Here is a 144,179-nt window from a genome sequence, read left to right on the forward strand (position 1 = left end):
CAGAAGCAAACAGTAGATCAGCAATTGTATTTTGAGAGTGGTAATTCTAGCCCTGGTAATCCCTTTGGGTCAACAGAGAGAGAGGATGTCACACCTAAAGTGCATACAGAAGAGTTGTTACACTTGTTCAGTCAGTTGAGTTGGTTCTGCCCTCAGATGTGACTGGATGTTGCTTTTCATGGATCATAATTAAACTACAACGGAACACATTAAATTCAAGGAATTCAATTGAAAGCGCAGTTTGAGTGAATAAATGGAAAACTGCTTAAAGATTGGCTCCTGGTCTTTTACTTCACCAATTAGAAGTTGTTGGTTTGACAGCTCTCCTAATCATAGAATCCCTACAGTGTGGGAGCAGGCCATTTGGCCCATCGAATCAACACTGACCCTCCAAACAGCATCCCATCCAGACTCACAAAAATGTGCACCGCATGTGTGCTGAGAAGGGGATGCTGGGAGTGAGTAGGATGCTTTCACCACCACCATCTCCCTCCAAGACCCAAACATCCCCACAGCACCACCTATCCATTCCTCCAACACCACAGTGCCTCTGGCCTTACCCCCTGCCAACCACAGTGCCACTGTCCATTCTCCCTGCCACTCACAGCGCCCTCCCATCCATTCTCCCCGCCACCCACAGCATCCCCTGACAATTCTCTCTGCCACCCACAGCACCCTGTCAATTCTCCCCCACCAACTACGGCACGACTTGCCCATTCTCCCCTGTGGCCCCACAACACCCCCATCAATTCTCCCCCGCCATTCATGGCTCCCCCCTCTCCATTCCCCCGTGCCACCCACGGCACCCCTGTCCATTCCCTCATCACCCCCAGCACACCGTCCATTCTGTCTCTCTTTCTTTCTCTCACCCCCACCCTCTGCATCCCTGTCCAGTGCCTCTTCCCATCTTCTGACTCCCTATGCATTTTCTCTCTCCCCCAAACCCTCTGCTCTCCATCCCTCTGTTCCCCCATATATTCTCTTTCTCCACCCACGTTCTGCCCACTGTCCATTCTCCTGCAATCCAATGACTCCCATCTATTCTCTCTCCCCTCACACTCTGCACTCCACTATTTCTCTACCCCACAATGCTCTGTACCCCATTCTCCCTTGGCCCCCTCCACCATTCTCTGCTGCCCCATTCTCTCACTTTGCCCCCTACCCTTTGCCCTGCAGGTCTTTCTCTTCCCTCCCCCCCACTAACCTCTGCCCCCCAATCTTTCTCTAACCTCACCCTCTGTTCCTGTCCATTTTCTGTTTCTCTACACACCACCCTCTGCCCTCCCATCCATTCTCTCTCTTTTCTCCCCATCCTTTCTCATGCCTCGAGCCCTCTTTGATTACTGTATCAAGGCCTTTTCAGAAGAGAGAGAGAATAGATGGTGATGACTCAACTTGGAGTCAGGACGGGTGACAAATGGCTGATCTTTAAAATTGAGAATAGCTAAAATGATACATTCAGAAACATCATTAATGTCTGAAAGCATGTTCAATTTTTAAGAGCTGCTGAAATCTTCTGAAACTAGCATTGAAATAGGCGCAGTTAGGCCACAGCTCAGGACAAGCTGTAAGGGGTGAATGGCCTATTCTTAGTCTCATGAAATTGGTTCTGACTATGTCAAAATAGAGTTATAGATTTGTATAGCACAGAAACAAACTAAATTAATCTCGTGACCCATTTGCCAGCATTTGGCCCATTTCCCTCTGAATCCTTCCTATTCATAGCCCTATGAGAATGCATTTTAAATATTGTAACTGTACCAGCCTCCACCACTTCATTGCATGCACATACCACCCTTTGTGCAAAAAGGTTGGCCCTTAAGATCCTCAGAAATCTTTCCCCTCTCATCCTCAACCTATGCCCTCCAGTTCTGGACTCCCCTCCCCCCAAACATGCGGAAAAGACATACAAAAGTTGATCAGCCAGACAAAATGCAAAAGCAATAAAATGTCGAGCCACAGGGGAACAAAATTGTTGCTCTACCTTTGTTTTCCTATTTGCATTTGGAGACTTAAAATCTGTCCGTAAAACTAGAACCCCACAAGAGTATATTGCCAATATTTGCTGGTGTCAGCAACGCAGTGCGCATGCTCATCGCTGCCCAAACGAAAGGCGCGCGACCTGTTTTTGATGGACCAATCGGAAGCCCTGGAGGACCAGTAGGAGATTGGTCTTCCTGCCAATCAGAGACACCGCATTGTCTGAATGCGGAAGTTGGACTACGAGCTTCTGAAGCTGCTGCTCGTGCTCCTCTCTTTGGAATGTAGATTGAGCTTCACCCCAGACTCCAACCTCCTTTCTCCGTCCAACATCTGTGAGTATGGTAGTCTCTTTTCTCAACCACTTTTTCCATTTCACTTTTTTTCATTCTGGGGTTCGGTTGTTGACTTGCAGCAACTGAAAGGAAAAGGAGTGAATCCAGGCAGAGACAAACTCTGGAAAAGTTGGTCCAGGTCTGTGTCTCAATTGGCAAAATACATCGGCAGGAGACTGCAAGAACACACTAAGCCAGGCAGCATAAGGGGGTGGACAAGGCGATGTTTTGGGTGTAAACCTTCTTCGTGGCGGAGTGGGCGGTGGGGGAGAGTGCAGGGGGAACTGTAGATGAGGCATTAAAATGGGTGGTGACTGGGAGGACCAGTCAGTCTCTGCGGACCCGGCTGCGATGCTCGGCGAACCGTTCCTCAAGTTTACTCTTGGTCTCCCCGATGTAGAGAAGTCCACAGTTGACAAACACATGGCAAATACAGTACCACAATGTGAAGTTATAGCGTTTGCAGTAAAAAAAAAACAGAAAGGAGGTGCATTATTTAAATGGTGATATATTGGGGTGTGTATAAAGTGAGAACTGGAGATCAGAGTGGTGCTGGAAAAACAGCAGGTCAGACAGTAACGGAGGAGCAGGAGAGTCGCCGTTTTGGGCATCGGTCTTTCATCAGGAATGGGCGTACAAAGGGGCCTCAGCGTCCTCCTACACCAGTCACTGCCAGTTGTCAGACAGGAGCAACAGGCAATCAGCAAGGCAATGGTACATTAGCAAGAAAAAATGAGTTCAGAAGTTAACCAACCTCTGGTACCTCTCCTGTGACTATTGATTTACAGATATCTCAGCAAGGGGCCCAGCAATCACTTCCCTAGCTTCCCACAGAGTTCTAGGGGCACCTGATAAGGTCCCAGGTATTTATCCACCTTTGTGTTTCGAGACATCCAGCACCACTACCTCTGTAATATGGATATTTTTCAAGATGTCACCATCTATTTCCCTACAGTCTATATCTTCCATAACCTTTTCCACAGGAAATACTGATGCAAAATACTCATTTAGTATCTCCCCCATTTTCTGCGGTTCCCCACACAATCCACCTTGCTGATCTTTGAGGTGCCCCATTCTCTCCCTAGTTACCCTCTTGTCCTTAATGTATTTGTAAAAACCCTTTTGATTCTCCTTCACCCGATTTTCCAAAGCTATCTCATGTCCCCTTTTTGACCTCCTGATTTCCCTCTTAAGTATACTTGTTTATACTTTGTACCTTTATACTTTTCTAAGAATTCACTCGATCTATCCTGTCTATACCTGACATATGCTTCCTTCATTTTTTGAATCAAACCCTCAATTTCTCTAGTCATCCAGCATTCCCTACACCTATCAGACTTTCCTTTCACACCAACAGGAATATACCATCTCTGGTCTCCTCATTATCTAATTTCTGAAGGCTTCCCATTTTCCAGCCGTCCCTTTTCCTGCTAACATCTGCCCTAATTAGCTTTTGAAAGTTCTTGCCTAATACTGTCAGAATTAGGCTTCCTCCAATTTAGAACTTCAACTTTTAGATCTGGTCTATCCTTTTGCCCTCCTGATTTCCCTCTTAAGTATACTTGTTTATACTTTGTACCTTTTATACTCTTCTAAGAGTATCCTTTTCCACCACTATTTTAAAACCTACAGAATTATGGTTGCTGACCCAAAGTGCTCCCCCACTGACACCTCTGTCACCTGCCTGCCTTATTTCCCAAGAGTAAGTCAAGTTTTCTAGTAGGTACATCCACATACTGAATCAGAAATTTTCTTGTACACACTTAAATTCCTCTCCAACGAAATCCTTAAACCTATGGCAGTCCTGGTCTATGTTTGGACAGTTAAATCCCCTACCATAACCATATAAGGGGAAATAAGGGTCTAAAACTGGGCACAATCCTCCAGGTCCGGCCTCAGCAATGCCATGTATAGTTGCAGCAACATTTCCTTACCTTTTGTATTCTATTCCTTTAGCTATCAAAGCCAACGTTGCATTCACTTTCTTTCTGATCTCCTGTACCTGCATGCTAGTTTTCTGTGATTCATTAATGAGGATACCCAGAACCCTCTGCACCAGAGCACCCCAAAGTCTCTCCCCATTTAGACAGTAGGTCACCTTCCTTTTTTTTGACCAAAATGCATGATCTCACACTTATCCACCTTAAACTCCATCTACCACATTTGGGCCCACTCTCCTAACCTATCTATATCCATTTGTAAGGTTCTTATTTCCTCATTGCAATTTACCGTCCCACCTATTTTTGTGTCATTTACAAATTTGGCAAAAGAGCCTTTTATCCCTGTATCCAAGTCGCTAATGTGGATTGTAAATAGCTGGGGTCCAAGGACCCTACCCTGTGGCACCTCACTAGTTACATCTTGCCGTCCAGAAAAAAAGCCATAGATTCGGACTGTCTGTCTTCTGCCGATCAGCCAGTCACCTATTGAAGCTGATAAATTACCCCTAATCCCATATGATCCCACCTGTGAAGTAACTTTTTGTGTGGCACTTTAGCAAATGCCTTCTGAAAGGCCAGATATATTACATCTACAGGATCACCGTTATCCTCTTTGCTTGTTACATCTTTGAAGAACTTAGTCAAATCTGATTTGCCCTTCATAAAACCATGATGGATGGGTTTTTGACTTTCAGACATTCTGATATTGCTTCCTTGATAATTGATTCTAACAACAGGTGTTCAACTAACTGGTCTGCAATTTTCCACATATTGCCTCCCTCCCTTTTTGAATACAGATGTTACATTAGCATTTTTCAAATCCACTGGAACCACAGATCTCGGAGTAGAAATGAGGCCATTCAGCCCATCTCCACCATGGATGACTGGTTTCTCAACCCCATTCTCCCACTTTCTCCCCATAACCTTTGATCACCTTGACAATCAACAACCTACCTATCTCAGTCTTAAATAAACTCAATGAATCTTTCTCACGTCGAGAAAACTTTGGAATATTATAACTAGTGAATCCACCATCTCCACCGCACTTCCTAATGTATTTTTAAGAAACGATGAACCTAGACTCCAAGGTCTCTTTGTTAAGCAATACTCCCAAAGACCTTATCATTATGTGTTCAAGTCCTGCTAAGATCAGCCTAAATTGCACAACTGCATGATGCATCTCGGGCCATAGTCTGGGGTGTGGATTACCAGGTGCTGGGGATTTGTAAACTTTTAATCCCATCAATTTCTCCAACACCATTTCCCTACGACTACTCAGTTCTTTCAGTTCTGCTCTCAATGGACCATGTGTTCCCCAACATTTTGGGGACGTTACTTGTGCCCTCCTTTTGTGATTATATAAGCAACATATGTGGTTAATTGGTCTGCCATCTTTGTTCCACATGAGAACTTTGCCTGTTTCTAATTGTAATTGTTTTCACCAATCCTTTTTTTTTCCCCCTTCACATACCCCATTTTCCCCTTTTAATCAATCCTTTTGTTGAAACCTGAACTGCTCCCAGTCTTCAGATTAGCTGCTTTTTTTAGCTAATTTGTATGCCACTTCTTTGGATCCAGTCCTGCCCTTAATATCCCTTGTTAGCGGTGGCTGGGCCACCTTTTGTTTTATTTTTCAGACAGGATGGAACAACTCTTGCAGTTGCTCCAGGTGCTATCTAAATGTTTGTCATTTCTTTCAATAATGTGCCCTCATTTGTTGCAGCCTGTTTGTGCCTGTAATTTCCTTGCTTTAGATTTAAGTCCCCAGTCTCAGTATCAACTCTGTTGCTCTCCATCGTAATGGAAAATTCTCACTCAGTTCTTCACTCTTCCGCAAGGGACCTCTCACAGCTACATTGCCAATTATTCCCTTCTCATGAAGGAATTAACATTTTGGAATTAAATTGCCATTGGCCAATAGAACCATTGTAATTTTTGGGAGATTGTGTGCAATTCGGGTCTCCCTCCTATTGGAAGGATGTTGTGAAGTTTGAAAGGGTTCAGAAAAGATTTACAATGATGTAGCCAGGGGGTTTGAGTGATAGCGAGAGGCCAAATAGACTGGGGCTATTTCCCCTTGCGCGCCGGAGGCTGAGAGGTGACCTTATAGACGTTTATAAAATCATGAGAGGCATGGATAGGGTAAATAGACAAGGCCTTTTCCTTGGGATGGGAGAGTCCAGAGCTAGAGGGTAACAGGTTCAGGGTGAGGGCTGTGGGATGGGGGTGCAGATTTAAAAGGGACCTTGGGCATCTTTTTCATTCAGAGGGTGGTGCTTGCAACGAATGAGCTACCAGAGAAAGTGGTGGAGGCTGGTACAATTACAGCATTTAAAAGGCCTCTGGATGGGTATATGAATTGGAAGTGTACAGAGAAATAGAAGCCAGGTGCCAGCAAACGGGGCGATATTAATTTGGGGTATCTGGTTGGCATGGACAAGTTGGACTGAGGGGACTGTTTCTGTGCTGTATATCTCTGACTCTGGCTTTCCACTAGACATTTGCCACGTCTGTAAGTTCAGTCTCTCTCTGGTGTCTGTGTCAAAGCCTTAATATCTCATTCCACTCCCACTTCCCAGGGATGTTAACCATTTCATGTCTGATTTTTTTTCTCAAGAAGTTGTATTGCAAGTTCAACCTGAATTTACACTTGTTTTACTCCCCAAAATCAGACCTGCTCACTCTCAGCAATATCCCAATGTTGTTGTGAAAGATATTAACTTTCAGGTGGAGTTATCCAAAATTCAGTGATGTCAGTCCTGACGTTTTTGCTTTTCTGCCCCTCTCAGATACTGAATCAGCACCTTCAGGAGAATTTGTTAGAGCAGAGTGAGAACAGAAGGGGAGAGAGTGTGGGATGGTGCTTTCAAATTTATTAAATAACAAAAGAAGAGAATGTTCAACGGCAAGTAAAATTCCTTGTTCTGAATTTCTACCCTGGACTGACAGTGACGACTTTTGTAATCTCTTTTAACAGAGTATTTGAAGATCTGAAGACGGAAGTTTCAACATCAGCAGATGAAGGGCTTATGCCCGAAACAGACTTTGCTGCTCCTCAGATGCTGCCTGACCTGCTGTGTTTTGCCAGTGCCGCACTTTCCGACTCTGACTATCCAGTGTCTGCAATCCTCACTTTGATGTCAATGTCTGACAGTCATTCAATCCATTGAGACCGCAACAATTTTCAACTATGGATTTATGAGAAGGAGCAAAGCCTTTGGTTCCTGCTTGAATGCGTTTTCAGTATCAGTGGGACTGGATGAGAGACCCTCCTATTGCAGCACGCTGAGTGTGCAGCCTGAAACAAATATACGGCCTGGAAAGAGGAATTCACAGCAGGCACACAATTTTGTGTGCAGCTGAAGCTTTAGCCATGAAGAAACCCAAGGAATCCCGCCCTGTGGAGAAACCGTGGAAGTGTGACAACTGCGGGAAAGGCTTCTGTTTCCCGTCTGTGTTGGAGACTTATCGGCGCAGTCACACGGGGGAGAGGCTGTTCACCTGCCCTGAGTGCGGGAAGGGCTTTACCCAGGCCTCTGCCCTGCTGAGGCACCAGTGGGTCCAAACGGGGGAGAGGCTGTTCACCTGCCCTGAGTGCGGGAAGGGCTTTACCCAGGCCTCTGCCCTGCTGAGGCACCAGTGGGTCCACACAGGGGAGAGGCCATTCAGCTGCCCATGTGTAGGAAGGGCTTTACCTGGGCTTCCAACCTACTGACCCACCAGCAGTTCCCCACAGAGGAGAGGCCCTTCCCATGCAACAAGTGCGGGAAGGTCTTCAGCCATTCCTCCGACAGGCTGAACCACAAGCGGGTCCACACTGGGGAGAGGCCCTTCAGTTGCCCCGAGTGTGGGAAGGCCTTCGGCGATTCCTCCAACTTGTTGAGACACCGATGGGTCCACACCAGGGAGGGGCCGTTCAACTGCTCTCACTGTGGGAAGGGCTTCACCCGCTCCTCCCACCTGCGGAGGCACCAGAGAGTTCATGTGCCATTGCAAGGGGATTGAAGGAGTGATGACAGAGTACTGTTATTGACTGGGTTATCAACCCAGTTCCGGAGACTCCCGAGTTCGAATCCCGCTGAGTCAGATGGCGGAATTGGAATTTGGTCAGAAATCTGTGGTTTAGAATCTAATGATGAAACCGTTTTCATGGGTGGGGGGAGCTGGAGAAAACCCCCATCTGATTCACTCATGTCCTTTTTAGGGAAGGAAACTGCCGTTGTGGGAAAGGATTCACTCAGTCAGGGCAGGAGAACGGCCTTTCCCCAGTGTGACTGCGCCGATGAGTCTCCAACACAGACGGGAAACAGGAGCCTTTCCCGCAGTTGCCACACTTCCACGGTTTCACCACAGGGCGGGACTCCTCTGGTTTCTTCGTGGCTAAAGCTTCAGATGCACACAAAATTGTGTACAGGCCCTTCCTGCTGTAAATTCCACTTTCCAGGCCGGTATATCTGTTTCAGGCTGCACACTCAGTATGCTGCAACAGTCGGGTCTCTCATCCAGTCCCACTGATACTGAAAACCAGCTGCATCCTTTACCCGGTCTGGCCTTTGCGTGACTCCAGACCCATAGCAGTGTGGTTGACTCTACACTGCCACCCCCAGCAAATGAGTGGGGAGAAATGTACTTGGATACAGGGTGTGGGTTGAAATTGCTGAGTGAGGCAATACAGGTTAAGGCTGTACCAAGGATCCAATTACAAAGGGACAGCTTGGTGCTGACCAATAGTAAAGAAAGTGGGGGGTGGGAGGAGTGTGAGCACTTGGGCCTTGAGCTGTTTAAAAGAAAAAGCTACATTCTCAACACGTTTTTGCTGGGGGGGATCTGCAGTTGTAACAAAGTTGGGTCGCAGTAAAGGTTACCTGAATTTACTGAAGAGCTCAGACTCTCATTGAATTGATTTATTGTCACGTGCGCCGCGATACAGTGAAAAGCTTTGTCTTGTGAGCAGTACAGGCAGATCAGAGTTAAGTAGCAAAGATATGTAAATAATAAATAAACAGCTGCAAAAACAAAAACACAGGTCCAGGTGAATGTTAAGAGTTTGAGAGTCCATTCAGTATTCTAACGACAGTGTGGTAGGAACTGTTTCAAAACTGGCTGGTGTATGTGTTCAGGTTTCTGTACTATCCACCCCGATGGTAGAGGTTGAAGAAAAACATTGCCAGGCTGTGATGGGTCTTTGAGAATGCTGGCGGCCTGTCCTTGACAGTGGGCCTGATAGATGGATTATATAGATGGGAGGTTGACCTTTGTAATTGTCTGGGCTAAGTTCACCACTCTGTATAATTGTTTCTGATTTTGAATGGTACAGTTGAAAGCTTTGACCTCCAAGAGGTTTTTGCGTTAAAGCTGCTCATTTCTTTCAGCCTCCTGCACTAAGTTTCCAATGTCATGTATCAGATGGAGCAGTGAATGACTAGCTAATATCATTTTAAATTGTAAATTTTTCAGGAGTGCGGTTACTGCGTCATTTCATCGGCATCGTAATGTTTACAGACAGCACCGGGAGGTATGGGCTATCTCCACTAGAAATGATGTGGTGGAGCCAGTGTTGGACTGGGGTAGACAAAGTTAAAAACACAACATCAGTTATAGTCCAATAGGTTTATTTAGCTTTCAGAGCGCTGCTCTTCATCAGGTAGCTGTAGAACTGGATCATAAGACACAATTTATAGCAAAAGATCACAGTGTCATGCAACTGATGGGATATATTGAACAAACCTAGAATGATAGTAAGTCTTTCATCTTTTAGAATGGGTTGCAGGTTTCCGTTCATTCATATATAAACCCCAGAACTACTTTAAGTCCCCATTCTCAAATGGTTTTATAAAGGTTTTATAAAAATAGGTGACATCTCAGCTCATATAATGCATGGAAGGTATGAGGTTCAAGTCTGTCTGTATCCCACTCTTGCTTGAATCAGACTGGTTCTATTTCCAAAGTAGGAATTTATAAAATATTACATGGAATAACTGCCTGCAGATTGTGCACTTTTTGAGCAAAATTGAATGTATCTGCAAATGCAAATTCACCCCATAGACTATTATCTGTGTGTGAGTGTGTATGTGTTTGCGTGTGTGCATGCTTGGTAAAGTGTGAGTGTGATTGGAGTATAAGTCTGTAAGAGGGTGAGTATTTTGGTTGGGGTGAGTGGTGCATATGTGTGTGTGTCTGAGAGACAGCATGTTTATGACAGAGTTGTGGATAAAAGCGAGGGGTTGCATTTTGCTAAAACAAGGGCAGGACTTGTACAGGTAATGGTAGGGCACTGGGTCGTGTTGTAGAACAGAGGGACATGGTGGCTTTCAGGTATATAGTTCTTGAAAGGTGCATTGCTGGGACACAGGATGGTTAAGGCGGCATTTAGCAGCATTGCCTTCATTGTTCACAACGTTGAGATAGGAGTTGGGACATCATGTTGAGGATATCCAGGATGTTGGTGAAGCCACTTTGGGTACTGAGTACAGTTCTGGTCGCCGTGTAATAGGAAGAATACTTAGGAATAATAGGAAGAATGGAGGGGGTTTGGAAAACGTTTTCTAGGATGTTGCCAGTACTGGAGGGATTGAGTTATAAGGAGAGACTGGGATTTTTTTCAGTGGAGCGCAGGAGGTTGAGGGGTGACCTTATTGAGACTTAGAAAATCATGAGTGGTGTCAGTAAGACAAATAGCAAAAATAGCGACGAGCATGTACGGTTACATCAAGCTACAGGAGAACACAATTGTGGCTCTACTCTTTTTTTTTTCTCTGTTGGCATTTGACCACTTAAAATCTGTCAGTAACAGCAGCAGCTGCAGAGCATACTGCACATGCTCCTCGGTGTCAGCAAGGTCTGTGCGGGTTAGCCGGTGTCAGCAAAAACTGCATGCTCATCGCTGTCCCCGGAAACGGTTCGCGACCTTCATGGACCAAAGGAGAGCATTGGCGGACTGGAAGGAAACTTTTCCTTCTGCCAATCAGAGCCCCCCTACTGTCTGAATGTGGAAGGTGGACCATGTCCTTCTGAAGCTGCTGCTGTTCCTCTCTCTCTAAATGAAGATTGAGCTTCACCCCAGACTAACTTCCTTCCTTTGTCCAACATCTGTGAGTATGGCACTCTTTTCTCACCCTCTTCTTCCATTTATTTTTCATTTGGGGCTTCAATTGTTGACTTGCAGCAACTGAAACGGAAGAGAGTGAATCGGGGGGGGGGAGGGGCAGACTCTGGAAATGTTGGAGAAATGACTACTGCAGATGCTGAAGATCAGAGTCGAGAGTGTGGTGTTGGAAAAGCACAACAGGTCAGGCAGCATCAAAGGAGGGTATGAAGGAATGGAGACTTTCAGCTTCTGCAGAATGAGAGAAAAAGAGTTCACTATAAATTAGAATTGATCAGATAGGCCAATGGGAGATGGAGTTGAATTTAGAGAAATACATTTTGGTCAAGCAATCCAGGCAGGACTGACTGGGGAGTGTTGCAGAATAAAGAGACCTTGGAGTGCAGGTTCATACTTCATTGAAAATGGAGTGTCGGGTAGACAGAATAGTGAAGGCAGTGTTTGGTATGCTTTCCATTATTGGTCACAGCATTGAGTATGGGAGGTCACGTTGTGGCTGTGCTGGACATTGGTTAAGCCACATTTGGAATGCTACATCCATTTCTTGTCTCCTTTCTATCGGAAAGATGTTGTGAAACTTTGAAAAGGATCAGAAAAGATTTACAAGGCTGTTGCCAGAGTTGGAGGGTTTCAGCTACAAGGAGAGGCTGAGTTAGCCAGGGATATTTTCTCTGCAGGGTCAGAGGCTGAGGATAAATAGACAAGGTCGTTTCCCTGGAGTCAGTGGCGGGGTTGGGGGGGGGGTGGGGGGAGGGGAATAGAGACGTAGGTTTTCAGTGAGAGGGGAAAGATATGAGCTCTGAGGGGCAATTTTTCCACGCAGAGTGTGGTGCATTTAAGGAGTAAGCTGCCAGAGGAAGTGGTGGACACTCGTACAATTGCAACATTTAAAAGGCATCTGGATGGGTTTATGAATAGGAAGGGTTTGGAGGGATATGGGTCAGGTGCTGGCAAGTGGGACTAGATTGGGTTAGGATATCTGCTCCGCATGGACAGGTTCGAGTGAAGGGTCTGTTTCTATGCTGTACATCTATGACTCTGTCTATTTGATTACAGATGCTGTTCCTCTCTCTGAATGAAGATTGAGCTTCACCCCAGACTGCAACTTTCTTCCTCTGTCCAACATCTGTGAGTAAAATACTCTCTTTTCTCACCCACTTTTTCAATTTATTTTTTCATTCTGGGGTTCAATTGTTGACTTGCAGCAACTGAATGGAAAGGGAGTGAATCCAAGGAGGGGACAGACTCTGGAACAGTTGGTCCAGGTCTGTGTCTCGATTGACAATATAGACAGTCAGGAGGCTGGAAGAACACAGCAAGCCAGGCAGCATCAGGAGGTGGAGATGTCGACGTTTCAGGTGTAATCCTTCTTCCGGATGGGGGATGGGTGTAGAACAAGATGCAGATAATGGGGCGCCGGGGGCAAGGTGTTGAAGTGGGGATTGGTGAAGACAGAGGGGACGACCTGATGGTCGATGGGAGGAAGGAATCTGGTTGGTGGCAGGGAAGAGTGAATGAGAGGGGCAGAGGCCGTGAAGGGAGTTGGGGGATGGGAGGGGAGAAATTAGACAATTTCAGGTGGAAGATGAGGTGTTGTTCCTCCAATTTGTGGATTGGATCGTTGTGGCAATGAAGGAGGCCAAAGCTGGTCATGTCAGAAAGGGAGAGGGAACAGGAATTAAAATGGGTGGTGACTGGGACATCTGGCCAGCCTCTGCAGACCCTCTTGCCCTTCCTTGTTTTAGCAAAATGCAACCCCTGGCTTTTATCCACACCTCTCTTATGCACATCGTCTCTGACACACGCACATCCCCAATACTCACCCTCGCACAGGCTGATACACCATAACACTCACTTCACCAAGCAAGCACACATGCAAAAACACACTCACGCACAAACTCACATGGAGACACCTGTGCTGCCCTGCATAGTTTGCAGAAATCTCTTCTCTCCAGAGAATCCCCACAGTGTGGAAGCAGGTTACTTGACCCAACGAGTCCATCCGACCCTCCAGAAAGTAACCCCCTACCCCCATTTCTCTACATTCACCCCTGACTAATGCACCTAACCTGGACATCCCTGGGCACTATGGGTAATTTGAGCATGGCCAATCCACCCTAACCTGGACAAAGTTAAAAATCACATAATATATTGGGTGTGGGCGTTTGCACTCCCTTTTTGATTTTCTTAAAAACCTCCTCCTCTGCTTTTGGTTGCACTTCAGTCCCACGCTCCTGATCTTCGGGCACCCGGTACGGAGGAGGGAGGGCAGGTCTGAAGACCTCCTCGTAGGTCTGCTCCTGGGCCATCAACAGGTCCAGGCAGCGGGCCGTGGTGGGGGTCGTTAGGGCCGACTGCCTGCCCCTCTTCCGCGGTTACGTTAGAGTCCGGGTGTCCTTGGAGAAGGAGCACGCGGTGTCCACCAACACCCTGGAGTTGTTCAGGGAGAGGTGGGCGCCGCAGGGAGTGGAGTGCATTATTTCCCCCTCCAACTCTATTTTGATTTAATCCCTAGCCTCCCCTTCACTGTTTTGATCACACAGCGCTTCCCTTTGATGTGAAGGGCACTGCTTGTCACTGGCCACTCGGGTGTTTTCCTATCTTCCTGGTGGTGGAAATTGAATAAAGATTCGTTCACTTTGTGTCTTTCACTGTGTCTCATACCTGCACACACACACCATGGGTGCTGGGGAACAAAATAAGCACTACCGCGGTTAGGCGGTAGTGTGGGGGTTAAAAAAAAACGGAGTAAAAAAAAATAAACAGGAGTAAAAAAAAAATCACATAACACCAAGGTATTTGGAAGCACTGGCTTTTGGCACGAAACTCTTTCATCAGGTGGTTGTGGAGAATAAGATCATAAGGGACAGAATTTATGGAAAAACATTGCAGTGTCCTGCCACTGAAATTATATATTGAATAAACCTGGATTGTTAAGTCTTCCATCTTTTCAAATGGGTTGCAGGCCTCATTAATATGTAAATCTCCAACTTCCTGTAAGGCACTTCTCAACATAACTTAAGGTTTTGTAACAAAAGATGACATCTCAGCTCAGACAAAGCATTAAATGTGTGAGGTCAGAGTCCAAACCTTGTTCTATTTCCAAAGTCAAATTTACAAAATATTATATGTATTGACTGTCTGCAGATTGTGCATCTTTAAGCAAAATAGAATGTATCTGCAAATAAAAATTCACCCCCATGGACTTGTGTGTACGTGCGCGTGAGAGAGAGAAAGTCTACTTCCGTGCTGTACGTGTCTATCTCTATTTGATAAGATGCTTCATTTCTGGTGTAAATATTGTAAATCATAGCTGGGTACTAACAGTTAGATGTAAGGGTGAGAGGATCCTCAAGTTGGGCACAATCAGAATCCTGGGAGAGTCCTATTTCTGGTTTGATTCCTAATGAACAGACATTAAGCACTAGCACCTATTTGTTTCTCATGTTTCATTTTTCTTGTTTGATTCTCTGCTATGACTACACTTTTGTGTCTGGTTGGTTGGGCGACTGGGAGATTGTGCATTGGGCTTTGATTGACTGACTGACTGAATATTTTATTGTTCCAGAAGGTGTAAAAAGAGGGAGTGGGGATCAAAGCTTCAGCAGAAATCCAGTAGAGCTGAGAATAGACTGACATCTTATTCTGTGGGAACAGGGAGATCAGAGGACAGAGAAATGAGGACCTGAAATCAGACCAGACACCAGACTACCCTGTGGTCTGTGCTTTGATTAGCAGTGGCAACCCTCTACCTTTACCTAGCTTCCCATTTGACTACCACCTCGATGTTCAGGATCCAGTCCTTGTCATCCTGAAGCCATGTTTCTGTAAGGAGTCTCAGATCATAATTATTCTCTTCAATGTGTGCAGACAATTCATTTACTTTTGTTACAGTGCAGCACACATGCAGACACACCACTTTTTGTTTCCATTTTTGTGACCTTCAGAATCCTGTTTTGATTGCTGGTATATTTACTCTCCTTGTCCCTTTCTATCATTCTCTGATGTTAATTTCCCACATCACTACATTGCTCACCAGCCTTGATTTGGATTGACCAGGCAAAACTGCTCATCATGTCCAGGGATATGCAGGTTAGGTGGGTTAGCCATGGGAAATGCAGGGTTATTGTTTCATAGTAATAGAAGCAGGAATAGGCCATTTGGCCCATCCAGCCTGCTCCGCCATTCATTAAAATAATGGTAAAACTATCTATCGTCTCAGCTCCTCCTCCCTGCATTATCCCAACTATCCTTAATTAACCTACCATGCAAAAACCTAACCAACTGTCTTCAATATACTTAATGAGGCTGTCTCCACTGCTTCCTTGGGCAGAGAATTCCATAGATTGACTACTATCCGGGAAAAATAGTTCCTCCTCATCTCTGTCCGAAATCCAGTCCTCAGGATTCTGATTGTGCCCAACTTGAGGATCCTCTCACCCTTACATCTAACTGTTAGTACCCAGCTATGATTTACAATATTTACACCAGAAATGAAGCATCTTATCAAATAGAGATAGACACGTACAGCACGGAAGTAGACTTTCTCTCTCTCACGTGCACGTGCACACAAGTCCATGGGGGTGAATTTTTATTTGCAGATACATTCTATTTTGCTTAAAGATGCACAATCTGCAGACAGTCAATACATGTAATATTTTGTAAATTATGTGGCCTCGTCTCATCCACCAGCAGAAATGTCTGGATAGGGCAGGGTTTCATCCCGACAGTGCAGTGAATTTCCACTTTCCACCAAAGTCCCGTACATAACTGGATATTAATCTACCTACATCTAGGTGGATAGGCTGGGACTTTTCTCACTGGAGCACAGGAGGTTGAGAGGTAACCTTAGAGATTTATAAAATCATGAGGGGGGGAGATGAGGTGAATGGTGGGTGTCATTCCCCACGGGCGGGGATTTTAAGAATAGAGAGCAAACTTTGAAGGTTAGAGGAGAAAGATTTTAAAAAGACTTGAGGAGCAGCATTATTTTTTAAAGAGTGGTTTGTGTGTGGAATGAACATCCCGACACAGTGGTGGATGCAGGTACAGTAACAACATTTAAAAGACATTTGGATAAGTACATGAAGAGGAAAAGTTCAGAGGGATATGGGCCAAACACAGGCAGGTATGACTAGTTCAGTTTGAGAACATAGTCAGCATGGATTAGTTGGACTGAAGGGTCTGTTTCTATGCTGTATGACTCTGTAACAGTTCTGTACTGGTCTTAAAAGCCATTTTCTCACCTTCCCCCATAAACATCCTCCTCTTTGTTGTTCAAAAATCAGATGAACTCAGCCTTGAATATATTCAATGATCCCCTAACTGCAGGCAGGCATCCCCACTTCTGAACTCATTTCCACTTGCTAATATACCACTTGCATTGCTCGCTGCACCTGACAACTGGCATTGACTGTTGTAGAAGGACGCTGAGGCCCCTTTGTACATCCACACGTCATTCCTGATGAAGGGCCCGTGCCCGAAACGTCAACTCTCCTGCTCATCGAATGTTGACTGAGCATTTCCCGCATCACACTTTCCGACTCTGATCTCCAGCATCTGCTGTCCTCACTTTCTCCATATCCCAATCTGTTACCATTTAAACAATGCATCTCTTTTCTGCTTTTTTTAAACACAGCAAAGGCTCTAACTTCACATTGGGGTACTGTATTTGCCATGTGTTTGCCAATTGTGGTCTTCGGGAGACAGAGGGTAAACGTGGGGAACGGTTCGCTGAGTGTCACAGCTGGGTCTGCATAGGCCGACCGGACCTCCCAATCACCACCCATTTTAATTCCCCTTCCCACTCCCTTTCTGACATGACCATCTTAGGCCGCCTCCATTGCCACAACAAACCAAACCACAAATTGGAGGAACATCACAGCATTTTCCATCTGGGCAGCCAACACTGAGTTCTCCAATTTAAAATAACCTCCTTCCCCACTCCTCAAATCCCTTCCCAGGCTCTTCCCCACCCCCACCCCCACCCCTCCCTGCCCCCAACCAGGTTCCTCCCTCCCGGTGACCAACCAGTTTGTACCCTCTACTTGTCTCCACCTATCCCCAATTCACCACCCTGCTCCCAGCACACCCTTGTTCTGCAGCTCTCCCAACACCCACCCCCAGTCCTGAACAAGGGTGACACCCAAAGCAAGGAACATGCGCAATGCTTGTTGACACAGAGGAACGTATGCAATATGCTCAGTGGTGATGCTGGCATTATTGACAGATTTTGAAGTGTCCAAATGCCAATAGGAAAAAAAGGTAGAACCACATCTTTTTTCCCCATCTGGCTCGATATTTTGTGGCTTTTGCATCTTGTCTGGCTGCTCAACTTTCTTATGTCTTTTCCCTAGTGTAGGGGCTGAAGGTCTGCACTAGAGGGCCTAGGTTCAGGGTGAGAGCAGAAAGATATAAAAGGTATTTAAGGGTCAACGTTTCCATGCAGAGGGTGGTGCGTGAATGGAATGAGCTGCCCGAGGAAGTGGTGGAGGCTGCTACAATTAAAGCACTTAAAAGGTCTCTGGATGGGTAGACGTATAGGAAGGGCTTAGAGGCAGATGAGCCAAGTGCTGGCAAGTGGGACTGGATTAATTTAGGATATCTGGTTGGCATGGACGGGTTGGACCGAAGGGTCTGTTTCCGTGCTGTACATCTCTACTATTCTAAATAATAAAATGTATACTTTGACAAATTACAAACTATATCCATGTTAATAAGGCTCAGTACATCACACACTTCACTAACCATTCTCAACAGGTCCTGCCCCTTCAATGACTGAGGAACATCCGCCTCCAGAATGCTCACTGGCTCCTGGCTGCTGTACAGCCGGCCGGTGTGGCCGTGACACAGCAGCTGCGCCAGGAAGGCGGCGGTGCCCAGTGACGGGTGTCTGTCCTGGGCCGCACGGCGCCATTTTCCTAACGGCCGCCCTCCCGCCGCTGCCCCGCTCGAGCGCCTTCTCCTCCCAACCGCCTTCGCCCCCGCGTGACGTCTGCACAGGGGGATGGGCGGGGCCGGGGGAGCCTCACCGTCACCAAGCAACAGCCACCTCGCGCTACAACTGCTGCTACCTGAAGCGGGAAATCTGCATTTTAAAAGGGACATGGACATTTAACGGGCTATATCTGCAAATAGATTGAAATGGACAAAATTACATTCAAAGGGATGTAGGCACATTCAAAGGGATATCTTAATATGCAAAATGACACAGTCATATCAAAATGAATCTACATTTCGAAGTGACGTTGCCCTATTTATAAATAGAAATGACCCTTTAAGAGACAGTCATATCTAAAGGGGTAAAGATACATTATCGAGGAGCAAGATTGCGCTTAGAGGAACACAACACATTTAAAGGCTAAACTACATTTGAAGGGGCATTTTTATATTTAAAAAAACACATTGAGTGCGAGCAGCAGCAAAGGTAAGACAGTTTGTTTTAAAATTACTTACCGGTAGCGGGGCAGCGGTGTTTTTTTTTTCTCTTCACAGAAAGAGCGGGAGCAGCAGGGGGATGTGACGAAGATCAGACAGGCAGCCGGGTAGGTTTTTTTTCCCTTTAAAAGCGCGCAGGAGAGGGGGTCATAGATCGGAGTTTTAGGGAAGTAGTAACTCCAAAGATGGCAGGTAGATTGGTGACAGTGAGGGGGACTGGGAGGAAGCAGCCAGTGCAGGGACCCCCTGCGGCCGTTCCCCTCAAGAACAAGTACACCATTTTGGATACTTGTGGGGGGGGGGACTTACCAGGGGTAAGCAATGGGGTTCAGGCCTCTGGCATGGAGCCTGTCCCCCTTACTCCGAAGGGAAGGGTGGAGAAGAGCAGAGCAATAGTTCGGGGCACAGACAGGCGGTTCTGTGGGAACGAGAGAGACTCACGTTTGGTATGTTGCCTCCCAGGTGCAAGGGTACGTGATGTCTCTGATCGTGTTTTCCGGGTCCTTAAGGGGGAGGGGGAGCAGCCCGAAGTCGTGGTCCACATTGGCACCAATGACATAGGTAGGAGGAGCACTGAGGATATTAGGCAGGCTTTCAGGGAGCTAGGTTGGAAGCTCAAAGTTAGAACGAACAGAGTTGTTGTCTCTGGTTTATTACCCGTGCCACGTGATAGAGAGTCGAGAAATAAGGAGAGAGAACAGTTCAATGCATGGCTGGAGGGATTCCGGTATTTGGATAACTGGGGTTCTTTCTGGGGAAGGTGGGACTTCTATAAACAGGATGGTCTACACCTGGACCTGAGGGGCACCAGTATCCTTGGTGGGAGGTTTGCTCGTGCTCTTGGGGGGGGGGGGGGTTTAAACTAACTATGCAGGGGCATGGGAACCCAGACTGTAGCTTTAGGGTGCAGGACCTGGAGAGTAGGGAGGTTAGGAACATGGCATCAATTTCAAAGGAGGGTGCCTGTAAACAGGAAAGTGGCTTGAAGTGTGTATACTTCAATGCAAGAAGTATATGAAATAAGGTGGGTGAACTTGCAGTGTGGGTTGGTACCTGGGACTTCGATGTTGTGGCTATTACGGAGACATGGGTAGAACAGGGACAGGATTGGCTGTTGCAGGTTCCAGGGTTTAAATGTTTTAGTAGGGTCAGAGGTGGGGGTAAAAGAGGGGGAGGTGTGGCATTGCTTGTCAAAGATAATATTACAGCTGTGGAAAGGACGATGGATGAAGACTCGCCATCTGAGGTAGTTTGGGCTGAGGTTAGGAATTGGAAAGGTGAGGTCACCCTGTTAGGAGTTTTTTACAGGCCTCCTAATAGTCCGAGAAACGTAGAAGAAAGGATTGCGAGGATGATTCAAGAGAAGAGTGAAAGTAATAGGGTGGTTGTTATGGGGGACTTTAACTTTCCTGATATTGATTGGGAAAGCTATAGCTCAAGTTCGTTAGATGGGTCAGTGTTTGTCCAATGTGTGCAGGAGGGTTTCCTGACACAATATGTAGATAGGCCAACAAGAGGTGAGGCCATACTGGATTTGGTTCTGGGTAATAAACCAGGCCAGGTGTTAGAATTATAGGTAGGTGAGCACTTTGGGGACAGTGACCACAATTCGGTGACTTTTACTCTAGTGATGGAGAGGGAAAAGTGTGCATGACAGGGCAAGAGTTATAGCTGGGGGCAGGGAAATTATGATGCGGTGAGGCATGACTTAGGATGTGTGGCTTGGAAAAGTAAGCTTCAAGGCAAGGGCGTATTTGATATGTGGAGCTTGTTCAAGGAGCAACTATTGAGTGTCCTTGATAAGTATGTACCCGTCAGGCAGGGAGGAAAGGGTCGTGTGAGGGAGCCGTGGTTTAATAAGGAATTGGAATCCCTTGTTAAATGGAAGAGGGCGGCCTATGTAAAGATGAGGCGTGAAGGTTCAATTGGGGCGATTGAGAGTTATAAGGTAGCCAGGAAGGACCTGAAGAGAGAGCTAAGAGCAGCAAGGAGGGGACATGAAAGGTCCTTAGTTGGTAGGATTAGGGAAAACCCTAAGGCTTTCTATAGGTTTGTCAGGAATAAAAGAATGACTAGGGTAGGAATAGGTCCAGTCAAGGATAATAGTGGGAAGTTGCGTGTGGAGGCTGAAGAGATTGGGGAGACACTGAATGAATACTTTATCAGTATTCAATCAGGAACAGGACATTGTTGTCAATGAGAATACTGAGTCACAATTAAGTAGAATGGATGGCTTTGAGGTATGTAGAGAAGAGGTGTTGGAAATTCTGGAAAGGGTGAAAATAGATAAGTCCCCTGGGCCTGATGGCATTTATCCTAGGATTCTCTGGGAAGCAAGGGAGGAGATTGCAGAGCCATTGGCCTTGATTTTTATGTCCTCGTTGTCTACAGGAATAGTGCCAGAAGACTGGAGGATAGCAAATGTGGTTCCCTTGTTCAAGAAGGGGAGTAGGGATAACCCTAGTAACTATAGGCCGGTGAGTCTCACTTCTGTTGTGGGCAAAATCTTAGAGAGAATTGTAAGGGATAGGATTTATGAACATCTGGATAGGAATAATGTGATCAAGGATAGTCAGCATGGTTTTGTGAAGGGCAGGTCGTGCCTCACAAACCTTATTGAATTCTTTGAGAAGGTGACTAAGGAGGTGGACGAGGGGAAAGCAGTAGATGTGGTGTATATGGATTTTAGTAAGGCATTTGATAAGGTAGACTACTGCAAAAAATACGGAGGTATGGCATTGAGGGTGAGTTGGAGGTTTGGATTAGGAATTGGCTGGCTGGAAGAAGACAGAAGGTAATAGTTGATGGCAAAGGTTCATCTTGGAGTGCCGTCACTAGCTGTGTTCCGCAAGGATCTGTTTTGGGACCATTGCTGTTTGTCATTTTTATAAATGGCCTGGAGGAGGGGTTAGAAGGTTGGGTGAGCAAGTTTGCGGATGATACGAAAGTCGGTGGAGTTGTAGACAGTGAGGAAGGATGTGGCAGGTTACAGCGGGATATAGATAAGCTGCAGAACTGGGCAGAAAGTTGGCAAATGGAGTTCAATGTAGCCAAGTGTGAGGTGATTCACTTTGGGAAGAGTAACAAGAAGATGGGGTACTGGGCTAATGGTCGGACACTTGGTAGTGTGGATGAGCAGAGGGATCTTGGTGTCCATGTACACAGATCTTTGAAAGTTGCCACCCAGGTAAATAGTGCGGTGAAGAAGGCATATGGCGTACTGGCTTTTATTGGTAGAGGAATTGAGTTCCGGAGTACTGAGGTCATGTTGCAGTTGTATAAGACTCTGGTCCGGCCGCATCTGGAGTATTGTGTGCAGTTTTGGTCGCCATACTATAGGAAGGATGTGGAGGCACTGGAACGGGTGCAAAGGAGGTTTACCAGGATGTTGCCTGGTATGGTAGAAAGATCGTATGAGGAAAGGCTGAGGCACTTGGGGTTGTTTTCATTGGAGAAAAGAAGGTTTAGGGGTGACTTGATAGAGGTGTACAAGATGATTAGGGGTTTAGATAGGGTCGACAGTGAGAATCCTTTTCCACGTATGGAGTCAGCTATTACAAGGGGGCATAGCTTTAAATTAAGGGGGGGGTAGGTATAGGACAGATGTTAGGGGTAGGTTCTTTACTCAGCGAGTCGTGAGTTCATGGCATGCCCTGCCAGTAGCAGTGGTGGACTCTCCCTCATTATGGGCATTTAAGCGGGCATTGGATAGGCATATGGAGGATAGTGGGCTAGTGTAGGTTAGGTGGGCTTGGATCGGCGCAACATCGAGGGCCGAAGGGCCTGTACTGCGCTGTATTCTTCTATGTTCTATGAAATCTCATGATTAAAAGTACATGGTAATATTTAAAAAGCGTGACCATGTTCGAAATAGTGCAGCCTCTTTTTCAGCAAAGGGATTTGGGCTGGGGGGGGGGTGAGATTTAATTTTTAAGAAAATAAGCTAGTTATTACGATTTGGAATGATCTTGAAGGGATGATGGCAGCAGTAAGTGGCAAACGTTAATACAAAATTCTTGAAAAGAAAATGATTCGAGATATATGCGGATGCAGGAAAATAATTCAACAAAAGAGCCATTACAAATTTATGGAGCAAACAATATCTTTTTGAGAGATATAAATGGGAGCATCAATATTTAAGTAGGAATTCCAATTTTTGTTCTCCTCCCAAAAATCTGTCTTGTCAGGGTGCAGTGTAAGCCAGTACAATTTGTTATGCCACAGTAGGCCTTGCAACTCAACCTCACTGTGTCTTCACCCAATATTCATATGGGTGCTTAGCAGTCAAGTTTTCAAGGGAAAGAGGGGATGATGAAAAATACTGGCTCTGCCAGTGATACTCACATTCCATGAACAAATAAGTGCTGCACACTGCATGTGTCAGAATTAAATGATCAGAAAAATTCTGAACTCACTAACAGTTTGTGCACAATGCCGTTATTTCTACTTATTCTTATTATTTTGATTGCGATTTAGTCTGTACCAAATTAAGAGCAGCCTTGGTTTACGTTTCATTGGCAATTCTACATGTTGACTTTCTATTATCACAATCTCTTTGACATTCTTATATGTATTTAAATTAATCTTCAGATTGTTCACAACTGAATGACATTACCAGACCGAAAATTCACAGCTTAAAAAATGTTTTGGCATTTGATGAAGTTATTTGGGCAATAGCAATAGCAAATGAAATATCAAAGAAATACAAAGTTATGAGGAGGGTTACATATCTTGTTTAACCAAATGCAATGGCAGTGCAGAGAATTTCAGAAATGCGCAATAAATATTCACAGTGTACCCCTTAATCAACTCATTCAAGAATTTCAAATTGTGTTTGAGGCAATTCAATGGCAAATGGCAACATTTGTTTGTTAATACACTCACCATAAATTGTGAATATGATTTTGATAAAAATAATCTATGTTAATCCCAAATGGAGCAATTAAGTGCAAAGTTACTTTCAACCATTCAATAAAACACTGCAAATTTTATTTCATATGAAAATACAATTATTTTATAAAATCTTTACAAAGGAAATATATTAAACAAAACAGCTTTCCCGGGTGTCAATACTTACAGCTATTATTTGGCAATCAACCAACTAATTGAAATAATTTCAGAATAAATTAGCTGTTTCATTATTATACATTGAGATATTTTAATTAAAATATCTCAATGCATAATAATGAAACAGCTAATTTATTTTAATTAAAATATCTCAAAGGAAATCTTTAATACAAAGCAAAGTTAGATAAAATACAAAAGTATCTTGCAGAATTCACTTCAAATCGTATCTGTTGAATCACAAAAAGATGATGCTCAATGTACCAAATGATGGACAATCACTGGTAATGATGGAAAAACATTGTAAAGAATGTATATATCTCAATTATATCTTAAATGAATATTTACTCTGCCTTGGAAAACAACAACTGAAAATTTGTTTTGACAAATTGAAAACTACAATAGCAAAGCTTTAGAAAATCCTCCACTGAGCCAAATCTTGAATAAAAGTTTTATTCAGGAAATCCTTTAGAGATTTCAGGCTTCTCCAGCTTCAATTAGCTGAAGAAGAAACAAATGCATCTGGTTGGAGACATGAATAGAAAAGAATCAGAGGGCTATGGACCAAATGCTGGCAAATGGGTCACTAGATTAATTTAGGATATTTGGTTGTCTGGACTGAAGGGTTTGCTTCTGTGCTCTACAACTCTATGACTCTATTTCTACATAGTCAGAATCAATTTCACAAAACTAGGATTAGGCCATTCATCCTTTACAGCCTGTCTTGGGCTGTGGCCTAACTACGCACGTTTCAATGCAAGTTTCAGAAAGACTTCAGCAGCTCTTTTCAAAAAGTGAACATGCTTTCAGACTTTAACAATGTTTCTGAATATATCAATGTAACTATTCTCAATGTTAAAGATCAGCCATTTCAGAATGTCATTTAAACGTAGAGCTTTTCTAACAATAGGTGTGAATTCTGTGTGTCCCAATATCGAGTCAGACTGACATTGTTGTTCGAAAAGCTCTGCATTTAAATGACATTCTTGAAGGTAATTTAAAACAAGTTCTGGGATTAACGTACCAAAGAAGCCCATTCTAAAATATGAAAGATTTAATCTAAAATTGTTCCGTGAAGGACTCCTTTGGCTATAAATTCTGTGATCACTATCTACTGTCCATGACCACCTGATGAAAGAGCAGCACCCTGAAATGGAGTGATCAGTAACAATGTCTCATTTGGATCACCCAAGGTTAGAAATGGAAGCATATCTCTTCAAGGTTACAGTTTGATTTGCCCTTTCAATGTTCTTGAAATTTAAGGGGTTCCATTGTAGTGTTCAATTCTGATCCATTAAAATCAGAATCCAGTCTCATCGGAGTGCAGAACCAACTCAACTGACGGAACAAACAAAACAACTTTTCGGTTTGCTTTTTAGATGTGACATCTTCTCTCCCTCCCTCTCTGGTGACCCAACAGGACTACCAGAGCTGGAAGTACCATTCTTGAAATACGATTGCTAACCTACAGTTTTCTTTTAAGGATTTAAAAGCTGCTAGCCTGATCTCGCACAAAGCACAAAAACAGACTGTTCACCCGTGCCTGCGCAGAGGAGAAATTTCAGGAGGAACAGATCACAAAATAACAACTGTTACCAGTCCCACAACACGTGTTTCCTTGGACAAAGTTAAAAATCTCACAACACCAGGTTATAAACCAACAGATTTATTTGGAAACACTAACATTTGGAGCACCGCTCTTTTATCAGGTTGGTTGTGGAGAATGAGATAATGATCATGGAATTTATAGCCAAAGGAGTCCAGTGTCATGGAGATGTGATATATTAAACAATTTTAGATTAAATCTTTCATCTTTTAGAATGGGTTTCTGCTCTTTGGCATGTTAATTCCAGAACTTGTTTTTAATTACCTTCTCAAGAAAGTCATTCAAATGCAGAGCTTTTCTAACAATAGGTATGAATTCTCTGAGTCCCAATATTGAGTCAGATGGACATTTTTCTTCGAAATGTTGTGCATTTAAATTACATTCTTGGGAAGGTAGTTTTTAGATTAGGGTGTAGGTTAGGCTGGATTGGCTATGCTAAATTACCCTTATTGTTCAGGATATGCAAGGTAGGGTGGATGAGCTATGAGAAATATGAAATAAAGGGGTGGGTCTGGGTAGCAATGGTGCTAAATGCCTTCTTAGCCATCCAGTCTACCAGTTCTTTGCAGGTTGCATCACTATGTACCTGAACTCTCCCATGTCTCTGTTTTAACTATATAAGTCCTGTCCTTCCTCGTTTTAGCAAAATGCAACTCCTTGCTTTTATTTATACCTCTCTCATATACGCACACCATAACGCTCTCACACACTCAGACTTATAGTCCATCACACTCACACTTTACCAAGCATGCACACATTCTTACATGCACTCTCACACATGTACACACACACTCTCATGCACACTCTCAACGCTATGGAGTGAATTTTTATTGGCAGAATTATATTTGCAGATACTTTCAATTTTCCTCACAAAGCACACAATCTACAGGCAGTCAATCCATGTAATATTTTATATATTCCTACTTTAAAAACAGAACTAGTCTGATTCAAGATTGGGATATGACAGCCTCGAACCTCACAACTTTAATGTATTGTGTGAGCTGAGATGTCACTTTTAAAAAAATAAAAAAAACATAAGTCATCTCAAGAACATGACTTAGATGTTGTTCTTGGATTTACATATTGATGAACCGAAACCTGCAAACCATTCTAAAAGATATCAGTTGCATGATACTGTGAATTTTGATATAAGATCTGTGTCTTATGATCCTGCTGCACAGCTAACTGTGGAAGGAGCGGCACTCCAAAAGCTAGTGCTTCCGAATAAACCTGTTGGACTCTAACCTGGTCTTGTGTGATTTTTAACTTTATCCACCCCAGTCCAATACTAGCACCTCCCCATCGTTTCTAGTGAACACAGCCCATACCTCCCAGTGCTGCCAGTAAACTTTACAATGCCAATGAAACAACACAGTACCTGTACTCCTGAAAAATTTACAATTTCTAATGATAGCTACCCATTCACTGCTCCATCTGATACACAACATTGAAAACTTAGTGCAGGAGGCTGAAAGAAATGAACAGCTTTAAAACAAAAAACCTCTTGGAGCTCAAAGCTTTCAATGAGAGTCTGAGCCCACGGTAAGTTCAGGCAATCTTTATTGTGACCCAACTTTGTTAAAGCTTCAGATCTCCCAGCAAAAAGGTGTAGAAAAAGTAGCTGCTTTTTAAACAGCTCAAGGTCAAACTGCGCATAATCCTCACTCCCCACCCCTCCACCCATCCCACCTCACTTTCTTTACTATTAGTCATCACCGAGTTGTCCTTTTGTAATTGGATCCTTGGTACAGCCGTAACCTGGGGGAAGTTTTGCCTCACTCAGCAATTTCAACCCATACGCCGTCTCCTAGTAAGTTTCTCCCCGCTCACCTGCCAGGGGCTGAGCGGGAGGGGAGGTGCTGGGCAGTCTAGTGTTAACCACACAGCTGTGGCTCTGGAGTCATGTGCAGGCTGGACTAGTTAAAGGATGCAGCTGGATGACTGAATGAATCCTTTCCCACAATGGCAGTTTCCTTCCCTAAAAAGAGCATGCGTGAATCAGATGGTGCCCCCACACCAAAAACGGTTTCTTCATCAGATTCTGAACTCAAGATGTCTGACCGAATTCCAATTCCGTGATCTGCTGCGGCTGGATTCAAACTCAGGAGTCCCCGGAACTGGGTTGATAGTCCAGTCCCTAATGGCACTCGCTTGTTGCTCCTTCAATCAGCCTGCGATGGCACGTGAACTCGTTGGTGCCTCCGCAGGTGGGAGGAGCGGTTGAAGGTCTTCCCACACTCTGTGCAGCCGAAGGTCTTCTCCCCAGTGTGGATCCGCTGATGGGTCTGGAGTTTGGAGGAATCGCTGAACCCCTTCCTGCACTCAGGGCAGCTGAAGCGCCACTCCCATGTGTGAATCCTCTGGTGTCTCAGCAGGATGGAGGAATTGCTGAAGGCCTTCCCGCACTCGGTGCAGGGGAATGGTCTCTCCCCCATATGGATCCGCCGGTGGGTCAGCAGAGTGGTGGAACTGCTGAAGGCCTTCCTGCACTCGGGGCAGTTGAAGGGCTTCTCCCCAGTGTGGAGACGCTGGTGCTTCCATAAGTTGCTCACCTGACTAAATCCCTTCCCGCACTTGGGGCAGGTGAACGGCCTCTCCCCTGTGTGGACCCGCTGGTGAGTCAGCAGGTGGGAGGAATTGCTGAAGGCCTTCCCACACTCGGGGCAGCTGTAGGGCCTCTCCCCCGTGTGGACCCGCCAGTGGGTCAGTAGGTCAGAGGAATGTCTGAACGCCTTCTTGCACTCGGAGCAAGAAAACGGCCTCTCGCCAGTGTGGAGTCGCCTGTGAGTCTGGAGGTTGAAGGAATTGCTGAAGGCTTTCCCGCACTCGGGACACGGGAACGGCCTCTCCCCTGTGTGGACCCGCTGGTGAGTCCGCAGGGCAGAGGCCTGGGTAAAGCCCTTCCCACACTCAGGGAAGCTAAAGGGTCTCTCTCTGGTGTGACTCTGCCAATGAGTCTCCAGGGCAGATGGGACACAGAAGCCTTTCCCGCAGTCACCGTACTTCCATGGTTTCTCCACAGGGCGGATTCCTCAGATTTCTCCATGGCCACAGCTTCAGCCGCACACAAACTCGTGTACAGCCCCTTCGCACCGTGATTTCCTCTTAACAGGCGGTATAGCTGTTACACATTCCACACTCAATGCGCTGCAACAGTAGGTCTCTCATCCAGTCCCACTGATACTGGAAATGTACTCAAACAGGAACCAAAAAGCTTTGCTCCTTCTCACAGAATCGCAGTCAAAAATCGTTGTGGTCCTGATGGATTGAGTGACCGTCAGACATTGACACCAAAGTGAGGACTGCTGACTCTGGAGAGTCACTGTCAAAAAGTACAGCACTGGAAAAGCACAGCATATCAAGTAGCATCCGAGGAGCAGGAGAGTTCACGTTCCAGTTGATTTTGAAACTTCTGTCTATAGATCTTCAAACGCTGTAAAAAGAGAATATAAAAGTCATCACTGTCAGTCCAAGGTAGAAATTCAGAACAAGCGATTCTGCTTTCTGGAGAACATTCTTTTCTTTTATTATTCCACAAAATTGAAAGTGCCATCCCATTCTCTCTCTCCCTCTCTGTTTTCACTCCACTTTAACTAATTCTCGTGAGAGTGCTGATTCAGGATCTGACAGGAGCAGAAAAGCAAAAAAACGTCAAGACTTATCTCTCTGAAACTCCACCTTAAAGTTAATATCTTTCACGTCATTGGCATAATGCTGAGAGTGAGCAGGTCTGATTTGGAAAGCAAAATAAAGTGTGCCAATTCAGGATGAACCTGCAATGCAGCTTCTTGAGGAACAACCTCAAGAAATGGTTAATGTCCCCGGGAAGGGGAGCATAATGAGACATCAAGGTATTAACACCGACACCAGAGAGAGAAACTGAACATACAGATGTGGCAAATGTTAGTGGAATGCCAGAGTCAGAGATATACACACAAAAACAGACAGGCACAGGCACTTCAGTCAAACTCTTCTGTGCTGACCAGATATCCTAAATTAATCTAGTCACATTTGCCAGCACGGGTTCCCTGGCCCTCTGAACCGTCCGTATTGATACACCCGTCCAAATGCCTTTTAAATGCTGTAATTGTACCAGCCTCCACTACTTTCTCTGGCAGGTCATTCCGTACACACATTCACACCCGCCCAAACCTCGTGAAATAGTTGCCTCCTTAGGTCTCTTTTAAATCTCCACGCCCCCTCCCCCGCCGCCCTCACCCTAAACCAATCACCCTCTAGTTCTGGACTCCCCCACCCCAAGGAAAAGACCATGTCTATTTACCCTATCCACGCTCCTTCTGATTTTATAAACCTCTATAAGGTAACCCCTAAGATTCTGGCGCGGGCTGGGGAAACAGCCCCACCCTATCCTTCTGACCCTCCTCACCCGGGCAATTAAGACACATACCTGAGTTTGCAGAGTCTGCGCCCTCCTTGGATTCACTCCAGTTGCTACCAGTGAACAGATTTTCTCCCTCTTCGATTGAAGAGTTGCCCAGCGAAAGGGTTTTACTCTGAACCGAGCAGAGCCACTTCCGCGTTGTGACGTCATCGATGGATCGAGGCGGCGGAGGGAGAGACAAGAAGGGGAGGAGCGAGCAGCGGAGAGGGGCGGAGCGACGATCGGGGTCAGGGGCGGGGCGATTAGGTGGAGCCAGGGGCGGAGCGTGGTCGGGACAGTGGGAGGAGCACGTGTCGAGCGACGGCCTACGAGACAAGGCGTGACGAGACGAAGGGGCGGGGCGAACGGCGGCTCCGCACTGCGCCTGCTCCGGATTAACGGCCCGCACTGCCCTGCGCAGTTTGCAAAAATCCTTTCCCTTCAGAGAATCCGCACAATGTAGAAGCAGGTCACCCGGCCCAATGAGACCACACCGACCCTCCGAAGGGTAACCCACCCACATCCATTCCCCTTCCCCCTCCTGCCCGATATTTACCCCCCGAATAGACCTCACCTGCACATACCTGGGCACTATGGGTAATTTAACATGGCGAATCCACCCTAATCTGCACATCCCTGGACCATGTGGGGCAATGTAGCATAGCCAATCCACCCTCACCCTTCACAGATGAACTAATCTCCGGGAAAAACAGCTCCTCCTCATCTCTACCTTAAATCTACTCCCCCTAATTTTATGGCCGAGTCTCATCCTCCAGCAGAAACTACTAGACAGGGCAGGGAGCTGGTGGGCGTGGGTCGGGATGGCATGCTCTTCAGAGGGGTTGAATGGCCTACTTCCACACTGTAGAGATTGAATGATTTACTGCAGTCGCGTTTGCCCCAGATCACAGCACGCAGAACCTCCCACCTTCCACCAAATCAAAAGACAAGTCCCACCCTGCCCTCTCATATGTGTGTTATTTGTCTGCTTAATCGTTTCCAGTGAATACGGCCTAAACCCCGCTGCTGTCAGTAAACTTTAAAATGCTCAGGAAACAATGAGGTATTGAAAACCGTAAGGTTTCTAATGATAACAGTGACTAATTCACTCCTTCTGATGTACAGCAGTGGAAATACAATGCTGGAGGCTGAAAGAAATGAGCAGTTTAAAACAAGAACCCACCTAACCCTTCACTCAGCTCCCCACTCAGCACACTGTACTTACTGCCGGTAAACCTTAAAGCACTTCATCCCCACAGTGCAATGAATTCCCACTTTCCACTAAAATTCTGGATGTACTCATTCACTCAGTTGCTGTCCCACAAATTAAAGATTTCACTGTAATTTGTTCTGTGCAATGAACCAGAATTGATCAGGGACCTCGAAGTGAAGGAGCCATTGGGAAGTAGTGACCATAATACAATAAGCTTCAATCTGCAATTTGAGAAGGAGAGGGTACAATCGGAAGTGATAATATTTCTGTTGAATACAGGGAACTATGGAGCTATGAGGGAGGAGCTGGCCAAAGTTCAATGGTGCAATACCTTAGCAGGGATGACAGTGGAGGAACAATGGCATATATTTCTGTGTATAATGCAGAAGATGCAGGATCAGTTCATTCCAAAAAGGAAGACAGATCCTAGGAGGAGGCAAGGGTGGCCATGGCTGACGAGGGAAGTTGAGAAACATATAAAGTTAAAAGAGAAAAAGTATAACATCGCTAAGATAAGTGGGAAAATGGAGGACTGGGAAGCTTTTAAAGAACAACAGAGGATAACTAAGAAGGAAATACACAGAGAAAAAATGAGGTACGAAGGAAAACTGGTCAAAAACATAAAGAAGGATAGTAAAAGCTTTTTTCGATATGTGAAAGGCAAAAAAATGGTTAAGACTAAAATTGGGCCCTTGAAGACAGAAACAGGGGAATATATAACGGGGAACAAAAAAATGGCAGAAGAATTGAATCGGTACTTCAGATCTGTGTTCACTGGTGAAGACACAAGCAGTCTCCCTGAGGTAACAGTGGCTGAAGGACCTGAACTTAAGGGAATTTATATTTGCCATAATTTGGTGTTGGAGAGACTGTTAGGTCTGAAGATTGATAAGTCCCCGGGGCCTGATGGTGAATTAGGTGGCTCGAGAAATCGTGGATGCGTTGGTGATTATTTTCCACAGTTCGATAGATTCGGGATCATTTCCTGCGGATTGGAGGGTGGCTAATGTTGTACCATTTTTTAAGAAAGGTGGGAGAGAGAAAGCAGTAAATTATAGACCAGTTAGTCTGACCTCAGCAGTGGGAAAGATGCTGGAGTCTATTATAAAGAATGAAATTACGACACATCTGGATAGTAGTAACAGGATAGGTCAGAGTCAGCATGGATTTATGAAGGAGAAATCATGCTTGACTAATCTTCTGGAATTTTTTGAGGATGTAACTCTGAAGATGGATGAGGGAGATCCAGTAGATGTAGTGTACCTGGACTTTCAAAAAGCTTTTGATAAGGTCCTACATAGGAGGTTAGTGAGCACAATTAGGGTGCATGGTATTCGGGGCAAAGTACTAACTTGGATTGAAAGTTGGTTGGCTGATAGGAAACAAAGAGCCATGATAAACTGCTCCATTTCGGAATGGCAGGCAGTGACCAGTGGGGTACCGCAGGGATCAGTGCTGGGACCGCAGCTTTTTACAATATATATTAATGATATAGAAGATGGTATTAGTAATAACATTAGCAAATTTGCTGATGATACTAAGCTGGGTGGCAGGGTGAAATGTGAGGAGGATGTTAGGAGATTACAGGGTGACCTGAACAGGTGACGTGAGTGGGCAGATGCAGTTTAATGTGGATAAATGTATGGTTATCCACTTTGGTAGAAAGAACAGGAAGGCATATTACTACTTAAATGCAGTCAATTTAGGTAAATGGGCAGTACAAAGAGATCTGGGTGTTCTTGTTCACCAGTCAATGAAGGCAAGCATGCAGGTACAGCAGGTAGTGAAGAAGGCTAATAGCATGCTGGCCTTCATAACAAGAGGGATTGAGTATAGAAGCAAAGAGGTTCTTCTGCAGCTGTACAGGCCCCTGGTGAGACCACACCTGGAGTATTGTGTGCAGTTCTGGTCTCCAAATTTGAGGAAATACATTCTGGCTATTGAGGGAGTGCTGTGTAGGTTCACAAGGTCAATTCCTGGAATGGCGGGACTACCTGACGCTGAAAGACTGGAGCGACTGGGCTTGTATACCCTTGAGTTTAGAAGACTGAGAGGGGATCTGATTGAGACATATAAGATTATTAAAGGATTGGACACTCTGGAGGAAGGAAACATGTTTCCGCTGATGGGTGAGTGCCGAACCAGAGGACACAGCTTAAAAATACGGGGTAGACCATTGAGGACAGCGATGAGGAGAAACATCTTCACCCAGAGAGTGGTGGCTGTGTGGAATGCTCTGCCCCAGAGGGCAGTGGAGGCCCAGTCTCTGGATTCATTTAAGAAAGAGTTGGATAGATCTCTCAAGGATAATGGAATCAAGGGTTATGGAGATAAGGCAGGAACAGGATACTGATTCAGGATGATCAGCCATGATCATATTGAATGGTGGTGCAGGCTCGAAGGGCAGAATGATCTACTCCTGCACCTACTGTCTATTGCTCCCAGTAAGGGCAAAACATCTTTGAAAGCTGCTCTGAAAGTGCTCTGACTCTTCTGCTTTCAGCAAAGCTGATTAGAGTTATAAAGCATGGAAACAGACCTTTTGGCCCAGCTTCTCATGCCAACCAAATATCCTAAATTAACCTAGTCGCATTTGGCCCATATCCCTCTAAATCCTTCCTATTCATGTACCTATCCAGATGCCTTTTAAATGTTGTCATTATCTGGTAGTTTGTTACACACATGTACCATCCTCTGCATGAAAACCTTGCCGGTCATGTCCCTTTTAAATCATTCCCCTCTCACCTCAAACATATGCCCTCTAGTTTTGGACTCCCCTACCCTGGCAAAAAGTGCTTGGGTATTTACCCTATCCATGCCCCTCATAAACAGCTATAAGATCACCCCCATAGCCTCCAATTCTCCAGGGAAAATATCCCTGGCCTCTTCAGCCTCTCACTGTAGGTCACAAGCATGGCAACAGCCTTGTAAATCTTCTCCAACCACTTCCAAAGTTTCACAACCTCTTTGCTATAGCAGGGAGACCAGAACTGAACACAGTATTCCAAAAGTGGCCTAAACAATGTCTTATACAACTGCAAAATGCAACACCTCTCATTTCTCTAAATAAAACTCCATCTGCCACTCCTTGGCCCATTGGCCCACCTAAACAATTCTAATTTATAATGAACTCTCTTTCCCTTCTTATTCCCTCGAAGCTGAAAATCTCCATCCCACATACTCTCTTTCCATTTGCCGAACCTAATCCCTGTTGTACCTCATCCTGAAGGGTCTGCTTCATGCTGACTAACAGGCCCACACTCAGGAGAGATCTAATTGAAACACACAGAATACTGAATGGCCTGGACATAGTGGACGTTGGGAAGATGTTTCCGTTGGTAGGAGAGACTCAGACCCGAGGGCACAGCCTCAGAGTAAAAAGAAGGCCTTTTAGAACATAGATAAACATAAAACTCTTCAGCCAGATAGTGGTGAATCTATGGAATTCATTGCCACAGTAGGATGGAGATGCTAGGTCACTGAGTATATTTAAGACTGAGACATATGTTTTTGAGTACCAAGGGGATCGAGGGTTATGGAGAGAAAGCAAGAGAATGGGACTGAGAAACCTATGAGTTACAATTGAATGGTATGAGCAGACTTGATGGGCTGAATGGCCTACTTTCTGCTCCTATGTCTTATAGTCTCTTGCTGTCCTAGACACAGAGTGAGAGAACTGGGAACAGAATTCGGCCATTTGGTCTTTCGAGCCTGCACCAGCATTGAACAGATCATAACTGGATATGAATCTAACTACATCGAAGTGGATAGGCTGGGACTTTTTCACTGGAGCACAGCAGGTTGCGAGGTAACCTTATAGAGGTTTATAAAATCATGAAGGATATAGATGAGTGAACGGTGGGTCTCCTTTCTCTAGGGTGGTTTCAAGATTAGGGAGCAAAATTTGACGGTGAGTGGAGAAAGATTTTAAAAAGACATGAGGGGCACCAGTTTTCTTAAAAAAAAAACACAGAGCGTGGTTTGTGGGTGGAATAAATGTCCGGAGGAAGGATGCAGGTACCGTAACAACGTTTCAAAGAAATTTGGACAAGTACATGAATAGGAAATGTTTGGAGGGATATGGGCCAAACACAGGCAGCTGGGACTAATTTAGTTTGAGAACATAGTCAGCATGGACTAGTTGGACTGAAACTGTTCTAAAACCATTTCCTTGCCTTCCCCCATAAACATCCACTTCTTTGTTGTTCAAAAATCAGATGAACTCAGCCTTGAATACATTCAATGACCCCCTAACTGCAGGAAGAAATCCCCACTTCTGAACTCAATTCCTCTTGTTAACATAGCACTTGCCTTGCTGATTGCTTGCTGCACCTGTCTGACAACTGGTACTGACTGGTGTGGAATGACGCTGAGCCCCCTTTGTACATTCACACATCATTCCTGATGAAGGGCTCATGCCCGAAACATCAACTCTCCTACTCCTTGAATGCTGCCCAACCTGCTGTGCTTTTCCAATGCCACACTTTTCGACTCTGATCTCCAGCATCTGCAGTCCTCACTTGCTCCACATGCCAATACATCACCATTTAAATAATACACCTCCTTTCTGCTTTTTTTTCACAGCAGAGGCTATAATTTTACATTGTGGTACTGCATTTGCCATGTGTTTGCCAATTGTAGACTTCTCTACATCGGGGAGACTTGGGGAACAGTTCACCGAGCATCGTACCTGGGCCCGCAGAGGCCGACCGGATCTCCCAGTCACCAGCCATTTTAATTCCCCTTCCCACTCCCTTTCTGACATAACCATCTTTGGCCTCCTCCCTTTCCACAATGAATCAAACTGCAAATTGGAGGAACAACATCTCATCTTCCGCCCAGGCTGCGTAGAGTTGGGAGGACTCAACATTGGGGAATTCAATTTCAAATAAGCTCACTATCTTTCTATCTCCTCCTCCTCCCTGCCACCAACCAGATTTCTTCCTCTCATTGATGGGGGCTAGAGGGTGGGGCTAGGGAGAACAGAAAGAGGATGGACAGGGGCTGGGGAGAATAGAGAGAGAATGGATGGGGGCTGGGTGGAACTGTGGAGAACAGAGAGAGAGAATGGACAGGGGAGCATAGGGTGAGGGAGAGGAGAAGGACTTGGGGGGGAGAGAAAGGCCTGCAGGGCAGAGCGTGGGTGACCCAGAGAATGGGGGGAAGGGTCTGAGAGGGAGAATGTGGGGGTAGAGTGTTGGGGGGGGGTACAGGAAAGAGAATGGTGTGGGGTGCAGAATGTGACGAGAGACAGAGAATGGGCGGGGACAGAGGGTGGGTGGAGAGAGAGAATGAGTGGCAAGGAGAGGGTGGGGGCGGTGGAAGAATGGGCAGCAGAGAGTTGGTGGAGAGAGAGAATGGACAGGGAACAGATGGAGAGCGGAGGGTGAGGGGAGAGAAAGAGGATGGATGGGGGGGCAGAGGGTGGGGAGAGGGAAATGGACATGAGGCACTGTGGGTGGCAGGGTGGGAATGGACACGCGGAGCTGTGGATGGACAGGGGATGCTGAGGGTGGTGGGGAACAGAGAGGAGGTGCTGTGGGTAGCAAGAAGGGAATAAATGACCTCAAGGACAATCTTTTTATGCAGAGGGTGGTGTGTGTGTGTGTGGAACAAGTTGCCAGGGACGTGGGGGAGATGGGTACAATTACAATATTTAAAAGGCATCTGGGAGGGATATGGGCCAAGGCTAGAACTTGGGACTGGGTCAGCTTGGGACATCTGGTCAGCATGGATGAGTTGAACCAAAGGATCTGTTTCCGTGCAGTATGTCTCTAGATGTCTATAAATCTATGATTGAAACCAGACCTTTTTACTGATAATCTACCTGCTGGACTTTTGTCGTGCACCCAGTTTCAGGAGATTTGTGGTGGGTACAATAGATAATAGACAATAGACAATAGGTGCAGGAGTAGGCCATTCAGCCCTTCGAGCCTGCACGGCCATTCAATATAATCATGGCTGATCATTCCTAATCAGTATCCTGTTCTTGCCTTATCTCCATAACCCTTGATTCCACTATCTTTGAGAGCTCTATCCAACTCCTTCTTAAATGAATCCAGAGAGTGGGCCTACACTGCCCTCTGGGGCAGAGCATTCCACACAGCATTCCATTCTTCTCTGGGTGAAGAAGTTTCTCCTGAGCTCTGTCCTAAATGGTCTACCCCGTATTTTTAAGCTGTGGCATCTGGTTCGGCACTCACCCATCAGTGGAAATATGTTTCCTACTGCCAGAGTGTCCAATCCTTTCATAATCTTATACGTCTCAATCAGATCCCCTTTCAGGTGGCAGGGTGGGAATGGACAGGAGGAGCTGTGGATGGACAGGGGATGCTGAGGGTGGTGGGGAACAGAGAGGAGGTGCTGTGGGTAGCAAGAAGGGAATAAGTGACCTCAAGGATAATCTTTTTATGCAGAGGGTGGTGTGTGTGTGTGTGGAACAAGCTGCCATTCCAGGAATTGACCTCGTGAACCTACGCTGCACTCCCTCAATAGCCAGAATGTCTTTTCTCAAATTTGGAGACCAGAACTGCACACAGTACTCCAGGTGTGGTCTCACCAGGGCCCTGTACAGCTGCAGAAGCACCTTTTTGCTTCTATACTCAATCTCTCTTGTTATGAAGGCCAGCATGCTATTAGTCTTCTTCACTACCTGCTGTACCTGCATGCTTGCCTTCATTGACTGGTGTACAAGAACACCCAGATCTCTCTGTACTGCCCCTTTACATAAATTGATTCCATTGAGGTAGTAGTCTGCCTTCCTGTTCTTGCTACCAAAGTGGATAACCATACATTTATCCACATTAAACTGCATCTGCCATGCATCTGCCCACTCACCTAACTTGTCCAGGTCACCTCCTAACATCCATGTAATCTCCTAACATCCTCATCACTTTTCACCCTGCCACCCAGCTTTGTATCATCAGCAAATTTGCTAATGTTATTGCTGATACCATCTTCTATATCATTAACATATATTGTAAAAATCTGTGGTCCCAGCACGGATCCCTGCGGTACCCCACTGGTCACGGCCTGCCATTCCGAAATGGAGCCGTTTATCACTACCCTTTGTTTCCTATTAGCCAACCAATTTTCAATCCAATCTAGTACTTTGCCCCCAATACCATGCACCCTCATTTTACTCACTAACCTCCTGTGTGGGACTTTATCAAAAGCTTTCTGAAAGTCCAGGTACACTACATCTACTGGATTTCCCTCGTCCATCTTCAGAGTTACATCCTCAAAAAATTCAAGAAGATTAGTCAAGCATGATTTCCCCTTCATAAATCCATGCTGACTCTGTCCTATCCTGTTACTACTATCCAGATGTGCAGTAATTTCATCCTTTATAATAGACTCCAGCATCTTTCCCACTACTGAGGTCAGACTAACTGGTCTATAATTTCCTGCTTTCTCTCGCCCACCTTTCTTAAAAAGTGGTATAACATTAGCCACCCTCCAATCCTCAGGAACCGACCCCGAATCTATTGAACTCTGGAAAATAATCACCAACGCATCCACGAGTTCCCGAGCCACCTCCTTCAGTACCCTGGGATGCAGACCATCAGGCCCCGGAGACTTATCAACCTTCAGACCTAACAGTCTCTCCAACACCAAATCCTGGCAAATATAAATTCCCTTAAGTTCAGGTCCTTCAGCCACTGTTACCTCAGGGAGATTGCTTGTGTCTTCCCAAGTGAACACAGATCTGAAGTACCCATTTAATTCCTCTGCCATTTCTTTGTTCCTGGTAATATATTCCCCTGTTTCTGTCTTTAAGGGCCCAATTTTTGTCCTAACCATTTTTTTGCCTTGCACATACCTAAAAAAGCTTTTACTATCCTCCTTAATATTCTTGGCCAGTTGACCTTCGTACCTCATTTTTCCTCTGCGTATTTCCTTCTTAGTAATCCTCTGTTGCTCTTTAAAACTTCCCAGTCCTTAGTTTTCCCACTTATCTTAGCTATGTTATACTTTTTCTCTTTTAACTTTATATGTTTCTTTACTTCCCACGTCAGCCACGGCCGCCCATGCCTCCTCCTGGGATCTTTCTTCCTTTTAAGAATGAACTGATCCTGCAACTTTTGCATTATACACAGAAATATCCGCCATTGTTCCTCCACGGTCATCCCTGCTAAGGTATTGCACCATTGAACTTTGGCCAGCTCCTCCCTCATAGCTCCATAATTCCCTTTATTCAACAGGAGTACTGTCACTTCCGACTGTACCCGCTCCCTCTCAAATTGCAGATTGAAGCTAATTCTATTATGGTCACTACTTCCCAATGGCTCCTTCACTTCGAGGTCTCTGACCAATTCTGGTTCGTTACACAATACCTGATCCAGAATTGCCTTCGCCCTGGTCGGCTCCAGCACCAGCTGCTCTAAGAATTCATCTCTGAGGCACTCCACAAAGTCTCTTTCTTGAGGTCCAATACCATCCTGATTCTCCCAGTCTACCTGCATGTTAAAATCCCCCATAACAACTGCAGTGACATCTTTGCGACAGGCCAATTTCAGCTCCTGATTTAACTTACATCCGACATCCAGACTCCTGTTTGGGGGCCTGTAGATGACTCCCAAGAGTGTCTTTTTACCCTTAGTATTTCGAAGCTCTATCCACACTGACTCTACATCTCCTGACTCTACGTCCCCCCGCGCAAGGGACTGAATATCGTCCCTTACCAACAAGGCCACCCCACCCCCTCTGCCCGTCAGTCTGTCCTTACGATAGCACGTGTATCCTTGAATATTCATTTCCCAGGCCCTGTCCACTTGGAGCCACGTCTCAGTTATCCCCACAATATCGTATCTGCCAATTTCCAAAAGAGCCTCAAGCTCATCCATCTTATGTCTAATGCTTCGTGCATTCATGTATAGTATTTTTAATTTGTTACTGCTCTCACCCTTCCCATCAACCCTTATTTCACTCAACCTTACAGCATGATGCCTTTCTGAGTTTTCTGCCTCATTAATACAGTTGTCTTTCTTGACTTCTCTTATTCTAACTTTCCCTTCAATTTCCTTTTTAAACATCCAGCTTGTCCCCTCCCCCCCCCCCCCCCGCTACTTAGTTTAAATGTAGCGGTGTTGCAGTAGAAAACCTGCCTGCCAGAATGCTGGTCCCTAACCTATTAAGGTGCAAGCCGTCTCTCTTGTAGAATTTATGTTTACCACAAAATATACCCCAGTGATCCAAGAACTTAAATCCTTGCTTCCTGCTCCAGTTCCCCAACCACACATTCAAGTGGCACATGTCTCCTATCATGGGAATTCTGGAAAATATAAAGGGGCTGTTAAAAGTACTTCACCTTTGGGAACACTGGGTCTTGTGGAAGCAGGGCATTTGACAAACCTTTTCAGAGAAATTCTCTCCAACTGGTGGCCTATAGACTGTTTTCCCATGGAAAATTACACAGATATGAAGAATGTTACCTTCTGTGAAACATTTTCCTGAAAAATGCAGATGAATTCAACTTGCTAACGTGAAGCAAATGTTGGAGGGAAAGGAAACTGCCAAGATCAAAAGGTTGATGAATGTCAACATTTATCAGATTGGTTTCGAGAATAGAAAAACCTGCACTGGAGACACCCTGAAGAGGGTTGTCTCATACCTATTCCTTCAATTAGTTTTATATGTCTTAATTGTTAAGTCATACCTAGCACATGGAAAGATGGCTATGGTTTGTGGAGGTCAGTCATCTCGGCATCAGGACAACTCTGCAGGAGTTCATAGGCCGAACCATCTTCATCAATGACCTTCCTCCATCATAAGTTCAGAATTGGAGATGTTGCAATAATTGCAGATGTTCAGCACTATAAACAACTCCTCACAAAACTGAAGCAGTTCAGTTTGAAATGCTACAAGATCTTAACCATATCCAATGGGCTGATGAGTGGCAAGTAACATGAATGCCACGCAAATGTCACACAAGGACTCATCCCCAAAACAGATAATCTGACCACTGACCTGTGATATCAACAATGTTACTGTCACTAAATACCCCACAATCAACATCCTTGGGGTTTACCATTGAACAGAAACTCAACTAGATGAACCATATATTCACAGTGGCTACAAGAGCAGGTCAGAGGCCAGAAATACTGCAGTGAGTAACTCACCTCCTGACTCTCCAAAACGTGTTCCAACTTCTACAAGCCACAGGTCAGCAGTGTAATGGAATACTCCCCACTAGCTTGGATGGGGTTGCAGCTTCAACTGTATTTGAAACGCTTCATGCCATCCAGGTCAATGTTGCCTGCTTGATTGGTACCATATCCACTGTTCAGAAGCAGTAGTGTGTAGTATAGTATCTACAAGACGCACTGCTAAAATTTACCAAAGCACCTTACAAATTGCCTTTCAAACTAACAACCACTTCCATCTAGAAGGACCAGGAAAACAGATACATGGGAACACAACCTCTTGCAAGTACCTCTCCAAGCCACTCACCATCTTCACTTGGAAATGTATTACTGTTCCGTCAGTGTCACTGGTCCAAATCCTGGAATTCCTTCCCTCAAGACGTTGTGGGTCACCGTACAGGATGTGGATTGCAACGGTTCAAGAAGGCAGCTCACCACCACATTCTCAAGGAGAACCAAACGCTGGCCAGCCAGCGACGCCCATGTATCGGAAGTAGATTTTAATAAATTATTGAAACAGAGTGTTGGAATCTGCAAACTAAAGAAAATCAACGTTAAGAAGGGTCAGTTGGAGAGCATTGATTCGGTGCTTATTTGAGAACAGATAAAGAGCGATTATACTGACACTGAATTGGAACTAGAGTTTAGAGTTAAACACCTGTAATGTTCCACTCAATATATAAATCTAAAATCGATGAAAGATTTGCCCCTGACGTGTACTTCACTAACACGTGAATAGGACAGTTAAGAAGGCATATAGGATACTGGATTTCATGACATTAATGGCACCTTGAATTCCCACGATCCCATGCGATCGAGAAACCTCTCTATGGGCCCCTGGCAGTGCGCATGCGTGCGGTGAGGCACAGTTACTGAGTGTGGGAGAGAAATGGCGCCGGCGGCTGAAGGAACCGGAACAGAAATCGCTGGAAAAGCTGAGCAGGTCCGGCAGCGCCTGTCCAGAGAAATCGAGGAGGTGTTTCGGGTCCGGTGATCCTCCTTCAGAACAGGAGCAGGTTTCAGAAACATCCCGGGGAGAGGAGACAGTGAGACAGGGTAGGATTGGGAACCACGGGAGGAGGGAGACTGGGGAGTTTATAAACTCCGATGGGGAGGCCTGAGGCCGTGAATAAAACCTCCCCAGGCCCACTTCACCACCGAAGGAGCTCTCGTGTTGCCCGGGTAACAGGGCGCCATCTTTGTAAGGATAAGGCGCGTGTTGACTTGGGGCGGGGAGCGCGGGCGGCCATCTTGGTGAGGGCACCATCAGCTGTCATTTCCGGGTGAGAAGTGACAGTTGGTGTCATTCAACTAGAATTTCCTCATTTCACTCTGAGAGACCTGGCCCTGAGCTTGGTTAGTGTGGCCTTAAAACAGGAAAAGGGAGTGGGAGAGAGAGAGATCTAGAATGACACGAAGGCGGACTGTGAATTTGAGGTGAATGAATCTGATCATTTGTGGAGCTGGAACAGAAACTGGGTACTTCCAAGACCGCAGTGACCAGGAGAGCATTTTCAGTTTGTAGACAGGAGAAAAGAGAACGCCAGGAGTGGAGGAAAGACGTGATGAAGATGGATTTGAAATTCAATGCAGGAGGAGGGATAACTTGAGCCAGCACCCAGCCCATATCCCTCCGAAACCTTCCTATTCATATACCCATCCAGATGCCTTTTAAATGTTGCAATTGCACTAGCCTCCTTCACTTCCTCCAGCAGCTCATTCCATACACTTACCACTCTCTGCATGAAAAAAATGCCGCTTACATCTCCTTAAAATCTTTCCCCTCTCACCCTAAACCTATGTTCTAGAGTTATCAACTACTCCACCCCAGGGAGAAGACTTGGTCTATTTATTCTATCCGTGCACCTCATCATTTTAAAACCTTTATAAGGTCACCCCTCAGCGTCCGACTCTCCACGGAAAACCGCCAGCATGTTTAACTTCTCCGTATAGCTCAAATCCCTCAACCCTAGCATGGGATGTTACCTGTGTTTTATGATAGAAGCAACATATGTGGTTAATTGGTCTGCCATCTCTTTGTTCCACATGAGAACTTTGCCTGTTATTGTTTTCTCTATTTTTTTTCCTCTTCACATACCCCATTTTCCCCTTTTGACCAATCCTTTTGTTGAAACCTGAACTGCTCCCAGTCTTCAGATCTGCTACTTTATTTTTAGCCAATTTGTACGCCACTCCTTTGGATCTAGTCCTATCCATCATGTCCCTTGTTAGCCGTGGCTGTGCCACCTTCTGTGTTTTATTTTTTCAGACAGGAATGGACAACTGTTGCAGTTCCTCCAGGTGCTCTTTAAATGTTTGTCATTTCTTTCAATAATGTTCCTTCATTTGTTGTGGCCTGTTTGTGCCTCTGCCATTGTAATTTCCTTGCTTTAGATTTAAGTCCCCAGTCACAGAATCACCTCTGTTCCTCTCCATTTTAATGGAAAGTTCTCTCACTCAGTTCTTCACTCTTCCGCAAGAGGCCTCTTACAGCTACATTGCCAATTATTCCCTTCTCATGAAGAAATTAATATTTTGGAATTAAATTGCCATTGTTCAGCAGAACCATAGCCACTTTTGGAATGTTGTGTGCAGTTCTGGTCTCAGTCCTATCAGAAGGATGTTGTGAAACTTGAAAGGGTTCAGAAAAGATTTACAAGGATGTTGCCAGGGTTGGGGGGTTTGAGTGAAATGGAGAGGCCAAGCAGACTGAGGCTGTTTCCCCTTGCGCGCTGGAGGCTGAAGTTGATAAAATCATGAGAGGCATGGATGGGGTAAATAGTCAAGGTCTTTTCCTTGAGATGGGATACTCCAGAATGTAAGGGTAATAGGTTCAGGGTGGGCAGGTGGGGTGGGGAAGGGAAGGTTTAAAAGGGACGTAAGGGGCAACTTTTTCATTCAGAGGGCGGTGTGTGTAAGGAATGAGCTGCCAGAGGAAGTGGTGGAGGCTGGTGCAATCACAACATTTAAAAGGTATCTGGATGGGTATATGAATAGGAAGGGGTTAAAGGAAAATGGGCCAAGTGCTGGCAAACGGGCCTAGATTGTTTCTGGATAACTGATCGGCATGTTAACTTTCTCTCTGGTGTCGGTGTAATACCTTGATGTCTCCTTTTCTCCCCCTTCCTGGGGATGTTAACCATTTCGTGTCTCATTGTTCGTCAAGAAGCTGCATTGCAGGTTCGCCCTGAATTGACACAGTATTTGTTTCCCAAAATCAGACCTGTTCAGTCTCAGCAGTATTCCAATATTGGGAAAGATATCAACTTTCAGGTGGAGTTATCCAAAATTCAGAGAGATGTCAGACTTGACATTTTTCCTTTTCTGCCCCTGTAAGATCCTGAATCAGCACCTTCAGGAGAATTAGCGCGGAGTGAGAACAGAGGGGGAGAGAGAGAGAGAGTGGGATGATGCTTTCAATTTTGTGGAGTAACAAAAGAAAAGAACGTTCTGCGGAAAGTAGAGTTGCTTGTTCTGAATTTCTACCCTGCACTGACAGTGATGATTTTTGTAATCTCTTTTTACAGATTATTTGAAGATCTGAATTTGGAAGTTTCAAACTCAACAGATGAAGGGCTTATGCTTGAAACATCGACTCTTCTGCTCCTCGGATGCTGCCTGACCTGCTGCGCTTTTCCAGCGCGCACTTTTCGACACTGAGTGTCCAGTGTCTGCAGTCCTCACTTTGATGTCAATGTCTGACAGTCACTCAATCCATTGGGAATGCAACAACTTTCGACTGTGATTCTGTGAGAAGGAGCAAAGCTTTTTGGTTCCTGTTTCTGTATGTTTTCAGAATCAGTGGGACTGGATGAGAGACCGTACTGTTGCAGTGCACAGTGTGGAGCCAGAAATAGTTATACAGCCTGGAAAGAGGAATTCACGGCAGGGAGGGGCTCTACACATTTTTGTGCGTAGTTTTGGCCATGGAAAAGCCTGAGCGATCCCGCTCCGTAGAGAAACCATGTAAGTGTGGTGACTGTGGGAAACGTTTCCATTTCCTGTCTGCCCTGGAGACTCATCAGCGCACTCACACCGGGAGAGGCCGTTCCCCTGCACAGAGTGCGGTAAGGCCTTCAGCAATTCCTCTGATCTGCTGAAGCACCAATGGGTCCACACGGGGGAGAGACCCTTCAGCTGTCCCGAATGCAGGAAGGGCTTTACCCAGGCCTCCAGTCTGCTGACCCACCGGCAGGTCCACACCGGGGAGAGGCCGTTCCTTTGCACCAAGTGCAGGAAGGCCTTCAGCAATTCCTCAGCCCTGCTGAGGCATCAGCGGGGCCACACGGGGGAGAGGCCCTTCAGCTGCCCTGAGTGTGGGAAGGTATTTAGCAATTCCTCCAACCTGCTGAGGCACCAGCGGGTCCACACGGGGGAGAGGCCCTTCAGCTGCCCCAAATGCGGGAAGGGCTTTACCCATGCCTCCACCTTGCTGACCCACCGGCGGGTCCACACCGGGGAGAGGCCCTTCACCTGCCCCGAGTGCGGGAAAGCCTTCAGCAATTCATCTGACAGACTGAAGCACCAGCGGGTCCACACGGGGGAGAGACCTTTCAGCTGTCCTGAGTGTGGGAAGGGCTTTACACAGGCCTCCACCCTGCTGGCCCACCAGCGGGTCCACACTGGGGAGTGGCCATTCACCTGCTCTCAGTGTGGGAAGGGATTCACCCGCTCTTCCCACCTGCAGAGGCACCAGCGAGTTCACGTGCCATGGCAGGGGGATTGAAGGAGGAATGGCAGAGTCCCATTATCGACTGAACCCCTGGGTTTGAATCCCGTCGTGGCAGATGGCGGAATTGGAATTTGGTCAGAATTCTGGAGTTCGGAATCTAACGATGAAACCATTTTTGGGGGCGGGGGTGTGAGATCCCCCATCTGAATCACTCATGCCCTTTTTAGGAAAGGAAACTGCCGTGTGGGAAAGGATTCACTCAGTTGTCCCAGCTGCATCCTTTACCCGGGTGGCCTACATGTGACTCCAGACCCAGAGCAGTGTGGTTGACTCCCCCACCTGCAGAAATGAACAGGGAGAAACTCACTTGGATACAGGGTCTGGGTTGAAATTGCTGAGTGAGGCAATACTTCCTACGGGTTAAGGCTGTACCAAGGATCCAATTACAAAGGGATAACTTGGTGCTGACTAATAGTAAAGAAAGTGGAGGGTGGGGGGATTGTGTACTCTTTGACCTTGATCTGTTTTTAAAAAAATAAGCTACTTTTTCTACGCCTTTTTGCTGGGGAAATCTGAAGCTGTAATAAAGTTGGGTCTTGATAAAGGTTACCTGAACTTACTGCAGGGTTCAGACTTTCATTGAAAGCTTTGAGCTCCAAGAGTTTTTTGTTTTAAAGCTGCTCATTTCTTTCAGCCTCCTGCGCTGAGTTTCCAATGTCATGTATCAGATGGAGCAGTGAATGAGTAGCGAGTATCATTAAAAATTGTAAATTTTTCATGAGTGCAGGTATTGCGTCATTTCATCAGCATTGTAAGGTTTACTGGCAGCACCGGGAGGTGTGGGCTGCCTTCACTAGAAATGATGTGGAGGAGCCAGAGATGGACTGGGTTGGATCAAGTTAAAAAAATCACACATCAGGCTATAGTGCTTTATTTGAAACCACTAGCTTTCGGAGCGTTGCTCCTTCATCAGGAAGCTGTGGAACCGGATCATAAGGCAGAATTTATAGCAAAAGATCACAGTATAGTGCAACTGATCGGATATATTGAACAAACCTAGATTGTTGTGAAGTCTTTTGTCTTTTAGAATAGATTGCAAATTTTAGTTCATTAATGTGTAAATCCCAGAAAGTCTTTGAAGTCAGATTCTCGAGATGACTTAAGGTTTTATATAAATAGGTTTCATCTCAGTTCAGATAATAATGAAATGTGTGAGGTTTGAGTCTGTCTGTATCCCAATCTTGGTTCTATTTCCAAAGTAGGAATTTATAAATATTACATGTATCAACTGCCTGCAGATTGTTTGCTTTTTGATCAAAATTGAATGTATCTGCAAATACAAATTCACCCCATAGACCTGTGTGTGCATGAGAGAGAGTGTGTGCATGAGAGCGCGTGTGTCTGTTTGCGTGTGTGCATGCTTGAAGTGTGAGTGTGATGGAGGAGAAGCCTGTGAGAGGGTGTGAGTGTCTTAGAGAGAGCATGTGTATGAGAGAGGTATGGATAAAAGCGAGGGGTTGCATTTTGCTAAAACAAGGAAGGGCAGGATTTGTATAGTTAATGATAGGGCCCTGGGTTGCGTTGTAGAACAGAGACATGATGGGTTTCAGGTACATTGTTCTATGAAAGTTGCATCATTGGTAGACAGGGTGGTTAAGAGGCGTTCAGTACACTTGCCTTCATTGTTCACAACGTTGTGTATAGGAGTTGGGACATCATGTTGGTAAGACCACTTTCAGAGTACTGAGTACAGTTCTTTTTGCCCTGTTATAGCATGTCGGAGAAATTTGCCCAATAAATTAGAGATCACAAAGCACAATTCAAAGTGAAATTGACAAACACTTTATTACAAGCAATGTCACTGGAAGAGAAACTGACTAGGCTGACACAGAATTGACAGTCTGTACAGGTAGATCAGAATTTCTCTTCTAAGAGCTGAGGATGAGACCAGTTTTTATAATAATGCTGTACAATAAGGCTGATTAAGAAATGGGAAATATACAATGTATCTGGGAATGGAGTAATCTAGTTACAAGGATGCTAATTGGAAAACAGTTATTGGATGAATGTCCTGTTCCTTCACACAGTGTAACATCCTGACTATCGATGGTTCCATTCCTCTTCACAGGTAGGTGTTAACTTCTCCTCTGAAGTGGTGAGGTGCTTCCATTTCTTGTTCTGGAAGCAAGTCCTTGCTGGTGCCTCTCTGTCTGACCTGCTCTTTGTGTGGCTTTGGTATTGTTGGGTTGTGAAACTGTCCTTGGGGCTTTGAGATACCTTTGGTGCTCTGTCATTGTAGTGAGGTTGAAGTGCATTCCTTTGTCCGTGTGTGCTGTCAGGTTTGGCTTGCGAGCCTGCATGGGCATTCTGGGTGTTTTAGGTATAGTTTGGCCAATTTTGCTTTTGTGGGCCTATTGTGGGTTGGCAGAGTGGCAGATCTTTTTCCACAATTTTCCCCCCTTTCTTTTTGTTTTGCTCAGGGGAGGGATGAGAAGGGGCAATGTAGCCGGAGCCAGGGGAATTGTCGGGTGGGGGTCTCGGTATCAGACAGATAGCTCTCTGTGTCCGAGTCTGGTCCAGGAGAGGCTATTTTAGGGGCAGCGATGTTCTCCCAGTGGATCTGTGCTAGCTGAGTGGTGAGGGGGACAGAGGGTAACAGGTGTGAACAGCACAGTCGGAAAGCCATGGCTAGCACTCTAAGCCTGGGAATGATAGTGATGAGGGCTATCAGTCCCTGCAGTCAGGCTCTGCGCTCTTTCACAGCGAGTAGGTAGTCCAGGGCTATCGTGTTCTGCAGAGTCACAGTACAGATGGCAACAGCCTCCACATTCAGCTGGGCGAATACGTCTGCTGTGGAGTTTGCCACCTCCTGTACTGTGACAGCGAGTTTGTGGGCTTCTACCTGTAACTGTAAGGGTGCAGAGTGGGGTGACATCAGGTAGAGAGCTGCTTCAATGGCAGCGAGGGCTCGTCTGCTGCCTGGCATGGGCTTTGGGAAAGGAGGGGACTGGGAGTGAAAAATTAATGGTCCCGCATACCCAACATTGTAGCTCCCTGTCCAGGACAGCAGTAGGCTTTGTGGCCACAGATAAAATAGGTGCCGTTGTCGGTCTGGAGATGGAGTGTCTGGGTCCCTGTCCAGCTGGTGAGGAAGGTGGTATTCTGGGTGATCCTGTTGAGGACCTGTCGGTTTAAAATGCTGCCTTCTGCAGCGGATCGGCGTGCTGCGGGAGTTAGGAGCAGGGAGTCAGTGCACCGGCTCCAGTCAGCCTCCCATCCAGATGGCTGTGTGTGTTTCAAACAGATGGAACCTGCAGGTGGCCCGTGTGTGTTAGTGTCAGCAATGGTCAGGGCTAAGGGCTCATGGGAGAGGTTGTAGGCCGGGTAAAAGCACCCTTTATATTTTTCCAGGTGGTAACCTGCAGACCTCCAGCGGACTGGACTGTTGTCCCCATATTTGGTCATTGATGGTGGTATTTTGAGTGTGGTAACTTCAGGGGACCTGTCTGGCTCCAGGCACCATTCCACCATGTCAGAGATGTTTAAGGGGATTGAGGCTAAGGAAATACCCCCCGTGAGAGTAGACAGGGACCTAGTGCAGACCCAGCAGCGGGTCTGATTAAATCGCATACCCATGAGCCATTTTGAGGAAGGTGTTGGCCTGCAAATCACAGTGGATTATGAAATGTGCTGCCCCTTGGGCCTGTTTACCAGCAAGCCACAGTGTGATGGTCAGACAGATCAGATGGTGATGGCTGCCGCGAGCAGCTGGATTCATCCTCTGTGTTCGGAGTGGTGCCTTCCTCTGTGTGGTCCCTGTTCAGAGGTTGTGGATCCCTCTTGCAGCGGGTGGTATGTGTCCATTCGGGCCATCCTTCCGGTTTCACAGCAGTCCGAGTTGTCATCAGGATCAGGTACAGACCTTTCCACCGAGGGGAGAGAGAATCTTTTTCTAGTGATTTGATCATGACATAGTCCCCAGGTCAGAACAGATGAATGGGCAATGATTGGGGTGGAGAAGGGCTTATGCCCGAAATGTCGATTCTCCTGTTCCCTGGATGCTGCCTGACCTGCTGCGTTTTTCCAGCAACACATTTTCAGCTCTGATCTCTAGCATCTGCAGACCTCACTTTCTCCTCAATGATTGGGGTGTGGGCAATGCAGCCCTGACCTGGTTGTGTGAGCACTAATGCTCCTTCTTAGGGCCTGGACATACTCTAGTGGGGCCTCTTGTGTCAGAAGCAGGGTTGTGTCTGTGGTGAGTGTCAGGGGTCTGGTGGCAGTGGGCATAGGCTGCCCCATAAGTACTTGAAAAGGAGTGAGCACAGCTGTTCAGTTTGGCTGCGCATGTGTAGCATAGAGGGCAAGTGGCAAGGTGTCTGACTAGGTCAGTCCTGTTTTCTGGGTGGTTTTAGTCAGTGTGGTCTTCAGGATGCCATTCATCCGCTCGACCATGCCTGACAACGGGTTGGTTGGGGATGGGGTGTCGCTGTGGTATCCCTAGTGCCTCGCTATTGCCGGTCTCGAGCTAAGCCGTGAGTGAGTCCACCTCTCCGTCGTTATGCTACTGGGAACTCCAAATCTGGGGATGACATCCTTTAGGAGGCATTTTACTACCATACATGTATCATCCTTTCTTGTGGGAAATGCTTCGACCCATTTGGAGAACATGTCTCTGATGACCACGATGTACTTGTAACCCTGTTTTTGGGGCATGTGTGTGAAGTCAATCTGTAAGAGGCTGAAAGGCCCCTCAGGAACTGGCAGGTACTTGGCAACTGGCTTCCCTGCATTGTTCTGCAGGCAGATGAGGCACTGAGACAGCAGGTCTTGGGCAGCGGCAGTGAATCCTGGTGCATACCAGGACTGCGTTACAGTGTGTATCATGCCCCTCTTGCCTGTATGGCCAATGCTGTGGGCTGCTAGGGCCAGTGTGTGTAGGTGGGCACTTGCGCAAATGATGTGGCCATCAGGGTGTATTAGCAGGTTGAGGGAAGGAGATTGTGTGGCCCCAATGCAGGCCCAACTGTCCTTTTCCTGCTGTGGAGCAGTTTCTTGGGTAGCTTGCACAGCCTCCATGGGGTCAGGGAATACTGGGGCCTGCGCTATTCTGGGAGCCTGAAGGATGTAGATGGTGGGGTGCAGTGCAACTTCCGGGCTGCTGTGTCAGCTGAGGCATTCCCGAGGGTGACCGGGTCAGTGGCTGAGGTATGGGCACAGCATTTGATAATTGCTAGGGCTGAGGGTAACAGGGCTGCTTCCAGGAGATCAGAAATTAGCGTAGCATGTTGTAGTGGCCTCCCTGCTGACGTGACGAAGCCTCTCTGTTTCCAGAATGTGCCAAAATCGTGGATGACTCCGGCATATCTGGAGTCAGGATAAATGTTTGCTGTGTGTTCTTTAGCAATGACATCAGCCCTAGTGAGTGCAAACAGCTCTGCAGCTTGTGCAGATGTGCCATTTGGCAGTGCAGCTGACTCTAGAACTGTGAAAGGAGTGCAGAGGGCACATCCTGCCAGTGTGCAATGGTCTGAGGGCCTGAAGGATGAGCCATATGTATAGAATATGAGGTCAGAGTTGTCTCGAGGTGTTTCAGAGAGGTCAGGGCACGGGGCGACGACCTGCTGGACAAGGTCTAAACGGTCGTGGTCATCCGTAATGGTGGTCAGAGTGAGTGGGAGCAGGGTGGTGGGGTTCAGGGCAGGGGTACGTTGTGGGCACAGGATGGCTTTGGATAGTAAAGCAACCTCATAGCCAATTCTCTGGGTGGCAGTGAAATGTTGTTGCTGGAAATGGAGTAATCTAGTTACAATGATGCTAATCGGAAAACAGTTATCAAAGGAATGTCCTAATTCTCTACACAAAGCAACATTCTGACAGTATCGATGGATCAGGAGCTTCCATTCCTCTTCGCAGGTAGGTGCTAATGTCTCCTCTGAAGCGGTGAGGTGCTTCCATTGTCCTGTCCTGGGAGCAATGCTCTTGCTGGTGCCTCTCTGTCTGACTTGTTCTTTGTGTGGCTTTGGTATTGCTGGGTTGTGAAACTGCCCTCAGGGCTTTGGGATAGCTGTGGTACTCTGTCATTGTTAGTCGGTACTTGAAGTGTACAGGTATTCCCTTGCCTGCAAGTGCTGTCTAGTTTCGCTTGTCAGCCTGCTTGGTCCCTGCTGAGGCATTCTGGGTGTTTTGGTCAATTTTGCTTTTGTGGGCCTATTGTGGGTTGCCAGGGTGGCAGATCTTTTCCCACATACAATTACCAGGAATACTTGGAATCCTGAGAAGGATTCAAGTGAATCCTAGAGAGATGTTGCATCCCTTGGACTATTCCCAGAAAGTGAATGAACGATCAAGACTCCAGTTATTTGGTAATTTTTATTTGTTTAAAAATGTGAATACTTAATGAAGAGTTCTCCCAGTTAATCACTGGGTATTCAAATTTCTCTTCAGAATTAAAGATCATAACAAAACTGGGTGTCATTGTGGGATGTTGAATCTGTAGTATGTGCTTGGTAAAGTTTGGATGAACAATATTTCAAAGTGAATTTTATCGTGTTAAGTACTAAGACTTTCTGGAGAGGAAAGATTTGCCCTTGTGTGTTTTGCAACACTTAATCAAGGTCAGTTCAATAGAATACGCAGACAAGTTGATGTTCGAGTTGAGAGCTGTGGCAAAATATCAGAAATAATGCAGGCAGTAGCACGGCAATTAGGGTTAGAAAGTTAGCTAAAAGAATTATAAAAACAGGTTGGAAAGTTTTGTCAGCTTTTCTTAAAAAAAGTTAACAAAATGAGTCTGGGGATTCAGGAACGGAGGATAAAGAGATGGCACATGAATTGAAAAGAGTTTGAATCTGACTTCACTAGAGAGGATACAAATAACACCCTGGAACTAGTTGTAAATCAGGAATTGAAAGGGAGGGAGGAACTGAAGAAAATTACAATCACCAAGGAATTAGTACTGAGTAAACTGTTGGAACTCCGAGCTGATAAGTCCCGGGTATTTGAAGGAATTCATCCTAGACTGTTAAAGAGAAATTAGCGAGTGAAATAAGACCATAAGACATAGGAGTGGAAGTTAGGCCATTCGGCCCATCGAGTCCACTCCGCCATTCAATCATGGCTGATGGGCATTTCAACTCTACTTACCCGCATTCTCCCCGTAATAGTTAATGTATTGGTTTTAATTTTCCAAACCTCATTAGTTTCAGGGATGGTTTCTTTAGATTGGAAAAATCCTTTCTTCAAAAAGGGAGACCGAGAACAGGAAACTGCAGACCATTTAACTTAACATATGTAATGGGGAAAATGTTCAAAGCCATTATCAAAGATATTATGACAGGGCACTTGTTTCAGTTCAAGGTAATCAGGCAGCGTGAATGTGTTTTTGTCAATGGGAAATAATGTTGTAATAATTTTTTGAAGAACGGCCTCTCCGCACTGCGACTGAGCTGATGAATCTCCAGTGCCCACAGGGAATGGAATCCCTTCCCTCAGTCCCCACATTTCCACAACTTCTCCGCAGTTCTGGTGACTTTTTGGCTCTGTGTTTCCGATAAACAATTGAAAGTGTGATCACACTCAGGAAACGTGTACAGTCACTCCCTCCTGCGAATAGTGTAATGTTTCTTCAGTCTGTGTAACTAGTTAAAGCACTGCCCATAGTCAGCACACGGGGAGACTCTCTCAACAAGGGTAAAAGACACACAAAGGTTGAGCAGCGAGACAAAATGCAAAAGCAATAAAATGTCGAACCACGGGGAAAACATATTGTGGCTCGACCCCTTTTTTTCCCATTGGCATTTGGACACTTGAAATCTGCCAGGAACACCAGCATCCCGATTGAGCATACAGCGCATGTTTGCCGGTGTCAGCAACGCCATGCGCATGCTCGCCGGGTGTCAGCAAAACACTGGGCATGCTCATCGCAGTCCGCACAAAAAGGCGCGTGATCTTCTTTTGATTGACCAATAAAACGTACAGGAGGACCGGAAGGAGTCTAGTCCTCCTGCCAATCAGAGCCACCTCATTGTCTGAATGCGGAAGTTGGACCCTGAGTTTCTGAAGCTGCTGCTACTGTTTCTCTGAATGAAGATTGAGCTTCACCCCAGACTGCAATCTCCTTCCTCTGTCCAACATCTGTAAGTATGGCACTCTCTTTTCTCACCACCTTTTCCAATTCTTTATTTTCATTCAGGGCTTCAGTTGTTGACTTGCAGCAACTGAAAGGGAAGGGAGTGAATCGGGGTGGACAGACTCTGGAAACGTTGCTCCACGTCTGTGTCGCAATTGGCAAAATAGACAGGCAGGAGACTGGAAGAACAAGCCAGGTAGCATCAGGAGGTGGAGAAGTCGATGTTTCAGGGGTAACCCTTCTTCAGGATTGGGGATGGGTGCAGATAAAGAGTGTCCTTGGGGCAGGGTGGTGAATTGGGGATAGGTGAAAGGTCTGACCTGGTTGGTGAATGGGAGGAATAAATCTGGTTCGTGACAGTGATGAGTGGAAATGAGGGGGAGGAGCTGAGAAGGGAGTCGTGGGGGATGGGTGGGGGGAAATGGGAAGTGAGGTTATTTGAGACTGGATACTCAATGTTGAGTCCTCTGGGCATAGGCTGCCCAGGCGGAAGATGAGGTGTTGTTCTTCCAATTTACTATTTGGTTCATTGTGGCAATGGAGAAAGCCTAAGATAGTCTTTTCAGAAAGGGAGGGGGAAGGGGAATTAAAGTGGGCAGTGACTGTGGACCCGCCTGCGACGTTCAGCAAACCGTTCCCAAGTTTATGCTCAGTCTCCACAATGTAGAGAAGACCACAATTGGAAAACATGAGAAAAAGAGTACAACAATATGAAGTTGTGAAAAAGAGCAGAAAGGAAGTGTATTATTTAAATGGTGATATACTGAGATGTGGAGAAAGTGAGATCTGCAGATACTGGTGATTAGAGTAAGTAAGTGTGGCGCTGGAAAAGCACAGCAGGTCAGACAACATCTGAGGGGCAGGACAGTCGATGTTTCAGGCACAAGGGAATAGGGAATGATATGTGGATATAGAAAGGGGGTTCAGTGTCCTTCCACACCAGTCACTGCCAGTTGTTAGACAGGTGCAGCAAGCAATCAGCAAGGCAAGTGGTATATTAACAAGAGGAATTGTGTTCAGAATTGTGGATGCCTTCCTGCAGTTAGGGGTCATTGAATATATTCAAGGCTGAGTTCATCTGAGTTTTGAGCAACAATAAAGTGGATGTTTATGGGAGAAAGCAAGATAATGTTTTTAAGACAAGTACAGAACAGTTACAGAGTCATACAGCAAAGAAACAGACCATTCAGTCCAACTAGTCCACGCTGAATATATTCACAAACTAATCTAGTCCCACCTGCCAGTGTTTGGCCCATATCCCTCCGAACCTTTCCTATTCATGTAATTAACCAAATGTCTTTTGAAAGTAACATCACTTCCTCTGGACATTCATTCCACACATGAACTACTGTATTAAAAAAAAAAAGCTGCCTTAAGTCTTTTCAAAACCTTTCTCCGCTCTCCTTTTCAAAATTTGCTGCCTAATCCTGAAACCCCCACCTGAGGGAAATGACACCTGCCATTCACCTCATGTATACTTCTCACGATTTTATAAACCTCTATAAGGTCACTTCTCAACCTCCTGTGCTCCAGTGAAGAAAGTCCCAGCCTATCCACCGAGATGTCGGAAGATTCATATCCAGTTATGGTCTGTTCAATGCTGGTTCAGGCTCCAAAGACCAAATGACCAACTCCTGCTCCCAATTCTCACGTTCTGTGTCCAAAGTTAAAAATCAAAAACACAGGATTATGGTCCAACAGGTTTATTTGGAAGCACTAGCTTTCAGACTGCTGCTCCTTCATCGGTGGTTGTGAAGAATAAGATTGTAAGACACTGAATTTACAGCAAAAGTTTACAGTGGGATGTAACTGAAATTATATATTGAAAAAGACCTGGGTTATTGTTAAGTCTCTCATCTTTTAGAATAACCATGTTGGTTTTAGTTCTTTCATATGTAAATAGCAAAACCTTTTTTAAAAGTTACATTCCCAATTGGTATCATGTTGTCCCAGATAACGTATTGAAGGTGTGAGTTTCCCTGTTTGAGGCTGTCTGTACCACAACGGTTAGACTGATTCTAATCTTAAAAAATGGATTAACAGAATCTTACTTGGATTCATGCAGTTTGTGTCCAGGACAGCAAGAGACCATCAGATATAGGAACAGCAATTAGGCCATTCAGCCCATTGGGTTTGCTCATACCATTCAATCGTGGCTGTTAAGTTTCTTATCCACATTCTCCTGCTTTTTCCCCGTAACCCTCGATCCCCTTGATACTCAAGAACCTATCTATCTCAGTCTTAAATATCCTCAGTGACCTGACCTCCACAGCCTTCTGTGGCAGTTAATTCCTTAGAGTCATTACTCTCTGGCTGAAGATGTTTCTCCTTATCACCAATGTAAAGGTCTTCCCTTTACTCTAAGACTGTGCCTCGAGCCCTAGTCTCTCCTCCCAATGGAAAGATCTTCCCAACATCCACTCTGTCCAGGCCGTTCAGTATTCTGTATGTTTCAATTAGATCTCCCCTGAGTGTGGGCCTGTTAAACAGCATGAACCAGACCCTTCAGGATGAAATACAGCAGGGATTAGGTTCTACAAAGTGAGAAGGGAGGGAGAGTGAGTGGGATGGAGATTTTCAGCTTCTAGAGAATAAGAGAGGAAGCAGAATTCACTATAAATTGGAATTGATCGGATGGTCCAATGGGCTAAGGAATGGCAGATGGAGTTTAATTTAGAGAAATGTGAGGTTTTGCATTTTGATCAAGCAATCCAGGCAGGACTGGCACAGTGAAGGGGAGTGTTGCAGAACAAAGAGACCTTGGAGTGCAGGGTCATAGCTCCTTGAAAGCGGAGTCGCAGGTAGACAGGATAGTGGTGGTGGTGTTTGGTATGCTTTCCTTTTTTGGTCAGCGTATTGAGTATAGGCGTTGGTAGGTCATGTTGTGGCTGTACGTTGGTAAGGCGACTTTTGGAATAGTGTCCAGTTCTGGTCTCTCTGCTTTCGGAAAGAACTTGTGAAACTTTGAGAGGGGTCGGAAAAGATTTGTGAGGATGTTGCTCGACTTGGAGGGTTTGGACTACAGGGAAAGGCTGAGTAGATCCAGGATATTTTCGCTGGAGCATCAGAGGCTGAGGGGCAGCCTTATAGAGGTTTATAATGAGCATGGATAGGGTGAATATCCAAGGTCTTTTCCCCAAGGTAGGAAAGTCCAAAACTAGAGGTCATATGTTTGAGGTGAGAGGGGAATGATTTAAAAGGGCCCTGAGGGGCAACCTTTTCACGCAGAGGGTTGTGCATGTATGGAACGAGCTGCCAGAGGAAGTGGTGAGGCTGGTACAATTATCTTTAAAATGCATCTGGCTGGGTACATGAATAGGAATGGTTTAGAACCATAAGAGCCACATGCTGGCAAATGGGACTAGATTAATTTTGGATATCTGTTTGGCACAGACGAGTTTGACCAAAGGGTCTGTTTCCGTGCTGTATGACTAATTGTCTTTGGTGAAAGCAGAAGTGTGGTTGTGAAGACTGGACTTTCAGAGCAACTTTCAAAGATGTTTTGCCCTTACTGGGAGCAGAAGAAGTTACAATGAAATATTTGATTTGTGAGAGAGCAACTGAGTGAGTGTGGACATTTGGGATTTTGGTGGAAAGTGGGAATTCATTGCCCTGTGGGGATCAAGCCCTCCCAATCCAGGCATTTCAGCTGGTGGATGAGACTCGGCAGTTCATGCAGGCAGTCAATCCAGATAATATTTTATACATTCCTGCTTTGGAAATAGAAACAGTCTGAGTCAAGACTGAGATACAGGCAAACTCTGACCTCATACCTTTAATGCATTGTCTGAGCTGAGATGCCACCTTTTGTTGTAAAGCCTTATGTTATCTTGAGAGGGTGCCTTACAGGAAGTTCTGGGATTTACATATTAATGATACCTGCAATCCATTCTAAAAGATGAAAGACTTAACAATCCAAATTTGTTCAATATATCATTTCAGTGGCAGGCCACAAATGTCTTTCCATAAATTCTGTGCCTTATGGTCTTATTCTCCACAACCACCTGATGAAGGAGCAGTGCTCCGAATGATGGTCCTTCCAAATAAACCTGTTGGACTATAACCCGGGTTTGTGTGATTTTTAACTTTGCCCAGGTTAGGGTGGATTGACCATGCTAAATTATGCATAGTGCTCAGGGATGTGCAGGTGAGGGTGGATTGGCCGTGTTAAAGTACCCATCGTGCCCAAGGAGGTGCATGTTTGTGTGGGTTAGCCATGCTAACTTACACGTAGTGTCCAGGGATGTGCAAGGTAGGGTGGATTGGCCAAGGGATATGGGCCAAGTGCTGACAAATGGGACTAAATTGATTTACAATATCTGGTCAGCATAGACGAATTGGACCAAAAGGTCTGTTACTGTGCGGTATATCTTAATGACTCTGGCTTTCTACTAAAGTTTGCCATGTCTCTTCTGTTCAGTTTCTCTCTGGTGTCTGTGTTAATACCTTGATGTGTCTGGTTATTCCTCAAGCTGCATTCCCGATTCATCCTGAATTGACACATTTTATTTTGCTTCCCAAAATCAGACCTGCTCACTCTCAGCAGTATTCCAATGTTGTGAAAGATATTAACTTTCAGGTGGAGTTATCCAATATGTAAGTCTTGACGTTTTTGCTGTTCTGATCCTGAATCAGCACCTTCAGGAGAATTACTTAAAGTGGAGTGAGAACAGAGGGGGAGAGAGAGAGAAGGATGTTGCTTTCAATTTTGTGGAATAACAAAAAAAAGAATACTCCACAGAAAGTAGAATAGCTTGTTCTGAATTTCTACCCTGCATTGACAGTGATGACTTTTGTAATCTCTTTTTCCAGAGTATTTGAAGATCCGAAGACAGAAGTTTCAAAATGAACAGATAAAGGCCTTATGCCCAAAATGTTGACTCTCCTGCTCCTCCGATGCTGCCTGACCTGCTGTGCTTTTCCAGCGCCGCACTTTTCAACACTGACTCTCCCCCATCTGCGGTCCTCACTTTCACGTCAATTTCTGACAGTCACTCAATCGATTGGGACAGCCACGATTTTTGATTACAATTCTGTGAGAAGGAGCAAGGCTTTTTTGTTCCTATTTCAGTACATTTTCATAATCAGTGGGACCGGATGAGAGACCCTACTGTTGCTGCGCACTGAGTGTGGAGCCTGAAACAGTTATACAGCCTGGAAAGAGGAACTCACAGCAGTGAGGGGCAGTGTACATGCGTTTGCTTGTGGCTGAAGCTTCGGACATGGAGAAACAGTGGAAGTGTGGTAACTGTGGGAAAGGCTTCCGTACTCCGTCTGACCTGGAGATTCATCGGCGCATCCACACCGGGGAGAGGCCGTTTTCCTGTCCCAAGTGCGGGAAGGGCTTTACCCAGGTCTCTGCCCTGCTTAGGCACCAGCGGATCCACACGGGGGGGAGAGGCCTTTCAGCTGCCCTGAGTGTGGGAAGGCCTTCAGCGATTCATCCTCCCTACTGACCCACCGGCGAGTCCATACTGGGGAGAGGCCCTTCAGCTGTCCCGAGTGTGGGAAGGCCTTCAGCGATTCCTCCTTCCTGCTGAGGCACAAGCGGGTCCACACGGGGGAGACCCCCTTCAGCTGCCCCGAGTGCGGGAAGGCCTTCAGCCGTTCCTCCAATTTGCTGACCCACCAGCAGGTCCACACCGGGGAGAGGCCCTTCTGCTGTCCTGAGTGCGGGAAGGCCTTCAGCTATTCCTACTCCTGCTGAGGCACCAGCGGGTCCACACAGGGGAGAAGCCCTTCAAATGTTCCGAGTGTGGGAAGGCCTTCAGCTATTCCTCCTCCCTGCTGACCCACCGGCGAGTCCACACGGGGGAGAGGCCCTTTTGCTGTCCCGAGTGTGGGAAGGCCTTCAGCGATTCCTCCTCCCTGCTGACCCACTGGCGAGTCCACACAGGGGAGAGGCCCTTCAGCTGCCCTGAGTGTGGGAAGGCTTTCACCCGCTCCTCCCACCTCCGGAGCCACCAGCGACTTCACGTGCCATCGCAGGGGACTGACAAAGCGACTGCCGAGTGCCGTTTTCGACTGGACTATTAACCCAGTTCTGGGATCTGTTGGGTTTGAATACCACCGCGGCAGATGGCGGAATTGGAATACGGTCAGAATCTAACGATGAAACGATTTTCTGTTGGGGGGGGGAGGGGAGAAAACCCCAATCTGATTCACGCCCTTTTTAGGGAAGGGAACTGCTGTTGTAGGGAAGGATTCACTCAGTCGTCCCAGCTGCATCCTTTACCCGGTCTGGCCTACACGTGACTCCAGACCCACAGCAGTCTGTTTCACTCCACACTACCCCCCATTCACGGCCCCACGGGTTCAGTCTGTACCAAGGATCCAATTACAAAGGGACAACTCTGTGCTGACCAATAATAAAGAAAATGAGGTGGGGTGGGGGTGGGGGGGTGGTGGCGGCGGCGGCGGCGGGGGATTGTGTGCGCTTTGACCTTGAGCTGTTTAAAAAGCCACTACTTTCTCTACATCTTTTTTGCTGGGGGGGGGGGGGGGGGGGATCTGGAGCTGTAACAAAGTTGGGTCACAATAAAGATTACCTGAATTTACTGCTGGGCTCAGACTCTCATTGAAAGCTTTGAGCTCCAGATGGTTTTTTGTTTTAAAGCTGCTCATTTCTTCCAGCCTCCTGCACTAAGTTTCTAATGTCGTGTATCAGGTGGAGCAGTGAATGAGTAGCTAGTATCATTAGAAATTGTAAAGTTTTAAGGAGTCCAGGTACTGCATCGTTTCATCAACATTGTAAAGGTTACTGGCAGCACTGGGAGGGGTGGGCTGTGTTCACTCGAAACGCTTATCTTTAAAATTGAGAATAGCTAATATGATATATTAGAAACATCATTGAAGTCTAAACGCATTTCAATTTTTTAAAAGAGCTGCTGAAATCTTTCTGAAACTTGCACTGGAATATGTGCAGTGAGGCCACAGCTCAGGACAGGCTGTAAGGGGTGAATGACCTATTCCTCATTTTGTGAAATTGGTTTCCAACTATGTAGACATAGTCATAGAGTTGTAGAGCCTGAAACAAACCCTTCAGTCCATACCTTAAATGAATCTGGTGACCCATTTGCCAGCATTTGGCCTATGTTCATCTGTACCCTTCCTATTCGTATCCCCATCCAGATGTCTTTTAAATGTTGTAATTGTACCAGCCTCCACCACTTCTGCTGGCAGGTCATTCCATACACGCACCACCCTCTGCGTGAAAATGTCCCCCCTCAGGTCCCTTTCCCCACTCACATTCAACCTATGCCCCTTTAGTACTGGACTCCCCTACCTGGGGAAAGACCTTGGATATTCACCCTATCTATGCCCCTTACAAATGTCTATAATTTTGAGGAGGAGAAAATGAGGACTGCAAATGCTAGGCATCATTTTCCACCCCCACCCCCCCCCCCCACCCCCCATGCCTTCAACTCAGCACTGCCCTCTTGACCTTTTCCATCAACTTTTCAATCTATCAGCTCCACCCACTTCTATGGTTTTCCAGCACCCCACACTCGGCATAATTTTAAGGTAATTGGAGGAAGGTTTCGGAGAGATGTCAGAGTAGGTTCTCTACTCAGATAGTGGTGGCTGTGTGAAATGCACTGTCAACTGTGGTAGTAGAGTCAGATACATTAGGGACATTTAATCGACTCTTGGATAGGTACATGAAAGTTAGTACAATAAATGGTATGTAGGTCAGTCTGATCTTAGAGTAGGATAAAGGGCCGGTACTGTGCTTTATACCTAAGTAGAGTCAAAAGTTTTGTTTTATCAGCAGTACAGTCAGATCCGAGCAAACCAAGGACATGCAGGTCATACTGCGCTTAGACAGAGTGAGGCGTACAGGGTTACAGCTGCACAGGAGGTGCGCAGAAGCAACATTAGATTTCAAATTGGAGAGCTCCATTCAGCATCTAATAATGGCAGGGAAGAAGCTATTCTTGAACCTGTTGGTACATGTGTTCAAGCTTCTGTATCTTCTGCCTGACAGAAGATGGTGCAGGAGATCATTCCCGGGGTGGGAGGGGTCTTTGAGGTTGGTAGCCTTTCCACGACAACGAGAAGTGTAGATGGATTACATGGGTGGGAGGTTGGCTTCTATGATGGACTGTGCTGTGCACACCACCTTCTGCAGTTTCTTCCGGTCCTGAGCAGAGCAGTTGCCGTAGCAGGGTGTAATGCACCCAGATTCAATGCTTTCTGTGGTGCATCTGTAAATGGTGGTGAGTGTCATTATGGACATGCTGAATTTCTTGAGCATCTTGAGGAAGAAAAAGTGTTGTTGTGCCTTTTTGACCGTTGCATGGGTAGGTTTAGATATTGAGCCACTCCTTTCTCATTCTTACTAACTCCTTTACTTGATGCAGTCACACAGTCAGTTTCATACCTTGTGCTAATCTCGTTTGAAGGTCTTCTTCAGAAGGATAAAATATTATGAGGGGCAAAGGTAGTGTACATACATAATATGAAATCTTTCAACTTGAATTCATTTCAAAGAGCAGAACAACGTATTTATGGTAAAAATGGGTAAACTTAACAGGTTTTATAAAGGGTGAGAGTGGGAAGTATATGGAGGTGCAGGTTAAAACAGGACTGAGTCTGCATGGCTTTGACAACAGGAGGCCATGTCTGACAAATCTAATAGAATTCTTTGAGCAGGTAATGAGTAAGTTAGTCAAAGGGAGAGCCAGTGGACGTGAGCGATTTGGATTTCCAGAAGGCCTTTGACAAGGTGCCGTGCAGGAGGCTGCTAAGTAAGATCAGAGTCCCTGGTGTAGGAGCAAGGTACTGGCACGGATAGAGGATTGGCTGACTGGTCTTTGGAGTTCCAAAGGAGTCCATGCTGAGAATGGTTGGACAGGCCAGGAGAATGGTCAGAGAAGGGGCAGATGGAGTAGATTGTAGTAAAGTCTGAGGTTATGCACTTTGGTGGGAAGACCAGAAACAGAGACTATTCTCAAAATGGGAAAGGCTTCGGAAATGTGAAACAGAAAGGGATTGGGGAATCCCAGCTCAGGGGGAGGATTGTACCATTCATTCCGGGTGGTGTGGAAAGGGTCGTACCATTGAGACTTTGGAGAATTGTACCCTGAATGGCTGTGGGGGAGTAAAGGATTATACCATTCAGAGGGGGATGATTGCATCATTCGAAGGTGGAGGGGTGTGGAGGAGGAAAAGGGGCGGGGAGGATTGTACCATTCACATCACAGGGAGAATTATTTATTTTTATTTTTCAGAATTTCCAGGATACAGGACATATGCCAATTTTCCCCTCTAGAAATCGACTGAAACTGGGTGCACTAAAAATTCCAGCAGGAAGATTATCAGTAAAAAGGTCTCGTTTCGGTCATAGCAGTTATAGACTTAGAGTCACACCGCACAGAAACAGAGACTTCAGTTCAACTCATCCATGCCGACCAGATGTTCCAATCTGGCCCAGTCCCAAGTTCCAGCATTTGCTCCATATTCCTCTAAATCCAAACTATTTATCTAGACACCTTTTAAATGTTGTAATTGTACCCAGCTCCACCACTACCTCTGGCTGCTCATTCCATACACGCTCTACCTTCTGCGTGAAAACGTTGCCCCTTAGTTCCTTTTTAAATCTTTCCCCCTCTCATCTTAAACTTATACCTTCTAGTTTTGGACTCCTCCATTTCGGGGGGTAAAAGACCTTGGCTATTCACCCTATCCGTGATTTTCATGATTTTATAAACCTCTCAGGTCACCCCTCAGCCGCCTCCACTCCAGGGAGAACAGCCTCAGCCTCGTCAACTTCTCCCTATCGCTCAAATCCTCCAACCCTGGCAACATCCTTGTAAATCTTTTCTGAACCCTTTCAAGTTTCACAACATCCTTCCAAGAGGAAGGATGCCGGAATTGTACACTTATTCCAAAAGGGTCCTAAACATTCTCCTGTACAGCCACACCATAACCTCTCAAATCCTATACTCAATACTCTGACCAATAAAGGAAAGTATACCAAACACCTTCTTCACTATCCTATCTACCTGCAACTCCACTTTCAAGAAACTATGAACCTGCTCTCCAAGGTCTCTTTGTTCAGCAACACTCCCTAGAACCTTACCATTAAGTGTAGATGTGCTGCTCTGATTTGTTTTTCCAAAATGCAGCACCTCGTATTCATCTAAATTAAACTCCATCTGCCACTCTTCAGCCCATTGACACACTTGATCAAGATCCCATTGTAATCTGAGGTAACCTTCCTCATTGTTCACTACCACTCCAATTTTGGTGTCATCAGTAAACCTACTAACTATACATCTCTGTTCACATCCAAGTCATTTGCATAAAAAAATACAGAAAGGAGTGGACCTAGCACCGATCCTTGTGGCACTCCAGTGGTCATAAACCTCCAGTCGGAAAAACAACTCTCCACCACCACCACCACCTTTGAGCCAGATCTGTATCCAAAGGGCTAGTTCTCTCTGTATTCCATAAGATCTAACCTTGCTAACCAGTCTCCCTTGGGGAACCTTGTCAAACACCTTTCTGAAGTCCATATAGATCATGTCCATTGCTATGCCCTCATCAATCTTCTTTGTTACTTCTTGAAAGCACTCAATCAAGTTTGTGAGACATGATTTCCCATGCTGAAAATGTGTTGCTGGAAAAGCGCAGCAGGTCAGGCAGCATCCAGGGAACAGGAGAATCGACGTTTCGGGCATAAGCCCTTCTTCTCCTGTTCCCTGGATGCTGCCTGACCTGCTGCGCTTTTCCAGCAACACATTTTGAGCTCTGATCTCCAGCACCTGTAGACCTCACTTTCTCCTCAATGATTTCCCATGCACAAAGCCATGCCGACTATCCCTAATCAGTCCTTGCCTTTCCAAATATGTGTAAATCCTGTCTCTCAGGATTCCCTCCAATAACCTGCCCACCACCAATGTCAGGTTCCCTGGCTTTTCCTTATCACCTTTCTTAAATAGTGGTACCATGTTAACCAACCTCCAGTTTTCCGGCACCTCTCCTGTGACTATCAATGATACAAATATCTCAGCAAGGGGCCCAACAATCACTTCCCGTAGCCTCCCACAGAGTTCTCGGGTACACCTGACCAGGTCCTGGAGATTTATCCACCTTCGTGTTTCAAGACATCCAGCACCACCACCTCTGTAATATGGACATTTTTAAAGATGTTATCTATTTCCCTACATTCTATATTTTTCATGTCCTTCTCCAGAGTAAACATTGATGCAAAATACTTGTTTAGTATCTCCCCCCATCTCCTGTAGTTCCACACATTGGCTGCCTTGCTCATCTTTGATGTGCCCTATTCTCTCCCCAGTGACCCTTTTGTCCTTAATGTATTTGTGAAAACCCTTTGGATTCTCCTTAACCTTATTTGCCAAAGTTATCTCATGTCCAGTTTTTGCCCTACTGATTTCCCTTTTAAGTATACTCCTACTACCTTTATACTCTTCTAAGGATTCACTCAATCTATCCTGATTATACCTGACATGTGTTTCCTTCTTTTTCTTTACCAAACACTCAATTTCTCCAGTCATCCAACATTCACTACACCTACCAGACATTCCTTTCACCTAAACAGGAATATACTGTCTCTGGACTCTTGTTATCTCATTTCTGAAGGCTTCCCATTTTCCAGCCATCTCTTTACCTGCAAACATCTGCCCCCAAACAGCTTTTGAAAGTTCTTGCCTATTACTGTGAAAATGACACATTCTCCAATCCTTTTCCATCACTATTTTAAAATTAATAGAATTATGGTTGCTGGCCCCAAAGTGCACCGCCACTGACACCTCAGTCAGCTGTCCTGCCTTATTTCCCAAGAGTAGGAGAAAGTGAGGTCTGTAGATGCTGGAGATCAGAGCTGGAAATGTGTTGCTGGAAAAGCGCAGCAGGTCAGGCAGCATCCAGGGAACAGGAGAATCGACGTTTCGGGCATAAGCCCTTCTTCAGGAATGGGGAAAGTTTGTCCAGCAGGCTAAGATAAAAGGTAGGGAGGAGGGACTTGGGGGAGGGGCGTCGGAAATGTGATAGGTGGAAAGAGGTCAAGGTGAGGGTGATAGGTCAGACTGGGGTGGGGGCGGAGAGGTCGGGAAGAAGATCTCAGGTTAGGAAGGCGGTGCTGAATTTGATGGATTTGACTGAGACAGGCTGGGGGGAGGGGAAATGAGGAAACTGGTGAAATCCGAGTTCATCCCTTGTGGTTGGAGGGTTCCTAGCCGGAAGATGAGGCGTTCTTCCTCCAACCGTTGTTTTGTTGTGGTCTGACGATGGAGGAGTCCAAAGACCTGCATATCCTTGGTGGAGTGGGAGGGGGAATTGAAATGTTGAGCTACAGGGTGGTTGGGTTGGTTGGTCCGGGTGTCCCAGAGGTGTTCTCTGAAATGCTCCGCAAGTAGCCGGCCTGTCTCCCCAATATAGACAAGGTCACATCGGGTGCAGAGGATGCAATAGATGATATGTGTGGAGGTGCAGGTGAATCTGTGGCGGATATGGAAGTTCCCAACAGAAGGTCAAGTTTTGCACCTTCTCCATAGGTATATCCACATACTAAATCAGAAATCTTTCTTGAACACGCTTAACAAATTCCTCTCCATCGAAACCCTTAAATCTATGGCAATCCTGGTCTAAGGTTGGAAAGTTAAATCACGTACCATAACCATATAAGGGGAAATGAGTTTAAAACTGGGCACAATCTTCTAGGTGCAGTGTCAGCAATGCTATGTTTGGTTGCAGCAACACTTCCTTCCCTTTATGTTCTATTCCTTTAGCGATAAAAGCGAATGCTGCATTCATTTTCTTTCTTATCTACTGTACCTGCATGCTAGTTTTCTGTGACTCATTAATGAGGATACCCGGATCCCTCTGCACCAGATCATCCCAAACCCTCTATTAGATAATAGGTGGCTTTGCTGTTTTTGTTTTTGACCAAAATGCATGACCTCATACTTATCCACCTTAAACTCCATCTGCCACATTTTGGCCCACTCTCCTAACCTGTCCAGATCCATTTGTAAGGTTCATATATCCTCATTGCAATCTACCATCACGGCTATTTATATGTCATCCACAAATTTGGCAAATGAGCCTTTTATACATATATCCAAGTCACTAATGTAGATTGTAAATAGCTGGGGTCCAAGGACCCAACCCTGTGGCACCTGACTAGTTACATCTTGCCATCCAGAAAAAAAAGCCATCAATTCGGACTGTCTGTCTTCTGCCCATCAGCCAGCCACCTATCCAAGCTGATAAATCAGCCCATATCGCATATGATCTAACCTTACGATTTAACGCTTTGAGTGGCACTTTAGTAAATGCCTTCTGAAAAGCCAGATACATTACATCTTCAGGATCCCTATTATCCACTTGTTACATCGATGAAGAACTTAGTTGTGAGAGGTAATTTCGGTTTAAACTTTAAGATGTGCCTGGACCACAGACTGATCTATAATAAAAGACAAAACTTTTGTTTCTTTTCTAACAACCATTTTATATACTCAAAAGTAGAATAGTTTAAATTGTGCAGAATGCTGACAATTTGTGAGCGATAGTAAAAACAAGCAGGCTCTTGATTGATGAAGCCATTCACACAGCAGGGAAGGATAAGTCCTTGACTGATAAGACTGCTAGCACAGACAGAGAAGAATAAGTCTTTGACTGATAAGACTACAGGGTGAGAAAAACAACAACTTTAGAGACTCTGAAGACATTTGTTGCAGACTTTGTGATAAAAATAATGATGTTTTTAAGAATGTGAACCTCATGGCTTGTTGGAGCCAAGGAGAGGAGGGACTTGTGCTGTATATAATGGGAGACTTTGTAAGCCTCAGCGCGCCTTTTCTTTAAGGGTGCCCGACTCTGCAGACTTGACTTGTTAATAAAACTTTGTTTTCCTGAATTTGTCTAGAGCGATTATTGAGAAGCGATTTTCGTTTCTAACAACTTGGGGGCTCGTCATCCGGGATCAACACTCCGGCCGCAAGGGGAGTTGAGGAAGGATATCGGAGAAGGTGCACCCTGCTGAGTTCAGCAGTCCCTGATTCCTTGCTTGTCGCCCCGCGCGGTTTGAGCGAGTGATATCCGGGAGGCTCAGGAAAACAAAGGAGGGGTGTACCCGAGGCAGTGGGGACGGTTAATGATCGAGTAATTTCGGTGCACCGAACCCAGGTAAGAAAAAACTTGCGGGGACCGTGTTTCCGGAGGACTGGGTACCTACGGGGTGCCTGTGGATTTTTTCTACAGAGACGTGGGACTCAGGAATCTAGAGACCGGGGCTCGCCTGTGAGGGATTTTGCAGAGACCGTGTTTGAGGAGGAACGTGTACCTACGGGGTGCCTGTGATTTGTGTCACAGAGACGTAGGACACAGGAATCCAAAGACCGGGGGTGCCTGCAAAGGAACCTGGGCGATCACGGGACTGAAGGTCCGGGAATTGGCTACATTGTGATAGATTATCACGGGAAAAATACGAAGTCCTCGGAAATGGGAAATAAGGGATCTAAGGTGATTAAGGGAAAGGTAGGCTTAAACAGGGACAATGACACATACCCCGGGGTACCTGACGATAGTCCGTTAGGGAAAATGCTAAATAATTGGGATCAGGGTGGAAGAAAGGGAAAATCTAAAAGGAAGATGGTAAAATACTGTCAAAAGTGGTCCCAGAAACCTATTCAGGGCGACTCAGTGTGGTGGCCTAGATTCGGTACTGACGAAGACTGGGTCTGGCAAGCCCTCATTTTATATGTCAATTCAAAACCTGATGTTAATCTGGAAGAAAGTGATTATGCCCTTTGTTGGCTGCCGGTTACGATATCTTGCCAAATGCAGGTGACTAATAAAGACTCGAAAGGGCAGAAAGAATGGGACCCTTTAGATCACTTACCGCCGCCCTACGTGACCCCGTCTGCCCCACAGAATGTTCCTTCGGGTGACGACGATTCAGGGGAAGGGGAAGAAAATGGGGAGGAACCACAAACTACCTCAGGGGTACAGACCAGATCTCAAGCTGGAAAGGGTCACAGACAAAACCCTGTCTCGATTGCAAGAATGAATCCACTCCGGGAAGTGCCCATGGGGGGCGAGGAGGGAAGGACGGGATATGTGAACGTTCCCTTGACGAGTACTGAAGTACGGAATTTCAGGAGGGAAATGAAGGGTCTACTAGAGGACCCCATGGGACTTGCTGAACAATTGGATCAGTTCCTGGGTCCGAATACTTACACGTGGGAAGAGATGTGTTCCATCATGAAAACATTGTTCTCTAGCCAGGAGCGTCAGATGATACGACAAGCTGCGCTCTTGGTCTGGGAGAGAGAGGGGGGAGAAGGAGGGGAGCAGAAGTTTCCCCTCACCGACCCCGAGTGGGATAAGAACACGGAGGGAGGACGGCGCAACATGAGAGACATGCGGGAATATTGGATAAAAGGAATAAGACACGCAGCCCCGAAGGGGCACAATTTTACCAAGGCCTTTGGTAATCATCAAAACCCGGAGGGAACCCCTACGGACTTCCTAGACAGGATTAGGAAGAATTTGCAGCAGTTTGCTGGGGTGGACCCTGAGACGGACGTGGGGCAACAACTCATACGGGTAGAGTTCGTATCAAAAGCCTGGCCGGACATACGAAAGAAGTTAGAGAAAATGGATGATTGGGATAGTAAATCTTTAAGTGAACTACTACGGGAGGCGCAAAAGGTGTTTGTGAGAAGGGACGATGAGAAGCAAAAGAAGGCGACAAAGATAATGATGCAAACGGTGCAACAAATGACAGCTGGAAGAAAGGAAAAGGGAGAGCCGTGGCAGAAACAGGAAAGGGGAGAGTCGTGGCAAGAGCAGAAGAAAAGAGAACCATGGCCGGAACAAAGGAAGGGTGGAGGAACGCGAGACCGCGACAGGGAAACGAAGAAGACACTGAGATGTTACTATTGTAATGAAGAGGGACATTTTAAACGGGAGTGCTCCCGCTACAAACGGGAGGTGAGGTCGTACGCCCTGATGGAGGAAGATTAGGGATGTCGGGGGTTCCTACCCTTGGGGCAAAAGGACTATCGACAGGAACCCCTGGTAAACTTGAAAGTAGGGCCCCAAGGATCGGAGATCACATTTATGGTGGACTCGGGAGCCGAAAGATCGAGTATAATCCAAATACCCCCGGCACCCGAGCAGGAGGAAAAGTTATGGGGGTATCTGGAATTGGAGGACAGAAATTACAAGTCCCAGTGGTGGAGGACGTGGAAATTGGGTATGAAAACAGAACTACTAAACGAGACCTCCTTCTACTGCCATCGGCGGGGTTTAATTTGTTAGGAAGAGACTTGCAGGTCAAACTAGGGATCGGAACGGTACCAAATAACGGGGAAATGGTGGTAAGGTTGTTCGCCCTCACCGAAGATGATCAACAAATAGACCCGGAAGTATGGTACCGAGAGGGGAACAGAGGGGGTCTAAACATCAAACCTCTCCAAATCACCATGTTACCAGGAAGAGGCCCGGTAAGAAGGAAACAATACCCGATTGCTATGGAAGGACGGGAGGGGTTACAACCTGTGATAGAAAGATTAATCACAGATGGACTACTGGAGGAATACATGTCCCTTTTCAATACTCCAATACTCCCTGTGAGGAAGCCGGACGGGACATATAGGCTGGTGCAAGACTTGCGGGGGTTGAATGAAGTAGCCCGGCTAGATACTAACGGGAAGTGGACGGTTCCTGATGGGAGACAAGTACTGAACAAACAGATCACCCGGAGTATTCTGCACCGATTACACCATCAGACCCACTGGGGGGTGCAAGCCATGTGTGATACAATCCTGAGAGACTATGTATGCAGGGGGATATACACATTAGCCCAACAAGAGGTAGTCGGATGCCCCACTTTCCGGCGTATTAATCAGAAAGCCATGCGTTCTATGCCAGTTGGTGGTCAGCCCCTCGCGATTAGGCCATTTCAGAGGATCCAAGTCGACTTTACAGAATTACCCCCAGTACAGAGATGGAAATATCTGCTAGTAATAGTAGACCATTTCACTCACTGGGTAGAGGCTTTCCCAACTGCCAAAGACGATGCACCAACCGTGGCCCGACTGTTGTTAGAGAACATAATCCCGAGATATGGCATAATGGAATCTATCGACTCCGACTGCGGGACGCATTTTATTTCTAAGCTACACCATTTGATCTGTACTACCCTGGGTATCCAATGGAAATTCCACGCACCCTGGCATCCTCAGAGTTCGGGTCGAGTTGAGAGAATGCTCAAGACCCAATTGACTAAGCTGATGTTAGAAACTAAGTTACCCTGGCCAAAGTGCCTGCCCATTGCCCTATTGCGGATACGTACGGCACCTCGCCGAGATGTCGGGGTTTCCCCCTATGAAATGCTGTTCTGATTACCGTATTGGAGTAAGGTTGATGGATGTCCCACTCTACAAGGGGGGGATGTATTTATCCGAACCTATTTACTGGCCTTATCCCGTTCTTTTGCAGAACTCCGGAGGAAAGGTCTCCTGGCTCAGACTCCGCCGCTTGACTTCCTCCTGCATAAGGTGGAGCCCGGAGATTGGATACTTGTTAAGACCTGGAAGGCCGAAAAGCTCCAGCCGCGGTGGGAAGGACCGTTCCTGGTTCTGTTAACAACTGAGGCAGCTGTTCGGACGAAAGAAAAAGGGTGGGTCCACGCATCAAGGATAAAGGGGCCTGTTCCGCCTGAAGAAGAAAGCACCTGGACATGCGAGCAAGGGGACAAGCCGTTGTCGGTAAAACTGAAAAGACAGCAATAATGAACTATACTTGGACTGTATTGGTGGGGATATTGATCAGTTTACTCCTGTATGTGGGGGAGGGTGAGGGGAGATGTGACAAATGTCGAACTACAGTAAGACTTGGGATTCGAATCTATTCGGGATCATTTGTGTCCCATTCCTATGTGGACGATAGGTGTTACGATGTGAGTGCACGCCATGAATGTTGGGAGGATGGGAGACCCTATTATCAGATATATAAAAAAGGATACGGTGGCAAAATCCATGGATGCCCTATATATGACCGCTGGGTGTGTATTAGCAAAACTGGGAGGTGGGACCTATCCTCCGTGTTGCTCAGGGAGCAGGTTGACAGAGTCAAGGAGACCAAGATACAGATCACTGATCGGGGGTTGGGGAAAGAGCAAGACCGTCAGGGAACGGTCGTACTCCCTAAAGTTCCATCTGTATACGCAGAGGTAGAAGGAAAGATTGAACTCCCTGATGTTACACAAAACCTGTTTATTGATCTCACCTCTAGAATAGCCACTGTTTTAAATGTTAGCAGTTGCTGGTGGTTGGGGGAGGCATGATTCTTCTTCTCGTAACACCCTGCCTAATTCCTTGTATTCAGTTTTTAATTCAGAAAAATATTTCCCGACTCCAGGCAGTGGTGGTTCCACAGCATGGGACGCGGGAACTTAAAGTGATGTTGCTGCGAAAGACCAAGGATTTCCCGGGCCCTTGAGGGAAGGGGGGGCTTATCTTGGTCAGGCACATCTTAAAGAAAGAAAAGGGTGGAATTGTGAGAGGTAATTTCGGTTTAAACTTTAAGATGTGCCTGGACCACAGACTGATCTATAATAAAAGACAAAACTTTTGTTTCTTTTCTAACAACCATTTTATATACTCAAAAGTAGAATAGTTTAAATTGTGCAGAATGCTGACAATTTGTGAGCGATAGTAAAAACAAGCAGGCTCTTGATTGATGAAGCCATTCACACAGCAGGGAAGGATAAGTCCTTGACTGATAAGACTGCTAGCACAGACAGAGAAGAATAAGTCTTTGACTGATAAGACTACAGGGTGAGAAAAACAACAACTTTAGAGACTCTGAAGACATTTGTTGCAGACTTTGTGATAAAAATAATGATGTTTTTAAGAATGTGAACCTCATGGCTTGTTGGAGCCAAGGAGAGGAGGGACTTGTGCTGTATATAATGGGAGACTTTGTAAGCCTCAGCGCGCCTTTTCTTTAAGGGTGCCCGACTCTGCAGACTTGACTTGTTAATAAAACTTTGTTTTCCTGAATTTGTCTAGAGCGATTATTGAGAAACGATTTTCGTTTCTAACATTAGTCAAATCTGATTTGCCCATCATAAAACCATGCTGACTCTGATGGATAGAGTTTTGACTTTTCAAACGTCCTGATATTGTTTCCTTGATAATTGACTCTAACACCTTCCCAACAATAGTTGTTAAACTAAGCGGTCTGCAATTTCCCACATATTGCCTGCCTCCCTTTCTCAATACAGATATTACATTAGCATTTTTCCAATCCACTGGAACCATAAGATCCTAAGATATAGGAGCAGAAACTAAGCCATTCAATTATGGCTGAAACGTTTCTCAACTCCATTCTCCCGCTTTCTCCCCATAACCTTTGATCACGTTGACAATCAAGAACCTACCTATCTCTCTATTAAATAAACTCAATGAATCTTCCTCATGTCCAGGGAATTTTGGACTATTGTAACTAATGAATCCACAATCTCCACCGCCACTTCCTTTAGTACCCTAGGATGTAGGCGATCAAGCCCAGGGGATTTGTTTGCCCTCAATCCTAACAGTGTACCTATCAACGTTGATTGTTTAAATTCTACCTTTTCTATACCCGTTGACCTGCTCGTTCCAATACGAATGGTACTGCTGTCCTCCAACGTGAAAACTGAGGAAAAGTATTGACTTAGCAGCTCTGTCATTTCAGTGTTCCCCTTATTAACTCACCTGTTTCACCTTCCAAGGAACCAACATTTACTTTTGTGACTCTGTTCCCTTTGGCAGACCAACAGAAGCTTTTGATATTTTATGCTATGTTTCTTTCGTAATTTACCTTACCTATTTCTATTCATCTTTGAAAATCCCTTTGTTTGTGTCTGGAAGTTTCCCGATGTTTCAGCTTTCCAAAGGTCTGGAGTAACATTCCTGAACAGGCTGGGGGCGGGGAAAACCAACCCCCATTGTCCCCTATTGGTTGGAGGGCGCCCCCCAGCCACGCCCCCTCAGTTGGTGACGACGCCGTCTGGACCACGCCCCCTGTGAGTTGGCGCATGTGCAATGGGACAAAGACAGTGTTACTGAGTGTGGGAGAGGAATGGCGCCGGCGGCTGAAGGAACAAGAACAGGAGCCGCTGGAAAAGCTGAGCAGGTCCGGCAGCTGGTGTCGGGAGGAATGTGAGGAGGTGTTTCGGGTCCGGGGATCCTCCTTCAGAACAGGACCAGGTTTCAGGAACATCCCGGGGAGGTCGCCAGGCCCGAGCGCCAAGACCTGGCTCCTGCCCCCGGGGAGAGGAGACAGTGAGACAGGGTAGGATTGGGACCCGCGGGAGGAGGGAGACTGGGGAGTTTATAAACTCCTAGGGGGAGGCCTCAGGTCTCCAATAGAAGCCCCACAGGCCCAGTGTTTACTTCACCGGCGAAGGAGCTCTCGGGTTGCCCGGGCAACCGGCCGCCAGCTTTGTGAGGGTCAGGCGCCTGTTGTCTTGGGACGGGGTTGTTGGATTGTTGTATAATATTGATCTCCTCTGTACTTCTAATCTTAAATATTATAAAAAATGTACACTGGCTTCAATTTATGAATTCTAAGTACAGAAGCAAAATATAAACATCTCCTGACATGTATCCCAACATGTGCATAGGAGCCAAGACTGCCTCAAGATTTACTGAGGTGCTGAATCAATAGCTCTTTCCCTTTTGATTAATGAAGGTGGTGCCCAGCAGACTCCTGTACACAGCCTGTTCTGTCAGCCTTTATGGGAGAGATATGATAGCAAAACCGAGACACCAATGTAGCCAAGTAATCTGAAGTCACGCTTTGGTGCTTTAATCGCCTCAAACGCATGCCATTCAGAATAATGTCAAGGCTATAGGGGTACCAGGCTCCCCAAGATAGCCGGGATGGATAACATACAGGAGAGCTGAAGTGTTATCCTTATCAAGCCTGTAGCGTCTTCACAAATCTCTAACAAGTTAGTTAAATGCAGTGTCCCCGTCAGAAATCCCATGCAGACTCTTCCTAATCAATCCACCTTTCTCCATGTGACTACTAATTTTGACCAGAATAAGTATCACTGGAAGCTTCTCCACCAAATTTAAACTGGCAGGTGGGACTAGATTGGGTTGAGATATCTGGTCGGCATGGACGGGTTGGACCGAAGGGTCTGTTTCCATGCTGTACATCTCTATGACTCTATAATTGCTGAGATTAACTTTACAACCTTTCTTAAACCAGGCTGCAAAGTTTGCAATTCTCCAGTCTTCTGGCACCTCCTCCAAGTCCCTTCCTTCAAGATTGTTGGATGCATTTCATCAGTGCCTTGTCAAACTTTAAGGACCAAATGCTTATCGAAGACTTCTTTCATGTAAATTTTGAACTCTTGGGAGGTCATGTTGCGGCTGTACAGAACATTGGTTGGGACACAGTTGGAATATTACGTGCAATTCTGGTCTCCTTCCAACGAAAAGATGTTGTGAAACTTGAAAGGGTTCAGAAACGATTTACAAGGATGTCGCCAGGGTTGGAGGATTTGAGCTTTAGGGAGAGGCTGAACAGACTGGAGCTGTTTTCCCTAGAGTTTTGGAGCCTGAGGGATAACCTTATAGAGGTTTACAAATTTATGAGGGTTATGTATAGGATAAATAGACAGTCTTTTCCCTGGGTTCAGGTCTGTTTCCATGCTGTACATCTCTATGACTCCATGTTGGTTGCATCTGTAAGATCCTGAATCAGGACCTTGAGGAGAATTAGAGCAGAGTGAGAACAGAGGGGGTGAGAGAGTGGGATGGTGTGTTCAATTTTGTGGAATAATAAAAGAAAAGTACAATCTGCAGAAAGTAGAATTGCTTGTTCAGAATTGTTACACTGCACTAAGTGTAATGACTTTTGTAATCTCTTTTTACAGAGTATTTGAAGATCTGAAGACGGAAATTTCAAAATCGCCTTCTGCTCCTCTGATGCTGCCTGACCTACAGTGCTTTTCCAGCGTCATACTTTTGAACTCTTGACTCTCCAGCATCTGCAGTCCTCACTTTCACATCAATGTCTGACAGTGACACTGGGACATCGGGACTGCAACGATTTTTGACTGTGATTCTGTGAGAAGGAGCAAAGCGTTTGCTTCCGGCTTGAATACATTTTCAGAATCAGTGGGACTGGATGAGAGACCCTACGTTGCAGCGCAGTGAGTATGGAGCCTGAAACAGTTATACGGCCTGGAAAGAGGAATTCAAGGCAGGGTGGGGCTGTACCCACGTTTGTGTGCGGCTGAAACTTCGGCCATGGAGAATCCCGAGGAATCCCGCCCCGTGAAGAAACCGTGGAAGTGTGGCGACTGTGGGAAAGGCTTCTGTGCCCCGTCTGCTCTGGAGACTCATCGGCGCAGTCACACCGGGGAGAGGCCCTTCAGCTGCCCCGAGTGCAGGAAGGGCTTTACCCAGGCATCTGCCCTGCTGACCCACAGGCGGGTCCACACGGGGGAGAGGCCTTTCAGCTGCCCCGAGTGTGGGAAGGTCTTCAGCAATTCTTTCGCCCTGCTGAGGCACCAGCGAATCCACAAGGGGGAGAGGCCACTCTCCTGCCCCGAGTGCGGGAAGGCCTTCAGTGATTCCTCCCACCTGCTGACCCACCAGCGGGTCCACACGGGGGAGAGGCCCTTCAGCTGCTCCGAGTGCAGGAAGGCCTTTACCCAGGCCTCTGCCCTGCTGATCCACCAGCGGCTCCACACAGGGGAGCGGCCCTTCAGCTGCCCAGAGTGCGGTAAAGGCTTCAGCGATTCCTCCACCCTGCAGACCCACCAGCGGGTCCACACAGGGGAGAGGCCCTTCAGCTGCTGTGAATGCGGGAAGTGCTTTACCCAGGCCTCTGCCCGGCTGAGACACCAGCAGTCCCACACCGGGGAGAGGCCCTTCAGGTGCCCCGAGTGCGGGAAGGGCTTTGCCCGGGCTTCCAATCTCCAGACCCACCAGCGGATCCACACGGGGGAGAGGCCCTTTAGTTGTCCCGAGTGCGGGAAGTGCTTTACCCAGGCCATCACACTTCAGAAACACCAGCAGGTCCACATAGGGGAGAGGCCCTTCAGTTGCCCCAGGTGCAGTAAGGTGTTCACTTGCTCCTCCCACCTGCAGAGGCACCAGCAAGTTCACGTGCCATAGCAGGGGCATTGAAGGAGTGACGGCTGAGTGCCATTATCGACTGGAGTATTAACCCAGTTCCAGGGCCTCCTGGGTTCGAATCCTGCTGTGGCAGATGGTGAAATTGGAATTCAGTCAGTAATCTGGAGTTCCAAGTCTAATGATGAAGCCATTTTGGGGGGGAAGGGGGAAGAAAACCCCCATCTGATTCACTCACGTCATTTTTCGGGAAGGAAACTGCCGTTGTGGGAAAGGATTCACTCAGTCGTCCCAGCTGTATCCTTTACCCTGTCTGGCCTATGGTTGACTCTACACTGCCTCCCCCCCACCCCTCCCACCCTCCTCCTCCTCCCCCCACACCCCCCACCCCATCCTCCTCCCCTCCCCCCCACCCCCACTCCGTTCTCTTCCCCACTGGGCCCCTCCATCTCCCCAGCAAATGAACGGGGAGAAACCTACTTGGATATAGAGTATACGTTGAAATTGCTGAATGAGACAATACATCCGACAGGTTAAGAAAGGGAGTGTGTGCACTTTGACTTTGAGCACAATAAAGGGTTACCTGAGCTTACCGCCAGGCTCAGACTCTCATTGAAGGCTTTGAGCTTCAAATGGTTTTTGTTTTAAACCTGTTGATTTCTTTCAGCCTCCTGCACTAAGTTTCCAATGTCGTGTATCAGATGGAGCAGTGAATGAGTAGCTATTATCGTTGGAAATTGCAAATATTTCAGGAGTGCAGGTACTGTGTCGATTTATCGGCATTGTAAAGTTTACTGGCAGCACCAGGAGGTGTGAGCTGTGTTAATTAGAAATGATGTGGAGTTGCTGGTGTTGGACTGAGGTGGATAAAGTTAAAATCTACACAACTCCAGGTTATAGTCCCAACAGATTTATTTGGAAGTGTTAGCATTTGGAGCGCTGCTCCTTCATCGGGTAGCTGTTGAGCAGGATCATAAGACATAGAATTTATGCCCAAACATTACAGTGTCATGCAGTTGATAAGATTTCCTGAAACAGTCCAGTTGCAGTTCAGTCTTTCATCTTTTAGAATGGGTTGCAGGTTTCGGTTCATTCACATGTATATCCCAGAACTACTTTTAACTCACATTCTCCCGATGACTTAAGATTTTATAAAATTAGGTGACATCTCAGCTCAGACAATGCAAGAAAGGTGTGAGGTTCAAGTCTGTCTGTATCCCAGTCCTGAGTCACACATGTTCTATTTCCAAAGTAGGAATTTATAAAATATTACATAGGTTGACTGCCTGCAGATTGTGTTTTGCTCAAATAGCACAATGTATCTGCAAATGCAAATTCACTGCATAGGTTTGTGTGTGTGTGTGCGCATGAGAGAGACAGTGTGTGTGTTTGCATGTGCATGCTTGATAAAGTGTGTCGATGCAATGGAGTATAAGTCTGTGAGAAGGTGTGTGCATGGATTTGAGTGTGGGAGGTGTATGTGTGTGAGAGAGGGTCTGCGTGACTGGGTGTGTATGTGTGCGTGTGGGAGTGAGAGACAGTGTTAAGTGCAGTGAAGGTCCCGGTTGAGACCGTCCTCATGGGTTCCAAACTTGCCTATCGGCCTCTGCTTGGCCAGTAGAAACAATTAATCAGTTACTGGGTGGCATGGTGGCTCGGTGGTTAGCAGTGCTGCCTCGCAGCACCAGGGATCCGGGTTCGATTCCCACCTTGGGCAACTGTCTGTGTGGAGTTGGCACATTCTCCCCAATGCTTGCACGGGTTTCCTCCGGGTGCTCCAGTTTCCTCCCACAATCCAAAAGGTGTGCAGGTCAGGTGAATTGGCCATGCTAAATTCCACATAGTGTTGGGTGCATTAGTCAGGGGTAAATATAGGGAGGGGAATGGGTCTGGGTGGATTACTCTTTGGAAGGTCAGTGTGGACATTTTGGGCCAAAGGGCCAGTTTCCATACTGTAGGGAATCAAATCTAATCTACACGTACACACATTGGAGCGGGCAGGGTGAGACTTGTCTTTCACTTTGCAGAAGGTGGGAGGTTCTGGATGCTGTGATTCAGGGTAAACACACGCTGGAAGACCTTTGGCTCAGAGAGATGGAGTTGGAAGCCAGGCTGCAGACATGTCACGGGGAAAGTTAACCAGACACTTTATTCCAGAAGATGGTCATTCCCCTCTGGACAGAGCCTTCTGATTAGGTCATTGGACAGGGTCAGAAGGGTGACAGTGTGAATCACACAGGTAAAGGGGATCTGAGATTGGGCAGCGGGGAGGAGCTAACTGGCTGAGTGGTGGGAGGGGGGGCGCTGGGGGTAAGGGGCAGAATATTGACAGGTGATTGTCGTCTTTCTCTGCAGTTAGCAGCAGGAGGCCAGATGGCATCAGTGTCTGTCTGGTACCAGGTTCAGGAACCGACGTGCTCAGGACAGGATAAGTGGGAAAGGGAGGCTGCAGTGGGTGTGGTCCACAAATCTCAGGAGGGAAGAGCTTCTGCTGAGGGCGCATGAGAAGTCAGAAGCTATGAAAACAAATCAGAACATCAAAGCTCTGGGTGGCATGGTGGCTCAGTCGTTAGTACTGCTGCCTCACAGTGCTGGGTTTGATTCCAGCCTCAGGTGACTTTGGTACATTGTCCCCCTTGTGTCTACGTGGGTTTCCTTCAGGTGCTCCAGTTTCCTCCCATAGTCCAAAGATCTGCAGTTTAGGGTTGATCAGCTGTGCTGAAGTGTCCAGGGACATGCATTTTCGGGTGCGTAGGGTATGGTAAGTGGGTTGGTCTGGTGGGATGCTGTTTGGAAGGTCAGTGTGAGGTGAATGGGCTGAATAGCCTGCAGGGATTATGTGATTCTACTGCTTTAGCCATTTGTATATTGAGAAATGATTACTGTGGTCCTGGGAAAGGTGGGATTTATAGTGTCACTGTCCTCTGTCCATTCTCTTTCTGTCTCCCTGTCCATTTTCTCTCTCTTGACACCCACCCTCAGCTCCTCCCCCCCCCCCAACCATTCTCTTACCCCACCACCTATTATTTCTCATGCCTCCATCCCTCTTTGATCGCTGTATCAAGCCCTTCTAAGAAGAGAGAGACAGATGGTGATGACTCTACCTGGGAGATGGGGGTGCACAAGAAATGGCTGATCTTTAACATTGAGCACAGCTACTCAGAAACAACATTAAAGCAAGTTCAATTCTATTTTTAAAAAAGCTGCAGGCATCTTACTGAAACTTGCGTTGAAACATGTGCAGTCTGGCCACAGTTGAGGACAGGCTGTAAGGGGTGATTTGCCCATTCTAATATTGTCAAATTGGTTCAGACTATGAAGAAATAGAGTCATGGAGCATGGAATGAAACAGTTTGGTCTGTGCCGACCAGATATCCTAAATTAATCTACTCCTATTTGCCAACACTTGGCCCAAACCCTTTAAACCTTCCTATTCGTACACCCATCCAGATGCCTTTTAAAAGTTGTAATTGTACCAGCCTCCACTCCGGTAGCTCATTCAATACATTTGCCATCCTCTGCGTGAAACAAGTTACCCCTTAGGTCCCTTTTAAACCTTTCCCCAATCACCCAAAACTAATGTCCTCTCGTTCTGGCATTTCTTGAGATAAATTAAATGTCTCACGTTTTTTCTCATCCTTTGGTCCCTCATCTTTGCCCACTCAACCTAAACCTATGCCCTCCAGTTTGTGACTCCCCTAACCGAGGGAAAAGATATACAAAAGGTGAGCAGCCAGCCAAAATGCAAAAGGAATACAATGTCGAGCCACAGGGGGGAACAAATTGTGGTTCAACTTTTTTTTTCCTCCAATTGGCATTTAGAACATAGAACAATACAGCACAGAAAAGGCCCTTCGGCCCACGATGTTGTGCCGAACATTTGTCCTAGCTTAAGCACCCATCCATGTACCTATCCAATTGCCGCTTAAAGGTCACCAAAGATTCTGACTCTGCCACTCCCACAGGCAGCGCATTCCATGCCCCCACCACTCTCTGGGTAAAGAACCCACCCCTGACATCTCCCCTATACCTTCCACCCTTCACCTTAAATTTATGTCCCCTTGTAACACTCTGTTGCACCCGGTGAAAAAGTTTCTGACTGTCTACTCTATCTATTCCTCTGATCATCTTATAAACCTCTATCAAGTCACCCCTCATCCTTTGCCGTTCCAACGAGAAAAGGCCTAGCAATCTCAACCTATCCTCGTACGACCTATTCTCCATTCCAGGCAACATCCTGGTAAATCTTCTCTGCGCCCTCTCCAAAGCTTCCACATCTTCCCTAAAGTGAGGCGACCAGAACTGCACATAGTACTCCAAATGTGGCCTAACCAAAGTCCTGTACAGTTGCAACATCACTTCACGACTCTTGAATTCAGTCCCTCTGCTAATAGGCCTTCTTACAAGCTCTATCCACCTGAGTGGCAACTTTCAAAGATCTATGAACATAGATCCCAAGATCCCTCTGTTCCTCCACCTCCACAAGAACCCTACCGTTAACCCTGTATTCCGCATTCTTATTTGTTTTTCCAAAATGGACAACCTCACACTTGGCAGGGTTGAACTCCATCTGCCACTCCTCAGCCCAGTTCTGCATCATATCTAAGTCTCTTTGCAGCCGACAACAGCCCTCCTCACTATCCACAACTCCACCAATCTTAGTATCATCTGCAAATTTACTGACCCACCCTTCGACTCCCTCATCCAAGTCATTAATAAAAATTACAAACAGCAGAGGACCCAGAACTGATCCCTGCGGAACTCCACTTGTAACTGGGCTCCAGGCTGAATATTTGCCATCTACCACCACTCTCTGACTTCGACCGGTTAGCCAGTTTTCTATCCAATTGGCCAAATTTCAGTCTATCCCATGCCTCCTGACTTTCCGCATAAGCCTACCATGGGGAACCTTATCAAATGCCTTACTAAAATCCATGTATACTTCATCCACTGCTCTACCCTGATCCACATGCTTGGTCACCTCCTCAACGAATTCAATAAGACTTGTAAGGCAAGACCTACCCTTCACAAATCCGTGCTGGCTGTCCCTAATCAAGCAGTGTCTTTCCAGATACTCATAAATCCTATCCCTCGGTACCCTTTCCATTACTTTGCCTACCACCGAAGTAAGACTAACTGGCCTGTAATTCCCGGGGTTATCCCTATTCCCTTTTTTGAACAGGGCACAACATTCGCCACTCTCCAGTCCCCTGGTACCACCCCCGTTGACAGTGAAGACGAAAAGATAATTGCCAATGGTACTGCAATTTCCTGTCTTGCTTCCCACATAATCTAGGATATATCCGTCAGGCCCCGGGGGACTTGTCTATCCTCAAATTGTTCAAAATGTCCAACACATCTTCCTTCCTAACAAGTATCTCCTCTAGCTTACCAGTCCGTTTCACACTCTCCTCTTCAACAATACGGTCCCTCTCGTTCGTAAATACTGAAGAAAAGTACTCATTCAAGACATCTCCTATCTCTTCCGACTCAATACACAGTCTCCCGCTACTGTCCTTGATCGGACCTACCCTCGTTCTCGTCATTCTCATGTTTCTCACATACGCATAAAATGCCTTTGGGTTATCCTTGATCCTATCCGCCAAAGATTTTTCATGCCCTCTCTTAGCTCTCCTAATCCCTTTCTTCAGGTCACTTCTGGCTATCCTGTATTCCTCTGCGCATGACACCAGCGGACAAGCACTGCGCATGTCCGCTGGTGTCAGCAAAAGACTGTGCATGCTCCTGGTTGTACACACAAACGACTCATGACCTACTTTTGATGTACCAATAGGGAACTCGGGAGGACCGGAAGGTGTCTTGTCCTCCTGCCAATCAGAGCACCGCTATTGTCTGAATGCGGAAGTTGGAAATGAGCTTCTGAAGCCCCTGCTCTGCTCCTGTCTCTCTGAATGAAGATTGAGCTTTACCCCAAACTGCAACTTTCTTCCTCTGTCCAACAACTGTGAGTACGGCACTCTCTTTTCTCGCCACCTATTCCACTTTTTTTTTCATTCTGGCGTTCAATTGTTGACTTGCAACAACTGAAAGGAAAGGGAGTGAATTCAGGGAGGGGACAGAGTGTAGAAATATTGGTCGAGAGTGTGGTGCTGGAAAAGCATAGCAGGTCAGGCAGCGTCCGAGGAGCAAGAAAATCGACGTTTCGGGCAAAAGTCCTTCATCAGGAATTTTCCCCCTGTTCCTCAGATGCTGCCTGACCTGCGTGCTTTTCCAGCACCACACTCTCGACTCTAATCTCCGGCATCTGCAGTACTCACTTTTTTTGTCTAGAAATGTTGGTCCAGATTTGTGTCTCAATTGGCAAACACATGGCAAATGCATTACCACAATGTGATAATATAGCCTTTGCTGTGAGAAAGCAGAAAGGAGGTGCATTGTTTTAATGTGACATGTTAGGATATGGAGAAAGTGAGGATGCAGATGCTGCAGATCAGAGTTGACAAGTGTGACTCTGGAAAAGAACAGCGGGTCAGACAGCATCCGAGGACCAGGAGAGTTGACGTTTTGGACACGAACCGTTCATCGGGAATGTTATGTGGATGTACAAAGAGGTTTCAGTGTCTTTCTACACCAGTCAATACCCGTTGTCAGACAGGTGCACTAAGCAGTCAGCAGGGCAAGAGGAATTGAGTTCAGAAGTGGGGTGGGGCATTCCTGCGGTTCGGGGTTCATTGAATATATTCAAGGCTGAGTTCATCTGATTTTTGAACAACAATGAAGTGGATGGTTATGAGGGAACAGAAAAAATGGTTTTAAGAACAGTTACAGAATCATACAGCACGAAACAGATACTTGATTTCATGCTGACTACATTCATAAACTAAACTAGTCCTACCTTGTTTGGCCTATATATCTCTGAACCTTTCCTATTCATAAGAGCAGAAATTAAGCCATTCAGCCCACTGGGTCTGCCTACACCATTCAATCGCGACTGATAAGTGTCTCAGCCCCATTCTCCTGTTTTCTCCCTGTAACCCTCGATCCCCTTGATACTCAAGAACTGTTTCTGTCTCAGTGTTAACTATCCTCAGTTACCTGGCCTCCACAGCCTTCTGTGGCAATGAATTCCATCAGTTCACCACTCTCTGGCTAAAGACATTTCTCCTAATCTCGGTTCTGAAAGGTCTTCCCTTTACTCTAAGGCTGTGCCCTCGGCTGCTAGTCTCTCCTTCCAATGGAAACATCTTCCCAACATCAACTCGTCCAGGCCATTGAGTATTCTGTTAGTTTCAATTAGATTCCCCTGAGTGTGACCCTGTTAATCAGCATGAACCAGACCCTTCAGGATGAGGTACAGCAGGGATTAGGTTCAATAAAGTGAGAATGGAGGGAGTGTGTGGGATAGAGATTTTGTACTTCCAGGGAATAAGAATTGCAGAGAGTTTGCTATAAATTAGAATTGATTGGATGGGGCAATGGGCCAGGGAGTGGCAGATGGAGATTAATTGAGGGAAATGTGATGTTTGCATTATGGTAAGGCAATCCAGGCAGCACAGTTAAGGGAGTGTTTCAGAACAAAGAGACCTTGGAGTGCAGGTTCATTGTTCCTTGAAAGTGCAGTCTTAGGTAGCCAGAACAGTGAAGAAGGCATTTTGTATGCTTTCCTTTATTAGTCAGAGCATTGAGTATCGGAGTTGGGAGGTCATGTTGTGGCTGTACAGGACATTGGTTAGGCCACTTTTAAAATACTGCATTCAGTTCTGGTCTCCCTGCTACAGGAAACATGGTGTGAAACTTTGAAAGGGGTCAGAAAAGACTTGAAAGGCTATTGTCAGAGTTGGAGGGTTTGATCTACAGAGAGAGGCTGAATCAGTCAGGGATATTTTCCTGGAGCATCGGACGTTCAGGGGTGACCTTATAAATATTTATAAGGGGCATGGATAGGGTGAATGCAAAACTAGAGAGCAAATGTTTGAGGTGAGAGGGGAATGATCTAAAACGGGCATGAAGGGCAACTTGTTTCACGCAGAAGGTGGTGCATGTATTGAATGAGCTGTCATAGGAAGGGGTGGAGCCTGATACAATTACAGCATTTAAAAGGCATCTGGGTGGGTACAAGAATAGGAAGCATTTAGAGGGATATGGGCCAAATGCTGGTAAATGGGACGAGATTAAGTTAGGATATCTGGGCGGCACATATGAGTTGGACTGAAGGGTCTGTTTCTGTGCTGTATGACTCTCTGGGTATTTGGTGAAACCAGAGTGTCATTGTGAAGACTGGACTTTCAGAGCAGCCTTCAAAGATGTTTTGTCCTTACTGGGGGCAGAAGAAGTTACAATGAAATCTTTCATTTGAGACAGCACCTCAGTGAGTGAGTACATCTGAGATTTTGTGGAAAGTGGGATTTCATTGCACTGTGGGGATGAAACCCTACCCTATCCAGTCATTTCTGCTGGTGGGTGAGACCAGACCTCAAGATTAGTTGGAGTAGATTTAGGATAGAGATGAGGAAGAACTGCTTTTCCCAGAGAATCGTGAATCTATGTAATTCTCTGCCCAGGGAAGCAGTAGAGGCAGCTTAATTAAGTATATTCAGGACACAGTTAGATGGGTTTTTGCATGGTAAAGGTATTAAGGGTAGTTGGGACAATGCAGGGAGGAGAAGCTGGGACAATGGAGAGATCAGTCATGATCTAAATGAATGGCGAAGCAGGCTCGACAGGACAAATGACCTACTCCTGCTTCTATTACTATGAAACTCTAACCCTGCACTTCCCATGGCTAACCCACCCAACCTGCACATCTCTGGACACTATGGGCAATTTAGCATGGCCAATCCAAATCCAGGCCAGTGAGCAATACAGTGATGTGAAAAATGAACATCCGAGAACAACAGAAAGACATGGAGAGTAAATGTCCCAGCAATCAAAACTGGATTCTAAAGATCACAAAAACTGAAACTAAAAATGGTTTGTCTGAATGTGTGTTGCATTGCAGCAAAAGCGAATGAATTGACTGCACGCATTGAAGGGAACTCCTTCAATTAAAATATGGGACTCCTTACAGAGATATGGCTCCAGGATGACAAGGATTGGATCCTCAATATTGAGGAGGTGATCAAATGGAAAGCAAGATAAAGGTAGAGGGTTAGCACAGGTAATCAAAGCACTGATCACAGGGTAATCTGGCGTCAGCTCGGATTTCAGGTCCTGATTTCTCACCCTTCCTGGATTTCTGCTGATGCTTTGGACCCTCTTTTTTTTACACCTTCTGGAACAATAAGTCAATCCAGACCCACAATCTCCCAGCCTGTTAACCATCCAGACACCGAGTGTAGTCATAGCAGGGAATAAAACAAGAAATGTGAACCAAAATTAGAAATAAGTAGGTGCTTTTGCTTAATATTGTTCAATAGGACGTAAACCAGAAATACTATTCTCCCAGGATTCCTACAGTGCCTTATTTGAGGAATTCTCTCACCCTTACATCGAGCTATTAGTACCCACTATGATTTACAACAATATTTATACCAACAGAAAAAAAAAGTATCTGTTGTCAAATTGACATAGAGATATACAGCATGGAAACAGACTTTTTCTCTCTCTCATGCACACACATGCACAAGTCCATGGGGGTGAATTTGTGTTTGCAGAATGATATTTGCATATGCATTCTATTTTCCTCAAAAAATGCACAATCTGCAGGCAGTTAATACATGTAATAGTTTGTAAATTCCACATTGGAAATAGAACCAGTCTGATTCTAGACTGGGATACAGACAGATTCTGACCTCACACCTTTAATGCATTGTTTGAGCTGAGGTGTCTCCTTTTGTTATAAAGTTATCCTGGGAAAGTGCCTTACAGAAAGCTCTGGGTTACGTATTAATGGTATCTGCAATCCATTGTAAAAGATGAAAGACTTAACGATCCAGGTTTGTTCAATATATCATTTCAATGCCAGGACACTGTAATGCTTTTCCAGAAATTCTGTGTCTTATGATCTTACACTCCACAACCACCTGATGAAGGAGCAGCGCTCCAAATGCTAGTGCTTCCAAATAAACCCATTGGACGATAACCTGGTGTTGTGCGATTTTTAACTTTGTCCAGGTAAGGTTTGATTGGCCAGGTCAAATTACCCATAGTTCCCAGGGATGTGCAGGTTAGGGTGGATTGGCGATGCTAAATTACCCACAGTGCCCAGGGATATGCAGGTTAGATGTATTAGTCAAGGGGTAAATGTAGAGCAATAGGAGTAGGGGAATAGGTGTGGTGAGGTTGCCATTCGGAGGTTGGTGTGGACTTGTTAGAACAGTGAGGGTTCTGTGAAGAGAAGGGATTTTTGTTAACTGTTCAGGAAGAGGGGGGAGGGGGGAAGCGGTGGGTGGAGTGCGGGGGGAAGTAATTTGTTCACTTGTAGCAACTGGAGTGAACCCAGGGATGGAGCAGACTCTGCAAACTCAGATATGTGTCTTAATTACCCGGGGAAGGAAGGTTGGAAGGATAGGGTGCTGCTGTTTTCCCTAGTGCATCAGAGTGTGAGGAGTAACCTGATAGACTTTTTTAAAATCATGAGGGGCATGGATTGGGTAAATAGATGAGGTCTTTTCCTTGGGATGGGGAGTCCAGAACTCCAGGGTAATAGATTTAAGGTGAGGGCAGGGGGAGGGAGACTGCAAAGAGACCTAAGGGGCAACATTTTAACGCAGAGGATGGTACATGTATGGAATGAGCTGCCAAAGGACGTGGTGAAGGCTGGTACAATGACAACATTTAAAAGTCATCAGTATGAGTGTATGAAAAGGAAGGGTTCAAAGGGATATGGGCAAAGCGCTGGCAAATGGGACAAGATTAATTTTGGATATCTGGTTGGGCACAGAAGCATTTGACCGAAGTGTCTGTTTCTGTGCTGTACATCTCGATGACTGTGGCTTTCCATGAATGTTTGTCATGTCTGTATGTTCAGTTTCTCTCTGGTGGCGGTGTCAATGCCTTGATGTCTCATTTTGCTTACCCCCCGACTTCCTGGGAATGTTAACCATTTTGTCTGGTTGTTCTTCAAGAACCTGCATTGCAGGTTCACCCTGAATTGACATTTTTTTGCTTCCCAAAATCTGACCTGCACACTCTCAGCAATATCCCAGTGTTGTGAAAGATATTAAATTTCAGGTGGAGTTATCCAAAACTCAGAGAGATGTCAGTCTTGACGTCTTTGCTTTTCTGCCCCATAAAACCCTGAATCAACACCTTCAGAAGACTGAGTTAGAGTGGAGGGCGGGGGGGGCGGGGTAGAGAGTGTGGGATAGTGCTTTCAATTTTGTGGAAAAACAACACAAACAAAATGCTTGTTCTGAATTTTTATTCTCGACTGACAGTAATGAATTTTGTAATCTCTTTTGACAGAGTATTTGAAGATCTGAAGACGGAAGCTTCAAATTCAACAGATGAAGGACTTATGCCCAAAATATCGATGCTCCTGCTCCTCAGGTGCTGCCTGACTTGCTGTGCTTTTCCAGTGCCGCACTTTTCGATACTGACTCTCCAGCGTCTGCAGTCCTCACTTTGACGTCAATGTCTGACAGTCACTCAATCCATCGGGACCACAACCATTTTTGACTGATCCTGTGAGAGGGAGCAAAACGTTTTGGTTCCTGTTTCAGTCCGTTCTCAGCATCAGTCGGACTGGATGAGAGACCCTACTGTTGGAGTGCACTGAGTGTGGAGCCTGAAACAGTTATAAGGCCTGGGAAGAGGAATTCACGGAGGGGAGGAGCTCTACACGTGTTGTGTGCGGCTGAAGCTTTGGCCATGGAGAAACCAGAGGAATCCCGCCCCGTGGAGAAACTGTGAAAGTGTGGCGACTGGGAAAGGCTTCCGTTTCCCATCTGCTCTGGCGATTCATCGTCGCAGTCACACCGGGGAAAGGCCATTCCCCTGCACAGAGTGCGGGAAGGCCTTCAGCAATTCCTCCGACCTGGTGAGGCACCGGCGGGTCCACACGGGGGAGCGGCCCTTCAGGTGCTCCACATGCGGGAAGGGCTTTACCCAGGCCTCCACCCTGTTGGCCCACCGTCAGGTCCACACTGGGGAGAGGCTGTTCCTCTGCACCAAGTGCGGGAAGGGCTTCAGCAATTCCTTCGCCCTGCTGACCCACCAGCGGGTCCACACAGGGGAGAGGCCATTCCCCTGCACAGAGTGCAGGAAGGCCTTCAACAGTTCCTCCGACAGGCTGAAGCACCAGCGGGTCCACACGGGAGAGAGGCCCTTCAGCTGCCCAGAGTGCAGGAAGGGCTTTACCCAGGCCTCTGACCTGCTGAGGCACCAGCGGGTCCACACAGGGGAGAGGCCGTTCACCTGCTCTCAGTGCGGAAAGAGCTTTAGCCGCTCCTCCCACCTGCGGAGGCACCAGAGAGTTCACATGCCATCGCAGGGGGTTTAAAGCAGCGAGTGCCTTTATCGACTGGACTATCAACCCAGTTCCGGGAGCTGCCAAGGCTGATGGCGGAATTGGAATTCGGTTAGATTCTGAACTCCAGATTTCTCACAAAGAAACAATTGTCAGGGAGGAGAGGGGGAACCCCCATCTGATTCACTCACAACCTTTTATGGGAAGGAAACTGCTGATGTGGGAACGGATTCACTCACTCGTCCCAGTGCATCCTTTACCCGGGCTGGCTTACTCCAGACCCACAGCAGTTTGGTTGACTATTCTGCACTCCTTTCCCCCCCCCCCCCACCCCCCCCCCCCCCCCCCCCCACCCCCACTTACTTGGAGACAAGGTATGGGTTTAAATTGGTGCATGAGGCAATACTTCTAGTTTATGGCTATACCAAGGATCCAATTACAAAAGGAAAACTCTGTGCTGACAAATAGTAAAGAAAGTGGGGGTGAGGGGGCGGGGGGAGAAGTGTGTGCGCTTTGACCTTGAGCTGTTTTTAAAAAAAAGATACTTTTTCTACACCTTTTTGCTGGGGGGATCTGAAGCTGTAACAAAGTTGGGTCGCAATAAAGGTTACCTGAACTTACTGCCAGGCTCAGACTCTCATTGAAAGCTTTGAGCTTCAAGAGGTTTTTGTTTTAAGCCGCTCATTTTTTTCAGCCTCCTGCACTAAGTTTCCAATGTCATGTATCAGATGGAGCAGTGAATGAGTAGCTAGTATCATTAGAAATTGTAAAGTTTTTAGGAATGCACGTACTGCGTTGTTTTATCAGCATTGTAAAGTTTCCTGGCGGAAGTGTGGGCTGTGATCACTAGAAACATTGTGGAGGTGTCAGTGTTGGACTGATGTGCACAAAGGTAAAATCTCTCAACACCAGGTTATAGTCCAACAGGTTTATTTGGAAGCACTAGCTTTCAGAGCACTGCAGTGGAGCAGGATCAGAAGACACAGATTTTATAGCAAAAGATCACAGTTTCATGCAACTGATAGGATATATTGAACAAACCTTGATTGCTCTAAGTCTTCCATCTTTTAGAATGGGTTGCAGGTTTCTGTTCATTAATATGTAAATCGAGAACCAGTTTTAATTCAGGTTCTCAAGATGACTTAAGTTTTTATAAAAATAGGTGACATCTCAGCTCAGACAATGCATGAAAGGTGAGAGGTTCGGTCTGTCTGTATCGCAATCTTGAATCAGACTGGTTCTATTTCCAAAGTATGAGTTGATAAAATATTACATGGATTGATTGCCTTCATTAACTGCCTGCTGATTTTTCCATAAAAAGCACACATTGAATCTATCTGCAAATATAATACTGCAAACGCAAATTCGTCCCATGGACTTGTATGTATGTGCGTGCATGAGAGAGTAGTGTGTGCATGTGTGTTTTTGCATGTGTGTATGAGCCTGTGAGGGTGTGTGCAGTGGTGAGTTTGTGTGTGTCTGAGAGAGACCATGTGTGTGAGAGAGGGTCTGCGTGAGTGAGAGAGAGTGTAGAGTGTAGTGGGGTCACCCAAGGTTATCCTCATGGGTTATGAACTTGGCCAACAACCTCTGCTCAGCCACTGGAAACAGTTAAGCAGTGACACAACACACATCGGAGAGGACAGAGTGGCACTTGTCTCGCAGAAGTTGGGAGGCTCTGGATGCTATCATCCAGGGTAAACACACGCTGGAGGACCTTCGGCTCAGATAGATTCAGCTGGAAGCCAGGCTGCAGACACTGTGGTGGTAGGTGGGTGGGGGGATCTTAACCGGACACTTTATTCTGGGAGACGGTCATTCCCCTCAGGACAGCCTTCTGATTGGGTCAGGGATTGTCTCCGTTCTCTGCAGTTGCCAGCTGGAGGCCAGATGATATTGGTGTCTGCCTGGTGCCAGGATTCAGGAACCGATAAGAAAAGGGAGAGAGAATGGATGGTGATGACTCTCCCTGGGAAATAGCTTATTTTTAAAATTAAGAATAGCTAAACTGATATATTCAGAAACATTATTATAGCATGTTTAATTTTATAAAAAAGCTGCAGACATCTTTTGAAACTCTCATTGAAATATGCGCAGTTAGGCCACAGTTGAGGACAGGCTGTAATGGGTGAATGTCGTATTCCTAGTGTTGTAAAATTGGATCAGACTATGTCGAAAAAGAATCATAGAATTGTAGAGCACAGAAACAAAGCCTTTGGTCCCGACCGACCAGATATCCTAAATTAACCTAGTCTCATTTGCCAGCACTTTGCCCATATCCCTGTAAACCTTCCTGTTCATGTCCCCATCCAGATACCTTTTAAATGTTGTAATTGTATTACTTCCTCTGGCAGCTCATTTAATTTACCACTCTCTGCGTGAAACAAATTGCCCCATTGGACACTTTTAAGTTTTCCCCTCTCACCCTAAACTACTTCTACTACTTCTACTTCTGGACCTCCCCACCCCAGGGGAAATATCTTGTCTATTTACATTATCTATGCCCCTCATGATTTTATAAACCTCTATAAGGTTACCCTCTCAGCCTCCAATACTCCAGGGAAAACAGTCCCAGCCTTTTCAGCCTCTCCCTGTAGCTCCAAACCTAACAACATCCTTATAAGTCGTTTCTGAATCCTTTCAAGTTCCACAACATTCTTCCCACTGAGTGATCCAATAGGCTGTGAACAATCTATTTTTGTTGGGGTGTAAGAGAGGGCATTTCTTGAGGCCAATTAACTTTCACACTGTTTTTCTTTCTAATCCGAAGTCCCTCAAATTTTCCCCCACTTACCCTAAACCTATACCCTCTCTCTCTTAGGACCCCCAACCCCGGGGAAGAGATATACAAAAGTTGAGCAGCCAAACAAATGCAAAAGGGCTAAGAAGTCGAGCCACAGATGGGGAAAAGAAAGTGGCTCCAGCCTTTTTTTCTCCTATTGGCAATTAGACACTTCACATCTGTCAGCAATACCACCTCCCAGGGTCTCCAGCGGCTCTGTGGCAGCAAGCACTGCGCATGCTCCTCGGAGCCAGCAAGAAAACTGCGCCAGCTGCTCGGTGTCCGCGCACGCGGCTCGCGCCCTTCTTTTGATGGACCAATAGGAAGCACTGGAGGACCGGAAGGAGACTGGTCCTCTTGCCAATCAGAGCGCCGCTATTGTCTGAATGCGGAAGTTGGAGCATGAGTTTCGGAAGTTGCTGTTGTTGCTCCTCTCTCTCTGAATAAAGATTGAACTTCACCCTCGATTGCAACCTCCTTCCTCTGTCCAACATCTGTGAGTACGGCACTCTCTTTTCTCACCCTATTTTCCGTTTCTTTTCTAAATTCTGAGCTTCAATTGTTGACTTGCAGCAACTGAAAGGAAATGGGGTGAATCGGGGGTTGGGGGAACAGAGTCTGCACACGTTGGTCCAGGTCTGTGTCTCCATTGGCAAACGCGTTACCACAATGTGATGATTTTGCCTTTGCTGTGGAAGAAAATGCAGAAAAAAAGGTCATTTGTTTAAATGGTTATATATTGGGATGTGGAAAAAGTAGGGGCTACACATGCTGGAGATTAGAGTTGAAAAGTGTGGTGCTGGAAAAGCACAGCATGTCAGGCAGCATCCGAGGAGCAGGAGTGTTGGTGATGTGGACACGAGCCCTTCACCAGGAATGATGTGTGGATGTACAATGGGGTCTCGGCAACTTTCCACACCAGTCACTGCCAGTTGTCAGACAAGTGTAGCAAGCAATCAGCAAGGCGAGTGGTACATTAGCAAGAATTCAGAAGTTGGGATGGCTTTCTGCGATCAGGCAGTCATTGAATATATTCAAGCCTGCGTTCATCTGATTTCTGAACAACAAAGAAGTGGATGGTGATGGGGGAAGGCAAAAATAATGGTTTTAAGACCAGTACAGAACAGTTACAGAGTCATACAGCACAGAAATAGACACTTCAGTCCAGCTAATCTATGCTGGCTGTATTCATAAACTAAACTAGTCCCACGTAGTTTGGCTCATATCACTTTGAACCTTTCCTACTCATGTACTTATCCAAATGTCTTTTAAATGTTATTACTGTACCTATATCCACCACTTCCTCAGGACATTGATTCCACACACAAACCACTCTCTTTCAAAAAAAGGTGTTCCTCATATCTTTTTTTAAATCTTTCTCCTCTCTCCTTAAAAGTTTGCTCCCTAATCTTGAAACCCCCACCAGAAGCCAACAGCACCAGCCACTCACCTCATTGACACCCCTCTTGGTTTTATAAATTTCATAGGTAACCTCTCAACTTCCTGTCCCTCAGTGGAAAAATGTCCCAGCCTATCCACCTAGATGTAGGCATATTCATATCCAGTTATGATCTGTTCAGTGCTGCTGCATGCTCAAAAGACCAAATAGCCTACTCCTGCTCCCAATTCTCTCTCACTCTGCGTCCAAGACAGCAAGAGACCATAAGACACAGGAGCAGAAAGTAGGCTATTCAGCCCATCAGGTCTGCTCATACCACACAATTGTGGCTGATATGCTTCTCAACCCCATTCTCCCACTTCCTCCCCATAACCCTTGATACTCAAGAACTTATCTATCTCAGTCTTAAATATCCCCAGTGACTTGGCCTCCACAGCCTCATGTGGCAGTGAATTCCATGGATTCACCACTCTCAGGCTGCAAAGTTTCTCCTTATCTCCCTTCTAAAAGGTCTTCCCTTTTCTAGTCTCTTTCAGGTCTTGGTCTCGCCCAGCAATGGAAACATCTTCCCAACGCCCACTTTGTTTAGGCCTTTCAATGTTCTATATGTTTCAATTGTATCTCCCCGAGTGAGAGTGTGGGCCTGTTATGGACTAAGCCAGACCACTCAAAACATTCTTAAGCAGGCAGTCCCAGACCATAACTTTGTAATTTGATTTGGTAAGTGTACAGTGAAAATTATCTGGAGTAAGTTAGCTCAGTTGACTACTAGATTTTAAAACAGACAAAAATTTATTCTCAAAACTACACAATGAAACACAAAGATCAGAATAAAGTACCCCTACAACACTCAGCCTATCCAACGAGACTCAGTTATGCTGTTCTGAATATACACAACAGTCCCAATAAGCCAACTCCCTTTGAAAACCAGTATAAATGGAACACATGTTTATAGGTTGAAATTGAGAGAGAGAGAGAGAGAGAGTTTCCACACAGCTCCCTGTTGAACTTGCAGCCAGTTCAAGACTGAACTAAAACTGCTCAGCTCACTCCCCTTTCTTTATACAAGTCACTTCTAAAACATGACCAATTTGGCCTGAAGTCACATCTGTTTACATATAAACAAAAGGCCTCTCAAAAAGACCTGCGCAACTTTGGGCTGTGGGAGGAAACAGGAGCACTCGGTGGAAACCCACTCAGACCCGGGTAGAATGTGCAAACTCCACACAGAATCAAACCCAGGTCCCTGTTGCTGTGAGGTAGCAGTACTAACCACTGAGCCACCATGCTACCCCCAAATGTTTGTTCATTAGGAAGTAAACCAGAAATAGAGATTTCCCAGGATTCTTATAGAATGAGCTGCCTACTTGAGGGATACTCTCTCCTTTACATCTAACTATTAGTACCCAGCTATGATTTACAACAATATTTACACCAACATAAATAAAGCATTTGTTATCATACAGACATAGAGATATACAGCACGGAAAGAGACTTTTTCTCTCCCTCATGCATGCACACACGTAACTGACAGGAAGTTCTAGGATTTACATATTATTGATACCTGCAACCCATTCTAAACGATGAAAGACTTAATCCAGGTCTGTTCAATATATCATTTCAGTGGCAGGACACTGTAATGTTTTTCCATGAATTCTGTGCCTTATGATCTTATTCTCCACAATCACCTGATGAAGGAGCAGCGCTGTTAACACCAGTCCTTCCAAATCAACCTGTTGGGTGTTTGACTTTTAACTTTGTCCAGGTTAGGTTGGATTGGCCAAGCTAAATTACCCGTAGTGCTCAGGGATGTGCATTAGTCAGGGCAATAGGGGGATGGGTGTAGGTGGGTTACCCTTCGGAGGGTCGGTATGGACTCCTTGGGCCGAGTGGCCTGCTTCCACACTCTGGGAATTCTCTGAAAGGAAGGGATTACCCAATTGCAAACTGCAGGGCTGCGCAGGCGCAGTGCGCGGAGCTGTTGTTGGCCTTTCCCCGCCCCTCGCTTCATCTATGACGTCATAACGCGGAAGTGGCCCTGTCCGTTTCAGAGTGAAACTCCCTCCCTCTGGGCAACTCTTCATCCTGGGAGGGAGTGGGGGTAAAATCTGTTCACTTGGAGCAACTGGAGTGATTCCAGGGAGGGGGCAGACTCTGCAAACTCAGGAATGTGTCTTAATTACCCGGGTGAGGAGGGATGGGATGGGGCTGTTTTCCCTCCCGCGCCAGAGACTTAGGGGTGACCTTATAGACTTCTAGAAAAGCATGAGGGGCATGAATAGTGTAAATATACAAGGGCTTTTCCTTGGGATGGGGGAGTCCAGAACCAGAAGGTAATAGGTTTAAGGTGGGGGGAAGATTTAAAAGGGACCTAAGGGGCAACTTTTTCATGCAGAATGTGATGTGTGTAAGGAATGAGCTGCCAGAGGAAATGGTGGATGCTGGCATCTGGAAGGGTGTTTGAGTAGGAAGGGTCCAGAGGGATATGGGCCAAGTACTGACAAATGGGACTAGATTGATTTTGGGTATCAGGTTGGCACGGAAGAGATTGACCGAAGGGTCTGTTTCTGTGCTGTGTATCTCTATGACTCTGGCTTTCTACTAACATATGTACAGTTTCTCTCTGGTGTCGGTGTTCATGCTTTGATGTCTCCTTTCCCCCCACTTCCCAGGGACGTTAGTGTGAGAACCAAGAAAGAGAGAGCGAGATGGTGCTTTCAATTTTGTGGAATAACTAAAGAAAAGAAAGTAGAAATACTTGTTTTGAATTTCTACCCTGGACTGACACTGATGACTTTTGTAATCTCTTTTTACAGAGTATTTGGCGATCTGAGGACGGAAGTTTCAAAATTAACAGATGAAGGGCTTATGCCTGAAACGTCGACGCTCCTGCTCCTCAGATGCTGTCTGACCAGCTGAGCTTTTCCAGCACTGACTGTCCAGTAACTACAGTCCTCACTTTGTTGTGAATGTCTGACTGCAACAATGTTTGACTGTGATTCTGTGAGAAGGAGCAAAGCTTTTTGGTTCCTGTTTGAGTACATTTTCAGCATCAGTGGGTCTGGGTGAGTGACCCTACTGTTGGCAGCGCACTGAGCGTGGAGCCAGAAACAGTTGTACAGCCTGGAAAGAGGAATTCACGGTGAGGCGGGGCTCTACACGCTGAAGCTTGTGTACAGCTGAAGCTTCGGCCATGGAGAAACCTGAGGAATCCCACCCCGTGGAGAAATCATGGAAGTGTGGCGACTGCGGAAAAGGCTTCCGTGCTCCATCTGCCCTGGAGATTCATTGGCGCAGTCACACCGGAGAGAGGCCATTCACCTGCCCCAGGTGTGGGAAGGCCTTCAGCAATTCCTCCGCCCTACTGAGGCACCGATGGGTCCACACCGGGGAGAGGCCCTTCAGCTGCCACGATTGTGGGAAGGACTTCATCTATTCTTCTGACCTGAAGACCCACAGGCGGGTCCTCACGGGGGAGAGGCCATTCTCCTGCACTGTGTGTGGGAAGGCCTTCAGCACCTCCTCCACCCTACTGACCCACTGGCGGGTCCACACTGGGGAGAGGCCATTCCCTTGTTCCGAGTGCAGGAAGGGATTCACTCAGGAGGGCAAGTTGCGGACGCACCAGCGGGTCCACACTGGGGAGACGCCTTTCAGCTGCCCCGAGTGTGGGAAGGCCTTCAACGATTCCTCTGCCCTGCAGACCCACAAGTGGGTCCACATGCAGGAGAGGCCTTTCCCCTGCACAGAGTGCGGCAAGATCTTCAGCAATTCCTCCTCCCTGCTGAAGCACCAGCGGGTCCACACAGGGGAGAGGCCCTTCAGCTGCCCCGAATGTGGGAAGAGCTTTACCCAGGCGTCGGTCCTGCTGATCCACCAGCGGATCCACACAGGTGAGAAGCCTTTCTGCTGCCCTGAGTGTGGGAAGGGATTCACTCAGATGGGCAACTTGCGCACGCACCAGCGGGTCCACACGGGGGAGAAGCCCTTCATCTGTCCCAAGTGCGGGAATGCCTTCAGCGATTCCTCCACCCTGCTGAAGCACCAGCGGGTCCACACGGGGAAGAGACCATTCCCCTGCCCCGAATGTGGGAAGGCCTTCAGCGATTCCTCTGACCTGCTGAAGCACCAGCGTGTCCACACTGGGGAGAGGCCATTCCCCTGTCCCGAATGTGGGAAGGCCTTCAGCGATTCCTCTGCCCTGGTGAAGCATCGGCGGGTCCACACGGGGGAGAGGCCCTTTAGCTGTCCTGAATGTGGGAAGGGCTTTACCCGGGCAGCCACCCTGCGGAGGCACCAAGGAGTTCACGTGCCATCACAGGGGGATTGAAGGAGCGACTGTCGAATGCCATTGTGGACTGGGCTACCAACCCAGTTCTGGAACTCCCAGGTTTGAATCCCACCGCAGCAGACAGCGGATTTGGAATTCGGTCAGAAATCTGGAGGTCAGAATCTAACAATGAAACCATCGGGCCGGGTGGGGGGGAAGCCCCATTCTGATTCAGTCACGTCCTTTTTAGGGAAGGAAACTGTTGTTGTGGCAAAGAATTCACTCCGTCGTCCCAGCTGCATCCTTTCCCTGGTCTGGCCTACACGTGACTGCAGACCGACAGCAGTGTGGTTGACTCCACCTGCTTCCCCCCACTTCTTTCCCTCCCGGCAGTTGGGCGGGGAGAAACTTACTTGGAGACAGGGTCTGGGTTGAAATCGCTGAGTGAAGCAATACTTCCTCCGGGTTAAGGCTGTGCCAAGGATCCAATTACAAAGGGACAAGTCAGTGGTGACCAATAGTAAAGAAAGTGGTTTGGGGGGGGGTGTGTGCTTTGACCTTGAGCTGTTAAAAAGCGCTACTTTTTCAACACATTTTTGCTGAGGTGATCTGGAGCTGTAACAAAGTTGGGTCACAATAAAGGTAACCTGAACTTACTGCTGGGCTCAGACTTTGAAAGCTTTGAGCTCCAACAGGTTTTTGTTTTAAAGCTGCTCATTTCTTTCAGCCTCCTGCACTAAGTTTCCAATGTCGTATATCAGATGGAGCAGTGAATGAGTATCGTTAGAAATTGTAAATTTTTCAGGAGTGTAGAGTGCGTCGTTTCATCAGCATTATAAAGCTTACTGGCAGCACTAAGGTGTGGGCTGTGTTCACGAGATATGATGTGGAGATACCAGCATTGGACTGGGGTGGATAAAGTTAAAAATCACACAACCAGGTTATAGTCCAACTGGTTTCTTTGGAAGCACTAACTTTCGGAGCGCTGCTCCTTCATCAGATAGCTGTGGAGCAGGATCATAAGACACATATTTTATTGCAAAAATCAGTGTCATGCAACTAATAGGATATATTGAACAAACCTAGAGTGCTGTGAAGCCATTTATCTTTTAGAATGGGTTGCAGGTTTTAGTTCGTTGATATGTAAATCCCAGAACTACTTTTAAGTCATAGTCTTGAGATGACTTAAGGTTTTTTTTTTAAAAAGTGATATCTTAGCTCAGACAATGCATTACAGGTGTAAGCTTCGAGTCTATCCCAGTATCCCAATCTTGAATCAGATTGGTTCTATTTCCAAAATAGGAATTTATAAAATATTACATGGATTGACTGCCTGCAGATTCTGTGCTTTTTGAGCAAAATTGAATGTATCTGCAAATATAATTCTGCCAAATTCACCCCATAGAGTTGTGGGTGTGTGTGCATGAGAGTGTGATTGTGTGCATGTCAGTTTGTGCATGCGAGTGTGCGTAACACTGTGTGAACATTTGGTAGAGTGTGATGGAGTATAAGCCTGAGAGTGTGTTCGGGGGGTGGGGGTGTGTGTACATGTATATGACAGAGAGAGAGCATGTGTATGAGAGAGGTATGAATAAAAGCGAGCAGTTGTGTTTTGCTAAAACAAGGAAGGGCAGGACTTGTACAGTTAATGGTAGGGCCCTGGGTCATGTTGTAAAACAGAGACATTGGGGGAGTTAAGGTACATATTTCTTTGAAAGTTGTATCACTGCTAGACAGGGAGGTTAAGAAGGCATTCAGCAGCATTGCCTCCACTGTTCACACCATTGAGTTGGGATATCTTGTTGAGGTACAGAATGTTGATGAGGCCACTTTCCGGGTACTGAGTACAGCTCTGGGTGACCCTGTAAGAGGAAGAATACTATTAGAGAGGGTTTGGTAAAGATTTACCAGGACTGGAGAGTTTCAGTTGCAAGGAGAGGCTGGGACTTTTTTCACGAGAACACAGGAGGTTGAGGGGTACGCTCACTGAGATTTATAAAATCATGGAGTGGAGGTAAGGTGAATAGAAAGGGTCTTCTTAGTGTAGGGGAGCTCAAAGGTAGGAGGCATTTTTTTTAAGGTGAAAAGAGAGGTGTAAAAGGAACCTGAGGAGCAACGTTTTGACAGAGGGTGGTTTACATGAGGAATGAACTTGCTGAGGAAGTGGGAGATGCAGGGACAGCTACAGCGTTTAAATGACATTTGATGGGTACATGAAAAGAAAGGTTTAGAGGGATATGGGCCAAATACAGGCAAGTGGGACGAGTTCAGTTTGAGAATCCATGGATGATTTGGACCAAAGGGTCTGTTTCTGTGCTGTATATCTCTCTGAATCAGAAGTGATCTTATTGAAACCAGTAGAATTCTGAAAGGGGTTTGAAAGGATAGATGCAGATAAAATGTGCCTTTGTTGGGGAGGGTCACAGAATCCTGACAATGTGAAAGCAGGCCATTCGGCCCATCTATTCCACATTGGCCCTCCATATTGCTACCCATCCATACACACCCCCTTACTCCATATTTTCCATGGCGAATCCATTCCTGAAGAAGGGCATGTGCCCGAAACGTCGAATCTCCTGTTCCCTGGATGCTGCCTGACCTGCTGTGCTGTTCCAGCAATAAAGTTTCAGCCATGGCGAATCCACCCGAACCTGCACATCTCTGGGCACTGTGGGTAATTTAGCACTGCCAATCCACCCTAATCTGTAATTTACCTTCTCAAGAATGTAATTTAAGTACAGAGCTTTTCTAAGAAAAATGTCAGTCTGACTGGACATTGGGACACAAACAGAATTCACACCTCTGTTCAAAAAGCTCTGCATTTCAATGGCATATTTGAGAAGGTAATTAAAACCAAATTCTGGGATTGACATACCAAAGAGCAGAAACCCGTTCTAAAAGATGAAAGATTTAATCTAAAATTGTTTAATGCATCACGTTTCCATAATGCTTGACTCCTTTGACTATAAATTCCGTGACCATGATCTCATTCTCCACAACCACCTGATGAAGGAGCAGTGCTCCAAAAGGTAGTGCTTCCAAACAAATCTGTTGGATTATAACCTGGTGTTGTGCGATTTTTAAATTTGTCCATGGAAACTCATGAGTTGTGGGACTGGTAACAGTTGTCATTTTATGATCTGTTCCAAGTGAAATTTATCCTCTGCTCAGGCACAGGTGAACAGTCTGTTCTTTGACTTTGGGGATGACCAGGCTGGCAGTTATTAAATGCTTATGTTAACCAGCAGAAGCAAACTGTAGATCAGCAATCGTTACTCGATAGCCCTGGTAATCCTGTTGGGTCAACAGAGAGAGAGAGGGAGAGGATGTCACATCTAAAGTGCATATAGAAAAGTTGTTTTGCTTGTTCAGTCAGTTGAGTTGGTTCTGCACTCAGATGAGAGTAGATACTGCATTTAATGGATCATAATTAAACACTATGATGGAACACCTTAATTTCAAGGAACGCTGAAAGGGCAAATTGATCTGTAACCTTGAAGAGAGATGTTCTTCCATTTCTAACCTTGGATAAGCCAACTGAGACATTTTTACTGATAGCTCCATAATCATTTTACTGCTGGATTTTTTGGGAGAAAATTTCTATCCTGGGAAGTCAGGGAAATTTAAAGAAAAGGCTGTTAAAAGCATTTTAACTGTGGCCCCACAAGCTTTCATGGGAGCAGTGCATTTGCCATAAACATTTCAGAGAAATTCTGTCTAACTGTTGGACTGAAAATAGTTTCCCCATTGAGTGTTAAACAGCTATTGAGAACATTGCACATTATAAAGTGCGTTCCTGAGGACCGGAGGAGGATTGAACTTGCCAACGTGAACCACATTTTGCAGAGAGAGGAAATTTCTCAGGATCGAAGAGGTTGATAGAAGTCAACAATTGTCAAATTATTTCATGAAAAGTACAGCTGGTATGGGGAGATGACTGGGGATCACAGAAGAGGAGTATCTGTAATGAGCACATAGAAACAAACCCTTCAGTCCAGGCCAACCAGATATCCTAAAGTAATCTAGTGACCCATTTGCCAGCATTTGGCCCATATCCCTCTGATTCCTTCCTTATTCATGTCCCCATCCAGATGCATTTTTTTTTCTTCGGAGAATACTTGGGTGAGAGCCAAGATATTGCTATTGCTCATCCTTTCCCTTCGTGCTAATTGTAGCTGGAGAAGCCTGAAATCTGAAAAGGATTTCCTGAAAAAAACATTGATTGAAGGTTGGGCTCAGTGATGGATTTTCTAAAGCTTTGCTGTTGTAGTTTTCAATTTGCCAAAAAAAACTTTCAGTCATTGTTGTCCAAGACAAAGTAGATATTCATTTAAGATATAATTGAGATATATATGTTCTTCACAATGGTTTTCCTTCATTACCAGTGATTGTCTGTCATTGGTACATTGAGGATGATCTTTTTGTGATTCAACAGATATGATTTGAATTGAATTCTGTAAGATGGTTTTGTATTTTATTTAACTTTGTGTTAAAGATTTCCTTTTCATGACTTTATTAAAAGATCTTAATGTAATATAATGAAGCAGCTAATTTATTCTGAAATTATTTTAATTAGTTGGTCAATTGCCGAATAATAGCTGCATAACTGTTGTAGATATTAACACCCAGGAAAGCTATTTTGTTTAATATATTTGTAAAGATCTTATCAAAACTATAAAATTGTTTTTCATAGGAAATAAAATTTGCAATGTTTTATTAAATGGTTGAAAGTAACTTTGCACTTAATTGCTCTGTTTGGGATTAAACATTGTGACTTTGAAAGATTATTTTTATCAGAGTTTATGGTGAGTGTATTAACAAACGAATGTTGCCATTTGCTCTTGAATTACCTCAAACTCAATTTGAAATTCTTGAATGAGTTGAATAAGGGGTACAAAGTGAATATTTATTGCACTTTGCTGAAATTCTCTGCACTGTCAATGTATTTGATTAAACAAGATATGTAACTCTCCTGATAACTTTGTATTTCTTTGATATTTTATTTGTCAGTGCTAGTGCCCAAACATCCTAAATAAAAACGTTTTGGCATTTGGTGAAGTTGTGAATTTTCAGTCTGTTTCACAATTAAAGACACAACCAATCTAAAGACTAAATACATATAACAACGTCAAAGAGATTGTGATAATAGAAAGTCAACATGTAGAATTGCCAATGAAACATAAACCGTGGCTGCTCTGAATTTGGTACAGACTGAATATCAATTGAAATGATCAGAATTAGTAGACATGATGGCACTGTGCACAAACTGTGTGTAGTGTGAGTTCAGAATTTTTCTGATCACTTAATTCTGACACATGCAGTGATGGCAGCACCCTAATCTGTTTTATTTGTTCATGGACTGTGAGCATCACTGGCAAAGCCAGTATTTTTCATCATCCCTTATTTTCCTTAAATATTGGGTGAGGACAAGATGAGGTTGAGTTGCAAGGTCTACTGGCTTACCCTGTCCCCGACAAAACAGAGACTTTGGCAGGAGAATAAAAATTGGAAGTTTACTTAAATATTGATGCTCTAATTTATCTCTCTCAAAAGGCAATTGTTTGGTCCATCAAATTTGTAATGGATCTTTTATAGAGTCATAGAGATGTACAGCACAGTATTCTTCCAGTAACAGAGTGACCAGAAGTGTACTCAGTACTCTAGAAGTGGCCTCACCAACATCCTGTACAACCTCAACATGATGTGCCAACTCCTATACGCAGTGGGGGGAACAATAAATGCCCCACTCTTAACCACTCTGTCCACCAATGATGCAACTTTCAAAGAACTATGTATCTGAATGCCCCTCCACCTCAATGTTTCTCTGTTTCACAACATGATCCAGGGCCCTACCATGAACTGTACAAGTCCTGCCCTTCCTTGTTTTAGGAAAATGCAAGCCGTCACTTTTATTCATACCTCTCAGCTAACCGATGAAGGAGCAGTGTTCCGAAAGCAAGTGCTTCCAAATAAACCTGTTGGATTATAACCTGGTGTTGTGTGAATTATAATTTTGTACACCCCAGTCCAATACCAGCTACTCCACATTGTTTCTAGTGAATACAGCCCACATCGCTCAGTGCTGCCAGTAAACTTTACAATGCTGATGTAACAACACATTACCTGCAGTCCTGAAAAGTTTACAATTTCTAACAATACTAGCTCCTCATTCACTGCTCCATCTGATACACGACATTGGAAACTTCGTGCTGAAGGCTAAAAGAAATGAGCAGCTTTAAACCAAAAACCTCTTGGAGCTCAAAGCTTTTAATGAGAGCTTGAGCCCGGCGGTAAGTTCGGGTAACCTTTATTGTGACAACTTTGTTACAGCTTCAGATTCCCCCCAGTAAAAAGGCATGGAAAACGTAGCTGCTTTTTAAACAACTCTCGGTCAAAGCGCGCAAACACCATCCCACCTCACTTCCTTTGCTATTGGTAACCACCAAGTTGTCCCTTTGTAATTGGATCCTTGGTACAACCTTAATCCAGAGGAAGTGTTGCCTCAGTCAGCAATTTAAACCCAGACCCTGTCTCCATGTAAGATTCTCCCAGCCCATCTGCTGGGGGAGGGTGGTTGGAGAGTTGGGGCAGTAGAGAGTCAACAAGACTGCTGTGGTTTTGGAGTTACCTGTTGGTGAGACCAGGTAAAGGATACAGCTAGGGTGGAACAAGCAGATATCCACAGAGCTGCTTTTGAGGCGATGAGCCAAGAGTTTGGAAATGAGACTAGAACAGTGAGGGGCTTTAAATCGTGATCGAAATGAAGCAGGCACCTGAGGATTAATGTGTTTTATTTCCCAATGCAAGATACTGCTTCACAAAGTTGGGACAATGGAAGGAAGCAGTGATGGTGATTATCTTTGGCTGTTCACCTTGTGTATAACGTCAGAACTCTGCAGCATGGGGGGCGCAATGGATGACGCATCTGACTCCAGCTACCTGTTTGAAATGCAGCTCACAGCTTCTTCACACACCCCAATTATTCTTTCTCATTGTCCTGAAGCCGGCACACGGTTTGAATTCCTGATCTGCAGGAACGAGACTCTTTTCACTGTCTCGCGTCAGTAAATGTCCCTGAGAACATCAGAGTCACGTCACAGCGCTGTCAGAGGAGGGGAAGCTGAAATAGGCTGACAAGCCCAATACTCACCTTTCCTGTTGGAAACATTCCATGAGAAATATTAGGCCTCCAGTTGTGGCCGAACATTTACGTTGCTGCCTTAGACACCCTGTGGGGTTCCCCCGCCCAGGGTGGTAACCTGCTGACGATGCTTTCTTCGCTGGCGATTTTAAATGACTTCCTGTTGGTTGCATTATCGCTCAAACTTCACAAAACCCGTCTCAATAAAGCCACGTTTTCTCATTGCCATGCAGGAAACTCGTGTTCTGAACAAAAACCATAGCACACTCAAAACGTCAGCTCTGTTTACTTTTCCACAGATGCTGCTCGACCCGTTGGCTTTCTGCAGTATTCGCTGTGTTTGTTCTACACAAATGCTGCTTCCCATTAAAAAAACTTCAATCCCTGTCCTCTGGTAACTGACCCTAGTCAGTGGCAGTAGGTTCTTCTGATCATTAACCTGCCCATTCCCACCACTTTTTCTCCCATCATTACCAACAGCCCCTGGACATCTCCAGTTAACCTTCTTTGCTCCAAAGAGAACATTCCCAAAATGGAAATATCTCATGCCTGGACATGATGCAAGTGTTACAATCGGGAAGAGATTTTGGCAAAATATTGTCAGTTAGCAGGTGGAAAAATGTTCATGAAGTAAAACAGAAATCCCAGTCTCCAGCTTTGTGAATCTTTAGAAACTCTTTGGGAAATGGAATTAGAGGAGAATGAAGGAATGAACTGTCCGACTGAGCAGAGACAGTCCAGACACCATCCCCTTTTTAAGAGGCCGGGAGATTGACTCTATTATTCTCGGGACATGAACTGATCTGAGACATTGATAAAATTCTCGTTCCTGCACATCAGGAATTCAAACGCCTTCTCGGCTCCGGGTCACTGTGAAAAGTCGGGAACAGGCAAGACACGGAAAGGCTCAAAGGGCGGTGGCCCCGGTGTCGGAGGGCGAGTTCCTAGTTCCATTGGAGAGGACAATGTTCATGCTGGGCACGACAGACAGAATTATGCATTGACGAACAGCCTCCTCTAACAGACTGTGCAAGCTGTGCGTTTGCGTATCTCTTTCTCGCAACTGGTCAGCCCGTTCGGCTGTTAACCGGAAGGTTGGTGGCTCGAGACCACCCAGGGACGGAGTGTTTGTTCTTCTCGCTCCTACCGCTTTCTTGGCTGCGAAGGTGTCAGTTTTTAATGGTGTCAGGAAAATGTTTCCCAAACGGAAATCTTCTCCACTGAGGAAGCACAAAGGGGTTTCTGAATTGATTGAATTTCTAACGTAAAGGACTACGAATGCTGAGAATCCGAGACAGAAAGAGAAACGGCAGGAGAAACTCAGCAGGTTTGGCTGTACCTGGATGAGGAAAAAAAATTGTGAAATGTTGTCTCTGATTCTCTTTCTACAGATGCTGCCTGACCTGCTGAGTTGCTCCTGCAATTTCTGGTTTTGTTTTTAACTGAAGGTCCATTTCATCTTTCGGGATGAAACACCCAGACTCGCCAGTTGCAGATATTTAACCCTTTCGAAACCTGTGAAGTGATTGGATTCAAACAAGCTCTGCAATGATTCACGCTTTCTCAGCTCCACAGGCAGACAGACCTGGGAAATGAAGCTGTCAGTGTAGTTCTGTATTGGTGGGCCGAGTGGTGAATGCGATGGATATGAAATCCATTGCGGTTTCCCCACGCAGGTGTGAACCCTGCCGACTACAGTTGAGAACTGTCGTCAGAAAGAAAGGGAGATTGCTCCACTTTTTTTTAAAGATGCAAATCAGTGGAGGAGTTGAAATATTTCACTCACGTTGAGACTGGTCGGGAATCTGCAACCCACTGCCTGTCAGGGTGGAACAAGCAGATATCCACAGAGCTGCTTTTGAGGAAAAGAGCCAAGTGTTTGGAAATGAGACTAGAACAGTGAGGGGCGTGAAGTCGTGATCGAAATGAAGCAGGTACCTAAGGACAAAGGTGTTTTATTTCCCAATGAAAGATACTGCTTTACAAAGTTGGGTCTATAGAAGGGAAGCAGTGACGGTGATTATCTTTGGCTGTTCACCTTGTGAATGTTCCCATTTCTGCGCATGTCCGTGTTAACGGCAGAACTCTGCAGCATGGCGGCGTCAGGTCCGCACAGGGCCAGGGGCGCAATGGATGACGCATCTGACTCCACCTACCTGTTTGAAATGCAGCTCACAGCTTCTTCTCACACCCCAATTAATCTTTCTCATTGTCCTGAAGCCGGCATACGGTTTGAATTCCTGATCTGCAGGAACGAGACTCTTTTCACTGTCTCGCGTCAGTAAGTGTCCCTGAGAACATCAGAGTCCCGTCACAGCGCTGTCAGAGGAGGGGAAGCTGAAATAGCCCCACACGCTGCTCACGGGCACATTTCACTTTCCCCAACTTACCGCCCCAACCACTGCGGCTTCTGGGAGTGGAAAGGGAATAAACACCAAAACCCAGTCTCTGCTTTGTAAATCTTCAGGAAATAAGAAAGCTGTTCATCCCGTTGGATCTTCCATCCTGGCCTGACAGCGTTGATTTTAAATGGCTGTCCAGTCAGTGTCGATTCGTTTTGGCTGAAAAAATCTTCCTTTTCTCATCCCAGCATTTCTTGCCACAGAGAACTGTGCGGCAGAGTTCATGTATATATTTCCTTGTATGGTATTTTGTAAATAACATTCGTTTGCTGGTTGTTTGTATCGGGTATTTCAGGTTCACTAGCCGCTGTTTAAGTGTGTTGGTAGGTTTGTGGGCTACCATGATGCTGAGAGGGTTGAGATGTCTGGACATCATTTCACAGATGTCTTTAATGTAAAGTAATGTGGCTAGGGTTTCTGCACACGTTGTGTCTGCTTGAGTCAGTTTGTTGATGTGAAATCGGCACACTGGGTTTATTGGGTAGGCAAAAGTGAGGACTGCAGATGCTGGAAACCAGAGTTTAGATCAGAGTGGTGCTGGAAAAGCACAGCAGGTCAAACAGGTTCCGAGGAGCAGGAAAATCGACGTTTCCGGCAAAAGCCCTTCATCAGGAATAGAGGCAGGACGCCTCCAGGGTGGAGAGATAAATTGGTGGGGGTGCAGGCGAGCTGAGCAGAAGGTAGCAAAAAGTACAATAGGTGAATGGGGGTGGGGGTGGAGGTGGCAGGTCAGAGAGGAGGGTGGAGCGGATAGGTGGTCAGGGAGATTGGCAGGTAGGACAGGGGAAATGAGGAAACTGGTGAAGTCCACATTGATGTCCTGGGGGTTGAATGTATCCGGGGCGGAAGATGCGGCGTTCTTCCTCCATGCATCGGATGGGGAGGGAGCGGCGATGGAGAAGGCCTAGGACCTGCATGTCCTCGGCAGAGTGGGAGGGGGGGTTGAAATGTTGGGCCAAAGGGCGATGGGGTTGATTGGTGCGGGTGTCCTGGAGATGTTCCCTCAAGCGCTGTGACTTTACTCTGCGAGGAGTCTCCAGTCTCCCCAATGTAGAGGAGACCGCATCGGGAGCAATGGATACAAGAAATGACATTGGTGGATGCACAGGTGAAAGCCTTCGATCTCCCGCGGCCCGGGTTCGATTTTCGGGCTGGTAAGTCATTTTCAGTAGATCTGACATCAGGCGTTGGCATCTCCCTGGTGGTCTAGTGGTTAGGATTCGGCACTCTCACCGCCGCGGCCCGGGTTCGATTCCCGGTCAGGGAAGCAATGTTCTGTGGGGTTTGTTGGCTACCCGTTCTTCTTAAATGCGCTGTCCAGTTATTGATTGGTCTTCGAAGTTCCTGGGTGCTGTAGTGTTTCGTTGAAATAGTGTCCTGATTCTGACTTGTTTGTATGTGGAGGGATGATTGCTTCTGCAGCGAAGTTCTTGGTTCGCGTGCGTTGTTTTCCTGTAGACGCTGTTTTGAATTTACCATTGACTGTTTGCTCTACTGTGACATCTAGAAATGGCCCTTTGTTGTTGTTCTCCTCTTTTGTGAATTTTATGCCAGTAAGGATATTGTTGATGGTGTTGTAGGTTTCCTCTAATTTGTTTCATTTTTTGATGACAAAAGTGTCATCACTGTGGCGGACCCAAAGTTTGGGTTGGATCGTTGGAAGGGCTGTTTGTTCAAGTCTCTGCATTATTGCTTCTGCTGGGAATCCTGATACTGGTGGTTTCATGGGTGTATCGTTGATTTGTTTGTAGGGCTTGTTACTGAATATGAAGTGGGTGGTAATGCACAGTTCCACGAGCTGGATAGTGCTATCTTTGCTGATGAAGTTGGTGCTGTGTTTGTGACTTTGGTTCTTCGAGTAGTGTCTTCAGTTTTCTTTGGCCACATTGATGTTACTGGATGTGAACAGGGCTGTTATGTCAAAGGACATCATTATTCCATCCTCTTCTAACTTAGTGTCTTTGATGTTCAGGAATTCTTGGATGGAGTAAATGGAGTGACGTGAATCTTCGACTTGGTGTTTTAGTCTTCAGTGGAGGCCTTTGACTAGTCTGTATATTGTTGTTCCAAGTAGTGAGACTATGGGCCTGAGGGGTCTCCTGGTTTGAAGAGGAGGAGAACAACAACAAAGTGCCATTCCTCTATGTCAGAGTAGAGCGAACAGTCAATGGGAAACTTCAAACTAGCGTCGACAGAAAAACAACACACGCAAACCAAGTTCTTAACCACAGAAGCAATCATCCCAACACCTACAAACGTTGCTGCATCAGGACATTATTTCAACGAGCCACTACACACTGCAGCACAGAGAAACTACGAAGAGCACAAGAGGAATACGTATATAATGTAGTTAAGGAGAACAGATACCCAATAAACCCAGTCCGCCGATTTCTCAGTGATGCTTCCAAGCTGACTCTCAAAAATTCGGTTTGTCCCTCCATTCTTTCCTGTTTGTTTTTTGTGGGTTTCGAAAGCTTTCCCAATCCTCTGACTGAGTATTGGAGTTGGGAAGTTATGTTGTGGCTGTAGAGGACATTGGTTAGACCACTTTTGGAATATTGTGTGCAATTCTGGTCTCCCTCCTATCAGAAGCATACTGTGAAATTTGAAAGTATTCTGAAGCACCAATCGGTCCACAGAGCGAAGAAGCCCTTCTGCTGCCCTGAGTGTGGGAAGGCCTTCAGTGATTCCTCTGCCTGCTGACGCACCAGTTGGTCCACACCGGGGAAGGCTGTTCTCCAGCCCCAAGTGCGAGATGGCCTTCAGCAGTCCTTCCAACCTGCTGAGACACCAGTGGGTCCACACCGAGGAGAGGCCATTCTTCTGTCTAGATGTCACAGTGCAGGAAGGGCTTTGCTCTTTCCTCTGACCTGCCGGCCCGTTGGTGGGTCCACATTGGGGAGAGGTCGTTCATTTGCCCTAAGTGCAGGAAGGCCTTCAGCAATTCCTCAGCCCTGCTGAGGCACCAGTCCGTCCACACCGTGGAGAGGCACTTCAGCTGGCACGACTGTGGGAAGAGGTTCACCTTTTCCTGCAACTTGCACCAGCGGGGACACCAGCGCTCCCAGCAATCAGATCCCACCGGTGACGCTGCCTTCGGTCACACCCCAGGACTGAACCTCTAGCAGTTCTGAGAGTGGGTGCAGTGGGAGAGTAGGTGGGCTGTTTTTGTTTGCTGCGGGACTGCAAGTGCCTCCCCTACACCCACAACCACAACCTCATAGTGCCTCAGGGTTAGCACTGCTGCCTCATGGCACCGGAACCCAGGATTAATTTCACCCGAGGGGGTCTGTGTGCAATATATGGAGGGTAGAAAAATGGATCTGAGTAGGATATTCTTCGGAAGATCAGTGCAGATGTGTTGGGCTGAAGGACCTGTTTCCACATTGTAGGAGTTCTATGATACTATGAGCTTTGCTTTCAATGGGCACTGCTGCTCATTGAGCCCGGGACTGCACATTGCCAATGAAATGATCCAGAGAAACCTAAGACCGCAAGACCATCGGAGCAGAAGTTAGTCCATTCGGCCTGTCAAGTCTTCTCTGCCATTCTTTAGTGACAAAAGTAGTGCAGATGAGATTAGCTACAGTGTGGAAACAGGCAATTTGTCCCAACAAGTCCACACCGACCCTCCGAAGAGTAACCCGTTTCGCTTTGACTAATGTACCTAACTCTATGGGCAATTAAGCATTGCCAATCCACAACCTGCACATCTTTGGTTTATGGAAGAAAACAGGATCATCCAGAGAAAACCCACGCAGACACTGGGAGAATGTGCAAACTCCTCACAGACAACCACCCAAGGCTGGAATCAAACCTGGGTCCACGGCACTATGAGGCTGCAGTGGTAACACTGAGCCACTACATGTTGCAACCCGTAGCAGGCAAGCAGGAGGTTGGGAGAATACAGCAAGCCAGGCAGCACCAGGATGTGGAGTAGTCAGCGTTTTGGGTATTAACCCTTCTTCAGGACTGAAACGCTAACTTCTCTATGAGAAACGATTTACGGGAATATTGCTGAGGGTTGGAGGGTTTGAGCTACAGGGAGAGGCTGAATAGGATGGGGCTGTTTTCACTGGAGCATCGGAGGCAGAGGAGTGACCCAATAGAAGTTACAAAATTATGAGGGATATTGACAGGGTAATAGACAAGGTCTTTTCCCTGGGATGGGGGAGTCCAGAACTAGAGGGCATAGGTTTAGAGTAAGAGGCGAAGTATATTAAAGGGACAACGTCTTCATGCAGAGTGTGGTATATATATGAAATAAGCTGCCAGCATATATGGATCAGGTGCTGTCAAATGGGACTCGATTAATTTAGGATATCAGCTCAGCATGGACAAGTTGGACAGAAGGGTCTGTTTCCATGCTGTTTGTGTCTCTGACTACTGGTCCTGAAGTAAGTTTAAAAGAGAGTCCAAGTAAATTTGAATAGTTCAATCTTGTTGGGCTCACCTCCTGAAAAGTTTCAAATGAATCCCTCTGAGAGATACTGTTTAAACATGCTGAGTTGCACAAAGTATCCCATCAAGTTCAAAACAAACCCAGAGTTGAAGAAGTCAGAAGTCAGAACACCAAGGGGACCAAAACTGATCACAATATTCCAGGTGCAACCTCATCAACGTCCTGTATAACTACAACATAACTTGCCAACATCTATACTCAATTCCCTAATTGATGAAGGCCAGTGTGCTGAAACCTTTCTTCACTGCCTTGTGTATCGATGTTATCAGAGATATAGGACCTACTTTAAACTGATCCACAATCCAGCTGCTGGGAGCACAGAAGCAGAGTAGTGCTGCGTGAGTGTGCTGGGCAGATGAACCAGAGATCGATGGGTCAAAACCATGTGACGCTATTGCTCAATGTCTCCGTAAGCTGCTTTCATTTGCAAAGGTGGTCTGTTCTGTGTTTTGCCTTTGCATCTGCTTTCCAAAGCTTCTTCAGTGGAGGAGTGGCAGCTGGAGCCCAGGAGTTCAACGACCCCCCGGAGCTGAAGGAAGGTCCAAGCTCCAAGAAGCGGGCGGTAAGGCTGGAGGCTGGGTTTGATCAAGGATTATATTTTTAACTCATTTAAATGGTATCTACTGTATGGGGTTATGGTTTACATTAAAACCAGAGGATCATATCAGAGTGTTTATATTTAGCAGTGCTAGTTGGTAAAATACACTCTCTGGAGGAGCACCTTCTATGATGCTGCATTTCATGCCTGAATGCACTTCTCCCATTTCTTATCTCCCATCTTAATTTGATATTTTTTTGGTCAAATTTAATTTCATATTAATCAGACTTGGTATTCACTGTGTGCTATTAATTTGTTTCTTCGAATATTGTAAGTCAAAATTAATGGTGTAATTTCATTTCTGGTGTCAGAGTTTGACATTGAATGTGCAGGTGTGAATACCAGTAAGTTGTGAAAATACATCAAGAACTTGTGGATTTTAACAAAAACAGCAGTTCACTGATATTCATGGCATTGTCTCATTTGGGAGTGATGATTCAAATCTGACCAACAAACCGTTTCATGCAGTCACCCAATTTAATTAAAATATTCTTTAATTTAATTAAAGAAAATAACTCTGGCAGGCTAAGATTTATGCAATCTATTTATAAGATTATTTCCACTGCGCGCAATATGGTCTCATCCACATTGGGGAAACTGGACGCCAACTAGCGGAACGTTTCAGGGAACAACTCTGGGACAATAAAACCAAACGATCGACGGCCCTGTGTCTGAACAGTTTAACTCCCCCTCCCATTCCACCAAGGACATGCAAGCCCTGGATCTCCTACACTGCCAAACTCTTGCAACCCGACGCTTGTAGGAGAAACGCCTCATCATCTGCCTTGGGACCCTCCAACCACATGGGATCAATATCGATTTCATCAGTTTCATAATTCCCTCTCCCCCACCTTGTCCAAGATCCAACCTTCCAATTCGACACCAACCTCTTGACCTGTCATACCTGTCCACCTTGCTTCTCACCTATTTGCTCCACCCTCATCTCTGACCTATCACCATCAATCCCTACCTCTATCTACCTATTGCACTCCCAGCTGCCTTCCCTCCAGCCCCACTTCCTTCCCATTAATCTGCTTGGGCCACCCTTTATTCCTGATGAAGAGCTTATGCTCTAAACCAAGACTGTGATGAAGCAAAATCCTCAACAAATAGGAAATAGCTCCCAAGTCGGATTTCATTCCCTCTTCTGTTTCCCCATTCTTTCAGAAATAAGAAATGTCTTTTTTCACCATTACTTCAGCCAGCTTTAAAGAATCATTTCAACCTGTTTTTCTAACAATTGTGGAGGTGACCAAAAGCAAACATTTCACTCCTCCTCAATGTCCCATTTCTCCTCCTATGAGCCATTTTGTCATGTTGTCTCTGTTACAAGCAGCCGAGTGCAGTTGGTTTCTGAATTGAAATTTGGCCGTTGAAGTGAACAGGATTAATATTTATCGATGGCTAGCTGTGTTTGCACTAACTGTAATTATCCACCAATATGATGTCTTTTGTTCCACCAAAACTGGAAACAATGATCTGTGTTTATATTAGGATGTAGAAAGTCATCCCAGCGATCTTCACGTTATTATAGTTTACTGAGGCCATAACAGCGTTCTGTGGCAGTTTGATGTGACTAAAACTTGGATGGAAAGAATGTAAATTGATGAGAAGTCGAAATGGCAGAGTCTCTGGCCACAATCGATCTGTCTGGCTTGATTATAAGAGTGGCGGCTCTTCAAGAGCAACTTCCACTCCATCACTTCAACCAGCAAGAGGAGATAAGTGTGAACACAACATTCCAACTTGGACATATACGCATTGCTTCGATGTTATTGATCAAAATCCTGGAACTCGCTCCTGAACATTTATTATAGACCACATCATATTTGTGAAGCAATTTAAGAGGCAGCTCACCACCACTTTTTCAAGGACAGTTTGGAAAGATTTGCTGGCAGAGCCAATGATATTCTCACGATATCGAGGACAGTCTAATCGTATGGATAGATGATTGGCTAACCAATGATGCAGTAGGGATAAGGGGCATGTTCAGGATCGCAACTTGTAACGAGCAATGTGCCACAGGGATCAGGGCTGGGGCCAAAATTATTTACAATATGGATATGAATTACTTGGATAAGTAAAGTGAATGTACTATTGCCAAGACTGCAGTAGAGACAGTTGATTGGAATGCAGGTGGTGAGGATGACATGGAGAGGGATATCGACAGGTTAAGCAAATGAGCAAACCCTTGGCAGTTGGAATAGAATGTGGGAAAATGAGGTTGTGCACTTTGCCAGCAGGAAATGTGCTGAATGTTAAATGGAGAAAGTTGCTGAATAGGAGGATTTGGAAGCATCTATGAACTCTTCATCTAAGTTCAGTGAGTAATAGGGAAGGCAAAAGGGAGATTGGCCTTTAAATAGAGTATAAAAGTGGGGAGGTTATAGTGAACCTCCGCCTGGAGGTTTTGATTGAAAGTACAGTGAAGACTCAACCAGCTGACAGTGGATCTGAATCACATGTAGATCAGACCAGTTTCGGACAGCAGGAAATCAGATAAGTTTTTAAAACAAACCACAACGATTTCATCATTAGACTCTTAATTCCAGATTTATATTGAATTCAGATTCCACCATCTGCCGTGGTAGGTTTTGAACCCAAATCCCCAGAACATTAACTGGCTGAATAGTCTGGTGACAATAAAGTCGGCCATCGCCTCCCCTGGACACATTGGCATATTGTGTTTAGAGGTAACAAAGAAGCGAGAGGTTGCAGCAGCTGCTACGTTGTTGATATTACACAAGGGAACATCAGCACTCTCAGTAATGGCACAAACTGAAGTCAGTGTCCTGTATCAGAGGTAAGGGCTCGGGAACCATAAAAAATAGGAACAGGAATACACCATTCAGCCCCTTGAGCCTGCTCCTCCATTCAGTAGGATCGTGGCTGATCTGACATTCCCCACATCCACTTCCCTGCCCTTTTCCTGTAACTGTTCATCCCCCGGCTGTTCACGAATCTATCGATCCTTGTTTTAAATGTGACAAGAAGGATGTCAACAGAGTTACTGGGGTTGGAGGGGGTGTCAGGTCGAACTTGGGGATTAAAACAATGGCTTCACCCTTCACAATATTTAACTAAGGGAATGTTTATGGTTATCCAATGCTGGAAATTGGGCAGGCATTCAGATGAAATTATTGGTAAATTATAAATGACAGAGGAGTCGGGAGAGAAGTGGTGTTCAGGCACAGTTGGATATCATCAGTATAGATGCCAACACCAGCAGCTACGGTTAAATAAATAAGAACGGAAGACGCTAAAAGCAGACCCTCCCAGAGCATACAGCGATATTGGAGAGGGTCAGTACTGTCATTAACTCTGATCGAGGCTGTCCGCAGGTCGACGAGGCAATGTTCATTCCTATCACCGTTACAAAGGATGTCAAATATGACCTTGATAAGAACTGTTTCAGGGGTACAAACCAGACTCTAGGGCTTTAAACACAGAATTCTGGAAAAGCTGGGAATGGCTTATTCAACAACGTTACATCCAAACCAACACTTCCATTGGTGCGATAATAATAGAAGTGTTTTGGTTTTTATTTAGAAGATTCTCAGCAACACTGAGTGAGAAGCAACAAAATTAACACAAGAAATACTGCAATTCCTACAATATGCCTGCTCCCAATAGGAGGCCACCTGGTGTTCACTTAACTGTCTACAAGACGCAATATTGGAAAGGAATTATCCAGTTCATAGCTATAGGAGGGGAGACACAGACTGCTTGATACAAACATACAATGGGCGGGAGTAGGCCAATCGGCCCTTCGAGCCTGCTGCAACATTCAATAAGATCATGGCTGATCTGAATTCAACCTCAACTCTACATTCCTACACATCCCCGACAATCTGTCATCCACTTGGTTATCAAGAACCTATCTACATCTGCCTTAAAGATTTTGAATTCACTACCTTTTGAGGAAGACACACAACCATCAGAAAGAAAAAAAATCATCCTCATTTTTGTCTTCTACTTTTAAAATATGACCCTCTCCTTTCAGATATTAAGATAGGGTTACAAACTGCATTCAAATAACTTCTGTGGTACAGTTAACTATCTCAAAGTGCTTCACGAGAACATAATGAGAATTCCTTTAAAAATCACAAGAGTGGAGCACAGATTAGGACAGGTGACCAAAGACTTAGGGCAATCTTTTAAACAGGTTCAATTTCCCAAATATCAGAGGACAAATACGTAAAGGGCAATCACAAAATAGCAAAGGATGGGAAGCAACACTGTGGACATAATGTCACAGGATGAGTAATCCAGGGAACATGAGTTCAAATCCCACCACAGCAAGAGGTGAGATGTGAATAATTCAAATTATAAATGGGGAACACAAAATTAGTCTCAGTATGGTATCGATGGCACTGACGTCAATTGTCATAAAAACCCATGTTCACCAATGTCCTTTCAGGAGGGAAACTGCCATCCTTACCCGGTCTGGCTTACATGTGACTCCAGACCCACAGCAATGTGGTTGACTCTTAAATTGCCCTCTGAATTGGCATAAGCAAGACACCTTGCACTTAGGGATGGATAACAAACATCAACCTTGTGAAAGTGTCAGAACAGAAATTGCTGGAGAAACTCAGCCAGTCTGGCAACACCGCTGGATAGAGAGAGAGAAAGAAACAAAGTCAATATCCTGGCCTTCGTCCAGAACAGTTGTGAAGAAGGGTCACAGCACTTGAAATGCTAACTCTGCTTCTCTCTCCACTTTTGATTCCAGTCCTATTGAGTTTCTCCAGCAATTGGTGCATTTTTGTGTTTCAGATCTCCAGCATTGCAGTTCTTCATTACACTGACTTAGGGAAGCTCAAATCCGATAAAAGAATAAAGCAGAAGGGCTGGAATTACTCAGCAAGTCTGGCAGCAGCTATGGAGATAAAAATAGTTAGTTCTTCGGGTCATTGAATGAACTTACATCGGGGACAAACTTTTGGGGAAGCTGCAAGAGTAAAAGGCATTGGTGTAACTTCAACATCTGGGAGAACTCTCTCAGCCATGGAGGTCAGACTGACTCAGCATTCTGGTCCTGCTCACTTCTGTTAACTTCTCCATTTGTTGTTCTTGTTATATTTCTCCATGGTTGACACATTCCTATGTTTTAAAATGATATTCCAAACTGACAGGAATTTTCCATGTAAGTAATCATACATTAGAGGGTTTGGAAGTGAATGTAACCTTTAAATAAAAAGTATTTATTCATGCATGGGGTGTGGGCATCGCTGGCAATGTTTGCATTTATACCATCCTTAACCACCCTGTGGTTGGTTGGAAAAGTGAATGAAGGTGTCTGAGAGTGTCTTGATCAGCACAGCAATCTCAAAGATGGGTGTGCTCAGGTAGAAGTACCCTCCACTCCCACAGCCAAGTCTGCATTCACTTCAATTACAGATGCCATCTCACACTCCCAGGACAAGGACAGCATGGGATAACAATCAGAATAAAGCTTCCTCTACTCTTAAATTGAAAGTGAAGCTACCTCAACACTGTCCCCAACAAACACTGCCAAGACAAAGACAGCATTGGGTTAGATGCAGAGTAAAACTCCCTCTACACTTCCCCATTCATTTAGTCCCAGGACAATGGCAGCAAAGGGTTAAATAAACAGTAGAGCTTCTTCCATTATGACTGACACTTTGTACGTTCTACACCAATCCTCAAGGATAATTCAGAACTGAGACTATTATCTGGTACTGAATTCACACACCCTAATGGGAATGACAGCAACAGTAAATCAGGTAAAACACACACACAATGTACAACAAAAGTAGACTGTTATTGGGATCTATGATATTTAAATGACAGGAGACATGGTCCCTGCAATGATCCGAATGTGAACTGAACAACTTTCTCACTTGAACAATATTCTCTGGGAATGCAATGTCCACCTCACTGCCGTCGATTCAGTTCCTCTGCTCTCGTTCAGGGCTGAGTTGCGGCTGACCACATGGTGGCGTAGGCGTCAAGAGGTTAGACAATTAAGGTCAACTTGGATTGGGGCATCCTGTGTCATGCCAGTGAGGTCGAGGGTCGCTGATTTACTCAACTTATAATCGGGGACAAGGGGATGTCAGGCTGGGCTTGTATCAGTTTGAGTTTAGAAGAAACAGATGATCTGATGAAGCTGTATAACATCTGGAGAGGCCTTAATGTAAATGTAATGTCCACTCATTTCTAGCCAGAGACTCGCCTCTCATTTAAGATAGGAGAGTTTTGTTTTTCTCTCAAGTCTTTTCCCGAGTCTTTGAAATTCATTTCTTTAGAGAGCAGCATGTGGTAGTGGCACGGTGGTTAGCACTGCTGCCTCACAGCATCAGTGACCTCGGTTTGATCCCACCCTCGGGCCGACTCTCTGTGTGGAGTTTGCACTTCTCCCCTTGTGTCTGCGTGGGTTTCCTCTGGTGCTCTGGCCTCCTCCCACAATCCAAAGGATGTGCAGGTGAGGGTAGATTGACCATGGGAGATGCAGGGTTACAGAGATAGGGTAACGAACTGGGTCTGGGTGGGATGGTCAGTCAATGTTGACTCAATGGGCTGAATGGCCTACTTGCACGCAATTGACCTATATCAATCAACAGTATACACTTGCTTTATGGTTACCGACATCAAATTACATGAGTGGTTTTGGTTATTTCATCTCTTACGTCATTATATTCAACCAACTGCAGCATCTCAAAACTTGCTTAATTACAATATCCAATATCAGCAGAGTACTTTTTCTTTTTGTCACGACCATTATCTTGAACTCTGACGTGTGACGTCTTCATTTCTGTCAAAGTTCCTTATTTGTCCCTAAATTGTCATGGTTTTACTTTGTCGAATGACTTCCTGGCTTTTGCATTTAAGACCCTATATTCTGCCCTCGTCAACATTTTCCCTTCCAATTCTGTACTAAGGATTTCATGAAAAACCTCAGAGTGTGGTGAGACTGTGGAACTCACTACCATACTGAATAGTTGGGGTGAAAGACATTACAACTAAGGGTAAGCAACCCAATACAAACGAATGTCACTCTCACCAGATTCACAGCACAGTGAAATTAAAACATGCAATGTCCCTCAATTTCTCAACTGTTCCGAACCAGACTTGATGAAGAACAGATCTTGCACCATCAACATTATAATTTAAACAAAAAACAACAATTATAAATACGGCAACTTTTCTAGGGCAAAGTTAAGTAGATAATCTAATTAATAGCAATGATTTAAACCCTTTGATCAAGTCCCCCATCATCTCAGAGACAGAAATTTAAGCGGCAAATTAAGAAAGAATTTATTTTTAAAACTTACCAATTCAAACAAACAGTTTCCAACAATGTATTGCCAAGCCTTTGTGCAATACTTGGACTATGAGTTTTTCACAGACACGTAACTGTAAATCTAATTTAAAAGTCACTGCTGAATGTGAATAGACACCCCAAAGTATTCAGCCATTTCTTTCAGGCTGGGACTCATTCTCAGAAAGAGCCAACAATTCTTTAACTGGACAGTAGAATCTAGAGAGAACAGCTCCTGGGCTCAACAAGCAGCAACGCCCAATGGAGGCAAAGTTGGCGGCGGGGCAGGGTGGGGCAAGGGCATAAAACAAAAAAGCCCACTGACTCTCCCACTGCACACACACTGTCAGAATGCACAGGGGCTCAGTCCTGGGAGTGACCCACAGCAGTTTCATCAAGAGGACCACACTTGATGAACAGATCTTGCACACCAGAATTATAATTTAAACAAGAACAAACAATTATGAATACCGCAAATTTACTAGGGCAAAGTTAAACAAGATAATCCAGTTAATAGCAATGATTTAAGCCTTATGATCAAGTCCTCCACCATCCCATAGACACAAAATTAAGGTGGAAATTAAGGAAGAGAATTTTTAAAATTATCAATTCAAGCAAACAGTTCCCAACAATGGATTGCCAAGCCGTTGGGCAATCCTTCGATGATGAGTTGTTCACAGGCACATAACTGTAAATTTAATTTCAATGTCACTGCTGAATGTGAATGGACACCCTGAAGTATTCAGCTATTTCTTACAGACTGGAGCCCGTTCCCAGACAGAGCCAAAAATTCTTTAACTGGACAGAAAACACTAGAGAGAAAACTCCTGGGCTCAACGAGCAGCAGTGCCCACTGGAAGCAAAGTTGAGGGGGTGGGGGAGCACGACGGCATAAAACAAAAAAATCCGACCGACTCTCCCACTATAAGCACTGTCAGAATGGGCAGGGGTTCAGTCCTCGCAGTGACCCACAGCAGTTTCACCAGCAGAATCAGATTGTTGGGAGCACTGGTGTGCCCGCTGGTGCTTCTGCAAGGTGCAGAATGATGAGAACCTCCGCCTGCACTCGGGGCAGGTGAACAGCCTCTCCCCAGTGTGGGCCCGCTTGTGCCTCAGCAGGTGGGAGGAATTGCTGAAGGCCTTCCAGCACTCTAGGCAGGGGAAGGGCCTCTCTCCCGTATGGATCCGAAGGTGGGATGCCTGGGTAAAGCGCTTCTCACACTTGAGGCAGTAGAACGGGCTCTCCCCGGTGTGGACCCGCTGGTGCCTCAGCAGGGCAGAGGAATTGCTGAAGGTCTTCCCGCACTCAGGGCAGCTGAAGGGCCTCTTCCTAATGTGGACCCGCTGATGGCTCATGAAGTGAAAACATCAAGACAGACACCTCTGAATTATGGATACCTCCACCTGAAAGTTAGTATCTTTCACGACATCTAGGAGTGAGTAAGTCTGATTTTGGGAAGCAAAAAAAGTAACAATTCAGGCGGGTGGAATTGCTGAAGCCCTTTCCGCACTCAGAGCAGGAGAACAGTCTCTCCCCGGTGTGATTGCGCCCATGAGTCTTCAGGTCAGATGGGAAACGGAAGCTTTTCCCACAGTCGCCACACTTCCACGGTTTCTCCACGGGACGGGATTCCTTAGGTTTCTCCTTGACCGAAGCTTCACATGCACACAAACGCGTGTACAGCACCTCTCTGCCGTGAATTCCTCCTCCCAGTCTGTATAACATTTACTGGCTCCACAATCAGAGTGCTGCAACAGTAGGGTCTCTCTTCCAGTCTCACTGACGTTGAAAAAGTACTGAAACAGGAACCAAAAAGCTTGGTTCCTTCTCACAGAATCATGGTCGAAAATTGTTATTGTCCCGATGGATTCAGTGACTGTCAGACATTGATGTGAAATTGAGGACAGCAAATGCTGAAAGGTCAGAGTCCAAGTGCAATGCTGGAAAATCACAGCAGATCAGGCAGCATCTGAGGAGCAGTCGAGTCAATGTTTCAGGCAAAGCCCTTCAGCTATTGATATTGAAACTTCCGTCTTCAGATCCTCAAATAATCTGTAAAAAGAGATTACAAAAATCATCACTGTCAGTCCAGGTTAGAAATTCCAAACAAGCAATTCTACTTTCTGCAGAACACTCTTTTCTTTTTCCACAAAATTGAAAGCACCATCCCACCCCCTCTCACCCCTCTATTCTCACTCCGCTCAAACTAATTCTCCCGATGGTACTGATTCAGGATCTTACAGAGACCGAAAAGTGAAAACATCAAGACAGACACCTCTGAATTTTGGATACCTCCACCTGAAAGTTAGTATCTTTCACGACATCTAGGAGTGAGTAAGTCTGATTTTGGGAAGCAAAACAGTATCAATTCAGGATGAACCTTCAATGCAGCTTCTTGAGAAACAACCAGACACGGAATGGTTAACATCTGGGGAGGTGGAGGAAATGAGATATCAAGGCATTGGCACCGACATTTGACAGAAACTGAACATACAGGCATGGCATGGCAAACATTACGGGCAAGCCAGAGTCATAGAGATACACAACACAAAAACAGGTCCTTCGATTCAACTCATCCGTGCCGACCAGATAGCCTAAATTAATCTTGTCTCATTTACCAGCACTTGGCCCATATCCCTCTGAACTCTTCCTATTCATATATCCATCCAGATGCCTTTTAAATGTTATAATTGGACCTACATCCACTACTTCCTCCGGCAGATCATGCCTTACACTTGCCTTTCTCACCCCAAATATATTACCCTCCTGTTCTGGACTTCTCCCATCCCTGGGAAATGACTTTGTCTATTTAACCTATCCATGCCTCGCATGACTCTATAAACGTCTGTAAGGTCACCCCTCAGCCTCTGGTATACCGGGGAAAACAGCTCAAGCAATGCACTGCGTGTACTTTTAGCTTCACACTCGCTGAACCTTCCTCCCGTGTAAAACATTGTTTCCCTCCCCAACACTGTCCATGGGAAAAGCCAACACTGCTGAGACTCTGGAGTTGTGGGAATGCCACGTAGAATTCCTACAATGTGGAAACACGCCATTCAGCCCAACAAGTCCACACAGACCATCCAAAGTGTAACCCATGCATACAATTTCCCCTATCCCATTACACTACACTTACTGCACACTCTGGGCCTATTTAGTATGGTCACTTCTCCCGAAACCGCTCATCGTTAGACTTTGGGAGGAAACCCACGCAAAAAGAGGTGGGGATTGGGAACTTTGTAAATTGCATCACACAGTGGATTGTTGAGTAAGGTTATATCTCACGGGATCCAGGGAGAGCTAACCAACTGGGTACAAAATTTAGAAGCGCGTTGTTGTAGATGCTGGAATCCTTCCTGAAAACAACAAATGCTGAAGATCACAGTGGGTCAGGCAGCGCTGTGCTCCTCTGTGACCGGATAGTGTGGATGTGGAGATGATGTTTCCACTAGGAGAAGGGTTGAGGATGCCAAGTCATTGAGGGCATTTAAGACAGAGATAGGTTCTTGATTAGTAAGGGGTCAAGGGTTATGAGGAGAAGGCAGCAGAATGGGATGGAGAAATGTATCAGCCATGATCGATGGTGGAGTAGACTCGATGGGCCAAATGGCCTCATCCTGCTCCTGTGTATTATGGTCTTAAAGCGGAGCAGTAGTCTTAAGAGGTTCTCACAAACTATTTCAGAATCCTGAAGAGGAGTTGTTGGACTGGAAACCTTATCTCTGCTTTTTCTCCACATATGCTTCCAGTCCTGCTGAGTTTTTCCAGTGTTCTCAGTTTTTGTTTCAGATTTACAGCATCCACAGTTCTTTGTCTTATTTATCACAGTCATTTCTTGCCTTTCCCAAGTGTCTGGAACTTCATCTCCCTGATCTACAAACTGTTCACTTACCCTAGAAGTGACCACTACCTCCTTATCAGAGTAGACCCCTTTGTTGCAAAATGATTGTTCAATTCTGTGACCAAAATAATTTCATTCTTAATTACTTACACCAGGGACTCTCAATATCTCAGGCAAGAACACAGCCAGATTTTTTCAGACAGTACATTTATGTGATTTGCTACAAATCCCTATTCCCTACTTTACCAGCGTGCTGCTGGGAATGGAGGGTTTGAGTTAAGAAGAAGCTGGGACATTTTTCCAACGAAGCCTAGCAAGTTGACAGATAACTTTATCGAGATTTTTAAAATCAGGAGGGGGAAAGATAAGGTGTCATTTCCAGGAGGCTCAGAATATTTCATTGCTCCAGAAAGTTTAAAAGGGGGTCAAAGATTCAGCAGAAATCGAGCAGAGCTGAGAACAGACAACATTTAACTCTGTTGGAACAGGGAGACCAGAGGACAGAGAAATCAGGACCTGAAATCCGAGCTGACACCAGACTACCATGTTATCAGTGCTTTGACAATGGTAATTCTGGGCGGAACAGGTTGAATTATGAATTGAATAGTAGCTTCCTCAACGGGACTGCGCAGCGCGCTCTCAGCCTGTCTCTGTGGCGCAACTGGTCAGCGCGTTTGGCTGTTAACCGGAAGGTTGGTGGTTCGAGACCACCCAGGGACGGAGCGTTTGTTGTTCTCGCTCTTACCGCTTCCTAGGCTGCAAAGATGCGTGTTTTTAATGGTGTCAGAAAATTGTTTCCCAAACGGAAATCTTTTCCACTGAGGAAGCACAAAGGGGTTTCTGAATTGAATTTCTAACGTAAAGGACTGCGGATGCTGAGACTCCGAGACAGAAAGCGAAACTGCTGGAGCAACTCAGTACCTGGATGAAGAAAAAAAAATTCTGAAATGTTGTCTCTGATTCTCTTTCGTCAGATGCTGCCTGACCTGCTGAGTTGTTCCTGCAATTTCTGGTTTTGTTTTTAACTGAAGGTCCATTTCATCTTTCGGGATGAAACACCCAGACTCGCCAGTTGCAGATATTTAACCCTTTCGAAACCCGTGAAGTGATTGGATTCGAACATACTCTGCAATGATTCACTCTTTCTCAGTTCCACAGGCAGAGAGACCTGGGAAATGAAGCTGTCAGTGTGGTTCTGTATTGGTGGGCCGAGGGGTGAATGCGATGGACATGAAATCCATTGCGGGTTCCCCACGCAGGTGTGAACCCTGCCGATAACAGTTGAGAACTGTCGTCAAAAGGAAAGGGAGATTGCTCCACGGCTTTTTTAAAGATGCAAATCAGTGGAGGGGTTGAAATATTTCAATCACATTGGGACTGATCGGGAATCTGCAACCCACTGCCTGTCAGGGTGGAACAAGCAGATACCCACAGAGCTGCTTTTGAGGATATGAGCCAAGAGTTTGGAAATGAGACGAGAACAGTGAGGGGCGTGAAGTCGTGGTCGAAATGAAGCAGGCACCTGAGGACAAAGGTGTTTTATTTCCCAGTGAAAGATACTGCTTCACAAAGTTGGGACTATGGAAGGGAAGCAGTGACGGTGATTATCTTTGGCTGTTCACCTTGTGAATGTTCCCATTGCTGCGCATGTCCGTGTGAACGGCAGAACTCTGCAGCATGGCGGCGTCAGGTACGCCCAGTGCCAGGAACGCAATGGATGACGCATCTGACTCCACCTACCTGTTTGAAATGCAGCTCACAGCTTCTTCACACACCTCAATTAATCTTTCTCATTGTCCTGAAGCCGGCATACGGTTTGAATTCCTGATCTGCAGGAACGAGACTCTTTTCACTGTCTCGCGTCAGTAAGTGTCCCTGAGAACATCAGAGTCCCGTCACAGCGCTGTCAGAGGAGGGGAAGCTGAAAGAGCCCCACACGCTGCTCACGGGCACATTTCACTTTCCCCAACTCACCGCCCCAACCACTGCGGCTTCTGGGAGTGGAAAGGGAAGAAACAGCAAAACCCAGTCTCAGCTTTGTAAATCTTCAGGAAATAAGAATTCTGTTCATCCCTTCCGGTCTTCCATCCTGGGCTGACAGGGGTGATTGTAAATGGCTGTCTAGTCAGTGCCGATTCGTTTTGGCTGAAAAAATCTTCCTTATCTCATCCCAGCATTTCTTGCCACAGAGAACTGTGCGGCAGAGTTCATGTATATATTTCTAGTATGGTATTTTGTAAATAACATTCGTTTGCGGGTTGTTTGTATAGGGTATTTAAGGTTCACTAGCCGTTGTTTAATGCTGAGAGGGTTGAGTTGTCTGGAAATCATTTCACAGATGTCTTTAATGTAAAGTAATGTGGCTAGGGTTTCTGCAGACTTTGTGTCTGCTAGTGTCAGTTTGTTGATGTGAAATCGGCACACTGGGTTTATTGGGTAGGCAAAAGTGAGGACTGCAGATGCTGGAAACCAGAGTTTAGATCAGAGTGGTGCTGGAAAAGCACAGCAGGTCAGACAGCTTCCGAGGAGCAGGAAATCGCCGTTTCGGGCAAAAGCCCTTCATCAGGAATAGAGGCAGGACGCTTCCAGGGATGACGAGATAAATTGGGGGGTGCTGGACCGAAGGTAGCAAAGAGTACGATAGGTGAATGGGGGTGGGGATGGAGGTGACAGGTCAGAGAGGATGGTGGAGCGAACAGTTGAGAAGGGAGATTGGCAGGTAGGACAGGTCATGAGGACAGCGTTGAGCTGTTGGAACTGAGGTAAGGTGGGGGGAGGGGAAATGAGGAAACTGGTGAAGTCCGCATTGATGTCCTGGGGTTGAATTTATCCGAGGCGGAAGATGGGGCGTTCTTCCTTCAGGCATCGGGTGGGGAGTGAGCGGCGATGGAGGAGGCCCAGGACCTGCATGTCCTCGGCAGAGTGGGAGGGGGAGTTGAGAGGGTGATGGGGTTGATTGGTGCGGGTGTCCTGGAGATGTTCCCTCAAGCGCTGTGACTTGACTCTGCGAGGAGTCTCCAGTCTCCCCAATGTATAGGAGACCGCATCGGGAGCAATGGATACAAGCAATGATATCGGTGGAAGCCTTCTCACGATCGTGGCCCGGGTTCGATTTCCGGGCAGAAAAGCAATTTATGATAGAGCTGTGAAGGAACTTTGCTGTCTCCCTGGTGGTCTAGTGGTTAGGATTCGGCGCTTTCAGCGCTGCGGCCCGGGTTCGATTCCCGGTCAGGCAAGTATTTCTCAGTGCATCTTTTGCCTACCCATTCTCCTGAAATGCGCTGTGCAGTTACTTGTTGGTCTTTGTCGTTTCTGGCTACTGCGGTGTGTCGTGCCTCGTTGAAATAGTGTCCTGATTCAGGCTTGTTTATATGTGTAGGGATCATTGCTTCTGTAGCTAAGTCCTTTGGTCGTGTGTGTTGTTTTCCTGTAGACGCTGTTTTGAATTTACCATTGACTGTTTGCTCTACTGTGACATCTAGAAATGGCACTTTGTTGTTGTTCTGCTCTTTTGTGAATTTTATGCCAGTAAGGATATTGTTGATGGTGTTGTAGGTTTCCTCTAAGTTGCTTCATTTTTTGATGACAAAAGTGTCATCACTGTGGCGGACACAAAGTTTGTGTTGGATCGTTGGAAGGGCTGTTGGTTTGAGACTCTGCATTATTGCTTCTGCTAGGAATCCTGATACTGGTGGTTTCATGGGTGTTTCGTTGTTTTGTTTGTAGGGCTTGTTACTGAATATGAAGTGGGTGGTTAAGGCACAGTTCCACGAGCTGGATAGTGCTATTTTTGCTGATGAAGTTGGTGCTGTGTTTGTGTCTTTGGTTCTTCGAGTAGTGTCTCCACTTTTCTTTGGCCACGTTGATGTTAATGGATGTGAACAGGGCTGTTATGTCAAAGGACAGTATTATTCCATCCTCTTCAAACTTAGTGTCTTTGGTGTTCAGGAATTCTTGGATGAAGTAAATGGAGTGGCGTGAATCTTCGACTTGGTGTTTTAGTCTTCAGTGGAGGCCTTTGACTAGTCTGTATATTGGTGTTCCAAGTAGTGAGACTATGGCCTGAGGGGGGCTCCTGGTTTGAAGAGGAGGAGAACAACAACAAAGTGCCATTCCTAGATGTCACAGTAGAGCGAACAGTCAATGGGGAACTTCAAACTGGCGTCTACCGAAAAACAACACACACAAACCAAGTACTTAACCGCAGAAACAATCATCCTAACACCCACAAACGAAGCTGCATCAGGACATTATTTCAATGAGCCACTACACACTGCAGCACAGAGAAACTACGAAGAGCACAAGAGTAATACGTATATAGTGTATTTAAGGAGAACGGGTCCCCAATAAACCCAGTCCGCCGATTTTTCATTGATGCTTCCAAGCTGACTCTCAAAAATTCAGTTTGTCCCTCCATTCTTTCCTGTTTGCTTTTTGTGGGTTTTGAAAGCTTTCGCAATCCTCTGACTGAGTATTGGAGTTGGGAAGTTATGTTGTGGCTGTAGAGGTCATTGGTTAGATCACTTTGGGAATATTGTGTGCAATTCTGGTCTTCCTCGTATCAGAAGGATATTGTGAAATTTGAAAGTATTCTGAAGCACCAATGGGTCCACAGCGGGAAGAGGTCCTTCTACTGCCCTGAGTGTGGGAAGGCCTTCTACTGCCCTGCTGACGTACCAGTTGGTCCACACCGGGGAAGGCTGTTCTCCGGCCCCAAGTGCGAGATGGCTTTCAGCAGTTCTTCCCACCTGCTGAGACACCAGTGGGTCCACACTGAGGGGAGGCCGTTCTTCTGCCCCGAGTGCAGGAAGGGCTTTGCTCTTTCCTCCGACCTACTGGCCCATTGGTCCGATGTCGTTCAGTTGCCCTATGTGCGGGAAGGCCTTCAGCAATTCTTCGGCCTGCTGAGGTACCAGTCCGTTCACAACGGGGAGAAGCCGTTCTCCTGCCCCGAATGAGAGAAGGTCTTTACCCGTTCCTCCACACTGCTGAAGCACCAGCTGGTCCACACTGGGGGCTGGAGGTTAGGGAGGCCATTCTGCTCCCCTAAGTGCGGGAAGGCCTTCAGCAATTCCCCCATCCGACTGAAGCACCAATGTGTGCACACCGTGGAGAGGCCCTTCAGTTGGCCTGAGTGCGGGAAGAGGTTCATGTTTTCCTGCAACTTGCGGAAGCACCAGCGGGGGCACCAGCGCTCCCAGCAATCAGATCCCACCGGTGATGCTGCCTTGGGTCACCCCCAGAACTGAACCTCCTGCCAGTTCTCACAGTTGGTGCAGTGGGAGAGTAGGTGAGCTGTTTTGGTTTTCTGCTGAACTGCAAGTGCCTCCCCCATACCCCACACCCACAACTCCATGGTGGCTGAGGGTTAGCATTGCTGCCTCATGGCACCAGGAACCCAGGAATAATTCCACCCTTGGGGGTCTGTGTGCAATTTATGGAGGGTAGGAAAATGGATCTGAGTGGGTTACTCTTCAGAAGATCAGTGCAGATGTGTTGGGCTGAAGGCCCTGCTTCCACATTGTTGGAGTTCTACGATCCTATGAGCTTTGCTTTCAGTGCACACTGCTGATCATTAAGCCAGGGACTGCGCATTGCCAATGAAATGATCCAGAGAAACCTAAGACCACAAGACCATCGGAGCAGAAGTTAGTCCATTCGGCCTGTTGAGTCTACTCTGCCATTCGTTAGTGACAAACGTAGTGCAGATGAGATTAGCTACAGTGTGGAAACAGGCTATTCGTCCCAACAATGCCACACTGACCCTTCGAAGACTAACCCATACAGACCCATTTCCCTTTGATTAATGTACCTAACTGTATGGGCAATTAAGCAAGGCCCATCCAGATGACCTGCACATCTTTGGTTTATGGAAGAAAACAGGACCACCCAGAGAAAACCCACGCAGACATTGGGAGAAAGTGCAAACTCCTCACAGACAGCCACCCAAGGCTGAAAACAAACCTGGGTCCCTGGCGCTGTGAGGCTGCAGTGGTAACCACTGAGCCTCGACATATTTCAACCCAAAGTAGGCAAGCAGGAGGTTGGAAGAATACAGCAAGCCAGGCAGCACCAGGACGTGGAGTAGTCAGCGTTTTGGGTATCAACCCTTCTTCAGAACTGAAACGTTAACTTCTCCATGAGAAACGATTTACGGGAATGTTGAAGGCGGTTGGAGGGTTTGAGCTACAGGGAGAGGCTGAATAGGATGCAGCTGTTTTCACTGGAGCATCGGAGGCAGAAGAGTGACCTAAAAGCGGTTACAAAATCATGAGGGGCATGGACAGGGTAATGGACAAGGTCCTTTCCTTGGGTGTGGGAGTCCAGAACTAGAGGGCATAGGTGTAGGGTAAGAGGCGAAATATATTAAAGGGACAACTTCTTCATGCAGTGGGTGGTACATACATGAAATGAGCTGCCAGAATATATGGGTCAGGTGCTGTCAAATGGGTCTAGATTAATTTAGGATATCAGGTCAGCATGGACAAGTTGGACCAAAGGGTTTGTTTCCATGCTGTATGTGTCTCTGACTACTGGTACTGATGTAAGTTTAAGATAGAGTCCAAGTAACTTTGAATAGTTCAATCTTGTTGCGCTCACCTCCTGAAAAGTTTCAAATGATTCCCTCCGAGCGATACTGTTTAAACATGCTGAGTTGCACAAAGTATCCCATCAAGTTCAACACAAACCCAGAGTTGAAGAAGTCAGAAGTCAGAACACCAAGGGGACCAAACTGATCACAATATTCCAGGTGCAGCCTCATCAACGTCCTGTTTAACTACAATATAACTTGCCAACATCTATACTCAATTCCCTAACTGATGAAGGCCAGTGTGCTGAAACCTTTCTTCACTGCCTTGTGTACCGATGTTGTCAGAGATATAGGACCTACTTTAAACTGATCCACAATCCAGCTTCTGGGAGCACAGAAGTAGAGTAGTGCTGCGTGAGTGTGCTGGGCAAATAACCCAGAGGTCGATGTGTCAAAACCGTGTGATGCTATTGCTCAATGTCTCTGTAAGCTGCTTTCATTTGCAAAGGTGCTCTGTTCTGTATCTTGCCTTTGCATCTGCTTCCCAAAACTTCTTCAGTGGAGGAGTGGTAGTGGCATCAATCCCCCGGAGCTGGAGTTAGGTCCGAGCTTCAAGAAGCGGAGGGTAAGGCTGGAGACTGGATTTGCTCAAGGCTTGTATCTATTAACTCGTTTACATGGTACCTAGTGTATGGTGCTATGGTTTACATTAAAACCGGAGGATCATACCAGAATGTTTTTATTGAGCAGTTGTAGTTGGTAAAATGCACTCCCTGGAGGAGCACCTTCTATGATGCTGCATTTCTTGCCTTCTGCCCTTCCCCCATTTCTAATCTCCCATCTTGATTTTATATTTTATTTTAGTCAAATTTAATTTCATTTTAATCGGACTTGGTATTCACTGTGTGCTATTAATTTGTTCGAATATTGTAAGTCAAATTAATGCTGTAATTTCATTTCTGATGTTAGAGCTTGACATTGAATGTGTAGGTGTGCATACCAGTAAGTTGTGAAAATAAATCAAGAACTTGTGGTTTTTAACAAAAAGAGAAGTTCACTGATATTCATGGCATTGTCTCTTTTGGGAGTGATGATTCAAATCTGACCATGAAACCGTTTCATGCAGTCACCCAAGTTAATTAAAGTTTTCTTTAATTTAGTTAAAGAAAATAACTCCGGCAGGCTAAGATAAGATTATGTCCATTGCGCGCAATATGGTCTCATCCACATTCGGGAAACTGGACGCCAACTAGCGGAACGTTTCAGGGACCGACCGCCCTGTGGCTGAACACTTTAACTACCCCTCCCATTCCACCAAGGACATGCAAGTCCTGGGCCTCTTCCGCTGTCAAACTCTTGCTACCCGACGCTTGTAGGAAAAACACCTCATCTTCTGCCTTGGGACCCTCCAACTACATGGAATCAATGTAGATTTCATCAGTTTCCTCATTTCCTCTCCCCCACCTTGTCCCAGATCCAACCTTCCAATTCGACACCAACCTCTTGACCTGTCATACCTGTCCACCTTGCTTCTCACCTATTTGCTCCACCCTCATATCTGACCTATCACCATCAATCCCTACCTCCATCTACCTATTGCACTCCCAGCTGCCTTTCAACTCGCCCCACTTCCTTCCCATTTATCTCTCAGCCCCCTTGGGCCACCCTTTATTCCTGATGAAGAGCTTATGCTCTAAAACAAGACTGTGATGAAGCAACATCCTCAACAAATAGGAAATAGCTCCCAAATCAGATTTCATTCCCTCTTCTGTTTCCCAGTTCTTTCAGAAGTAAGAAATGTCTTTTTCTTCCACCTGAAAGTGGTCTTCCACTTTCCGCTTTCTGAAGTGTTATGCCACACCACTCCTTCAGCCACCTTTTAAGAATCCTTACAACCTGTTTTTCTAACAATCGTGGAGGTGACCAAAAGCAAACATTTCACTCCTCCACAATGTCGCATTTCTCCTCCTATGAGCCATTTTGTCATGTTGTCTCTGTTACAAGCAGCCGAGTGCACGTGGTTTCTGAATTGAAATTTGGCCGTTGAAATGATCAGGATTAATATTTATCGATGGCTAGCTGTGTTTGCACTAACTGTAATTATCCACCAATATGATGTCTTTTGTTCCACCAAAACTGGAATCATTGATCTGTGATTACATTGCAGTCGGATGTAGAAAATGATCCCAGCGATCTTCACGTTATTATAGTTTACTGAGGCCATAACAGCATTGCGTGGCAGTTTGATGTGACTAAACCGTGGATGAAAGAATGTAGATTGATGAGAAGTCAAAATGGCAGAGTCTCTGGCCACAATCGATCTGTCTGGCTTGATTCTATGAGTGGCGGCTCTTCAAGAGCAACTTCCACTCCATCACTTCAATCAGCAAGAGGAGATAAGTGTGAACACAACATTCCAACTGTGACATATCCGCATTGTTTAGGTTTTATTGATCAAAATCCTGGAACTCGCTCCTGAACATTTATTATAGACCACATCATATTTGTGAATTAATTTAAGAGGTCGCTCACCACCACTTTTTCAAGGACAGTTTGGGATGACTTGCTGGCAGAGCAAATGATATGCACATGATATTGGAGACACTCTGATCGTATTGATAGATGATTGGCTAACCAATGATACTGTAGGGATAGGGGCTTGTTCAGGATCGCAACTTGTAACTAGCAATGTGCCACAGGGATCAGTGCTGGGGCCAAAATCATTTACAATATGGATATGAATTACTTGGATAAGTAAAGTCAATGTACTATTGCCAAGACTGCAGTCGAGACAGTTGATTGGAATGTAGCTGGTGAGGATGACATGGAGAGGGATATCGACAGGTTAAGCAAATGAGCAAAACCTTGGCCGATGGAATAGAATGTGGGAAAATGAGGTTGTACACTTTGCCAGGAGGAAAAGTGCTGAATGTTAAATGGAGAAAGCTGCTGAATAGGAGGATTTCCAAGCTCGCATCCATGAACACTTCATCCAAGTTCAGTGAGTAATAGGGAAGGCAAATGGGATGTTGGTTTTTAAATGGAGTATAAACGTAGGGAGGTTATAGTGAACCTAAATCAGACACCAATTAGGCCACACCTGAACACTGGGAAGAGTTGTGGGCCTTTTAGCTAAGGTAAGATATACCGGCATTGGAGGCAGTCCAGAGAAGGTTGACCAGGATGCTGTCAGGGGTGAAAATAATGTCTTATGAGGAGAAATGAATTCGTTCGGCCTGTGGTTAATAGAAGTTAGAAGATTTCGAGGTAACCTTATTGTCACAAACAAGATTCTGAGGAGACGTGACAGGCTAGTTGTGGGAAAGTTTACCCTTGTGGGTGAGTTTAGAACCAGAGGGAATAATCTGCAAAAAAGGAATTGCATGTTTAGGACAGCTGTTGAGCCTGGATTGTTTAGTCCATTCAAAACTAAGGTACTTTTTTTTTTAAATCAGAAAGGGAATTGAGGATTATGGGGAAACAGCGGGAAAGTGAAGTTAGTGTTTACCAGAACAATAGTGGGATACAAAATTCGACATACCATGAATGAATAAAGGAAAATAGTCAGGAGAAAATTGTCATTGAAGGGAAGATTGGGATCTAGTGATAATGGTTGAGCAACCTAGAGATCTCGGTCTTCTGAGAACACAAATTCAAATCCCATCATGGCTGCTGGTGGAATTTATATTCAACTAATAAAGAGATCTGGAAGTGAAACTTTCTCTCGGTCCTGGCAACCGGAAAACAGTTTTTCACTAAAATAATGAATTACAGATGTTGGAGATCAACAACAAAAAGCAAATTTGCTGGGGAAACGCAGCAGGTCTGGCATCATCTGTGGAGAGAAACCAGTTAATGTTTTGAACCCAGCCAAGTTTTGAAGGACCACTGGACTCAAAGCAATAACACTGTTGTCTCTTTATAGATGCTACCAGAACTGTTGTGTTTCTCCTGAAACTGTCCTTTTTAAGGCAGGAAATCTACCATTCATGAACCCTGCATGCATGTGTGCACGTGCGTGCGCGCACAGACACACACACACATACACACCTTGTGACTCCAGACCTACTATAATGTGGTTGACTCTCAACTGCCTTCGAGCATGTAGTCACAATTACTCTGTCCAAGGGCCATGAGGGACAATGAGCAAATGTTGGATGTTCTCGCAATCATCACATCCCACAAAATATTTTCTCATAACTGAAAAAAAAACATAGATTAATGAAGGACAGCCAAAACAAAGTGCTATGGGAAAGTCATGCCCAACTAACCTGATTTGCTTGTAGTTATATTTTTTAAAGTCCTCTTCAGAGAGGACATTGATTACACCATTGTTGGAATACTGCATGCAATTCTGGGCTCTCTGCTACAGGAAGGAGGTTGTGAAACTTGAAAGGGTTCAGAAAACATTTACAAGGATGCTGCCAGGGTTGGAGGGTTTGAGCTACAGGAAGAGGCTGAATCGACTGGGTTCATTTTCCCGGAAGTTTTGAAGGGTGAGGGGTGACTTTATAGATGTTTATAAATTCATGAGGGCATGGATCGGGTAAATAGGAAAGGTATTTTACCTGGGGTGGGAGAGTCCAGAACTAGATTGCATAAGTTTAAAGTTATTGGCAAATGGAGTTTAATATAGCTAAGTATGAGGTCTTTCATTTTGTATCGTCAAATCAACGTAGGATTTACATGGTGAATGGTAGGACCTTGAGTGTAGTTGAACAGAGGGATTTTGAAGTTCAGGTTTTGGCACACTGGACTTCATCAGTGATGGCATTCAGTATAAGATACCAAATTAGAGGAGAGATATGCACCAACAAGCACGAAATCTGTTTCATATGCAGTATTTTGAACCAAGAGATCTCGGGTTGCGGGTTATTAGCTCCTAGAAAATGGAGTCGTGGGTAGACGGGTGGTGAAGAAGGCTTTTGGCATGCTTGCTTTCATTGGTCAGAGCATTGAGCACAGGAGTTGGGACGTCTTGTTGCAGCTGTCACACATGCCACGCAACAACGATAGGCGTGGCGCTGCCCCCCTCTGACGGGCTGTCCCTTTGAATATCTGGGGGAAGATTAGACTCCCCTGCCTGTGTTTGTCTCATATGTATTTATCCAAATAATTCCAGACATTGTAACATTACCTGCATCCACCACTTCCTCTGACAGTTCATTCCACAGACGAACCACCTTCAATGTAAAAAACGTTGCAACCCCCGTCCTTTTTAAATTTTCTCCCTCTCATCTTAAAAATGTACTCCCAAATTTTGAACTCACCTACCCTTCGGGATAAGACAAAGGTTATTCAACTTATCTTTGTCTCTCATGGCTTCATAAACCTCCATAACCTCCACCCTCAACCTTTTACACTCAGGTCGAACTTGGGGACCAAAACAATGGCTTCACACTTCACAATATTTAACTAAGGGAAGGTTTATAGTTTATAGTTAAAAATTCCTGAAGAAGGGCTCATGCCGGAAACGTCGATTCTCCTGCTCCTTGGATGCTGCCTGACCTGCTGCGCTTTTTCAGCAACACATTTTCAGCTCTGATCTCCAGCATCTGCAGTCCTCACTTTCTCCTAGAGAATCCCATGCAGTCTCACAGAGTGACACAGATGTACTGCACGGAAACAGACCCTTTGGTCCAACTCGTCCATGCAGCCCAGATATCCTAACCTAATCTCGTCCCATTTGCCAGCACTTGGCCCAAATCCCCATAAACCTTCCTATTCATATACACGTCCAGATGCATTTTAAATGCTGTAATTATGCAGCCTCCATCACTTACTCCAGCAGCTCATGCCGTACGTGCATCACCCTCTGCGTGAAAGGTTTGCCCCTTAAGTTCCTTCTATATCTTTCCCCTCCCCTCCCTAAAACTATGCCCTGTAGTTCTGGACTCCCCCATCCCAGGGAAAAGAACTTGTCTATTTGCTCTCTCCATATCCCTCATGATTTTATAAACCTCTATAAGGTCACCCCTTAGCCTCCGACGCTCCAGAGAAAACAGTCTATTCAGCCTCGCCCTATAGCTCAACCCTTCAACCCTGGCAAAATCCTTGTAAATCTTTTCTGCACCTTTTCTAGTTTCACAACATCTTTCCGATAGGAAGCAGACCAAAATTACATGCAATATTCCAAACGTGGCCTGACCAATGTTCTGTACAGTGGCAACATGAGCTCCCAACATCTATCCTCGATGCTCTGACCAACAAATTAAAGCACACCAAACGCCTTCTTTACTATCCAATCTGCCTGCGTCTCTACTTTTAAGGAACTATCAACCTGAACTCCAAGGTCTCTTTGTTCAGCAACACTTCCAAGGAACTTACCATTAAGTGTAAAGGTCCTGCTCTGATTTGTTTTTCCAAAATGCAGCACCTCATATTTATTTACATTAACCTCCATCTGCCACTTCTCAGCCCATTGGCCCATCTGATCAAGGTCCCGTTGTGATCTGAGGTAACCTTCTTTACTGTCCACTACACCTCCAATTTTGGTGTCATCTACAAACGTACTAACTATACCTCCTCCGTTTACGTACAAATCATTTATATAAATGACAAAACGGAGCGGACCCGGCATTGATCCTTGTGACACACCATTGGTCACAGGCCTTCAGTCTGAAAAGCAATCCTCCATCACCACCCTCTGTCTTCTGCCTTCTCGCCAGTTCTGAATCCAAATGGCTAGTTGTCCCCGCATGCCATGAGATTAAACCTTGCTCACCAGTCTCCCATGAGGAACCTTGATGAACGCCTTCCTGAATTCCGTATAGATCACGTCCATCGCTCTGCCCTCATCAATCCACTTTGTCCTTCTTCAAAAAACTCAATCAAATTCGTGAGACATGATTTCCCAAGCATAAAGCCATGCTGACTATCCCTAATCAATTCTTGCCTTTCCAAATACATGTAAATCCTATCTCTCAGGATTCTCTAAAAAAACTTGCCCATCACGGATGTCAGGCTCACCGGTCTATAGTTCCATGGCTTTTCCCTACCACCTTTCTTTAATATTGGCACCATGTTAGCCACCCTCTCGCCTTCCGGCACCTCACCTGTGACTACTGATGATACAAATATCTCAGTGAAAGGCCCAGCAATCACTTGCCCAGTTTCCCACAGAGTTCTAGGGTACGCCTGATCTGGTCCTTGGGATTTATCCACTTTTATGCATTTCAAGATATCCAGCAATTTGTCATCTGTAATATGGACATTTTTTCAACATGTCACAATCTACTTTCTCACATTCTATGTCTTCCATGCCCTTCTCCACAGTAAACACTGATGCACAATATCCGTTCAGTATCTCACCCCCCGCCCCCAATCCACAGCTCCACACAAAGGCCGCCTTGCTGATCTTTGAGGGGCCCTATTCTCTCCCTTGTTATCCTTTTGTCCTTAATGTATTTATAAAAACCCTTTGGGTTATCCTTAACTCTATTTGCCAAAGCTATCTCATGTCCCCTTTTTGCTCTTATGATTTCTCTCTTACGTATGCTCGTACTGCCTTTATACTCTAAGGATTCACTCGATCTCTCTGCCGATACCTGACATATGCATCCTTCATTATCTTATCCAAAATCTCAATTTCTCTAGTCATCCAGCATTCCCTACACCTACCAGCCTTTCCTTTCACCCTAACAAGAAGATACTGTGTCTGGACTCTTGTTATCTCATATCTGAAGGCTTCCCATTTTCCAGCAGTCCTTTAACCTGCGAACATCTGCCCCCAATCAGCTTTTGAAAGATCTTGCCTAATACCTGAGTCTTCCTCAATTTTAGAACTTCAACTTTTAGATCTGATGTATTATTTTCAATCACTATTCTAATGTTAATAGAATTATGGTTGCTGGTCCTTAGGTTTTGCACCCTCGCCAGTATGTACATCCACATTGTGAATTAGAAAATGTCCTTGTACATACTTAACAAATTCCTCTATTTGGCAGATAGGTAAATGGGCAGGAGTTATGCCTTTGTCCACTCTTCATTCATTCCCATCAATTCTACCCCCATTCCCACCCCAATAGTCCAACGGCACTTTCCCCTGCAACTGCCGAATGTGTGACACCAGCCCATTTACCTGCTCCCTCCTCACTATCCAAGGGTCCAAACTTACCTTCCAGGTGAAGCAGCACTTTACCTGCACTTCCCACATCCCAGTCTACTGCATTTGCTGCTCACAATGTGGTCTCATCTACAATGGGGGAAACGAAGCATAAGCTGGGCGACTGCTGCACAGAACATCTACGTTCTGCCTGCAAAAAAAGACCCTGAGCTTCCAGTTGCCTGCCAATTCCACACCCCACCCTGTTCCCTGGCCAACATCTCTGTCTCAGGTTTGCTGTCGTGTTCCAGCGAAGCTCAGCATCAGCAGAACGAAGAGCACCGAATATTACACTTGGGGACCTTACATCCCTCTGGTCCCAATATCGAATTCAATAATTCCAAGGCCTGAAATCCATAGTATCCTCGTCCCTTCCACACACACCAAGCCTTGTTATCACATAGTCTGTCATTACACACTACTTATTCTTAGCCACGAACAGTCTCCATTCACCCTCCCACGCAGATCGTTATCAACTCCCTTTCCTGTCCAACAGTTCTTCCCTCGCTTTTGGGTCTGTCCTGATCTATCATTTACTGCATCCGCCTTCCTCCCACGCTATCTCCTGCATATATACCAACGTTTTCCCAATCACCATCAGTTCGAGAGAAAGGTCACCGGCAACTACTGTGTTTTTTGTTTCTGATATACAGCATCCCAGTTCTTTCAGCTTTTTATTGAGGTAGAGTTGGAAATTGTTTCGAGAGAAAGAAGGAGAGGGGGAGAGACAGAACAGACATGAACTGTTGATCTCCGTTGTAACTCATACGTAAAATCATTGTTGCGATCACTTCCCTTAAGCATAAATAGCGATCAAATGGCATCCGTGAGCTTGTGGCGCAACGGTAGCGCGTCTGACTCCAGATCAGAAAGTTGCGTGTTCGAATCACGTCAAGCTCACTGAAATCAGCTTCTTACATTTCAAATCAAGAAAGGAGTCGGTTCCCTCCAGATTACTGTTGAGCCAAATCTTCTTTCTGGAAACTTTTGATCACACGTGAAGCTTTGCTGTCAGTTTGATTTGTGAACACTGTGTCAGGGAGGTGGTGTGCCCATTGTTTGGGCAAATGCTCAGCTCCCCCACTTCATCACGGGATTTCAACACAGCCGTCTCCCTCTGGGCAGTCGCTTCGTTCAGTTGGTGACAGCACGGTGTGAATAACGTCATACCGATATTTTTACAACATAATCCAGAGACTCCCAGCTTTATGTTTCAATCTATCAGGAGAGTGATAGCGAGTTCAGATAAAAATGTTTCCCACCAACAGCAAATCCTTTCCTCTCACTGCACACAGTTAAAATTATCTTTATTCAACAGGAGAAGCGGAAACTACAGTCTGGCATCCTCTCTCCACATTAGCGGTGAGCCTGAATTTTATAAACGGTGTCAGTAAAATCCAGTGGCGGACACTGATTTGGTTCAGTCGATTTTTTTGCCAAGCGAAATTCACCAAGAGGATGCTGCTGTGTGAAACAGCGTAGGGAATTACTGCAGGGCCTCCTGCGCATGGGACACACCGCAACTGATGTGTTTCACCTTCACCAGTTTATTCCTATCTCGGAGAAGAGAGGTTTGATGATTCGGATCATAGCAGCCAGACAGAGGACAGGAGAAGAGCACTCAGATCTTCACAAGCGTGTCACCACAGCTAGGTCATCGGGGCCCGTGTATCAGTATGTAATCTGCATCTACTGACTGGAAGCACAGCAAATTGGAGTGCTGGTGGGACTATCACACAGGAGAAAACGGCTTCGACCTATCAACTCCCAATGCGCAACTCCGCTCACCTCAACTGAATAACTGTAAACAAATTACTCAGTGATTCAAAGGAATACTCGGTTTTGAATCTGCATTGTGTCATGTACCTTTGAGAATGATGTCAAAACACCTTCATTGCTGTGATGGAGTATCCTGTTGGGCAGAATATATCCGTTGTCAAATTTCCTACGTTCTGTTGGTCCAACTCCGATTTCACTCAGAATCACAAAATGTGTGACAGCGCAGACTGAGGCTACGCAGCCCACCTTAGCTCTGCTGGCTCAACACAATATGTAAATAAGTGTCTCATTCTGTCGCCTTCTCCCTGTAAATCTGCACATTGTTACATTGAACATGCCCACCGAATTCCCTTTTGTGTCCATTGAATCTGCCTCTTTGTCACTGTCAGACAGCGACTTACTGACCCCCTCCCTGTGCGAAAACGGTCTTCCTAATGTCACTTTTACTTATTTTCCTGATGAATTTAAATCTCTGCCAAATTGTTCTCGATCCTTTCAGGCCTGGGAGCATTTTCACTGCATTATTTCCTCTGTTTGAAACCCTAATGACGTGGAAAACTTCAATCAGGCCAGCTTTCAGCCCTCTGCTCACCAAAGACAACTGCCCCAACTTTCCAATCTACCTTCATGACTGACATTCCTCATACACGGTACTATTCACTTCAACCTTTTCAGCGCTGTCTGCAATCACTTCACTTCCCCGCTTCTTGAATTATCACACTCAGAATTGAGTGTAATACAGGTGGAGATTTCATTCAGACTCGGATTGCGCGGGCGAAAAATCTGCAATACTTGTTTTCACTTTGAGCAAGTGTTTCCCTGTGCCGTGTTCTCTGCAATGATATCTTTGTCCCATACCTAATTCAGGCAGTCGGATCTGATATAACGAAGCGGCTTTTTGAAAAAACTGACCCGGCATTTTTCCTCAGGTCAAGTTAAGAAATGAGGGTTCCCCTGGGATGGGAACCCGGCACCTTCCACACGTCTGTATTAGCTGGAAAACCCAAAGATAGCATCATACCCCGAGACCAACGAGCCAAAAACCATGTGCGTGCCCAGCTCCTGAAGCAACTGGGAGTTGCTCAGTACGAAATACATTGTACATTGCTCCCAGAGTTACAAGCAGCAAAGACTTTCAAGAACATCTGCTTCTCATTCTGTTTCCCTGCTCCCAGGACGCTGCTGTTTGTCCCGTCCCCAGGGACCGGGCTCTCTCCACTGGTGGATAATTGAACCAATTTGTTTCTACTTGCAAGCTGTGCCGGTGGAAGAAGGAGCCCACTCGCTCTTCTTCTCTCTCTCTCTCACTAGTACGTGAGGCAGGAGAAGTCAGTTACAGTCATGCGTAGGAAATGGACATCTTTGAACTTGTTCCAAAGGTCCTGTTAACGGAGAGATAGAAAGATGCTGCGCTGCCGGGTCAGAGAGAAATGGACACCGGAGACTCTTCCCTCAGGTAAATTGATATGAGTGCATTTTTGTGCAGCCTGCTTGGTGTTCAGAATTTGTCTTGACACAGCAATCCTGCAGAAAGTCTTTTCTTACACGAGCGTTGATTTCTTGACTGCAGGAATGGACCAAACCAGCAAATCATGTGTTACAACTTCACCGGTTCATTGCCATCTGAGAGAAGAGGTTGAACACTTGAGATCAGAACACACCGACAGAAAACTGGACCAGACAACTCAGAGCTCCACAAGTGTGCCAGCGCAACTGTATAAATTTGACTTGTGTATCGATGTGACATCGATGCTTTCTTCGCTGGCGATTTTAAATGACTTCCTGTTGGTTGCATTATCGCTCAAACTTCACAAAACCCGTCTCATAAAGTCACGTTTTCTCATGTCTGGGAATATATTGCAAAGCAGGAAACTCGAGTTCTGAACAAACAACCTACCAGACTCAAAACGTCAGCTCTGTTTACCTTTCCACAGATGCTGCTCGGCCTGTTTGCATTCTGCAGTATTCTCTGTGTTTTTTAGGCACAAGTGCTGCTTTTCATTCAAGAACTTCAATCCCTGTCCTCTGGTAACTGACTCTGGTCAGTGGCAATTGATTCTTCTGATCATTAATCTGCCCATTCCCACCGCTTCTTCTCCCATCATTACCAACAGCCCCAGGAAATCTCCAGTTAACCTTCTTTGCTCCAAAGCGAACATTCCCAACCTTGGGAATGTGTCCCCAAAATGGAAATTCCTCATCCCTGGAAATGAAGCATGGCGTACTCTTGGGAAGAGATTTCGGGAAATTATTGTCAGTTAGGAAATGGAAAAATGTTCATGAAGCAAAACAGAAATCCCAATCGCTGAAAATGTGTTGCTGGAAAAGCGCAGCAGGTCAGGCAGCATCCAAGGAACAGGAGAATCGATGTTTCGGGCATAAGCCTTTCTTCAGGAATGGAGAAGAAGGGCTTATGCCCAAAACGTCGATTCTCCTGTTCCTTGGATGCTGCCTGACCTGCTGCGCTTTTCCAGCAACATATTTTCAGCTCTGATCTCCAACATCTGCAGTCCTCACTTTCTCCTCAGAAATCCCAGTCACCAGCTTTGTGAACCTTCAGAAACTCTTTGGGAAGCGGATTTAGAGGAGAATGAAAGATTAACTGTCCGACTGAGCAGAGACAGTGCAGACACCGTCCCCTTGTTGAAGAAGCCGGGAGATTGACTCTGATGCTCTCGGGACATGAACTGATCTGAGACATTGAAAGAATTGTCGTTCCTGCACATCAGGAATTCAAACCCCTTCTCGCCTCCGAACCAATAAGAGAACTCGGGAACAGGCAAAACACTGAAAGGTTCGAAGGGCGACGAACCCGGAATAAGAAAGCTAGTTCCTCGTGACATGGATGTGTCTGCAGAGGGTGGGATCAGACTGTCCCCGGTGTCTCCAAAATGAATGTCCCAGGCTTTATTATGGAAAAGTAAAACTGATAGACGACAATTGTAATTCTAGGCGGGGAGGCTGAATTATGAATTCACTAATAGCCTCCCTTAAGCGATGGGGCAGGTGGTGTGGTTCCTTGTGTCTGTGGCGCAATTGGTCAGCGCGTTCGGCTGTTAACTGAAAAGTTGGTGGTTCGTAACCATCTAGGGGCGGTGTGTTCGCTGCTCTCCCTCCAGCTGCGCAGTCGTGTGTTTTTAATGGGGTCAGGCAAAGAATTTCCAGAACGCTGCTTCTCATTCTGTCTTCCAGCTGCCATTTGTCCCGCCTTCAGGAACCGGCTTCTCTCTACTGGCAGAAAATTAAGCCGTTTTGTTTCTAAACTTTTCTCTGACACCTGAGTGACCAGTGACAAGCATTGCCCTCCTCAACAGAGAAGAGGAGAAGACCACGCAGACCTCCACGAGGGTGTCATCTCAACTGTGCACATTGGGCCAGTATATCAATGTGAAATATTTTTGTCGAAGTGTTTTGGGAAGCAGATGAGAAGGCGAGGTGCACAACAGTGCGCCGTTATACGGGAAAGCTGCTGAAGACGACATTGAGTGAATGGGAGAGATGGTTTCCCTTCTGGGTTATGCTCCCATCACGCACCGGCAGACATATCGCCGACACGCAAATATAAACTCTCTAAATTCCCACATTCTGTTTTATCGAAGTGTGATTTTGCTGAAAAGCACAAAATTTCAACACTCGCAAAATTCAAACTTTAACAAAGTGCTCATAGATATACTTTGCGAACACCTGGAAAACATTCTTCCAAACGTACCTGGGGAATTTCGGTTTGAGGGCTCTTGAATTTTAAGTGGAAGGATGGGAAGTTTGCCTCGAGGATGCGTAATGTAGAGATGTGTTCCCCATGTTAACTGGTAGAGATTGGCCATCTCAGTGCTTCCCGATGCAGGGCTGCCCTGATCCACCGGGAGGTTTTTTGATAAACTGTCCCGGGAGCTTCTAGCCGACCGTGACGTCATAGAGCGAGCCCCCGGTGATGGCCTGCAGCTGCTGTGACACAATGATGATGCTGGCCCCGGAACATGAATACGAATTAGTTCATGAGTCACGTGGTACTGAATCATTGAATGGAGTGTTCTTCCAACTTCACGGATTTATATATAAGAGGAGGTAAATGGGCAGGGCT

General features: G+C 45.8%; 2 protein-coding genes, 1 long non-coding RNA gene and 2 other non-coding genes across 6 annotated transcripts; all 5 read left to right on the plus strand.

The window, feature by feature from the left end:
* Positions 1-7,628: 7,628 nt before the first annotated feature.
* LOC148143854 (uncharacterized) lies at positions 7,629-77,459 on the plus strand. Its single transcript, XM_087975275.1, is given in 9 exon segments — positions 7,629-7,915; positions 7,999-8,239; positions 18,870-18,878; positions 45,249-45,913; positions 48,032-48,038; positions 59,238-59,399; positions 59,402-59,702; positions 59,705-59,985; positions 76,389-77,459. Coding segments are annotated over 9 exon segments (2,736 nt in total). The 3' UTR covers positions 77,172-77,459.
* Positions 77,460-77,768: 309 nt separating this feature from the next.
* On the plus strand, positions 77,769-88,557 carry LOC148143855 (uncharacterized). Its single transcript, XR_015751343.1, has 4 exons — positions 77,769-77,889; positions 80,333-80,404; positions 82,924-83,094; positions 88,497-88,557. It is a non-coding gene; the product is annotated as an uncharacterized LOC148143855 (long non-coding RNA).
* A 4,139-nt stretch (positions 88,558-92,696) lies between these two features.
* LOC148143856 (uncharacterized) lies at positions 92,697-102,227 on the plus strand. Of its 2 annotated transcripts, none has more exons than XM_087974513.1 (2): positions 92,697-92,777; positions 96,497-102,227. In XM_087974513.1, exon 2 carries the CDS (start codon positions 96,874-96,876, stop codon positions 98,008-98,010), a length of 1,137 nt encoding a protein of 378 aa, XP_087830639.1. In that variant the 5' UTR covers positions 92,697-92,777; positions 96,497-96,873; the 3' UTR covers positions 98,011-102,227. The 2 variants fall into 2 exon arrangements, with proteins under 2 accessions (XP_087830639.1, XP_087830640.1); XM_087974514.1 differs by lacking the exon at positions 92,697-92,777 and adding an exon at positions 95,760-95,867.
* Positions 102,228-108,688: 6,461 nt separating this feature from the next.
* On the plus strand, positions 108,689-108,760 carry trnae-cuc (transfer RNA glutamic acid (anticodon CUC)). The gene has a single exon. It is a non-coding gene; the product is annotated as a tRNA-Glu (tRNA).
* A 30,387-nt stretch (positions 108,761-139,147) lies between these two features.
* Positions 139,148-139,219, plus strand: trnaw-cca (transfer RNA tryptophan (anticodon CCA)). The gene has a single exon. It is a non-coding gene; the product is annotated as a tRNA-Trp (tRNA).
* Positions 139,220-144,179: the final 4,960 nt, after the last annotated feature.

This window comes from Chiloscyllium plagiosum, unplaced genomic scaffold, assembly GCF_037043375.1.
Source record: "Chiloscyllium plagiosum isolate Xiang-an unplaced genomic scaffold, Cpla_swu_hap1 HiC_scaffold_27, whole genome shotgun sequence".
In the NCBI taxonomy this organism is placed as follows: Eukaryota; Metazoa; Chordata; class Chondrichthyes; order Orectolobiformes; family Hemiscylliidae; genus Chiloscyllium; species Chiloscyllium plagiosum.

Excerpts from the sequence above, each read along its gene's own strand:
- LOC148143856 (XM_087974513.1), top strand. The coding sequence starts at position 96,874 with ATGGAGAAACCTGAGGAATCCCACCCCGTGGAGAAATCATGGAAGTGT.